Source organism: Zonotrichia leucophrys, chromosome Z, assembly GCF_028769735.1.
Source record: "Zonotrichia leucophrys gambelii isolate GWCS_2022_RI chromosome Z, RI_Zleu_2.0, whole genome shotgun sequence".
Classification (NCBI taxonomy): domain Eukaryota; kingdom Metazoa; phylum Chordata; class Aves; order Passeriformes; family Passerellidae; genus Zonotrichia; species Zonotrichia leucophrys.
In genome coordinates, this window is record NC_088200.1 from 59092130 (window position 1) to 59232890 (window position 140761).

Here is a 140761-nt window from a genome sequence, read left to right on the forward strand (position 1 = left end):
TTCAGAAATGACTTAGAAGGCAGCTGTAAGGAGTACAATTCTCACAGCCGGTTTCTGTAAACAGCAGAGGTTCTCAGGTTGTTTTTAATTACAAGTAAAAGTGACAAACATGAAGACCTTGAGAACCTTGCATATCAGAGTTCTCAGGCAGCTTTCTCATATTCTATCTTTGGCTGTTTTGGGAAAGCAAAAATAATTTTGAGAACCCAAATCTTGGTATTGGAAACAAAAGGAGGAGTTGGTATGTTATCTCTGACCTATTGTGAGCTCGTGTGGGGGGGCCTGAATATATGTTGTATTGTAAGATCTGTGTGTGTCAATGTGGGGGCCTGAATATATGTTGTATTGTGGGATCTGTGTGGGTCTGAGTTGCTCCAAACGAGCTGCAGCTGCAGGGTCCTTAGTTGGGCAGCAGCTGTAGCTCGTGAAGGTAACTGAAATAAATAGGGGGTGGGTCGAGAGCCCAAGAGGAGCCTCTGAGAAGACAGGAAGGACTGTGCTGCAGAGAATGGAGGAGAGCCCCAGCAGAGAGGCAAGAACAACACTGCAGCGAAGATTACAACAAGCTCGGGTTTGCAATATGTATGAACTTAATTAACACGGTTATAAAAAGTGATTGATGGAGTGAATAAACGGAGTTAGATGCTGAACAAGGAAGTTGAGTCTCTCCCTCCATCTTCAATATGTCTTTGCCAGAATGCCTGACCTGCAGCCTGCCATACCTGTGCCACCACAGGGAATCTTTTGAGATCCCTATAAATGACACTGGGTGGAATCACAGAATCAATTCCGTTGGGAAACAACTCTGACTGAGATCTTTGAGTCCAACCCATGACCAAACATCACCTTGTGAACCAGACCACAGCACGAAGAGCCATATCCAGTCTGTTCTTAACCACCTCCAGGGACAGTGACTCCACCACCTCCCTGGGAAGCCCCATTTCAATGCCTAATCACCCTTCCTGTAAAGAAATTCTTCCTGATGTCTGACCTGAAGGTCCCCTGGGGTAGTGTGAGGCACCATGTCCTCTTGTTCTGTCACTGGCTGCCTGGGAGAAGAGGCCAATCCCCACCAGGCTGTACCTCCTTCCAGGGACATGCAGAGTGACAAGGTCACTCCTGAGCCTCCTTGTCTCCAGGCTCAACAGTCCCAGCTCTCTCAGCCGCTCCTTCTAGGGCCTGTGCTCCACACCCTGCAGCAGCTCCAGGGCTTTCTGGCATCTCCTCTCCGTGGGAGGCCCAGAACTGGCACAGCACTCGCCATGTGGCCTCACCAGGGGCCCACTCAGCCCAGGTCCTGCCGGTCACACTACTGCTGATAAACGCCAGGATACCGCGGCCCGGCTGGAGCTGTGTTGCGGCTCTGCGGGAAGCAGGGCACGTCTGCGGGAAGCAGGAACCCCTGCGGGAAGCAGGAACCTGTGTGGGAAGCAGGAATCCCTGCGGGAAGCACGGCACACCCGCGCTCAGCACGCCGCCCGCCCTGCGCTGCTCCCGCTCCGCCGCCGGGGGGCGCGCCAGCCCCGCCGTCGCTGCCGGGAGGGGCCGTCCCGACCGGGTAACGTCACGACGCCAGGGGCGGAGCGAAGGCGGGCGCTCGCGTTATTTATTCAGGAACACACGGGACGGGAAGAGGAAGTGGCGTGCGGAGCGGCGGGCGGAAGGCCTACCTGCGACACCGACACTACCAGTGCTACTACTGCTACCGCTAGCGGCGACACCGACACTACCACTGCTACTACTGCTACCGTTAGCGGCGGTTCCGGCACCGGCGGCGCTTCAAGATGTCCATCGAGATCGAGTCCTCCGAGTAAGTATGCTGGTGGCGGTGGACCGTGCGGCCCCTGCGGCCGAGGGAGCGGGGAGGGAGCGGCTTGGCGGCCCCGAGCCTGAGTCAGGCCCCAGCGGCGCAGGGGAAGGGAGGCGAGACGTGGCGGCCCCGGGGCCGTGAGGGGGCCGAGGGTTGCGGCCGGGGAGCGCGGCCCGTGCGTCCGGTGCCCCGCTGACCGTGCTCTGTGTCTCCGCCGCAGCGTGATCCGGCTCATCATGCAGTACCTGAAGGAAAACAGCCTCCATCGGGCGCTCGCCACCCTGCAGGAGGAAACCACCGTGTCCCTCAACACCGTGGACAGCATCGAGAGCTTTGTGGCGGACATCAACAGCGGGCACTGGGACACGGTGCTGCAGGCCATACAGTCCCTGAAGCTGCCCGACAAGACCCTCATTGATCTCTATGAGCAGGTGAGCAAGCGCGGGGTTCCTGTGGGCTGTTGTGGTCCGTGTGGAAACCTCCATGGGGTGCTTTTCGCTAACCCTTTGCTGAGGCAGACGCTTGTCTCTGGGTGCAGGTTGTGCTGGAGTTGATCGAGCTCCGAGAGCTGGGTGCTGCCCGGTCTCTGCTGAGGCAAACGGATCCCATGATCATGCTGAAACAAACTCAGCCAGAGCGCTACATCCACCTGGAAAACCTTCTGGCCAGATCTTACTTTGATCCTCGTGAGGTACGTTGGTTAATCATTTTTCTACAGACCTCTCCTGCAGGAGCCTCAGCATCATTGCATGCTGCTGATGGCTCACGGCTTTGGGTTTTTTTTGCTTGGGGAGTGAGAATGTGCAGTTTTACCTATTGATGATTTTACACCTTCTGTGAAGTTTTTGGGAAGTAATGCATGACACTTTATCAGGAGGGAGCAAACCTGTGCTGCTGTTGGGAGTTTGGGGTTTTGGCCGTGTGTCCTGCCTGTCCAGGATGGCATGTGCAGCTTGCCTTTTCAGTGTTATGGAGGCAGAAGAAAATGCAGGTTATATGTAATAACAGTAAAAACAAGGCATGTTTTCTGACTGCTAACATCAGCCTGAATGTCTTTGTGAGAGCATGTTGGGTTAATGGCTAACTTAGTTAAGGGCCTGTTTTTAGACATCTTTTCTAACCCTGATAATTCTTTGCTTTTAAGGTGGATATTGAAGAGAAGGGGGGGAGGGGCTCCTCTTTTGGACTCCTAACAGAAAATTTATATGGAAGGGGTTTTAATTTCAGACGAACAGAGGGGTTTTTTTTAGAAAAAAAAATTACTTGGCACAATAACCTCATGAAAATAACTTTTCTGCAGGCATACCCCGATGGGAGTAGCAAGGAGAAGCGGAGAGCTGCTATTGCACAAGCTCTGGCTGGAGAGGTCAGCGTGGTGCCTCCCTCTCGTCTGATGGCACTCTTGGGGCAGGTGAGTCTTGAAAGATGTTTTAATGGCTATGTCTTTAGATTGTTGCTGTATAAAACTAGTTATGATGTAGTTGCATCTCCAGCTATATAAAAGTAAAGTTTAAACGTGTTATAGTTTAAAAAAGTTTTCCCGTGTAGGAAGGATTTAGTAGTTGTGGAAGAAGTCATCACTCTAGTGGTAGATTTTTTCCAGTACAGTAAATATGCAGCACAGCGTGCACTTTGAGAATAACATTCTGTGACACACGTTTTCTGGTGTGTTTTCAGCCCTTTGTGATTTTCAGAATGCTCGGTGCAGGCGATGTTTCTGTGTGGTCGATCTGTGTTAATTAGTGGCTAATGATGCGGCTTTCATCTCCTAAAGGCTCTGAAATGGCAGCAGCACCAGGGCCTGCTTCCTCCCGGTATGACAATTGACTTGTTCCGAGGCAAAGCAGCTGTGAAAGACGTAGAAGAGGAGAAGTTCCCCACGCAGCTGAGCAGGCACATTAAGGTAATGTTTGCTTTGTTTCTGCTGATCTTTCCTTCGCATGTTTAATGTGGAGAGATAAGAGGAGATCTTCTGAGTACTTATTTTTCCCTCTTGTAAGTCGTTCCCCTCCACTCCCCCACCTGTGTGTTTTCCTCCCTTTTTCCTGCGTTATCTTATCAGAAGACTTTTCTTCCTGGGAGTCTGAGATTAGACAGATTAAAATCTGCCTTTTAACAAGATTGGGTGCTTATGGTGTTTGTGATTAAGATAATGGCATCTTTGACTTCACAGTTCAGAACCAATAATTTTGCAGGAATTGGCATAGTTCTCTTCTTCATTTGTTCGAGGAAGTACCTGTGACTTAAACTGTTTTTCAGAAGCCATGAGCTTCAACTTAGGAAATCAGTTCAGTAACAACTTGCTAAAAATGCTTTATTAGAATTTTTGTTTGTCATTGCTGATCTTGTGTTTTTGTTTGGGCTAGTGAAGCTTTTTTCTTCTGTTGTCATGGCCACTTGAATTTAAAAATTTAGAAATCAAAAAATTGGACATTGAAAAAAAGCAAACATTCTCTGTAAAAATTACACTGGAGAAACATTACTCCAAATGAACTTCAGAAATTTATTAAGTTCTGAAGTCTGACAGAGTTAAATTTCAGGGATTTAAAAGGTGTTTGTTAGCAGAGAATTCACTGCAAAGATACCAACTCAGCTCCTGATGTAACCTTGCAGGTTCTCTTGTAACATTGGACGTTACCAGACCAAAAGGAGGGTTTTTATTTTTGTTTTACCATTTTTTAAAAATTCAAGTCTCTGTGTATTGACAGATTTTTTTTTTGTACTTCAGCATTAAATTTATTATACATACCTCTGGAAAGTACTGTATTTTTACCATCAGAATGACACAGTGATTTTGTTTTAATATGTCTAGTATTTTAAATTGCTTCTTAAACTTTATGTTCTTTTTTAAACAGTTTGGGCAGAAGTCACACGTGGAGTGTGCTCGGTTTTCTCCAGATGGACAGTACCTGGTTACTGGCTCAGTTGATGGCTTCATTGAAGTGTGGAACTTCACTACTGGAAAGATTAGGAAGGTAAGTTACTCCTCATTTCACCCAGAGTGACTTTGGCGTGCCAGAGCACCTGGATCTATTCTTTTGAAATTGTTTTAGTTTCTTAGGGCCTGTGAACCTGAGAAGATTCTGTTTAGGTGATGAAAATATCAGTCTGGAGTAGTTATGTGGGTGTAGTTCTCTGGTTTGTCACAGATTTGTCTCTGTGATAACTTCTTTACCTTCCTGCACTGTTTCTGTTGCCATTAAAATGGTGAGAGTGGTAGTAGCCTGTATTACAAGGCCATGAAGTCTGATTTAGAATAAGTTATAAAATATAACTGAAGTTAAAACTGGTAATGCTTTTGCACTTTGCCTTAAAATAGACTTCATTGATTTCACTAGTGACCCATGAATCTTCTGCTTTTGTTTAGGATCTGAAGTACCAGGCACAAGATAACTTCATGATGATGGATGATGCGGTGCTGTGCATGTGCTTCAGTAGAGATACAGAAATGCTAGCAACTGGAGCCCAGGATGGGAAGATCAAGGTACAAATCTTTTTGTACACTGTGTTGGGAGAGATGGTGACTAAAAAGATCAGTTTGCAATAGCAATAATGTTCTCATTTTGCGTGAACTCAAAGGAAATTTAACATGTATTTAACATATGTATTTGCTCTGATGTTGAAGCTCATGTGTTCTCATAACAAAGTAATCACTTATTTGCTGTCTCCTTTTCAGGTGTGGAAAATTCAGAGTGGTCAGTGCCTGAGAAGATTTGAACGAGCTCACAGTAAAGGTGTTACGTGCCTCAGTTTCTCTAAAGACAGCAGTCAAATTCTTAGTGCTTCTTTCGATCAGACAATCAGGTAAATAAACTGAGAATGTGGGAGAACAGAAAACAGGTTTTTCTAATTAAGCAGTTTAATTATGAGATAGTATAATCCAGAAGGAGCCTGTAGGGGTCTCTAGTCCACTGTGCTTCTCAAAGCACAGCTGGCCTTTCAGTTAGGATAGCCTGTTCAGGGCCTTGTCCAGCTGTGTTTTCAATATCTCCAGGGTTCAAGATCCCAGTGCCTCTCTTGGGAAAATCCTGTTTGGGTGTAGGGAAGGATATTTTGATTAGGTTTGATTGTGCTTGTTTGGTTTTTGTTTGGTTGGAGTTTTTTGGTGGGGTGGGATTTTTTTAATAGTTCTTGCCTTTTGCACTTCAGCTGTACACCTTTTGAGGGGTCTGACTCGACTTATTTTGAAGACATGTTGGGTAGTGATGTTAACCCAATAGTTGGTTTTTTAGGTGTTAAGATACTAAAATTATTCAGGTCAATATACCTTCCTTTCTCCTTCTTTCTCTCCTCTTTTTATTTTCTTTTTCCTTTTTCTTGTTCTTTTTTTCCTAAGGATCATTGCAGGGTAGGTTAGAAGTGAGAATAAATACACTCAAAAAAATACTCAAACACTGCTCTAATCGTAATAGGAAAGGATTCTCAAACCCCTTTTCCTATAGTTCTTAGCATCTGGAAAATGTTGATTACTGTTTATGTAGTGCAAAATTCTGATCCTATTTGGTTACTGAGTGGAATTTGCTTACTCATTTTCACCTCTTTTGTCTGACAGGATTCATGGTTTAAAATCTGGGAAAACTCTTAAGGAATTCCGTGGTCATTCTTCCTTTGTCAATGAAGCTACTTTTACCCAGGATGGGCACTATATTATCAGTGCATCCTCCGATGGCACAGTGAAGGTAAGATGGCATTTACCCTCTAAAGAATACCTTCAGACTCCTGCTGTCTTATCCCTGCTTTGTTACAATTGTTGCAGTCACTGGGGAAGGACTCGGGGGTTATCAGCAGTAATGGGTGTGCTTGTGACTTTGCTGTAGATTTGTGTGAGAACTGATGAGACTTGTTATCACAGTCTCTTGCAGAGCATGTCTGTCCTGCATGTATGAAACAGAACATAAGTGTAGTGCTCCCTGCCTGTTCTGCTTTGTTCTAGACTCTAAACTGACTGTCCTGTAATGTAGGGATTCCCTTATCTGAAATAATTGCATATCAGCTCTTTTTCATTTTTGAAGCTAATTTGTTTTATTTTGTTTTGTTTTTTTTTTTTACACTAGGTTTGGAATGTGAAGACAACAGAGTGCTCCAACACCTTCAAGTCCCTTGGTAGCACTGCGGGGACAGACATTACTGTGAACAGTGTCATTCTGCTGCCTAAAAATCCAGAACACTTTGTTGTTTGCAACAGATCGAATACAGTCGTCATCATGAATATGCAAGGACAGGTATGTGGTCTTACTGCTAGCCCTCCAGGTCACTCTGTCATTTCAAGAATGCAGAAGACCTAGTTAATAACATAGCAGGGTTAAAACGGATTTCTCTGGTTTGCTTGCATCGCAAACTATTCTGAACCTAAGTTTATAGAACACAGAAAGCTCTTGAAACTATGGAGAGATCTGTGTTCTGAACAGACCTAGTACTTCTTAAATGTTTTTGCCCTAAACGTGGTATTGATATGCTGCTGATTAATCCTTCTGTTTTCTTTACAGATTGTAAGAAGTTTTAGCTCTGGTAAGAGAGAAGGTGGTGACTTTGTCTGCTGTGCACTTTCACCTCGTGGTGAATGGATCTACTGTGTTGGTGAAGATTTTGTGCTGTACTGCTTCAGCACAGTGACGGGCAAGCTGGAGAGAACTCTGACTGTAAGTTTTCAGCTCTGAGCTTTTCCAGAGTTTTAAACACGGGGATGATGTGAATGTTCATAATGAAGTCCATTCTCAAACCAAGCAGTCTTTCATCTCTAGCAAACGTGATTGGTAACAAATGAATTTCAGGAATTTGGCTGTAGAATGTGTCTGGGGTTTTTAGAACCATATAATTGTAGAAATTAGGGAAGTATTTACCCATCAAGCAAAGACTCAATTGGTTCAGACTTCCTTGAATGAGGGCATATTTTGACCTGGGCTCTAGTTGGTGAAGAATCTGAAAAAGCCATCAGATTTAAAGGTACCAGGTTTAAATTTGCTTTAGATTGAACTTAAAGAGGAATACCAGCTTGAATGTCTAAATTTAACAGGGAACACTTTGATGTTGTGGATTTCAGTGGATGTAAACCTTCACTGAACCTTCCCTTCCCCAACAAAAAGTAACTGCCATGTCAGAAATTGTTGCAACTGGAGTTGAATGTTGGTGTGTGCCCCTGCTTTTGCTGTGTGCACAAAGCACTTTAACCTTCAGTCCAGCTTTCCTTCACTTGTTTTTTTGAAGAGAATATTTGTCTTGAATCTGCTGAAGGAAGACTCTCTTAATGTCTCTTTGTGTTTACTCTCTAGGTCCATGAAAAAGATGTCATTGGCATTGCTCATCACCCCCACCAGAACCTGATTGCCACTTACAGTGAAGACGGCCTCCTCAAGCTCTGGAAGCCATAGATTGATTTTGCAGCAAGCTCTGAAGCATGCCTGTTAGTTACAGGTTACTAGTGTTCGTGCTTTAACAAGTTCTAAATATGCAGTGTGATACTTGCTCAATTTTCAGTTCAGGTTTCCAGAGAATTACATTTTTACCTCCCTAGAGTGGATTGATGCATAAATATAGCATCAGTTAATTTTATATGCTTTTATTTTTACTAGAGTAGCTGAAGCAACTTCAGTGAGAATGCTTTCTATGCCTCCTGAAGTCTGTACTCTTCCTACAATGTTTGTTCAAGTTCATTGAGTCAGCAGCTGTACACGCTTGTGAGTGATTGCTGACTTCTTAGAATACAGCAAAATGCTTTTTTTTTGAGTAAAATGTGGAATGGAAAGCTGTCTCTTCCCCACTGCTGAAACAGGAATAGTTTCCTGGAATGCAGATGAGGGTACAGTATCATCAGCTTGATGATGGGGTTATTTCTATGCCATTGGGCTTTGCTGTGTTCAATTTACACTATCATTTTTCTAATTATATTGGAAAATAGTGTCACACAGCTGCCTCAGGATGAAACTATCCTTCCCCATCTGCCAACACTTCCTACTATAAACTAAACCTGCCTAATGTGGCAGTGGGACACAGTTGATGTTGTTTGGGGATTTTTGTTTTGTTTTATTTTGCTTTACTTCACCTCCAGACTAAAAGGAATTATTACCGGTGCCCTCTTTCTGTAAGTGCAAGGTGTTTTCAGACCAGCTATATCTGAAACAGGCTCCAGGGGATCAATATTTTGAAACATGCAAAAGTTGCATGTTTACATAGGTTGCGTTCCTAGTGCTGTGATAATGTTTTAAATAAGTCTTTAAAAGATTTTTTTTTTTTAATTTCATATGCCTGTGGACCTAGCTGAGGTTATGCTTAGGGGTCCCACAATATGATAAAAAGATAAAAAAATTGCAGGCTCTTCAATTTGAAGCTCATGGTTTTTTGTGGAGAGATTCTGACTAATGTACACTGTTCTGAATGTACACCAGAGTCTTTTAAAGTGTGACTGTGTCTTTTCTAGGATGCAGAAAAATGAGGTTTTTCCTGTAATGATGAATCAAATGCATGTGGATTTGAATTTGCTATATTGTGTTCTGTCCTCATCTCTTGTAGAATGCTTTCCTACTGTAGTAGTCTTTCAGACAATAATAACTTGTCTTCAACTTAATAAATGAGTTCCACTTAAAGTCTTTTGTCTGTGTCTTTATTGGGGTGGGGAAATGTAGAGAAAGCTCAGCTGGAATTCTCACACAGCCCCTTTGCTACAAGTGTGATGTTCAGTTCTGTTGAGCTATGCTGTCTGAATTCCCAGGTTGTTTTATACTTCTGTAGATATGCTAACAGAGGAGGGTTTTAGATACTAAAAAGTGATTATTTTTCCTGCCTCAAAAACCAGAAGTATCTGTCAGTGATATCTGACAAGCTCTATGGGCTTCTGTTAAGGGGGAAGATCTTGATAAAATGCTTTTAATATACTTTCCTTATAGAAGAGATGCTCCCGTTCCTTCAGCATCTTTGTGACCCTTGAGTGGTCTCTCTCCAGCACAACTTTGTCCCTTTTTTATGGGAAGATCCAAAACCAGATGTAGCATTCCAGGTGTGTCCTCACTTTTGCTGAGTAGCTGGGAAGGGTTGCCTCCCTCCACTGCTGTCAGCCAGGACACCATTTGCCTTCTTTCCAAGAAAGAGCTTGGTGTCCACCAGGACCCTCATCTTCCTTCTTGGCTGTTTTCCAGCCAAGTGCCCCCATCGTGTGCTGTTCCATTGGGGTGCTCTTCCCCAGGTGCAGCACTTAGCACTTCACCTTGAATTTCATGGTATTGCCAGCTCGTTCCTCTGCATGGCAACTCTTATTTTATCAGTTCTACTTCTCCCTCTTCTTGCTGAGGCAGTCCTGACCCTGGGACACTACCCTCCCTCCCCATGGGCTTTGTTGCACTCATCACCGCCCACTGGGCCTGGCGTTCAGCCAGTTTTCAACCCACTTCACTTTTCACCCATCATCACATACCTCAGCACCTTCTCTGCATGGATTACTATGGAAAACAGTGCCTTACGGAAGTTCAGGGACACCATGCCCACTTCACTCCTGTCATGCACCGGGTCAGTCACTCCACTGACTCCACTCCAATCAGGTTGGTTAAGTGTGAATTCCCTTTGGTGAATCCCTCCTGACAAAACCTCCCTTCAGATGGTTTTCCTGCTCTTGATGTGCCTGCAAATGGTTTCTGTCCAGCTGCACCATTACCTTCCAAGGGATTGAGGTGAGGTTGACAGACTGTTTTCTGAGGATCTCCCTGTCTTGTCCTTCTCAAAGACAGATGTGACATTTACTTTCCACCAGTTTTTTGATCACTTTTCCCAGTCACTATGCTCAATCAAAGACTGTCAAGAGGGGCCTTGCAATGACATCTGCCAGCTCCCAGAGCATGTGTGGGTGCATCCTGCTAGGGCCCATGATTCTGTGTATCTTCAGTTTTCTCTGATGTCATCATCCCTACATCAAGGGAACATCCTCCTTGCTCCAGACTTTCTTCTTGATCTCTGGAATTCTGAGAGCTTATGTTGTCACTAAATAAGACAGGCAAAGAAGGTACTCAGCACCTCAACATTTTCCATGTCATGTGTGACCAGATGCTCCATCTAATTCTGTAATGGCCCCATTTTTCCCCTGCCCTTTCCCACTTTTGTACTTCAGAGGCCCTTGTTGTCCATTTAAGCTTTAGCTTCCATAACTTTATCTCTGGATGCCACATCTGTGTAGCACATCACATCTGTGTTCCCCTCAATATACCCAGCCTTGGTTATACCCTCCAGATAATTCCTTCTTATGTTCTAGTTTAGCCAGGTGTCTTGGTTTCAAAAGACAGTTGTCAGCTAAGGAAGGCAGGAGCCTCCCCTGAAATGGAAAATGTAAACCCTGCCCCTCTGAATTGCTATGAATTTTAAATTAAGGGGCTCTCAGGCAAAAACTATGGGAGCAGGAATAACAGTTCTTTATTAGGGAAGAAAATAAGCAATGCAGTAAACTAAAACAACACTGACAGAGTCAGAACACAACCTGACACCCTGTTGGTCAGGGTGTTGGTAGCAGTCCAATGGAAATTGTGGCTGCAGTCCTCCTGGAGCATCAGGTGTGATTCTGTTGGAACAGGGATCCTGTAGAAAGGGTGTAGTCTTCCTCTGAAGATTCAGTGGAAGAAGCAGCTGTTCCTCTGGCTAATGCAGTGGAGAAGCCATGCAGGTGTTCCAGAATCTCAAGATTATATCTGGGTAGGAATGCTTGGCTCCTCTCTCTGGGCAGAGCATCTCACAGTGGGATGCTGTAGTTCTTATCAGTCATGCAGTGACATTCAACAGCCTGTTATCAGCAGATGGCTCCCCAGAGGGAGGAGTGGCTGTGGAAGAGATAAGGAAAACTGCCCACTTACCAGAAGACAACTGCCATACAGATGGCAAATAAAATACATTTAGCTTGGCAATCCAGGACACCAGGAGTTCTCATGCATTCCCACAGACCTGGCCATTTTTGCCTGGCTTACTGTTCACTGGGATGGACTGCTCTCAAGCCTGGGGGAGGTGAGCCTTGAATATTAACTAACCTTCTTAGGCTCTTCATTCCAGAGCCTTATCGTTTGGAGTGCTTCTAAGCAGATGTTGAAGAGACTAGTCTGCTTTTCGAAAGTCTGGAGTTGAGAACTGGCTTTTCGTTGTAGTTCTTCCTCTCAGTCTCCTGAACTTCACCATCTCATGGTCACTGCAGCTGAGGCTGCCTTTGACCTTGACAGTCCCAACAAGCTCTTTGGTTTTGAGCACGAGATCCAGCAGAGCACCTCTCCTAGTTGCTTCCACTATCAGTTGGGTCAGGAAATTCTCTTTGATGCACTCCATGATCCTCCTGGACTGATTATCACAGAATTGTTAGAGTTGGAAGGAGCTGCTAGAGATCTAATACGATCCCCTCCCAAGGCAGGGTCACTTAGAGCAGATGGCTTTTGAATATCTCTAGAGAGGGGGAGTCCATGTCCTGTTCCAGTGTTCTGCCACCCTCAGAAGAAGTTCTTCCTCATCTTGACGTTACCTCAGCCACTCCTCATATGGCTTCCCCTCAAGGCCTTTCACCATCTTAGTTTCCTTCCTTTGGATGCTCTGTATTGGCCTAATGCCCTTCTTACACTGTGGCACCCAAAACTGCACATGGGACTGGATATGGGGCCACCCCAGTGCAGAGCCCAGCTGGTGATGCTGTGCCTGATGCATCCCAGGATAGGACTGATCCTCCTGGCTGCCAGGGCACACTGGATAATTCTCACCCACAATCTCTCAGTTTGTTAATTTGTCCCTGGGTAGAGCTTGATACATTCCTGTTCCTCTCTCATGTAAATAGAAACTCCACTACCTTGCTTCTCTGACATGTCTCTATTGTTTCTAAAAAGGACATACCCATCCATGACAATATTCCAGTCATGTGAGCTATCCCACTATGTCTCAGCACTGCAGTGAGATCATGGCCCTTTGAGCACACACACACACACACACATATATATATATATATATAGTTCATATATATATATATATATATATATATGTAGTTCTTGTTCATTCCTCATGCTGCATCGTTTTGTATACTGACACTTCATGGATAATCAAGGAATGGGGTCTCCTAGAAGGGATGTGAGAGGATTCACCACAGCCATAAGCACCTATGATGTGTTTTGTGCTTGGATCCTCAACTCCAGGGGCAGCCAAGGTACATCTTGCCAGGGCCTTATAGTCTTCCTTGATCTCACCTATTTTTTGGCATGTGTTGTAGTGTGCTTTGTTAATTTGTTCAGTTTCTCCCCTATTGTTCTGTAATGGTTCTGCCCTCTCAGTTTTTCCCGCCTTAGCCCTGTCAGTTAGTCTATTCCCACGGCAACTCCCGCCACTTGTTATGTCAATCCCCTCTGTTATGTAATTTCCCCTCCCCTCATTCCCTTTTATGTAGACTTGTTTCTCCTCCCTGGGCCTAGTCAATCACTCCCCACCCCTCCTGCTCTTCCAGAATCTTCTGCTCTCAGGGAGACTTGACTTGGCTGTGGAGCCGGGGCCCCTCCCTTATATTGTATCTATTGGTCTTCCTTTAATGCCTGTTATCTTAAGTTCACTCCCTTGCACTCCCCTATTGGTTCTTATGTAATCCCGTCCCATGTTTTCCTCCCCATATAAAACCTTATTGCACCCCCAGTTTGGGGTCACTCCCTGGCTGACACCGGGTAGGTTCAATAAATCTAACGGTCCCCAGTGAGTGTCCAGGCTCTTTCCTCTCGTCGACATAGCAGTGATCCTGTCCGCCACGAGTGCAGCCTGAGGCCACAGACGCCGAAGGGCGCTCATCCAGTTGCAGTGGGCTGTTGGCCGCCCCTCCTGCTAGCCGGACTCTCTACTGAAGGCCACCTCGCTGCAGGCGTGTGGCATCCCCTGTACCCATATGAAAAAGTGATGGGGGTAGTGGTGTATGACAGGTACCCTCTTGGCAACACCATGGATCCCATCTCCTGGAGGGCAGGATGCCCCTTGTGACTGTCTATTAGGCTGGCAAATGGACAACTCAGTGCTCACTGCAACCACTTGATTTTATTTTTACAGTAATCACAATGCACTGCTGGTGAGGTTCTCTTTGTTGGTCTTGCTCATGGACATCTAAAGCCTTTAAAGCATCAGATTTGTATTTTTGGTCTGCAAGTTGAAGGCTGGAGATTGCGGCGAGGTGTATGTGGCCAATAAGGTCAACGTCCGGCTAGCAGAAGGTAGAGGCCGACACCCAGCTGCATAAACTGCCAGCCCCCCTCGGTGTCTGTAGGCCTCGGGCTGAGCTGGCTCGCGGACGGAACTCGCTGCCGATGGGACGAGAGAAGGAGCCGCACACTCTCTGGGGGTGAAGTCGGTTTATTGATGAACCGGAGAAACCAACCAAGGAGCACCAACCAGGGAATGGCCCCGAGGGGAGGGAGAAGTGAGGTTTTAAAGGAAGGGGGTGTATATGGGAGGGATTTACAGGGAACCAATAGGGAAAGGTGAAAGGATGAACTTAACATAACTGACATAAAGGGGGAAACCAATAGATACAAAGTAAAGGAGGGGCCCTGGGACCTCGGCCAACCACAACCCCCAGAGAGAAGATTCTGGAAAGCTGGGACGAGTGGGGGGTGATTGACTGGGCCCAGGGAGGAGGAACCAATATACATATAAGGGGAGGAGAGGGAGGAGAAATTATATAACCAAAAGAACTGACAACCCAAATGGCGGGAGTTGCCATGGGAATAACATAACTGGTAGGGCTAAACTGGGGTAGGGCAGAACCATTTACATTAAACAGGAGGAAACATTACATAAAATGGGGGAGTAATACAATAAACTTAACACACACACCACAACAGGAGATGGAATTGGAGGCCTGCTTTTGTGGGTCCCCAGGGTGCAGGGTGCCTCAGGCTCATTGGTATCCACAGTGGCTCTGAATCCACCTACCTATCTCCGCTTCAGCCCCTCTATATACTGAACAGCTAACTGATTGTCTCTTGTCATTCAGCCACCTGCTGCAGCTGGTCATCCACCTGTGCACACTTAGTACAGGTACCAGCCTTTTCTTCAGAAGTACCTGGAGTATCCATGGAAACCACCCGTACTGACACCTGCCTCACCAGTTCTGTCTGCACAGAAGCATCAGACTTCTCAGGGGCTGTCTCAGTAGACACACTGGCTTTGGCTCAGGAATGCCCACCATTATGGCAGAGACCTAAAGCACTTAGCACTTACCTGAGATGTGGATCTACTTTTAGTTTTATTATTAATTATAATTACTTTGTTTTCCTGACAGCAGTTAACAGGGTAGTTGAAGTCCCATTCTTTGGGCACTGTAATTGTTCTCATTTACTCCCTAAGAAAACAGTTAAGCCTGGCATTTGTTTATGTGCTGTTTTCAAAAAGAGTGGCTTAAATCAAACCTCTTTTCTTAGTGTGCTTTCCTATGCTCTGAGCAGAAATCAGTCACAAACACGTCTTCCCAGGTGAAGCTGCTAATGAAAAAACATAGGGCAAGTTCCTTGACCTTGCATCACACTGCAAATTCAAAACAGATTTGGGATGATTGAGTTTACACCCCTGGGCTGAACCAACCTTTTCCACTCTTCCTGGCTAGCAGGTATTCAAAACTATGGGAAGGAGAGGACCTGTAGCCTAAGGACTCTGAAAGCAAAGCAAAAGTGAGAGTAGGTTCTTTCACAGCCAGCCTGTGCAATAGTGGAACTTTGTTTTATGGGGAAAATATGAAGTCCTAAATACTTTTCACTGGTGCACAGTGAAAAGAATAATTGTAATAAACTAAAATATAAGCTTGATCACATGAATTAGGTGGTGTTGAAACACTGGAAGTAATTGCAAACTCAGATTACAATAGGTCAGGTTACTATACTGGCAGTTGCAGAAACAGCTATTTTGTGCTACTGTATCCTTAGTTTGGGGCACAGATTTTGTATCTGTAACCAATTCATTTCAAAACAATACTAATCTGGTGGTGTTCCTGCTGCCCCCCCTCCTGGCACAGCATCCTTCCCTGGACTGCTCTGCTAAAGCCTTTAGAGGCAGCTCCTGGTCAGCCACCCTCCTCCTGGAACCCGGCCGATCGGCAGCGTGGCCACCAACCACCAAGCACAATTGTCATGTCATGGCCTTCAGAGTAAGTCCAGAATGTCACCTCAACTGCATGCCAATGAGGGTGAGTGTGGCAAAAGGAAACGCAGTGCTCCTGAGAAAGTTAGTTTATGGAATGAGTTTTTTTGAAATATAATACACAGTCATCTGACGCAATATCAGGTCCCACTGTCAAGACAAAGGCTATGAATGGGTGTTGTTTGTCCTTACTGTTTTGATCTAGTGGTTAAGGAAAAAAAAAAAAACAAAACCAAGGGTGCTTACTGAGCTGAAAAAAAGTAGCTTATTTTACTGCTGTTTAAGTCTCAAGCCAGCTGTGCAGGATTCAGCCCTAGCCAGAAGATTACTTTGTTTCTCCGCTTGATTCAAACCATCCTACTGATAGAGCACAGGCACCTGCAGGTCACATTTTTCATCGCACTGATGAGCTCACTCAAGTAGAATTTGGAAAACCACTTGGCCTACAGGATTTTATTTCTGTTGAGAAAGAAAACAGAAAAGTGGGTGAAACATGCAGGTGAAAGATCACAGTTCTGTAGGTACCTGAAAGGGACCACATTTGAGGTACAAAATCCACTGTATACTAGCTGTCTTTATACAATGAAACTTGGAATGCTTAGATAAGCTAGAGATGTTCTGTCTAAGAGCTTCCAGATATTCAGGTTACAATACATGTACTGCCACGCAGCAGCTACTCAGATGAGTTCTCCTTGTGACACTTTTGCTTCAAAGCAGAGAAGCACAAGCTCTGTCCCAAGCCAGATGGTTGAGTAAGACTAAACTACCACACTAGAGGTTAAATCTGGACGTGTCCTCTCAGCATATTTTCTGAAAGAAGGTTTTAAAGATTTTTCTGTGAATAGCTGTCTAAAAAGAAGGGGGTGGTGTTTTTGAACCAACATCTGGTCTAAGAAAAGAGGCAATGAACAATTTTGTAATTATATCGGAAACACTTCATCTACAATAATTAGAACATTCATACAGAAATTCAAGAGTCAGCTTGAAATAATGCACACAATACATTCATTGCAGAACATCCTAGATGCAGTGGTTGGTTGCATTCACTAGCCTTCTTTCCTCTGCAGGATCACATATACCCACTAAGAGGACTGGTGCTGCTCTCCACAACACACCAAGGGTATCTGATTTCAGTAATCAGGGTGGAAATCGAGCTTCACCTAGCAGCAGTCTGACGTTCCGAGTCACCTGCATGCTGACAACAGCTAGAGGATTTTACTAATGCACAGTAGCCAAGGCAGTTCCAAGCAAGCTCTGGCTCCACAGGCAGTGTGGCGCAGGACAGCAGTCAAATGGGAGTCACTGATGAAACAAAGGAAGCTCCATACCTAGCTCTGGGGTCAGGACCAGTGCTGGCACAGGAAAGGACTATCTGACCTCATGTGCAATAGCGTGGAAAGCTTGGGGCTCTCATGACATTAATGGGCCTGCGAAGATTGATCACATCTGTGTTAGCCTCATCTACCATGTGGGTGCATTACAGCCAGGCCCTGTTTAACAAACACTAGTAAAAGCCCAAACATTATTATCCTAATTGTACAAAACTTTACTACATCTTACCATGGATTATAAGTACTTGTGCATACTTTATTCACGGAGTATAAGATCTAGAATTTCTAAAAAGCACACCACAGAATCTTAGTTTAAGCCTGGGCAATTGCACACATACAGCAATTACAAGGTTTGGAATAAAAGACAAGCAGGTAAGGGAGTCTGGAGCAAGAGGCAGGGGTGAAGTGCAGTCAACTTCATTTCAGCTTGTATCCTGGAGCTTTATACAAATCGCAAAGTCAGTTTAATTACTTAGTTTATTTCTTTTTGCTTTTAGAAATGACTATGGCTGGATAGAACAACAAATAGCAGGTGAGGGTAAACTGCTTGTAGTCCTTCACTCATCCACTACTGCATACAAAACAAGCATCACAAGTTATTCACTGGCCCATTTATGATGTCTGGCACTGAACACCACCTCTAGGCTGATGCTCATCATCTTCATACACTTCTCCATTATAATGGTGTTTTCGCTTTTGAGACGGATCGAAGTCCACTAATTCCACCTGTTCCATTTCCTCAGTTTCTTCTATCTCCTGCCTTGTAGGTAGCAGTTTTTCGAGTAAGGACAGCTTATCTGAGGAGAGGAAGCCACTCTCTGGGAAGATCACCTGAAATCAAGAGCTAAGGTTACTCAAGTCTATCTGAACTGTTTTTTCATTAGGTCAAAGAGACCTACAGGTTAAATATCTGTCAAAGTCAGGTCTGTCATCCTAGGTTACTTGAATTCAGAGCTTAATATCAGCATCACTAAGCTGGTTTTTAATGCCTACATGAAGTTAGCTTCTAACTCTGGCCACTCAATCAACACCTTTATTCTTCTGCCTCAGGCTGCCCTCTAGAATCAACCACAAAAGCAAAGCAGAAATGTAATACAGTAGCACATATTACTACATATTTATAATAGCATACACAACTACATATTCAAATATATATATATAAACAAAACATCAACATTAGAGATATGGTTCAATATATTCTAAGCTGTAGCAGACAGGCCTTACAGCTGCAGCTCCCAGTATTAGCTTCTCCCCAGACAGGAAAATCAGCATTTTCCAACCTACTCTTCTGCTCCAGTGCAGAAGTTGAAGTTACTCATGCATCCTTCCTACAGGGCAATAGAAACTAAACAACATGTCAAGCAAATAGAAATTCACAAGGTTGCTGAAGAAACTCCTCTGGTACCTAATGTATTTTGAGGGCACAGTGTTCCGGAAGTTTTCTCTGTTCTGAACTATAAATCTGATGGGTTCCATGTCCCCATCATTGTAAAGAACAAATACCAAAACAGGATATCTGATTATTGGTATCTCTTCTTGACTGAGGTAGTGCTTACTGGTTGAATTTTGGATGGATGTTCGGTCCTGAAATGCTGTGGAAGTGAGTTGATTCACTTACCCTGAATTCTATGATCAGACGTCCTTTTTCATACGGTCTGCGATAGATTGGCATACCTTCATTCAACACACACTTAATAGCCCCATGCTCAACAACCTGGCCTAAAAAAAATAAACAAAAAATTACCAAAAAAGGAAGGGAGCCATGCAAGCAACAGAAGCAGCTTTAGTTATAATTCCCTTCAATATTTATGTAGCTTTCTACATTGTGGTTAGGCAGCAACATGTAGTAGTCTTAACAGGAACTTACTGCCTGGTAACATATCAGCAGGAAAGATTGATGTCTACATTACATTCCTGTAAACCTTGTTATGCTTCCCAAAGGAAGCATACTTACAAATTTATTAAGTGCTCCATCGCTTCCAAGGCTGAAAAAGTGGTTTTCAGAGACCCACGGCCTTCAATTCTCATGAGATATCCTCAGGATGCAAGTATGTCCATGAGGTAGGGTCTGTTACTATGTCACGCAAAGAGAAAGTTACTGCTGACTGCTATGCAAAAATCCTTTTTTATTTTAAGATTTGTACTGCAAAGACTAGGGCAAAGAATTTGACACCAGCACACATCCCATTTACATCAAGATGGGGTGCTTCTGTTCCTTTAGATTTCCAGCTTACATTCACTGTATGCTAGAATTTCCAACAGAAAGCAAACCAACTCTTACCAGGATGGGAGGTAATAATAATAGTTCTGTTATCCAGAGTTGTGATGGGCTTTTGAAAGCCACATAGTGCTTCAACCAGTTGAATATCCATAGACAGAAGTAGATCTTCATCTCGTCTAAGGCAGAACCAATCAACAACAGTCACAGTGAGAGAGAAATAGTACAAGGATCATGCCCAACTTCAGTATTTAAAATCTAGAAATTACAATAAGCTGTAATTATAACAGAAACCCAGGCATCTAAACAAAGCATACCAAATATTAATGTAGCTCCTCAATTACTAGAATGATGCTCACTCTGAGAGCCATTACGATTATGTCAAGCTATCTAAAGTGTTACAAGTGTTTATTGAGAAGAAATAATACAGTAAGGCCCACTGGCATCCAGTTTCACTTCACTGCTCATTCCCAATTAAAAAAAAAAATTTCTCAGCCTCATAAATACTGAAACTGGGACAATTAATTCCTTTCTTTGTGTAGATAAATACAGTCTTAATTGCACTAGCTTGCACTATGGTGATCTGTGACACCTTCAAGGTTTATTACCAGGGTAAGTCTGAACAGGTGCTGGCCACTTTGGATAATGATACAAGTACCTTTGACACAAGTACCAAGAAGTATCTGGAATAGATAGTGTTAATTACTTTAACTGTGTTCTGACTTCAGTATGACACTACTAGTAATTGTCTACATGTTCAAAGGCTACAAAATCCTTCATCTTATTCAAAGAATATAGAGCACTCACCCTGTTTTTAAAACATCTCTAACAGAAGACTTGAACGTAAAGCTAATTTTAGACTCTGACAGGAGAGGAGGAACATCCCACTTGTGCGAGAGCATGACCTCAGCATAACCCCACAAGACCAGTAATATCAAGGGTTATTGAAGGACACTAGAACTGAAAGCATTGGGCAGAAGGATAGACAAAAATAATATAGCAGCATTTTGACTTCAGGTCCCAGGAAACCATGAGAACAGTTTGGCATATCTGAATCAGTGTCTGGTTTCACTGGAAGTTAAGAAAAATCAGCTGAGTAAGCTCATCCAAAGCAGAAGTGATTCTTAACCTGTGAGCTCAGTGTTCCTTGGCACAGAATTCTGGCACCAGCTTCAAGAGCTCAGCACCATACATGATAGTGAGGTACACCAGCTGCAGGTTTCCCAAGAACCTTTGGCTCACTGTTCCTATTTACAAGCACAAGGTCAGTGATAAGTGCTTTCTCTAAACCCACCACTTCCTCTGTAACTGCTCTGAGCAGCAGCAGTGAGAAAACAAATGCAACACAGTTCTGCAAGCTCATCAACGGTGCTTTTAACCAAAATATACTTAACAGACTAATTCCATAAACAGTAAAACTACAGAGAGAGGTATGCAACACCCAGCAGTATTGCCTGGGAGCATGAAATAGTTGAGATGTGGTCAGCGCTGCTTGAGTCACTTTTGCTTTCACAATAAAAGCCAGACAAGACCAATTATGCTGCCCATAGCACTTGGGCAGGAAATGAAGTGGGGCAAACCATGTTTGATCACAAGGGTGCACGCTATACTGAGTAAATCTGTCCTAAATAAGATCCACAAACACATATGCACACACTCCAAGTTTTCTGTGTCTTGAGGCCATGTGGACAACAGTGGAATACATTAAATGACAATTTTCTGAGCTAAATAATCGAAAGCAAGGAAACAGTCACAAATATTCAAAACTACTATAAATCTCAGTATTCCAATGAGTTCTTAAAATTAAAGATTTGTAAACTCTTAACTGTAACTCCTTTTGTTTGCCTTCTAGTCCCTTCTGCTGCCAAAGCTCACAGGAGATTACCTCATGCTATTAGAACACAAGTGGCCAGACTAGCTGCACCAGAACTCACCTCAGCGCTCCTCTGACCACCCAGACAAACTCATGGCTGAGTGACAGTCATGTGATCCTATCTCCTGACACTCCAGTACCTACAAGATGAGTGGTAACCAAGGAAGCACGTGGAAAAACTTGACAGGAGATAACATAAGAAAATTCAAGTGTCTTTACCTTGTAAATACAGAGTGGTCTTTCTGATCCAAGACAATAATAATATCCCCGGGCTCCAGACCTGGCTCTTGGTCCCCTTCACCATGGAATGTTATTTTCTGACCATCCTTCATTCCTATTGCACAAAACAAAAACATTTTTCTTATTTTTAATATAAAAGCACCAACAACAAACACTTTTAGAGGCATGAGCTGGTATCAAGATATCTTTAAGCAAGAACATCAGGATCTTCCCTTGAAGGATTCGTTTTTATTTTTTCTTTTAATCCACTCACTTGTTCAACAGATCTTAGCACTGCTAACCTGAATTCAGTCTCAGGACCATCAGGTTTAACTGTACTGCCAAAAGAGCCACCAACATAAAGTCCTGAAGGACAATATCAAGACAGTTTTCATTATACACACAAACACAAAGAAGAAATCAGAAATACTGTGTACAAACTCTATTTCAAGAGCAATTGACTAGTCAGGTTCTTCAGTTTCATAAATATGTGGCACATCTCCTTATGAAGCATCATCTCAGTGCCTGCCAAGTAAAAAAAGCATTCCCCATGGACTGAAAATCTCCTGTAAGAAACTTGTTTCACCCACACAATAAGTCTACTGAACAAACATACTAGCTCTCTAATGCTATATGAGTCTCTTTTCCCTTCCTTCTAGAAAAACATCCTCATATGTTCAAAATATCAGTAATATATATCCCTTCTAGTCCTCATATTTACTACTACTGTAGGATTTGGCCTACAAATTCAGGCATTGCATAAGCTCTGCTTACACTTCACACATGTAACAGCTGCAGGTCACAACCACGAGCGAGTCTGTAAAAGTCATGTACTTGTCAGCTTGCTCTGTCCTACAAGCTGCACTACTCCACAGGCTTCTCCCACCAGCCTCTGGGCAGCCCCCTCAGCAGAAATGGATTTGTCACTCAATACCATTACCTTCACCCATCACACTGAGGGTCTGTGTATCGAGCTGCATTTTGACAGGAAAGGAAGCAGTACCTGCGCTGGGCAGCACTGTCAGGGGTGTGTAGCCAACAGAGTTCTAAGCATGAGAGGCTTAGCACTGTCTCTGCACCCTATCACTATAGCAGACCTGGTTCCCCTTCACACTGAAACACAGCAGAAGTGATCGGAGTCTGCAGGGTTTTGCTGCAGACAGTGAAAATTGATCAGACTACCTGATCACAAACGGGCCTTAGAGGGACCTGAAAAATAATTCACTGCTTACAATAATGCAAGTTTCAGAATTTACTCTTAGTTATGTGCCAGGCTTAAGAAGTGAACACAGAGATAGTTGATCTTCCCTAGAACAACTCTACTTTTTGTAAGACAACAATAAGCAATTTTGCTATGCATTCAGCACTGTTACTTACCAAATTGACACCAGGTATTTGCTAAGGCTTCTGTTTTAGTGCAGCAAATTCAGTCAGCACATTCAAGTTCAATACTTCACCTCAGTAAGACACCTCACCTTTGTCAATGTGAACTTCCAGGATCTTCTTCTCCCGAACAATTTTTCTGCCATTGCAGCTCTTACACCGGTCCTTAGGGCTGATACGCTCCCCATGCCCCTGGCACTCCATACACACAGACTGGATCTGCTGCACCATTCCTGGCCCAATCTGGTGAATTCTGATCTGCATGCCTGTTCCCCTGCAATTAGGGCAGCATTCTACTGCACCTTTCTTACCACCACGACCTGAGAACAAAAATTGGAGATAGGTAGTTATATGCTACCAGAAAAAAACCCCAAAAGCTTTAGAAACATATTCTCTTTAGTTTCAGTTTCAACATTACCTTCACACTTGTCACAGATGACATTTTTCTGCAGTGCAAGTTTTCTCATTGCACCATTGTACATATCTTCCAAACTTACTGACAACTGGTGGACCACATTTTTGCCTGTAAAAGAACAAATATTTATTCAAGTTTAGAAGCTTGGTCTTCACATCTCCCTGTCAAGCCATGATAAGCCAAGTCTCTGGGCTTTAGCATCTTGTTTCAATAGAGCTTTGTCTTGTTTTGCTCATATTAGTCAAAAGCCCCTTCTCAGCTGCTGTCATATTAGGGAACAGTTGTTATGACTGACTCTGGCAAAGTCAGAGGAGACCTTCTGGAAAAGTACTAACAGTGAAAACAACAGAACATACAGAACCTCAAATGTGTAAGTTTTATAATGCAGGACCCTGGTTTCAACAAAGTCACCAAACAGATCTCCTACAAACAAGTGAGAGACTCTGTTTGAAATCTCCACTTCGGCACCGTCCTCCTCTCACCACGTGACCTTCTGGAACCAGAAATGACCAACTACATTTTACCTTCCGGAACTCCTTAGCACTTCAGCTGCTGTAGGCTTAGTTGTTACAGAGTTGTTACACGGTTGTTACAGACTCTTAACACTTGGATACAAAACAATTTTTCTTCCCTTTCTCACCAGATCTGCACTAAGAGGTGATGGGGTCAGCACTGCTCTTAACAAGTTTAAAGTTCTTCCCAGCGTGATTAAACTGGATCTTAACTTCTGAGTAGCATTTTACTGCACCTTCAACATAATACCAATGCACAGTGCAGAACAAAGAAAAGTTTCACAGACTGAACTGGATCTTGATGTCAAGGTAGTTGTTTTTACACGCTACACTTACACTAGGTTAGTTAACAAACCATTTTAAGATACTTTACCTTTCCATTTCCTATTTTGTCTACCAGCAGCTGGGCTTACACTCAGCTAAAGGTACTCCGAACGCGCCTGGTTAGCGATTAACAGAGGACAATGCACAGGAGACCAAACTACCACTTGCACCAACCAAACGCCCTCCCTTGGGGTTTCAGGCGTTAAGGGAAAACAGTTTTCTCCAATTTTCAGATTAACCCTGTAACTTCAATTAAACTCTGTTTAAATTCCCACATCTATGACATTCTCTTCAAAGAATCTGATACCCCGCCGACACATTACCTCGCCTCTCCCTCTGCATCCTTCCCCCGCCGCCGAAGAACATATCGAATATGTCCATGGGTGACCCGAAGCCGCCGCCAGAGCCGCCCTCCTTGATAGCTTGCTCGCCTCCTTTGTCATACAGCTCCCTCTTCTTCGAGTCCGACAGCACTTCGTAAGCTTGCGAGATCTGCTTGAACTGCGGAAAGGACAGTCACCGGCACTCAGGCACCTGCGGCACCCCCGGCGGGACTCCCGCCCGCCCCCGTCCCCTCCCGGCCCGTCCCGCCGACCTTCTCGCCCTCATTGGGGTTCTTGTCCGGGTGGTACTTGAGCGCGAGCTTGCGGTAGGCCTTCTTCAGCTCCTCGGCGGACGCGTTGGGCTTAACGCCCAGCACATCGTAGTAGGTCGTCTCCTTCACCATAGCGGCGGTGGCAGCGGCAGGAGGCCCCCGGGGCGGCGGACGCAGATGCCACTCGGCGCTGCTCCGATCCCGACTCTTCTGGAAACTTCGGGCCGGTCCCGCAGCCCCGCCGCTTAACAGCCGGCCCCGCCCCGGAAGTCCTGCCCCGCCGCGCGCCGGGCCCGGGCGAGTGGCCCACCAATGGCTGATGGGGAGGGGAAGGCGCTTGGCCAATCAGCGCGCGCCTCCGCCACCCGCATTGAGCGCTGACCCCGCCCCGCGGGGGCTGTGGCGTCCCTGCCCAGCGTCTGACTCGCCCTGCGCCTGCGCGCTGGGCCGCTCCCGCCCTCGGAGGCACCGAGCTGCACCGGATACGGGGCGCCGCTGCCTTCCCGGCACTGCTTCGCGCCTTTCCCCCCGTCACCCGACGCGGGCCTGCCTCCGCGCCGCACAGGCCAGCCGGCGGTCCGGGCCGCTTCACTCTGCTGCGCCTTTGCCAGGACCCACTGCCCACCCCCGGTTCCGCGGGCCCAGTGCGCCTGCGCTGGGCCACACGCCGTGGCGGGAGCCTTTACCTGGTCACGTGGGTGATACGCTGCAGTATCTGATTGGCTGCGGGGCGGCGGCGGCGCGAACGTCACCCGTGCGGTAAGGGGGAGGGGTCCGTCCCGGCGTTGCCATGGGAACGGGGCCCACGGGGATGGGTGTGCCGTGGGTTGGGTGTGGGGATGGTGTTTTGCCGTGGGGATGGGTGTGGGATGGGTGTGCCGTGGGATGGGTGTGCCGTGGGATGGGTGTGTGACAGTGCCGGTGTTACACCGGGACGGAGCCTGGCTTTCCACGGTCATGAGCTCTCCACCGCAGAGCTGGGTGGAAAAGGGCTGAGCGCCGGGCAGGGTGAGGGATCTTTGCTGTCCAGGGTCAAATTGATGTAAACTTGAAGATTTCATGGCATGGTCCGTGTGCTGAGTGTTGCTGGATGGAAGCTGCCCCGACTCTCTCTCATCTCTTGTCTTCTGCTGCTCTCTCTTGTTTTGGTGGTTAATTTCTCAGGTGAACTCTGATCCAGTGGGAAACAAATTGAGCTTTTTTGTGGCTAGGCTCTTCTGTCAGACGGAGGAGTCCCATTAAATCCAATTGATTTTTCCTGTATATGGTTCACGGATGTGAGAATATACAGTAGTGTAGGAAGGAAAACAGGATTGGCCTTTCACCAGCAACCTGCTCATAGATTATGCAAGTGCTGGTGACATGCTTTGCTTTGAATTTCAGAAACTTGAACCCAAGTTAGCAGAATTGGTTCAGCTAATGGTTGGGCTGGCACCAGAATTCATGGACCCTGTTCCACAGGAAGGTGGCCCTCGGGAAGTAACACACTGTTTATTTTGCTCTGTAGCTCAGTGATGCGTGTGTGCTGGCTTGTGGGCAAAGAGAAATGTGCTCAGCGAGTGAAACTGCCACACTTGGAAGCTGTGGTGGTTGGGCGTGGCCCAGAGACTGGGATAACGGATAAGAAGTGTTCACGGCAGCAAGGTAAGGTGATTTCGCTCAAATCCTGCTTTCCATGTGCAGAGCAGCTGAGCTTGCCTCGCTCCTCTATGTGGTCTGCAGTGTTGCCTGGTTCTTGAACTCATCAATCCTTTTTAATAAGCACTTACAGAGATCTCTGGGGCCTAAAAAATCAGAGACAGCCAGTGACAGGACATCCACCTCTGTAAACTAAAGCTTTGAATCTTAATGTGAGTTCCCAGGCCAAAAGTTGTGTTTCACTGCCTGCATCCCTATTCGTGAGCAGCACTTCTTCTCCATAGTATTCCACCAATTGATTTTTAGCATGACTTGTCATTTTATACATAAAATAATGTGATGTTGGAGAATATATGAAAATGCCTATTACCTATACAATGCTGCACATCTTCCTTGTTTTATCTTCTGTGCCTCTGGACACAGTCTTGCTCTGTGTCTTTTTTTTTTGTCCCAGAGGGCTGGTAAGAATGTCAAGAATACGTATAAGACATCAACAGAGTCCAGCTTTGTTCTGAAGTAATTCTACCCTTGGCTTAGTGTGTGGGTTGGCTCTGTTTTACCTGTGTTCCTGGAAAGAAGAGATGAGGCAGAAGTATTCTTGGCACACATTCACAAAGATCAGCTCCAGAAAGAAACAGCTCTTCAAAAATAGGAGTGTTTCCTGCACTGGGTGGTTCAGCAGAGTTCTTTTTATTTGCATGGTTTTGTGACACTTTGTTCTTTCTTTTCCAGTTCAGTTAAAAGCAGACTGTAACAAGGGGTATGTCACAGTTAAACAGGTATGTTTTTATGTATGGATCTGCAGTGTTTCTGGCACTTACTGGGACAGTTGTACTTAGCTCCACAAATGCTCCAAGTGATGATAATGATCACTGGGTCTGAGGGACCTGAAGCTTTCTTATCACCAAGGGAGGTTAGAGCAAGTGACCCTCAGAAGTGAACTTTCTGCTTTGTGCACCTCCATGAAAGGCTGCACTATTCCTTCCAGATACATTCCAGTCTAAGACCGCCAGACTTGCAGCATCAGGGAATGCTGTTGTGAATCCTCAGTCAGTTCTGTTGGGTGCTGCATTTGAGAGACTTTGGACTTCTTCTACTAAACTTGTTTATCTTTCTCCTGAGCCTTAAACTTCATAAGCTGAGGCAGCCCTTTGTTTAAGATTGAACTTCTTGTGTTAATGGGAGTCCCCAGTTGTAGAATGGGTGAGCTCATAGAGCTGGAGATGTGGTTACTTATGGGAAGAGATGGGATGAGAGATACCACTGCTGGAATGCCCCTTTTACCAGATGGATGGAGGTAGGCCTACTCCCTCATGCGTACCAGACCCAGTATCTCTGAGATACTATGAAGGGAAAGGTCTCTGGTGCTGTGTTTGTTTGTGTGTGTGTGTGTGTGTGTGTGCCCACAGCATCAGCCTGTGCAGACAGTACCACAACATGTTGTACCTGCCGAGGGGTCATGCCTTCTCTCAAAATGACTCCACAGCCCACTAGGCACAGGCACCTGGGGGTATCTGGTGAATCTGGCGGAGATATCTATGACAGTTTCTCTCAGAAATCAACCCTAGTCATGATTTGAATATTGTGTTACTGGAATCTCAAAACTGAGGATGCTTTCTGGTGGTGGGTGCTAGCATGTTTTCTCTGCCTGTTGAGGAGTTGCTCCCCAGATGACAGGTGTGTGGCACAAGGTTCTAGTGATCAGTTGTTTGATAATTTATTCACTCATGGGAAGCATCCTTGACCTGAGTGAAACTGCAGAGCTGTAGACTAAAGAGATCCTGGCTGGAATCAGGTGTGTGCTTCATTGCAGTGAATACCAAGTGAGAGGTGTAGTACCATCTTGTGAAGCGTGCAGGTATGGCAGTGACAAAGCAAACGAAAAGTTTCTCTGACTGAATTCATCAGTCGCAGGAGGGAGCTGATTTTCTAACGCCCCTTTTGTGCATAAATATTAACATTTTGCTGAAGACTCCTAATTTTTGTAGGGTCACCCATATGATGATGCAAAATCCACCTATCAAGCAATCACTGTAGGTTGCCTACATCACAACACCATTGCACTAAAATAATTTGCTAAAACTACTGTTACTCCTCAGAAATAATGGCTGCTGTTGCTAGTTGTTTAATAGGTTGTTAATTTGTGTGGAAAGTGCAGCACAAGTGGTTCTGTTACTGTGTAACTGCTGCAGACCAGGCTCCCTGTGACACAGGCCCTAAGGGTGTGTGCTGACAGGCGTGACTGCAAGACTGGGACAGAGGCAGATGTCCCCAGTGCTGCACTGCCTGGTCTGCTGAAGCGGGTTGATGTGGGCAGGGTGGGTGGTGAATACAAAATGCATTTGCTTTCCAGGATAATGGTATTCCAGGAGACCGGAACAGAAGTTGGCAATTCCACTCACAACATAATTTTTTACTATTTTTTCCTTTTTCTGTCTACCAAAGATAGGGGTAAACCCAACTAGTGTTGATCTTGTGAATATTGGCAAGGGTGAAGTGGTGAAAATGAAGCCAGGCCAAGTTCTGCATATTGTAAATAACCTTTACCCCTACACGGTGCAATTTGCTGAAGAGTCTGGGAAAGCTGTTCCAGAAACAGACAAGATGTCAAATGAAGGCTCCTGTGAGAATGATGATACTGAGCTTGTGCCCAGAAAAACAATGAAGCTGGAAGTGGTGGATACACAAGGCAGTTCTATAAATCCTAAGCTTAGCAATACCAGTGTAACTACACATGAAGGAACTTCGAGCAAAAAGGTGAGTGTGCTGGTATTAGTACTTGTGCTGTTTCTCCTGGGGTTGTCTCCTCCATGAGGAGACATGGTCTTTTGCTTTTGTGGATTCTGCTGGTGAGAGGCATCTTGGGTGAGCACAAATCCTCAAAGTATACAGAGCATGAGAGGTGTTATGTGCTCCTGACATCACCCACACCCTGGGAAAGTTACTTGGGACCCATGCTAACCTGATCTGAGAGTTAGGTATGTGTGAGAATGAGCAAATGAGGATTTAATCTCTGGTTTCAGCTGCAGTTTCTGCTAGAAGAACAGTCCACGTGAGCTCTATTTAGCTGCAGTCACCCAAGGACACTGTCCTGGCTCTTGAGTGGTTATCTAAAAGCAAGTGCACAGAGAACAGAACAACCTGAGCATTTTCTTTTTAAAATTTGTTTGTTTATAATTGCATGAAGCTTTTTTTCTCCTCCTGCTTTGTTCATTCCATATGGCAGAACCATGTTTACATTAGTGAATGTTAGCAGCCATAATCTTTGAAAGGGAGTTTTTAGCCCTGTGACATGGACAAAATAAAAGACCTTAATGCATTTGGAACTAGTGCAGTGCTGAAGGAGAAGGCACAGCAATAAAACCCCTTAAGACAAAATTTTATTCTCAGGTTGCTGTGAGTTAACCACTTATTTAATTTGTGGACTTGGGCTGGTTATGTTAGGGCCAGATTTGTGGTAGAATGAGCAGGGAGATGACAACTCACACTATAGCCCTGCCAGCACTATAATAATGTTTGAACGTCTTTCTTTGTAAGAATATGATGAATATCATTACTGCTCTGAATAGTTAAAACATTTGTTTTGAAAAAGGTGCACTCAAGACACACCTTCTATTAGGTGTTCAGTAGCAAAGTTAAGAAATAGTTTGTGTTGATCAAAGGCTTGATCTCCCCATGCCTTTATTGTCTTCTCTGCAAGCCACTGAACAACATAAAAAAAATCAATACATCTAAGGATAAGGCCACACACTGCAACTACTTTTTTTCTGTGCAGAGCAGTATGGGATAGGACAGTTAATGGACATCTTTGTTCTTTCTTTGGTTCTTGTGATCCCTGAAGCAGAGGACCTTGTGCCATGACACATGCAGGCAAATTGTTCAATTTAAACACATTTATAGCTCCCTGCTGTTGAATTTCCAATGTTTGGAAGATTGAACTTTCCATCTTCACAGTATCTTGTTAAAAGTTTTCAAAAGTAGCTTTTTAGGGGCAGTTGGAGCAGGTATGTTCGCATTTTATAGAAGGGAAATAATTTAACTCTCATTCAGCTGTTATTGTACTGCTGTGTACAAATGAATATTCTTTACTGAATCCTTTGAAGTATATAATTGAACGCTTAATTGTCTTACAATTTATTTTTCCCATTCTGTGCTATAGGAACATTTAGGACACTGGAGTCAGGGTCTAAAGAGCTCCATGCAAGATCCAAAAATGCAGGTGAGAGCTGTATACTTGTACTTTACAGTAGATCTTGTCTCATAAAGCTAAATGAGCTTTCTTTCTTCCTTCTGCAGTTTGCTTTAACAGTCTGGTTAATCAGTGGAGTCCTGCATGAGGGCTGAAATGTACTTGCATCTCTCCCTGTAGTAACATTAACTTGGAAGTCCCTACTGTACTGATTTCGCAGATTCTCATTGTGTTAATTTCTTTGAGCTCTCAGCACTGTGAGATTTGGCCAACAGATTTCAAAAACATTGATGGGAGAGCAGAGAGCTGTGCAGTTTCTTTGTTTCCTCAGGGAAACCAACTAAGTGTTATCATTTGAAGCTGAGCAAGCCACAGGAGTTCCCATTCTGCAGCAGTCAGTGCTGTGTTGTTTCCTTGTTTCCAGCAAGTTCTTAACTTTCACGCCTTTATGTCAGCTGACATGATCTGACCTCTTGCCTCACTGGGCCCCTTCAGGTGACGATCACTGTTAGGCTGAGGATAATTTAGAGTCATAGTGTATGTTGAGTTGGAAGGGACCCATCAGGATCATTGAATCCAACTCTTAGCCTTCACAGGACATTCCCAGAAATCACATCATGTACCTGAAAGCTCTTCTTGAGCTCTGACGGACCTGGTGTCATGACAGGTTCCCTGGGGAGCCTGTTCCAGAGCCCAGCCATCCTCTGGGTGAAGAACCTTTCCCTGATATCCAGCCTAAACCTCCCCTGACTCAGCTTCAGGCCATTTCGTCAAGTCCTGTCACTGTTCATGAGAGTGAAGAGGTCAGTGCCTGCTGCTTCTTGTCCCCTCACAAGGAAGTTGTAGCTGCAATGAGTTCTCCCCTCAGTTCCCTCCAGGCTGGACAGACAAAGTGACCTCAGCCCCTCCTCATATGGCTTCCTTTCAAGGCCCTTCACCATCTTCTGAGCCCTGCTTTGGACATTTTCTAAGGGCTTTATGTCTTCTACTGTGTCACTCAGAACTGCCCCCAGCACTGGAGGTGAGGCTGTCTCAGTGCAGAGCAGAGCAGGACAATCCCTCCCTTGCCTGGCTGTGATGCTGTGCCTGATGCACCCCAGGACATGGATGGCCCTCCTGCCTGCCAGGGCACAGCTGACTCACATTCAACTTGACATGAACCAGGACCCCCAGCTTCCATTCCATGGAGCTGCACTCCAGTCTCTTGCTCCCCAGTCTCTCTCTGTGTCCAGAGTTGCCCTGTCCAAGGTGCAGAGTCCAGCACGTTACCTTGTTAAACTTCTGCCCAGCCCTCAATTTGTCCAGGTCTCTCTGAAGGGCTTTCCTGCCTTCAAGGGAGTTGACAGTTCCTCCCACTTAGTGTTGTTGGCAAACTTGCTTTCTGTTCTTTCCATTCCTGTGTCCAGGTAATTTATAAAGCTGTTGAAGAGCACAGGGCTGAGATGGAGCCCTGTGGAACCCCACCAGTGACAGGTCACCAGTCTGATGTCACCCATTCACTGTAACCTTTTGTGCCAGACCTGTGACCCAGTTCCTTGCTTAGCTGATAACTAAACAGAAGGCTCCTGTTTCTGGATTGATTTTTCTTCTCATACAAGTGTGCAGTGTTGAACTGCATAGATTTACAGGAGAACTGGATGCCCATTGTCCTAGAGTTGCCAGCACTTTCAAATGAGTCTATATATAGGGGATGATAAAGCCCCTATAGAGTACATTCTTCTTCCATAATTTTTAAACATGAAACCTTATTTTTACCCCTGAAGGAGAATTCTGTATACTTACCAAAACCAGGCTTTCTTGACCCAAAATGTAAGCAGGTTTTAAAACTGTTCTTTTAATGTTAGACACAAGTACCTGTTTATGAGTGAAGGTTAGCTTTATTAGTTGTAGTTTCAATCTGAATACACAAACAATAGAACTCCTATCTTTTCTTTTTAATCAAATATTAAACGGCCATATTTCTTTTTTCTTGAACGTGAAAAGACTTGAATGTGATCCTGTTCCTGTTGGCAGCAGGAGCAGACAGTAGTATGTGTGTATAAAATATCTTGCTGCTGAAAGAATCAGTCCTATGATTTGTGTGCCAATAGAACTCTAATCTTCTTTCCTGTAGAGTAAGACTGATCTGTATATAAACATCCAAGACTTAATTAACAAAGGTGACAAAGACATCATCCATCTCTCATCAGCTGGTGCCCTGCTAAGAGACCAGAGACACAATACACAGTTTCTGCATCACAGCCTGATGGTTTTTTATTGCTGGGTTCTCTCCCCTGTTGTCCACAAACTTCCCAACCATTTCTCTTCCTCAGCTGCACTGAATTGTTGTAGAACGTAAAACAAAATGAAAACAGGAAGTAGGACATGATAGACAGGATTCTGTTCTTCTTGTGAGTGATCTTACAAAGCAGTACACTGGGTAGGATGAACTGAAATAGCCCAGACTTGAATATTTTTGTCTTTGTAATGCTGGTGGAGGTCTGTTGCACACTGCTGTTAGCACATCTGACATTTGTGCTTCACTCTGGAAATTTGCAACCTAGTACGTTCCAACATATTCAGTATTGAGCACTGTGGTTTTGTTTGTGACTGCAGAGTTTGAGCATAGCCTGATGGAAGTAGAGTTCCTTAGGCCTCACTGATATCTCAGTCCAGGTGATTTTCTAAAGTTCATATACCGCTGTAGTTATGGTTAACATACTGGAAAGTAAGATTAGAGAGCTTTTGCCCCTTTTATAATAAAGTATATGAAAAAGGATGCTGGAGCATCTCTCCATAGCTCCCTGGTATGTGTTATGGAAGAGGGTACTTATCCTGGAGAAGCTTAATTCCAGCAAAAGTTTTCACTGGATAGCATCTCTCCACTAAATATAGTGCTTATAGGAATAATTTGTTTAACTTTCAATTGTAAAGTAATCTAGTTATTTCATTTTTTCGCAAGGTTTACAAAGATGAAAAGATTGTAGTCATCAAGGATAAATATCCCAAAGCACGTTACCACTGGCTTATCTTACCATGGGACCCTATTTCAAGCCTGAAGTCAGTCACCAGGGACCACCTTGCACTTCTGGAACATATGCATGCCGTTGGGCAAAAAATGATTGAACAGTGCCCTGCCCGAGAGAGCCTGGAGTTCCGACTGGGTTACCATGCTATCCCCAGTATGAGGTAAGACCTAGAGGAGTCATGTGGCTGTTGTTCCAGTTACACAGATCTGGGGCTAAATCCATGAGGACATTTGGCATTGCTAAAGAACAGGCAGTCCTCCTCCACACATGAGACAGCTTGGTGTGCAGTCCTTTGCCCCACGCTGCTGTGTAGATCCTGAGGCACGGGGGAAATGCCTGTTGGGCTTCTCTAGGAGAAGCTGGTGCCTGGGGCTGTGGGATGCCTGTGGTCCAGCCCCAGTGACAGAAGCACTGCTGCCATTGCTAGGGCATCCCGCTCCCAGGGCACCAGCAGGGATTAGAGACTGACTCCTAGACCTGTTAAGGCTGGGAGCAAGGATTTGAGTCTTGTGTGTAAGTCCCGACCTTAGAGTGTCCAGGTCTCTGTTGATACTGCAGTCAGTTGTTCTCCAGTTCTTGAATGAAGCTTTTGAACACTGATCAAGTCCCATTCAATTACTCTACAAATAATAAAACTTTGGTTTATTATTAAATCTTTAATAAACCTGTGGTTTGCTAACACTACTGTCTCTGCCTTTTTGGAAACTAGCAGGAATATAGACTGCAGTGAGGACCAATGGAATATGCAGACTAGTGACCCTGACTCTTTATAAGTGACATGCTTGGCAAGAGACAGTGCTTCCAGAACTGACTGTGTTTCTTCTGTCACAGGGTCAGGACTGACCCACAAGGCTGGCACCCTTGTGAATCATGTTTGCAACTGATACAACTGCAAAACAACTTTGAGCATTAACCATCTTCTCTCATATCTACGTTATATTTTTTTTCAGTCAGCTACATTTGCATGTAATCAGCCAGGATTTTGATTCTCCAGCCCTGAAAACCAAAAAGCACTGGAATTCTTTTACTACAGACTACTTCTTAAACTCTCAAGGTAATTAGACAAAGTATTTCATAACATACTTGCACATTCTGGCTTTGGGCTTTTCTTCCAAACAAATGTGCAAGTCATACATATTATTGCAGTAAGTGAAAGATTTTATTTAATTTAAGATATTGGGGAGTAGCACTGAGTAAAATTCAACAAATTTTGTGGCTGGTTTAAATTGGAATGCAGCAATGACATATTGTGCATGCAAAACAATGCACAGAGATTTGCAGTGTCATGTGTTTCATGATGCTATGTGGTCTCAATACCTATGGTCTTTTTTATTTTTTTCCCCAGATGTGATAGAGGTGGTAAGAAGCAAGGGAAAAGTAATGGTGAAAGACCATACCTCTGAACTTCTCAAACTCCCCCTCAGATGCCATCGCTGTAAACAACAGCTATCCACAATCCCACAGTTAAAGGAACATCTTCGGAAACACTGGCCAAAATGATTTTGCAAAAAATAATCTTTCAATCTGTCTTCAGATTTCAAGCCAACACAAAGACAACAAAATGTTAATGGAAATGTATGTTTATTAACTAGAGTGACATGTTGTAATGTGGGGAAAAGTGGCCTGGAAACAGCAGCATACTAATAAGTAATAGCTTCAACAAAACCTCAAGCCCTCTTCTTCCTTCCTACTGAAAATGTAAATAAAGTGACTTCAGAAATGGAAGCTTTTTGGTTGCAGCTTTTTTGTTGTACAGTCACACTAATCTGTAAGTGAACTGAGGTCTGGGAGAAGTGCTTTGTTTGGATGAAAGGATTTATTTTAATTCAGAAGCTGAACTGAGCCCAGATCTAGGTTTCTACTGAGAAAGGAAAGAAACAATGATCTAGAGGTCTTTCTCTTGACATTTTCTGCTTACCACTGAAGTTCCTCCTGTGTGTTAATGTTGCAGGCAGTGGTGTGGCTGACAGAATGTACTGTCAGTGGAGAGGCAGGAGCAGCAGCTGATTACCCCCACTTCGCTGAAAGGCCTGACTGTTCAGTGCTGCTGAACTGCCCCTCAGCTTGGGGACAGCCACTGCTCAGGCTCTAAGTGGAGCAAAAATCTCATTTGGGTACAAGGATGTATTTAAACATTTTTTATGTAATACATTTGTAATACACAATGACCAGCTTTACTGCTTCCTAGAGTAATAAAACGATCAAGGTTTGCAGTTGCTTGTCTGCATGCATTGAGGTTGATACAGAAATTCTGTGGTTTAATCCCGTACTGTTTCTGCAATCAGGATTTTAGTGAGCCTCTAATGATTTGATTGTTGTCAAGATGTGAACTTCCAGAAGCAGCAGGACAGTACTAGTAAAAATCTCTTGAGTCCAGATCTGGTTTGTACAGTTCAGCTTCATCCTAAGCCCAACTTTGAGTTAAGTAAGATGCTCTCTGGGTGAAATGGCTTTCAGTAAAAGAGTGCACAGAGCTTTTGTTACACAAGCAAAATGCTGCTCCTAATAGTAACACATTCTCTAAGGAGAGGGTGTCCTCTCTTCTTCCATTTCCCCATGCAGCAGCATGTTGCTGTACCCACTCAAATGGAGTAAATAATAAGTACATGTTGCTGGAAAATAATAAAGATGTTTCTGTCATAAAGTTAGTCCCAAAAATGTGCTCTTTCAACCTGGTATGTAAGAAGCCAAACCACACAGAGGATCACATTTATTTCATGCTTGTGCAGAGATGGGTGCTGGCTGGTGAATCCACAGAGCTAGCACACCCAGTTCTAGCCAAGCAGTGTAGCTAAGATATTTTCAAAATATCTAAGTCTGCACTTACCTGATGTCTAAATACCTGCAAACTCAATAGCTATTGGACAATCTTTTGCCTGCTTCAATATAAGGGTACAATGCGTTTTGAATTTATTATGTATGTTCAGTAGGTAGGATTCTTCAGTTGGAGGTGGGTAGTCTAAGCTTTAGAGATATGGCTTTCACATTATAATGAGCTAAGTTCATCTAAAGGATGCTTTTTAGCTGATTTAGTTAATTTCAGTAAAACATGGAACCTTGCAAATTTCTGTTTGTGTTCTCTTGTTTCAAAACTATTCTGCAAGACCTGCCATTTCCCACTTTTCTGGGTCTTTAAAGTATTTATTGTTCTCCTATGACTCACTGTGCAAAATCTTTTCTTAAACCATTCATATTTCACCAGAATGGGGTACAGTAAGCTTAACAGGTGGCCATGGCCTAATTTAAAACACCAGCCACAGTTCAGCTATTGCTGACATCAGTAATAATATGCCTTAAATTACAGAATAAAGCTTAAGACAGTAAGGAACAAGGACAAAAGCACAGCCTGTCTATGAATCCATTCTTGTCACAAACTAGGGCTTCAGCTGCTCCAGAGGTAAAGTGCTAATGCTTTGCAAAGGGAAGTAATTTGGACCAAGGCCAGTTGCGAATGCTGGAGAGCTGTGGTCTTCCTCATAGCAGACCCAGGCCAGAAAGGGAAGCCATGCTTCTCCACAGTGAAATGTGCTGCTTTTGGCCCATGGCCCATCACATCTGGGTGGGAGTCATGGTTTTAGAACTTCTCAGAGCAGGTCAGAGTGAAGCATGACCCCCTGCAATCCATCTGTCTGGGAACAGCGTGCAGCTGAGTCACAGTTGCCACACACTCAAATGGGGAGCACGATTCAGGGGGACAAGCCTGTCTATGATGTTGTAAATCAGCAGCATCACCAGGAGAACCACTGCCACTGGGCTGATCTCAGGGTGAGAGATGGCTGCATGTCCAGCACTGTGTGAGGTCACCACTGTATGGAAAAGGTCCGCAGGAATGGCAGCAGTGGGCACAAGCTCTCTGAAGCCAAGAAGGGGCAGCCACCTATAGGGGTAGCCTCAAGGCCACAAAGTGTCACAAGTGACTTTGTGTGTGGCTTTGCAGGTACTCACAGCCTTCCTCCAATCTTTCCTCTACAGCTGCTAAGTCCATACAGGAGACTGTGAACAACCAAGATAACATCTCTGTTGGAAGAGAGCTGCAGAATAGCAGCATAACCTTAACACTCATCAGCCAGTGATGATAAAGCATCTCCCATCCACACCTGGCTGTAATTAGATCTCTTATGGAACTGTATTATCTTCTGTGATATTGTTACAGGAATGAGGCCTAAAGCCAAGAAAGATGTGTTAAAGGACTTTCCATGAGATGTGCCATGAGATATATGAAGGGATTAACATGGGCTGATGGTAGGCTGATGGGGTGACGGGTTATCAGGTGGAGGGGCAGATGACCCCGGCCCCTGCAGCCATCCCACTGGAAAAGCGGATGGTACAAGAGTTCTATTCCACCCTTATGAAAATGCCACTGGCTTTGTTCTCTCTTTGTAACTCTTAATACTCATTTACAAAGAAAGTTCTCTCCCCCTCTTCTCAGTTTACAATTGCAGATGATAGAATATGAGACTATAGTCTCATCTCTGCTTCTCTCAAAAAGAATAAATTTATTCTTTGAAAGCCTCCAAGGCAGAGGATGAGAACATAACCACCTTGAAGAAAAGTCAAAGGTCTTACTCATCTCTCCCCCACAGCAGAGTTGCCTCTTTGGAAAGATCTGTGATTCTGACTTCATTAGAGTATACCTGGGAACACTTGTATTCACTCTATACTTGTATTTAGCAGGTGTGTTTATCACTGGAAGAACTATCATCTATTGCTCCAATGAACCACACTGTGCATCTGTTCATGAAACTTCCTACTGAACTTGATGGATTTATGTTCCTTCTGTGTTTAATGAAACTAATCAGCAGACAGGTGGAAAATATCTAACAAGAGAAACAGGCTTCCATACAGCCGTATTTGCTCAGAGGTTGAGACATTTTTAAAGTGAACTCCATATTTCTGCATTAATGGTTTACTTCAATTCCTGGTAACTGTGTTTGTAGGAGCCCCCAGAGATTTCCTAAGAGTAAATTCAATGTGTCTGTAAAGACACTAACTAAAACTGAGTATATTTCAAGATTACAGGCATCACTAAGAAAGCAAAAGAACATGGCAGCAGAAATCAAGGGAAAGCTGACTCCTAGCTGTTGCTGAGCCAGCAACTGCAGAAGTAGTAAGAAGGATATTCCCCCTTGAGGCTCACCCACACCAGGTGCTGCTCCCAGCTCTACTGCTCCTTATTCCAAGTTCACTCAGGACTCAGGAGGGAAAGGTGTAGGGGAAGACAGTAAGAATTTGAAGAATGATGTATAAGACTGGTCTTCACTTGGATGGCAGATTTTTGCCTTGGTGAGAGAACAAGAAAGCATGCCTAACACAAAAGGGTCCTTGACTTTCACCATCACCATGATGAAAAAACCAAAGAAATCATACTCATTCTTAGGCACAAGCACAAATCCTCAGTAAGCCAGGAGCAATTTTATCTTTTCTTGTGTTCTCTTTCTAAACAATAGGTTCAGTTGTGCAAGACCTCAGCATTTCTTGGCATCAGATTCAGGAATGTCAGGAATTACTAGTGTCAGTGTCACATTTCAGTTGCAGGGCCAGAGTGCTTTGCAGAGAAGCACAGACTCTTCAGATCTGGTAGATGGCTTCTGTATTCACCAGGGACTATGCTCTGCTACCATTTTGAAGACCAGGTCCTGTGAAACAGTCTTGCCCTGTAAAGACTTTCATGTGTTTTGCCATCTCAAAAGGCATTACTCTTGGAGAATCTCTTTTCAGTGTAGTCACAGTATTCGACAACAGGCTTAAGTCACCCCCACACAACCCAGAACAGGCCAGGCAACTCAAAAAAACTGGAGATGTGCTCCAATGCTTCACACTGAAAAAAGACTTTTACCACTCTCCTCCATCCAGCGGGCCCAAGCCAGCACAATACAGACAGTGCAAGACTAAATGGCCACTCCAATCTGATGGAGTTCTTGCCACACGAGAAGTTACCTGCAGCACTGCACATGCTCACGCTGTGCAACCAGAACACAGCTGTGCCATTAAACGACTCCAACAGACAGTAAGCACCTTGTTTGTAAGGTGTTTTTCTGCAGAACCCAATGGAAATGGCCTGAACACGACAAATGCCAGGCCAAAATTAACCAAGAAGGGGATGCCGCCACTGAGAGGGTTTCCAGTTTCATCTCCTTCCTCTGCTCCCAGAACTACTGCTGTTACTTCTTGCATCAGATGACAGTATTCTGAGGTAAAACCTAATTCTCAGTACAAGATCAGTTTCCAGATGACACAGTTCTGCAATAATGCTGCGCACTATTGCACTGTTACCAGGATACAGCTGCTGATCGGTCAGTGCCATAAGGCACCATTACTTTATCTTCTTTGATGTCAGATAATTAGGGTAGTATTACCCAGCAGAGTGAAACACCAACATCACTGTCCTGTTTTTATTCATGTTTTCCTCTGCCCAAGACCACCCTGGTGTGATCAGGCCCAGTTTCAATACAATGGCTGTTGGCACTGCAGGATTCACACTGATATAACAAAGCAATAATGAAAATCTGGTATCAGCAACACCCAGCTTCAGCAGAAAAGACATAAAATTTGTTTGGCAACTGCAGGAATTTGCTATTGGTACAGTCTTGCAGGCGAGTTCTCTAAAGCAGGCTGAAGTGCTTAAAATGTGGCCTGTGATCATAGCAGATATCAACTCTGGGAGGTAGGGATGGCAGTGAAGATAACCCATTCAACACTGGTGGGATTGCTTCATCCAGAAGGGGGAACAGTGGTAGGAGCTGTCAGAGCTGCATATCCTTTTGCTCCCCAGCCTCACAAGCCACCTCTGCAGTGCACATGAGAGCTGTGCCCACAAGTGTGACACCATAGAGAGCTGTGCCCACAAGTGTGACACCATATGGGTGGCAGTCACAGCTGCACCAGGTGGAGGGACCCTTCACTTCCACAGCCCTAGGAACAGTGTATCAGAAATACCAGAACAGCAATGCCTTTTGCAAAGATATAATGAAATTATTTGAAAAGTTAAGAGTTCAGAGTCCACAGAGATTCCTTGGTTTCCAGTTACTGGAGAAGATGCAGCTTCCACTGCACATTTTTATTGAATTTTGGTGGAGTCAGTACTTCAGGATCTGAAAGACAAATGGAGCAAGTGTCAGAACAGGGAGTAACAGCATACAGTTTCTTCAAGAGCTGTCAACTACTTTTGTCCACTTTTCTTAAATCAAAGGATGCTGAGAAACCTCTTGACATCTATAATTTCCCTGTAGTGACTGATAACCAGCCTGCACAGGACAGTGTCCTCAGAAGACCTGCTTTCACCAGGAAACGTCTGGGCACACCAAGTCCCCTCTTAATTGTTAAGTGTCACTGTTCAGAACGAGGAGGCACAGGCACAAAGCCACAACCATTAGTGGCACAAAGCAGAACCCCATTCATTCACCTGTCATTGGCCCATCATGTACCACAGTGAGCTCCTTCTGGAGTGAGTAAGAGCTTTTTCTGAAGCCAACCCTGGCAAGTAGCAATAGACAGGTTGCATCTATAGATTCCACAGAGGATCTCCCCAAGCAATTTCAGGACTAGCAGGGAAAGAAGATGTAGGACTAGGGGAAAGATGGAAGACTGAGGAATTGGGACCACCCTTTGCTAGGTCTCTCAGCCCTAATTTTGTATTCACTGCAAGGACTTTGAGAAGGCAAAGTGACATGACAGATTGTAGCCTGGTCTGGTCAAGGGCCTGCCTGACTGCCAAAGGCAGAGAGAAAAATTCAGCAGGTAAGTTACAAGAAGAATTATCTAACACGCTCTTTAAGAAATCAGATTTTCAACTCCCTCACAACAGACTGACATTACACACACAGTAACCCAAGAACAATTTACATATTTTAGCACAGGAGACAGTTTTAAGGTGAAACAGTTTTAGAACATGAATTCAGAGCAAAATAAACTTTATTAAGAAAGCTGCTCATTTGCCACAAGGCAGGATGGTACACCCATAAAGAAAGGCAAGGAACCACCACAGCTGAGTAACTGGTACAATTGCTGGCAGGTAGCAGTGTTTGGAGAGCCACTAAGCCCACTAACCTCCCTGACATTTCACACCCAAACTTAACTCAGAGACTCAACTAACCTTGTACAACAGGAGGCATCATCCTCTTTTGCTGATAAGCAGCCATAATGCTGTTTGCAGTTGAATTGGGTCCCAGGACCTGTAAGAAGAAACAGCCATTTTCCAACCTGAACAATTCAAGGCACAAGCAGGGACACCCTCAAAGGAAACTCTGCTATGATTGTCCAAAACCAGGAGACCTCACAGTACAAAGTGAACAGGATCAAAGTGTGATTGGTGTGATCAAAGCCCAGCAATGTCTCAGAAAAGTTAATACAGAGGCAGAAAGAGAGAATTGCTTTCACACAGCTTTTCATGACACAGAACTCTTATCCAGCACCTAATTCTTCACAGCACCATAAATGTCATGATTCAGCAGGACTGACTTCATTACAGCACCACCAATATTTAAAGTTCATCTGGGAGTCTCTGTTCCCTGTCACACAGAACAATTTTAGTCTGTCTTTAAGAGTCCTGCTAATCAGCAGTTGGGGGGGAAGATATTGGGGAACATTTTGTGTTCACCATAAATGCTCAGAAACACTTATTAGAAATAAAAACTTTTACTCTGGAAGGGAACTAACTAAAGCCCTTGTGATTTCCCTATTCTGCATTAAGCTGAAGCTTAGAAGCCTGACATAACCCTTCTTTATGTAACTTACTTCTTATGATATATGGTTCAGACTTAATTACCAATCCAGCAGTTTTTCACTTCACAAGACCTACTCTACTCCAGTACACTTCTACCATTAGGCCTAGAAAAGAGGGAGTGTTCCCATATTCTACAAATTGCTTAAGATGGAGCTTACAAAAACAAGTCACCACTAGGACAAGGCAACACAATCCTCAGAAGACCTCATCACATCCAATGTGGCACTCAGCGCAGGGGTGACAGTAGACTATACATGTGCCCATCTAGAGTGTAATGAATCAGCAGGTCCTGCCCAGAATATCTACTGAACCTCTAACAGAAAGAAACCCCAGATTTTGAAAGCCATGGAAGGATTCTAGGGTCTGTGCTGGAGAATGCAAAATACTGGTAAACACTTGATACTGTCTAGTGAGAGTGAAAGGTGCTGTAGATGAGCACAGACCAGGCTGACAGAGCTCTGTTGCAGGTCTGGAGTCCAGATTTCTGGGACCGAGGTCTCCATCAACTGCAAAACCTCTTCCAGGACTTGCTGCAGTGCCCCAGCTTGCTCATCATAACCAAAGAGCACAAGCTGCTTCAGAAGGATGTGTATCTCTCCTGCAGGAGGGAACAGAAGCAATAAAATAGCAATCAACACAGGTATACTAAATAAACAGCTGCATTTCTTTGCTATCAGCACACAGGAAGCAGAGCAGCAACTCAGAACTGGTTCTGTTCCTACTGAGCCCCTACAGTGTCTGAGAACAAAAACAAGACAATTCTGAAATGATACAGAGAAGCCTTCTTTTCTCTGCTCCCAACTTCAAACGCAGAGAGTTCATGTTATTCTGAGTACAGAGGCAGATTAAATAAATCAACGTTCAATGCAGAGAGCTGTATGGACCAGGCAGCTTTTCTCTCCAGCATACACAGTAAGAACAAGCACAGTATCTTAGCTGTCCTCATCCTCACAAGCTGCAGCATGGATTAAGATCACCAATTATCCTACCTTTCACAGTCTCAACAGCACGAACACTCTCTCCGAGGACTTCCAGAAGGGCAATATCTTCAAAAGGACTCCCCTCCTTCAGGCTGTATCTCTTACGCTCTGCCTTGCGTCGGTTCTTTGAGGATCGCCTGGAAAGAGCATGTTCAGTTACAGTGTGCACAACAGATTCGCTGTTAGCAGGGCTACACATGAAGGAACATCAACAGTGTGCATGAAGCTTGTCACTCAAGTCCTTGCCTTCTCCAGTGACAGAGGACTGTGTGCATCCTTAGGTGCTCTGACAATGTTTTCAGCTCTATTTAACCAATATATTTAGTGGTCTGAAACACAAGATAGGAATCAAGCTGCTTCTCTACTCCAAAAAGGACTGCTCCATGTTCCAGTAAGGTTAAAGCATGTGAACAACACAAAGCAGGAGCTGCTCCAAGCACAAAGCAGTAGTCACTATCAGGCAAAGTTGAGGTCCACTTAAAACACTGGTGGCCAGGGTCTGTGCATGGCTGTGATCATTTTAATTTCTGCCATCTCCAGAGCCTGCTCAGCTCCTAACCATAATCACAGGAAAGCAACTTCTTTCACAGACCAGACCTACTTGCATAACGTTCCTAAGTGATCCGCACACTGATGCTGAATACTAAGGCAGCATTCTCCTTCTTTTTTACATCTGGTCCACAAGAAAAAAAAGTGTCTAAAATGTGCACAATTTCCCCACAACTGTATTCTTTCACAGTTCAGCCAGGGGATTCAGAAGTGGTCCCAGAGACTACACCAGCCTGACCAGCCTGTTACACACCCCACCCCACATTGCAGCCCATACTCTTGAGAGCATTCACAAACAATGCACACAACCACTGTGGGAAGACATCGGTATGAGATTTAGTAGCAAGTCCCACACACCAAGTGTGAAACCTGGGCCAAAGAACACAAGGCATGTGCACAAGCTGCTAATGTTTGAGAGGCTCTGCCTGTATTCTCTGTCTAACCTTCTACAGCCAGCCATTCTGGCCATATGCCCAACATCCATGGGAGCCAGAACCCAGCGTCTCTGCTCTTCCTGTTGCACTAGTAGCTTTTGGCTTTTTCTCGTTCTTCCAACGAGAGCTAAAATAACCATCAAATGCTTGTAATTAAAGCAGCTACAAGGCATGCAGAGCTGCAAGGAGGAGCAAGCCAAGCATGAGCATAAGCTTCTAACCTCCTGAATGCTGATGCCAGAACAGTCACTACCTGATTTGAAGGCAGATACCTACGCTGATATTCTTGAATTGCTGTGTGTATATTTGCTGTTCATGTCACTGGCTGTCACAACACTGCTGGTTTCAGAAAAAAGCTCCAATTCCGGGCAATTTGGCACTTCATAATCTGTAAAACATGGTAACAATGGTCACAGTATGGAAAAAGGTCAGAATTATTTCAAACTTTCTGATTGATCTGTGTAGCTTGCTGGGAAGAGTCATTCTACCTGCTGGTGTTCTGGAGCTTTATGGCTCCCAAACTCACTGAGCCAGCACACAAGAGGAAACAGTAATTGTGAGACCAACACTGCTCCTCCATCCTGGTGGGGATCACACTGAACAGCACAGTAAAAGGGGTGATAATCTCAGTGCAGCAGAACTGGACTAGGACACAGCATTCTGCTTTCAGAGAATTCCCTGAGCCTGTGTCAGTGGGCAGGTCAATATGCCTATAGGTACTTGGCACGGAGGACATGCTGAGCACTGTCTCACCCAGTCAAGTTGGTACTGTGGAGACAATGCTGTCTTCATTTTGAAGAGCTTTCAGGTGCATTTTCTTTGCGTGAAAGCTGTGACCCAAGGAAGAGCTGAAAATACAAGAGTAACCACACTCCAAATACAGAGTGAGGAGGGGTTGAGAATGGTGCTGTTTTACTCCTGTAGGTCCCATTGGAGCTAAAGGAGAGCACAGCTCCATCACAGCAAACAGAAACCACACATAAAAACATGATCACAGTTTCTTATGTAGGAAAAAGTCATACGCAATTTAATACCAACCCTGCAGGTTCTCACAGGCCTTCTCCTTCAGCTCTCGCACCACTTGCAGGCGACTCTTATGGTGAAGAAATGCTGTTTTCTGGGAATCTAGGAAGATCAGCTGACTTTTTTGAGCTGATCATTAAGAAAATCAAAACATAAACGTTTGTGCAAGAGAAAAAGAAAAGCATTTTTTACACAAGCACAGTCCTTCAACAACCTCAGAAAAAAAATCCCTCAACTCATAAAGCAAGAAAAGGAAGAACAAGCAATAGTAATAAAACATTCTTCCTGAATGGAAGGGAGAATAAAGCTATCAAATATTTTTTTATTTCCAAAAACTACTCATCAAAGCTTACAGTACAGATAGCCATTTTCCTGGTCCATAGCTCTGCTGCCACATATGCTTTGGAACAAGGACTTTTCTGCTTGTTCATGGATATGCAGACACGGACCTCTTTGCAGCTTTTGACTGTGTAGTCTGGAAAAGCTCCAAAGGAGCCTGACTAAGCTAAAAAGGTCCCATGACACTGCAGGGCTTCAAGATGAACTGAGGACAGCCAAACGCAGATAACTGAGCAGCGTCAGTTAGGTGGAAACAAAGTATCCTTCCATACACCTTCCAGTACTGAAATGCTGCGACTTCCCACAGACCCAGCAAAGATCTTCTTTAGCCTCTATAGCACAGAGAAATATTCTAGCACAGACTCACCTTCCAAAATAGCAGGTTTCAAGTTGGTTTCCAATATATCCAGCCTACCATACTTGTGAATCTGGATCAGGGAAAGAGAAGGTATCATTCAAGGATCTAACCCACACCACAACCCTCTGTTTTTGCACTCTAAAGGTTTATTTCCACTTCTGTTATTATGGTTTGAAATGTCTTACCAGTCTCAAAGCCTCTTCCCAAAGAGTCCCTTCTAAGAGCAGAAGAACAGCCTCTTCATAGTCCTAGAAGGAAAGAGCAACCATGGGTTGCTGCTGCTGCTGCTAGCAAGACATGTTCAGGTAGAAGCTATTCAGATGGCTATTTCTACACAGCAGTATCCCAGTCAAGAGAGGAAAACACTACTATGCCAGCTATGTCAAGGTGTTGACGACATAAAAACCCAAACAAGCAAACAAAACCCACAAACCAACTCAGCAAATCTATGTTACTTCTCCCACACTAAGGGGAAATCCCTCTGGAACTCTGTCTTCCTTATTCCAGTCCTCATGCTTCGCCTCCCTGAGACAAAACAGAGCTGAAACATTTTTCGTATCAAAGCATGGGAGGCTTTACAAGTGGAAAAACTCAGAGACACAGCATTTATCCCCAGCCTGCTCATGGCATCACCCAGGCCTGCTCTGCCCTCCCCAAGAGGGCCCTTGGCAGAATGTTTTGCTGTCAGCATGCATGGAGTCACATGTGGTGCAGAACAGAGGAAACACGGTGTATCTTGTTGTAATCTTCACTGCCGTGTTGTTCTTGCCTCGCTGCTGGGGCTCTTCTCCATTCTCTGCCACACACTCCTTCCTTTCTTCTCAGGGGCTCCTCCTGGGCTCTCGACCCACCCCTGTTTATCTCAGTTACCTTCACGAGCTACAGCTGCTGCCCAACTAAGGACCCTGCAGCTGCAGCTCGTTTGGAGCAACTCGGACCCACACAGACCTTACAATACAACATATATTCAGGCCCCCACAGTATCTGACTGAAAATACTGGGCGTTACTGGTCACAGGCAGGAGGGTGATGACATTACCTGAGTGTACTGCTCCAGGAGTATGGCTGCCTCTGCATACTTTCTCTGTTCAACTAGTTTTCCTACAAGAAAAAGTGGAGTTTCAGCTTCTCAGAAAAACCTAGATTTTTGTACCAGAAAACTGCAAAGTAGAGGAAAAATCCCACTCACTGAGAGACTTTCTATCTGCTCACACATGTACTCAATTGCTAAATTACAGCTGTAATTTAAAAAGGGCACCATAAAAAAGCATTAAAGGCATGAAGGATTTAAATCACATTGACAAAAAAAGCAAATACTGGGGTATCTGACTCTGGAAGAGTAGACTTCCAGAAGCCATACTCCCTCTGTGTTAAGTGGCACTTCATAAACTCTGCCTCTGAGAAATGATGCTCCATTCTCTTGCTGAAATATAAGTCCACCAGGTCCACAACACACCTCATGTCTGACCTGTGCTAGTGAGTACAAATTCTGTGACTATCTTCCTCTCCTTAGGACAGCACACAGCTTTATGTATCAGCTGGTCCTTGCTGCTAGCTGGCTTCAAGGAGAAAACAAGATGCAGCTCCAAATTATCCAACAGCCTTTAAGGTTGGTGAATAGGCACAGCACTTGCACCAGTTAATGTCTACAGGCCTCAGTTACATCAGACACTTCAGTCCATTCCTTGGGGTTAACTAATGAGGCAATTTGGAAGAGTAGTCTGGCAACCAGCTGCAAGGGAACAATGCAAGAAGCAGTCAGCACCGGGCAGCCAAGGGCACAGTTTGCTTGGCAGCTTCTGTGTTGCCTACCAATTCAGCTTCAGCATCTTTTGGTTCCTTTGAGAAACAAAGGTCATGTGCAAATGCACAAACCTTGGGGAAACATGGGATCTTTGTTCTCATTTAAGAAAACCGCTGCTGAATAATGAAGCTTTCATTGAATTTCAGGAAAAATTGAAGTGAACCAGAAATAACAGCAGCCACTCTGCTCTGCACATTTACATCTTTTCAAGGCCTACCTGCCATGCTCCGTGCCAGGCTGGACAGCTTATCCTTTGTGTAACCAAGCTGTGATGCCATGCACAGGGCTTGTTGCCAGCTGCCACTGCTCTGAAAAGCATCAAGTGCTTTTGCAAAGACGCCAGCACGAGCAAATATCAATGCAGCCTGTTCATACAGCTGCTTCTGAATCAAGTACTCCCCATATGCATCACTGATATCCTGAAAGACAGGGACAAAAAAAAAAAAAGGAGAAAAAAAAAGAAAAAAAGAAAGAAAGAAAAAAAAGAAGGAAAAAAAAGAAAAAAAAGAAAGGTCAGTAGCAGTCCTCCATTGGTAAAAATGGAGGCTCATCAACAAAAGCCTCCTACCCAGCTTCTCCAAGGAATTTCTAGGCATGAAGTTTCTACCTCATTTCAAACTCTATCAAGCCAAGGGCTGATGATCAGCACATGGAGATACTTCACAGAGCTACAGCAAGTGACACAGGGGTGGTACCTGATTTTCCAAACCAAATGCTGGGTAAATTAGATACTACAGGAAACCAGACCCTTCCTCCTCACCCACATGAGCAGTTTTTGTTAGAGTATCTCTCTGAACCAACCTACTTTAGGAAACAAACACTGGCACAAGGGAACACACAAGCTCTGTAACTCTACAGGCACAGGCTACTCAAAGCTCACTATCTCCACGAAGAAGGGGTAAGTGGATTTCAATGGAAGGATACAGGGGGAATAATAAATTACTCCCAAGGAGTCACTCAGAAACAGATCTCCCTCATGAATAAAGACTCCTTTTTGCTTTCACAGTACTGCAAATAGACCAATTTTCTCTTTTCCCTCTCTCACTCAACTCCTCTTTGTACAAAGGCTTGTGTGTTTGAGTATTTACAGTATCTACATTAGCTTATATTAAATGTATTTAACATTTTATCTCAACCTTGGACAAACTGAAGTTCTTTAGTAACACTGAAACCAGTAAGGGACACTATGTACTAGGAAACAGCACATCCAAAAGTGTCCAAGCTCCTCAGCATTTTTCAGAATAGTTTAAGGATAACAAATTGTCCCCACACAATCTGCAAGCCACACAGAGGTCAAAACAGGGAGAAGTCTTCCTGAGGTTATGAGTTATTCAGCACTCTACAAGATAGTGCAGCATAAGAAACAGGACTTCCAGATGCCCTCTGAGTCACAGGATCAAAGGAATAACAACCATTGAGGACCAAGTCACACAGGGTTAGTGCTGAGAGTCATTCCAGCTGTTATCTCAGAAGAGGGTCTCAGACAGCACTGGAAGAGCAACGACCTACAGAGCTTGAACATATGCAGCTGCAGTTTCATTCCTGCCCTCATGCAAGGTGCTGAGGAGATCCACACACATTCATAAGGGAATATAAACCTTTGACACTGCACTGCCATGAGCTTACACACCTTGTACTCCTGAGTGCTAGAGGGGTACAGCTTCAAGGCCTCAGAATACAGATTCTGATCCTTCACCAAGTTCAGAAATTCAGAGAAATGTTCAGGACCTGCAGAAATAATTTACTTTTTGTAAAAATTAAGGAGAAAGTACATGGCTCCCAGACGGTCTGAGTTCACAACATGAAGAATCAACTAGAGGTGCCTGGGTGGAAGACCACCCATTCTACTATTGTAAAATCAAAGCATTCACTTCCTTGAGGTTTTGCCTCAAGAGATATTAACCAGGCACAATTCACTTGAACAGGAACAACACAAGACTTCACGTGCCTCATGACCACAGAAGAGTAAACACTTCTTTCTTCCCACACAAACCTACAGCACAAAAAGCAAGTGGCAGAAGTTCACCACCCATTACCAGATGGGAAGATGATCTTATGCAATCCTTCTCTTTCTTCAGCTATTTCCCCTGAAAGGCTCTCCCAAACGGACATGTTACACTGCAGAAATCCTCCTTAGGACACCTACCACATTTGCTGAGATGGCCAAGAGCTTTTGTGTATCTCTTCAAGTGTCTGTCTATTGTATATCGCTGATAATTGGTTTCCATCTTCCGGAGGGCATTTAAGAAGGGCAAGTATTCTTTTGGGTCCTGCAAAGAACAATAAAAATGGCAATTGAGTTAATCTGCTAAAATCCTTATTTGCCCCCATCTTCACAAACAGACAGTCCCATACTTGAAAAAATATGGTAACACACTAAAAAAGGCTTTTTCCCCCCAAATGTAAGCCATCTTAATCAATTTGTGCACATACTCTTGCCAGAAATTACTAACTTGAATTACCAGGCTCCCACATGGATTTCAACAGTATCTAAGGGATGGCAACATTTAAATTCAAGCCTATGTGTCATATCAAGTGTTGTTTTCTATTATCTATGATTATGTATACATTTACAGACATAAGGTTGATCAACTTCCCCACACCAAAGGTTATAAAACCTGTTAACACGAATAGGGTGTCCTAACTGATGAGCAGCAGAATTTGCTATAAATTAGAAAACTCTGAAGATGCAGATGGGCATTTCAGTTCAGAGATTTCACATTAAACCCACACGCTATTATCATAGGAACCACTAAAGAAGCAAGAAAAAAAAGTGCAGAACTGAGAATGAAAGGCATGCAGTTGCAAAACTTCAGATACCAATCCCTCCCTTTCCCAGAGCTACTTTGCTCTGCTGCTCTAGAAGAGCACTGTTTCACCTTGAACACAAATAAATTTCCAGAGCTGTGCTCAAGAACCCAAGGATGCAGAGAGGTGACACTTGCCCAGCATCATCCCAAACACACATTGGGCTTCTGAGCAACAGCAATCCTGCCTGGGTAGAAAGCCATTACTACGAAAACATGCAAGCTGATCTGCAGACTACAGAGAACCTTTGAGAAAGTAGAAAAATAAGTTCCTTAGCTGGAACTATGAACCAAGACCTTTTGAGACTTTTCTGCCACCATGACGACTAAATCAAAATCATACGTCCCCAAGGAATAATCATATAATTCATTGACATCGACAAGGAAAAGCAGGTACTTTAGTGCTTCTTCTGCACTCACAGCTTGAACATCTGGCGTAATGCTTTCTGCAACAAGATAAAACAGCATATGACCTGTTACACCACCAGCAGTGGAGCCCTGCTGTGAGGAAAGGATGCATCATCAAGCACAACCTCGACATCAGAGAGACCCCACTGGACTAGCAGCTTGCTCTGCCTTGCAGAGGGGTTACTTTGCCTTTACCAGGCAACTTCAAGGACCATCCCCAGCACAGCAGTGAGTGTGCAACTGTGACGAACTTGAAGGATCAGCACAGAATAAAAGCAAAGTTTGCTAGTTTGGGATACCAGAATCCAGAGTAGGAACATCCTATTCCATTCTGGGAGAACTAGAGCTCCAACTGGAAAGTGAAAACAGGTCCAGCTCTGGGGCAACTGCCAAAAGACGGAGTCAAAAGGGTGAGCTGAGGGTATGTAGAGCAGCCTATCTTAGCTGATATGCTGCTGTACCTAAACACATACTGGATTCAAGTCCATTTCTGGTTTTTGGCTTGCTCCATAAACAGCAGCCCTAAAATAATTTTTTCGGTGAACCAGGCTAATGATCAAAGTGTTGAGGAACACTTCCAGTGCAGTATTTCAGGATTCAGCTGTGCTGGGAAATCTGGCAGGTTGATCTGGCTCTCTGGGTGGCAAGAGCTCCAGTTTGAACTGCCAACCCCTTGCCTAGCAAAGGGGATAGAGACCTGTGATACACAGTAGGAGCTGAGGACTGCCAGATTTTCACAGGGATATACTGTGAAGGTATAAAACTACGCACAGGCCCAGGGGTTCCTTGCTCAGGGCCTCTCCTCAGAGGCAATAGCTGGAGCTGATATTTTATTACTTAGTTACTGCACTGAGACTAAAGGACCAGGATGCCTGAGACTCTGATATGGGAAACTGAGGTGGAGCCAGTAAGGAATCCTGGTCTGACTGTGAGTGTAGGGGATGTAGCTGCGGGGAGTGGTCCCAGCTCAGGTGGTGCAAATGTGACTGCCAGTCTGCCAGGATCCTGGATGGTCAGATGAGGAAGTTTCCCCCTTAACAGTTTTGGTTGGACAGAGAAGTTTCCTTAACATAAACCTTCTGCAAATGACCCATTTTCAAAACGTTTGAGTTTCTGATACAAAACCTCGAAGATCGTGAACCTTCTGGAGAGCAATTTCCAGTTCTGGAGGACTTTTCTTCACATGTGCTGTCAGTATTGACAGGCAGTATCTGAAGAAAAGAGAAGAAGTGAATGAGAAAATGAGAAGGCAGAAATACAGCTTATTCCTTTTTTTAACAGTTTGTACAAGTTCTAGTTTACGTTTTAGTAAAAAAAAAAAAAAAAATAAACTGCTCAGGCACTGCGATCCTCCTAGAGGAAGGCAGCAAACACAGGAAAAGAAGAGAATAGACCAGAAAGGTTCTTCTATCAGCATGTCTTCCCAAACAGGTCACAAAGCTGGAGGTGTGTTTTGAGTAGAATGAGCTTCCTTTACCATGCCAGCTAGCATGATGAAGGAACTCTCTCTGAAAGTTCAGATAGCTGGACATGGTTTTCCAAATGAAATCTGGCATAAAAATAGCATTTTTTAAAAAAATGACAGCTTTCTAGGGTGTTATTTGTACTTCCATACATCTCACATTTACTATTTCAAAATAGCTTTCCCAGCCAAGCAAATGCTTTGTTTTCTGAAATAGTTTGCAGGAAAGCGTCTAAATTCTCAGGGCTCAGTAGCTACTCACCACTGGTTGCTCCCCTCTCCACTGTTTAACACCAGGCTGTCAATACTTTAGCACCATTTCACCAGGCATTGTTACTATCCTATTTTCCCAGCTTTTATCTTTGTCTGGTGTTGATTCATCCAAGAAGGATGGTTACCAAAAAGCTAATCAATCAGGAAAATGGAGATGATCATTTACAAAGTAATTCAGTGTCAAATGGAACAGCTGATATATTTCCAAAGGGCCAGCTGCTTCAAACAGTCAGCAACTCACCAAGATGAAACTCTCGCTCATATCCCCATTCCCACACAGACTGATCCTGAATTGAGTGTATCTCCGAAATCTTTATAAGCATTCTGCATTTATTATTTTAATTCTATTATTTAATAGTAAAATGTTGGTATGCTGTCTATGGAATTATTAGATGTTTCCAGCATAGCATGCTCAGCAGAAGCAAGGCATGGTATAGTTAATTTTGTGGAGCACAAGCTCACCTCAGAGAACCTAGGGCCAAAGAACTGATGTCAAGGACAGCTTTGCTTCCTGTCAATGACTTACTGGAAATCTCTCTAATGGTTCCTTTACAGTAAGAAAGTGCTCACTTTTGAGGGTCAATGTGCTCCATGGCAACTCTCATCACGTCACAGATGAGGTTTACTTTTTTCTGATCAGGATGCTGGCGTGGCTGGCTGTTACTGCTGCCGTTCAGAGATGGGTACATACTCTTAGTGAAATCTTCATCTCTGCATAAAAACAAGTAATGTGAATAAGAGCACCACCAGCCACATAGCCCAGAACAAAGACAGTAAGGTTAAGGAACTCAAATGAATGCAGAACATAACAACTCATTAACTGCCATGCTAACAAAATCTCCAAAAATCTCTGCCAGTCCAAACTGATTGTCAGCCAAGAAAGGCATAAAAAAATCCCCTAAAACTGGTCAAACAATTACTACAGAAGCACCAAAAAATCAGAAGACAAGATTTACAAGATACAGCTGTCTTCCACTAAATTCGCTATGGATATTTCCACTGAACAATTCAGAAGAGTAAGCCATTTGCTATTATTTCTGGTCAGGTCAAGACTGAAAATCAAACCAAAGTGATAGCACCAGTTCCTACACAATTATTGACTTTAGCAAGCCTGAGAAGTCATGAAACTACCATCACTGTAAAGCCTCATCACTGAGCCTTTAAAAAAGAAGTCAGGGGACTTGGTTTGAGGATTCAAGCAAGTATCTTGGCCTCAGACTAAATATGCACTGCTACCTTGCTCCTCTTTATGAGGGAAAAAAACTTTCTCTGTTCTCATTTACTACTCTACAGCAAACCAGCAGAGAAGTCAAAGCACTAGGATAATGTACTAATTACTTGCTACAAAAATCTAATGGCTGCCTGCAAACGGGAATTTCCAACAAGACAGGCTATCCCTGAAACTACTGAGCCTACTCAAGACTTTATGACTCAACATGCCAGATTTCTGATTCCTTGCACCCACACTGAAGAGTTGCCAACATTTTGACAAAATAAAGTACCACCACTGATTACATGCATGCTTCCATTTGCAGACATATACTTACTTCAGTTCTGTGAAAAACAAGTTGATATAGTTCACAGAATCTATTTGCCTGATAAAGGTTTCTGTGTTTTCCAGAAATGCCTGAAATGAACAAGAATATTACCACTGATATTCTGAACAGTCAGAACATGTACATGAAGTATAAGAATAAATTCAGAGACCTTGTCTGGAAGTACAGGATGAAGGAAATGCTAAATTTGATCTGTGTGTGCGATGATGCTGCAGTGCAGAACAGCCATCACTGCTGAAAGCAGTACCACCTACACTTTTGAGCACACTGCTCAGTGGATTCCAGGCTAGATTAGTGTAGCAAACAACACAAGAGAGCTGGGCAGACTTGCCTTGGGATTGTGGTCATAGAGAAGATTGAGGTTGATTCGTAGCCTCCTCATACACTGAAAAGCTTCCCTGAACATAAGCCTGGAGGAATGAGTCAAGTGGGAGAGTTTACTTAGTGGATAAGATGCAAACAAAGGCAACTGATTAGAGCTAAGAACAGAACCAGTGGGATAAGAACAGCCTACACCATAAGCTGTGTAGACAGCATTCCAGAAAAATGTGCAAGGTCAATACAGCTCACTGCTGACCCTGGCAGTGGGACACACCAGCTTGCAAGGCTGATGAAGCCATACATAACTTAGATTATTTTTATTTCCGTTAAAACAGTGTTACATTTTGTATCAATTTCCCTTTCAGAAAATTTCAGTGTAAATGAACTCAGTAAAAAATGGAAAACAGTCAGCTTAATCTTAAAGTGATTGAGATGTCTGGAGAATGGAGCAATGAAGATTTCTCCCACCCACAAAATTTCAGCACACATAGATGAAGATTTCTCACACCCACACAATTTTTAGCCCTTCAGTGGTGAAGTGAGAAGTACCTGGCACAGCTGAAAGCTAGACTCCTGGGTGGTCACCCTAGAAACACATTTGCTCCCTCTAACAAGGTCAATTCCTCTGAGTTTAGCCTCCCTCTCTTTTCCAGGTCAGTCAGCCTCTAATAACCCAGACTGGAGGAGGGAAGACAAGAATACAACAGCACCATTTACCTGTCTAGCCACTTCCGAATCTGGGCAAGAACCAGAGCACGGTGGTGAATAGTCTCCAGATTTCCTCTTGGCATCTATAACACAAGATCCACACAAATACTTTAGTTACTCTGCCTACATTGTGGGGAAAGTAAGTTTCTTAGGCCTGTCTGCTACTTCCAAGTGCATGGGCCTGGTTGCTCACTTCAGAGGACAAGCAATTGCAACAACTGTGGAAAAATACCTGAACACTCTCTCAGTCTAGAAACATTCCTTCCTCAGAAGGTTGGACTCTATCCAACCAGGCATGACCCAGAGCGCCCTGATCAAGTTTTCATGTTAGTCCTGCTCTGAGGAAGATGTTGAGCTCCACACCTTCAAAAGTGCCTCTCAAACTACATCTTTCTCCATTCTGTCAATCTCTAGCAGTTCTGAAGTGCCAGCTCAACAAAAAACTAAGTGCCAAGGCTAATGGAGGGCTGTTAGTAAATACTAGGAAGTGAGTCTTGAGATTCATGATGAGAGGGCACAATATGTAGCACTACACTACCTCAGCCATTAGGAACTTGAATAGTCCTTCCCAGTTCTGCACGTACCTATCTGCCTCTACTGAATCTAACTTCCAAAGGCATGCTCAAAATCCCTCTGCAGTTGGAGATTTGTGCGGTGCTCTGCTGTAGCACTGTAAGGCACCAGCTTTGTAGCACTGCACATACTGTTTGCAGGTTGGCAAGGTGCTCACAGTGACAGACCCCTGCACATTGTGATAGCACATGTCAGCAGACACGGGCAGAGCACTGACCTGCAGCACCACCTTTGTGTCCTGGGGAACGACGGTGACGATACGTGAGCCTCGCTCCACCTTGCGCACGGTCTCACTGCTGGGTGCAGCAGCGCTGCTCAGGCCGGCCTGGAGGGCTGGAGACAGCATTCATCAGCATACATGGCACATGCAGCACAGTGCCCCATTTAGGACCTCCTGTTGTAGGAGCCAGGCAAGGCTGTACTGGACCAACCAAGCCACCAGTACAACAGCAATCTTCAACAACTCCTGACAGGATGAGACCTTGCGGAGTGCTGATCACTGCTGAACAAGACAAGCAGAGCTGTGTCTTCTGCACAACAGGATGACAAAGCTCAACAGACCAGATAAGAGTAGCACTGAAGGGTATAAAAGGACCAATAAGTTGTTGTCTGCCTTTACCAAAGTCATCATGCTTCTCAAAGCCAGACACCACCAGAAACTCTTTCTACAGTGATTCCCCTCCCTACCACACATCCTCAAATAGCACACAGACTTCTCCTTTTGAACATGGAGGGAAGGAAGAGAATACAGGGCTAGGCTGTTAGAAACAGTGTAATAGTCAACTACAGCACAAATTTTCTTCCCTGTGAAAAACACCTGATATATAGTCAGTTCCTGAGCTCCTTGCTCTCTGGTAGACTTCTGAAAGCAGCTCTCTTACTCTCATCTCTTTAACATTTTCTTTGAGGAACCCAAATACAACAGGTTTGGATGTGAAAAATGGGGACATCTTGTGTTTCCAAGACAAATGCTAAATGATATTTACCCTTCACTGACAAGTTCTTCAAGCAGAAGCACTGACAGGTGTGCGAGTTGGTTGTCACCAACAAAAACTCGTTGTATGTTGCGAATGATGTGATGTTAGAAGCAACCTGTGAAAAAATGAAGTTTATCACAGTTTAGACCAGGATACGGAAGCTGCCTTTGGCAGAGAAAAAGGGCAGGAAATGAGGGGCAAAAGCTTTGTACCTCAATATCATTAACAAAAAACCGGCATCGATCTGTGAGGCCCAAGATCACCTCCTGTAATTAAAATAATGACAACTATGAGCTATCACAACCTCCAGTCTTTCACAACACTGACAAGCACTGAAGCACCTTACACTGAAGTACCTTACAATTAGGTAACGAGTACTTCATGTGAATTACTTAGAGAAGACAGACAGCAAGTCATCCAACCTCTCTTCCAGGAGGACTTTAACTTGAACATCTTTACACACTGCTGGCTGAAAATCCATCCTGGCCTACCCTGTAACTGCACAGTTGCAAAATGGAAAGCTATGCTAGAAATCTAGGCTCTTCTATTCAGCAGGACTTGGTCTACGATACCAGAGGAACAGCTCCACTACAGAGCTAACCAAAGCAGCTTCCTACAGCTGGATGCACAATGAAGGAAAGAAACGCCAGAAATATCAGCAAAACAGCTAGTCATTCTTTAAGCTGCTGTAACTATCAAGAAAGCATCTCCAACAGGAAAAAGCAGCAGCAGGACATCTGCAGTAACTCAGTGCACCATATTTGCTAATAGGGTAAGTTCAAATAAAACTGAGCAAAACATTCCTTTCAAAAAGAGTGTGGCAGTAACTGCTAGAAATTTCCAATCTGAATTTTCTCACTTTTTAATGAACTTATTTGTTCATAGAACAGGGTGATCAGGTGTTAACTGCAATCCACCAGAAATGCTCTAGAAGGCAAGGGAGGATAAGCTTTCAGCTCTGCAAAGGGCCTTATGAAGAACATGAACAAGTATCACTGGGTCCTGCGCAGAAGACCATGGTGTACTTTTGGCACAGAGAACAACTGAGTAGGGAATTCAATTTGCTTGCAGCCTTACTTACTTCACCACTGATCCTTGTGATGGAAGTCTGCACACAACGGTAGGGGAACTGAACAGCAGAGCTACTGCTACTCCTCCAGGGCTTAAGGACTGGAGTAGAAGCCTCTAAGGAGCAAAGAAGATATAATTGTTTTCCAGCCAAACAAAAACTCAGACATTAAAACCACATGATATGTATCTTAAGAAAACCAGAACTGGGAATAAGCTACACTATCTGAAAGAGGCGGGGAATGCTGGCACAGAAATCCATGACACGGTGGACAAGAAGGTGGTAACTTCCAGGGGCTCAGTGGTGCCTTTATTCCACTGTGGAATGAGAGAGAAGATCTATGAATGTGGCAGTCAGTAAGCACTGAACTTTGTACGTGCATATTCGTGTTAACATATGCGTGTGTATACATATAAAGTTACCTTTAATTGAATTGTGACACAAATCCCTACTTTCAGCCCATTTCTGGAAGGAGAGGAAATATAAAAGCAGCACCAACTACACAGCAAGAGTCACTCAAGTCCCCGAAAGTCAAATCATCTCATTAAACCTTTTAAAAAATATGTAACAACTACCCCTAAGACCAGGTACTTTAACAGAGTCCAGCTTACCCCACAGGTATTTTAGGATCCGCCTATCAGTCAGCTGCAGAGCTACAGTTCTGGTCACTGGGCAGCAGTACAGGCTAATCACTTCTCCGTCTACAGGCACTGACAACCTGATGCAAGACAGAGGATGTACAGAATGTCAGTCACAGCAGACACACTTAAGAGCAGATACTTCACTCCTGCCTTTCTTGTAGCCAGCTGAAAAGACACACATCTCCAGCATGGACATACTTTGTTCATGTAAGGATCTTCTGCAGTCTTCTCACACCTATGTCAGCTGACAGTGGCACCACAGAGCACCAGCAACTCCTGTCAACAGGCATCTGCCTAACTGTGCTGGTCACTGTCTGCACTGCAGCACTCTGCAAACACACCCCTCTTTTACTGTTCTACAGTTCATGTGCAGATCATTCTGTCTCTGCTGGGTGAGTGCTGCAAAAAGCAGCCCCCCTGTATTTCTGCACCCCAGGTGGCTTTCTTTTGTGTCTGGTTTTAGCTCAACTGGCCCCACAAAGACCAGCAGGTGAGGAGGAGGAAAAGGAGGAGGACAGCAATTTTGATGGCTACTGGTCCCCTCCTGGACCTTGATAAAGGTGGGAAAAGGAATGGAGGAATTTAGTGCCATGTGCCGTCCCCTCTCCCTCAAGGGCCTTGAATTCCAAGGAACAGAGTTATCCTGTACTGATATAGGCAGGTCTAGCACGCACCCTTGCCAGGCTGGGTGTAGGCATCAGGACTACAGGCAAGCGCTGACCAGTAGGGAGCCTCATGAGCTGTTTGGTTCTCCTGTCAGAAGAGCACCAAATCCCTTAACCCATGGCCTCCAGGCTAATACGAGACTTAATTCCCTCTAGGCACTGTCCAGAAAGCATTCTCAGACTTCAGCCACAACTGACAGCTCTCTAGTACCGTAAATTCAGGCACTCTTCTTCAGCTCCAGTCACACGAGGCACTGCAGTCAGATGGTGAAGGACAGACTGAGCAGCATGCTGACCTTCACCAACAACCAGGAAGCTGTCATCTGGCAGCCAGGTGAGAAATCGGAGCCCCAGAGGATTCATCACTTCATTGCTGCTGCTGCTCACATCAACTCTGTCACAAAATAGGAGAGGTTGAGACACAAATAGAACCTGATTTCAATAGGCCACCTCACTAAAGAGGCAGAGGACTTCCTAAGCACAGCCTGACTGTTTAAATATACAGCATGGCTGGGAGGGCTCCAGTGCAGAAACACTAATAACCAAAGCATGAATCCTCTAGGAACAAAGAGGGAACATGGTGGGAATTTTAACCTCATCACTGTCTCTTCCATGCAAGCAGCTCTGTTGCTCTGTGTGATGTGATCATGGGCCTGGGCACTGCACCATCATTCCTCTGTGCACCAAGCACAGGAAGGCACAGGAAGAGATATCTCACTGCTGTCATTAACAGTCACTGGTTCTACTATATTGAGACCTCAGTAAAGGATGTTCAAAGTCCTTTAGTTAGTCCTAGTTGCAGGCACAGCGTCCACAAAATGAAACCATGTTATCTGATAGCCTCTTAAAAATCTTGAGAAAAGTGGTAAGAGCTGTGACCTCTAAAGAATCCAGTCAGGTACAACCCTCTTATCCCCTCTACAGCTGTAGTAGTTCTTTATCACCTGTAGGTTTTATCCAGGTATGGTGTTTCTACAGTTGTTTTAAAGCCATCTCCTCCCACAGCTCCAAACTTGACAGAAGGGTCATTCCCTGTACTCTGTCCTAGCAAACACAAAGCAGAACAAAGCAGAGTTTAGACATCCACCCAACAGAGCCCCTTCCATCTTCAATCTTTGCAAAAAGTAGATGCTTCGTGCAAGTATTAAAAACGTCAGAAAATGCCATCCCTATTTTTACAGCCAAAATGTTAATTCTCATTAACATTCACTTTGAGAAAGACAGTCACATTCCAACATTGCAGTACAAAACAGCTGTTTCCTCACAGCACATTGTGTATAGAACTGCTTTGGGAAGTGCTGGGTGCCCCAGACAGGTTCCCAGACACTTCCCAGTGACAGTCATCATCACACCATCAGAGCAGCTTATGCAAGATACCACATGCTGCAGCTGAAGCTAGGCAGGGGAATATTACCAGCACAATGACATAGTCAAGTGCCAAACACTGTCTTCTCACAAAGTCAATGCACCACCAAAATGCTTCTATGTCACTCAAACTACTGGAAATGAGAGCAGAGCTTGAACTCACACTAAAACCAAGCATGGCTTGTGTAAAGATTTAAGTGACCATCACCTAACCAGTCTCCTAAGGTACTATTCTCAGGAACACAGGGTTTCTTTTAACAAGGCTGTAACATGCTCTCACCATATCTGTACAAAGAGATCCTGTTATCAGCATCCAGGATAGCCATGTCCCCACTATGTTTGGGATCTGTGTGAAAGGCAACCTGATTAACTGCCTGTTGGAGCTGGAGCTCATAGGTACACATGGGTGGAGGCACCACAGCATGCTGGAAGGCTGTGACAAGCACTTTATCTGTGGAAGAAAAGAGAAGAAAATCCAAGATGAACCCCAGTCCAAATGTTAGTGAAGTTCTTCCTGGATTCTTTATAGGAAGCAGAAATGATGTTACAGGAAAATGGTTGGTGTGCTCTTAGCGGTTATCTTCATTAAGCTAACCCTGAAGCAGGTATCAATTACATGGATCCCTCCCTAAAAGCGCTGTAGCAACAAGTAAAAGAAGAACCGAATACAAAAGGTTACCTCATCTTTTCTCACCCTAGAGCTGGAAAGCTGTCCCACTGCTTACCTCCATCTATGACAGCCACATTTGCCATATGTTGACTATTCTCCCCCAGCCCATGGTCTGTGCTCCAGTGCCAGTCGTAGAAGAGGTAATGCCAGCCCTGGCAGAGTATATGTAGTCTATACAGGTTCTCTCGGTCCCATAGCAGTGACACCAACTGATTTTCCTCCAAGCTACCAAAGTGTAGACTTTGCTTTAGGTACCAGTGATAGTTCCCTGTGGTCCACAGCTGAACTGCAGAAAAACAAATAGTTACCACAGACCAGTATTTGAGACCCAGCTCAAACCATCCCTCCCAACCACCACTGCCCCTCTATGGGTGGGTTAAGTGCAATTAAAATAACAGTTCTAGTTTTCAGTCCATGACCTGTCATACAACACACAGCACAAGAAAACAACACGCTGTGCAAAAGTCAATCCTAAAATTTACTGAGCTACCCTTTGAGACAGTACCCCTGGTTTAATGAAGGACTCAGACCTTTACTATTCCATTTGTACCACTTCCAGTTACAGCAGCCTGGAAGATGCTTCAAACTCAGGCTGAACCACCAGTTCTTCCTCACCAGCTGAGCTGGTTTTGGCTGGGGTGGTTAATTTTCTTCACAGTGTCAAGTATGGGACTCTGTTTTGCATTTGTGCTGAACACAGCACGGATAAGTGATGTTTTAGTTATTGCTGAGTAGGGCTTACAGAGAGCCAAGGTTTTTTCTGCTTTTTGTACTGCCAAACTGCCAAGCTGGCAAGGAACCTGGGGATGCATAGGAGATCAGGAGGGCACACAGCCAGGACAGGTGACGCCAGCTGATTAAAGGGATATTTCCAACCACATGACATCATGTTCATACATAGAGTGAGAGGAAGAATGAGGAAGAGTGGGATATATGAACTAATGGCATTTTTCTTCTATAATAGAAGTAACCATTACTCGTGATGGGGCCCTGCTGTCCGGGACATGGCTGAACACCTGCCTGCTCAGGGGAATTCCTTGCTTTGCTTTTTATGGCACACATGGCTTTTTCTTTTTCAAAGCAAACTGTTACTATCTCAACCCATGGGTTTTCCAGCTTTTACCCACCTGATTTTCTCCATGATATTGCTGGTGGGCAAGTGGGCAAGTGACTCTGTGGGGTCACTTGGCTGCTGTCTGTGGTCAAACCATGACAACAGCACAGTGGTCTCAAAGCCACTTGCAAGCCTCCACAGTGTCTCCTACCCTGCAGGTAAGGACCCGCTGCTAAGAACATTTGCAGGCAAGTGTTAAGAGCCAGAGCCCCATGGAGTGCTCTCACCATAAGTGTTTGGGTTGGAGTTTTCCACCTTCAGGTCTTCCAGCCATAGAGCCAGGATTGTAGAATCTGCATTCCAAAGCATTTCGTTAACCTGCAGAAATAAACATGGCTGCTGCTGATATTCTTGCTCACAGAAAGTTTACAAGACCAGGAGGGGATCCAAAAACAAAAGGTACATGGGCTAATACACAAACAGAGCCCATGCACATCATAAAGCTCCTGACAAGGCATCCTGAGAAGACCACAGATGAGGAGGCCACAAAAATGACAGCAGCCTTCTCTTTGCTTTCCTTGACATTGAGTTAAGCACCTGCCAAAAGACCTCTCAGCATCCAAGCACAGAAGCTGAAGTAACACTCTAGCAATAGCTTCTCACTTGTTTGGGATAATGTGAGTACTCTGGCAATGACTGACACGCTGAAAAGTACTTTTGATTCACTTGCCTAGCGCAAAGTATATAGAGCACAGGAGTACCCCAGGGCTACAATCATCCTTTACTACATGTCTTTGTACTATGGGCTTGCATCTTCTCCACAGGCTTCTTCATTGTTCTCTTTTCAGGTCACTTCTCCCATTAGGATAAGCACAAAGTATTAAGTTAAAAAACTTTTCCTATAATCTGTAAGAGATCTAGTCCTCTTCTCCATTACACTCTCATCAAAGAAGCCCAGACAAGGAACTTACTTTGACCTGCCCTTTCTGGAAAGGGAGGGTGAACTCTCCATGAAGAAGTCCATTCTTTTCCAAAAAAACCACATCATGTCTGTTGGGTTTTTCTTGTGTAGATGCTATCAGGTTTCCTGAGGGCCTTTAAAAAGAGCCAAATGAAAACTCATTGCTTACACAATCCCTAACTGTCATTATAAACCCCCATGATCTCACATTTTTTCCAGTGACATGAAGAAAAGGCAGCAGAGGACGTGTTTTCCTCAGCACTGTTCCAACAGTCATAGATCCAGTACAGACCAGAGCTTATGATAGCCACCAAATGATATGTGATCAAATAAATGTCAGCACTAGGAAAGGAACCTGTAATACTTCTTTTTATACAGCTGAGCCCAAACCCACTTGACTCTGACTTTATGCAGAGACTCTATCCCTTCTTCCCACTTGTGATGAAAGTATTAGGATTTTCAGGGTTCTTCTTTATGCTGAATCAGAAGGCAACTTTCTTCAAGTTTTGGGAAAAATCAACCAAATGCTGAAGAAATTAATATAATGCTGATCAAAGACTGTGACCAGGGAATAACAAGCACCACTGCTGTCAGCATGCAGACTGCAGTACTACTCACTTCCAGGACAGTGCTTGTTCTAATCCTGAGATAGGCTCACTTGTTGACTGCAGCACAAGCTCTCTGCTCCACACCCGGACCTTCCGAGCACCTACAGGTTGAGAGAACAATGAGACAAAAGTCTAAGAAAACTGGGAAGAGACTTTCCTGAGGGTACAAGAGCAAATTTTGATGCACATGCATAAAAGGAGATTTCTCTTGTACACCTTAAGGGCTAAGAATTTATTCTGTGTCAGGCAGTTCTCCCATAGTAAGCAAGTGACTAAAGGAACTGTGTTAGGAATTTCAGTCTGATGTAGTTCCGTCATAATAATTTTTCGCTCCAGCTCTCACCATAGAAATGTTAAAATTGAGCTATAAATTTACAATCCTCCCTAATCTGAAGTAAACTGAGGTAAAAATCCAAACAAGTGGAAGAGCAGTGCAGTTTGATGCAGTTCAATATGTTAACCAATACATTTAAACAGCTCAGAAAGTAGTATTTATAATGGAAAATACATTGTTTTCCATGATACAGTCTTAGAAGTAATGTACAGTTTTCCATGAACACACAGTCTTAGAGGTAATGCATATACTCATCACCTCTCTTGACTTCAGGGCAGAACCAAGGGAAAAGTATCACCAGTATCTTTAAGAAAGTGTGCAGGGCTAAACTCTAATATGAGGGACAGTGGGTATATGAACCCAAACATATTCATCCATTTGGCATTGAGAGCCCATCAGGTATTGCTTAAAGCTTGAGCAGGTAAAAGAGATATAGTTCAGATAGTATCTGCAAAGTAGTACTCCTTCCTGGCATCTCACAGAACTGAAAACCAAACCACACAGAAAATATTCAAAATATCATATCTATAAAATGGGTCTGAGAACATCAGAGCAGAGAAAAGGGTGATTAAATAGCTCAACTCACCCTCACTTTAAATCGTCAACAGACACAAACAATCCTTGCCTTACCTAGATTCTGCTTAAGAAGCCTTTCACACAAGCTGGTATTTCAAAGAAGTGGGGTGCCATACCTGTCTCTGGACAGACAGCACTCACTGCAACAAACTGCCCGTCTCCTCTCCACGTCACCCGAGGCCTGCCATCATCCCAGGCTGATGCTGGCAGCACTTCCTGAAGTCACACAAAAGAAAGTGGCATCAAAGTTTGGGAAGGCACCTGCTGTCTTTGTCTAAACAGACTGCTCTTTCAAGAGCCTTATGATGAAATCCATTAAAAAGTGTCAAGACTAGTAAGTTAAAAACTCACTATTCAAAATTTTGTTTTAGGAAACACTAGAATTAAAACTATTTAATTCAATCTGATCCTCCTCCAAGTGCATATGACTGTCTCTTCACATAACCACACATTATCCCTCTCATTCACTGGGGTCTCTAATTATAGACAACAGTGCATAAGCTGGACACACAATGAATTGAGATTTGCTTAAGATTGATGCTGGAATGGCTACAAATCTCACTGAGCTCTGTTTGAAAAGTAAATACTCTCTGATGCTTGCTTGAATTCAAAGAAAGATAAACATGTATGATTTCAGACAACACAGGAACAAACAGAAGCAGCATATGAAGAGAACTACCAGAAAGGTGGTGGCAAATCAGCATCACAGGAATAACAGAAACTTTCTTTATGCCTGTTTTCCCTGAGAGAGCATTGGCTTGACACAAAAAAAGCAGTATAATACCGTCTGCTTGCGATGTGCTGCCTGTTTGCCTTCTGATCCATGGAACTGTGTCTCCTTTTTACCCCATCCAAGAGCAACAAACTTTCCTGGAGAAGAAATAATCGTTGTAGTGGAAGATTTACAGATAATACCTTAACTACTGTGCATTATGTACACAACTACAGCCTCAAGCAACCCACACCATTGTGGATGCCACAGTCAGGTCAGAGAGAGAAAGCCAGATAAACTTTCCCAGGAATTGTTCTGGGGAGTTCTGAGAAGGCTGAGAGAAACAAATAAAACAATCTTGCAGCTGGTGTTTTGAACAGTTGTTTTCTCATTATATGTTTATCAAAGGGCATCTTCTTAATTAGCCAGTGGTGACAGGGTGTTGATTACATGACCAATGAGGTCCACCTGTACAGGAATGGCGCATAAAAAGAATTGGTTTCTAATAAAACTCATATTAGCCTGCTGAAGAGAGTTAGTGTGTTGCCTCACTCCTGTTACAGACTCAATGATGACACACCTTGTTCCCAAATTTTATTCTAAAAACCTGCTGGGAAGTTATGTAGCCTAGAAAGTACATTGGTACATGGACCTTACTTGAATTTATGCTGACAAGTAACAATATTGACTTTACCCTTCAGCTGTCCAGCAGCATTACAATGTAAATAAAATGTCTCCTGGGGCCTCAAAGTGCTCAGCTCCATTTCCTTACTTTCCATGTGCTTACACCATATCAACTACATCAGCTAGGGCAACTTAATTTCAGTGCACTTCTCACCTTCTCCAAACTCATCTTGGTGGATTTGCTTCTCAGAAATTGGTTCAAAATCCCTTGTCATCATGATGAGAGTCTGCTGACCTGCAAGGCAGATATAAAATACAGTATTAGTAATGGTATCTGCAGCAAATAAAAACTCAAGTGCTCTCCTGTGTGCTCCTATTGTTCTGCCATGGACCTGAATACAGAAAACATGGTACTAGAGAGAACATATCCTCCAAAGCATGAAACCGTAAACTGGAACAGAACACTTCCAAGTTTTTCTCCTCAAAAATATGCTTCCTGGCCTAATCTTAATAAGTTTTTCCACCTTCCAAACAAATACTTGGTTCCTTTTCTCTGGAGATATGAAGGACAAGAAGGCTACTGGGAATAGTCATGAAAGATTTATGAAGAGAAAATCATACCATCCTGATAAGCTCCTACAATGAGATGACCAGCTTGTGGATATGGGGAGAACAGTGGATTTCATTTATCTTGACCCTAATAAGGCTTTTGATGCTGTGTGCCAACTCATCACAGACAAACCCATGAAGTATGGGATAGATAAAAGGACAGAGAGGACCTGCCAAGCTCAAAAGCTTGCTAGCACTGTCATTAAGTGCAGCTCAAGGTCAGTCACCAGCGTGCCCCTGGACACTAGGCACAATGATTAACATTGTCCTTAATGATCCAAAGAATGGGACCCTTTCCAAGTTTGTAGATGACACAGAACTGGGAAAAGCAGCAGGTAAAGCAGAAGGGTATGCTGCTGTCCACAGGAACCCTGTCAGGTAGGCAAGATGGGCTGCCCAGAACTTCATAAAGCTCAACAAGAAAAAAATGTCCTGCATATGGAAAAGAATAATCTTAGGAACTAAAGAGAGAGTGGGAATCAAGTGGCTGGAGAGCAGCTTGGCAAAAACCAATACACTGTGCTTCCTGAGGCATCAAGCTGAACTAGCTAGCATTACATCCTGCTGCACAGGTGGACAACAGCACCTGGTTGCATTAGGAGTGCTCCCAGCAGCCTGTGGGAGGTGATTTTGCTCCTCCACTCAGTGCTGGTGAGAAATATGGAATGCTGACTCCATTTTTGGGCTTCCTAAATGAAAGGACATACTGGAGTAGGTCTTGCAAAAGATCAAAATTATGATTAAGGGCTTGAAAGATGTCACATGAGTGGAGGTTGAGACAAGCCAGACTGCCCTGGAGAGAAGGCTTCAGGTACAATCTTTCCAGGTAAGAATCTCAACAGGATGTGTAAATATATTATGTGGGAGGTGGGGTACAGTAAAGAAGACACAGCCATGTTGTTTGTGGTGCTGAGCGACAGCACAAGAAGCAATGGGCACAAACTAAAACACAGAAAATTCCCTTAAAACCTAAGAAAAGGGGGTTTTTCTTACTCTGAGGGTGGTAACAGATAGAAACAGGATGCCCAGAGGGTTATGGTGTCTTAAACCTAACTGGGCAAAATCCCCAAACAACTTGCTCTAGGTAACACACATTAAGCAAGGTGGTTGGAATAGGCAATCACCAAAGTTTCCTTTCAGCCTCAAGCACTCTATGATTCTCTTTTGTCTGAAGCTAATTTGATTTTCTAGATGAGTCACACCTGTAGTTAATTAGGGTCTGTGACACGTATACTTCATACCAAAGGCCAAGAAACAGTTTTTGTTATGAAGAAACCAAATGGTGATATAAAGAAGTCATTATGCTTTTGAGGCAAGATCAAATGTACTTCCTGGGAAGATTTAAAGGACTAAAATCTCTTCCACAAAGCAGCTTTTTGGGCCTAACCAATTTCTCCTTGGATCTCCGAAACACCTTATGAACCATGAAATGAAATCTAATATATAGGATCTGGTAGAGTTTTTTCCACTTTAAGTCCAAGTCCCAGTCTTGTAACTTTTTCGTCCCTCTCTCAATCTCGGTTATGTTTTGTGCTTTGGCCATAGAGAGTTTCACTCCTACAGGCAGAAAGCTTACAGGCTGTTGTTGATACCTGTTGCAAGCAAAACGAGCTCTTGGTCAGGACTCCAGCTCATCACACTAAGACCGCTGTCCACACTTCCAACACATTCCACCTACAAGACCAAAATAAGATCACAGGAACATGAGGGCACCACTATCCCAGCACAAAAACAAACAGTCACCAAGGGAAAAGAAAATTGCCTTCTACTTAAAAAAACCCCTAATGTCTAACTTCACACTTTGTGTTGAACAAAACAAAAGACACATTTCTGACTACCAGAATGTTTATGAATGAGAATCCAGGTAATGTAGAGTCTAGCACATTCTACCATGCACCGTTTTGGAAAAAACTTTATTCTGCAATTCTCAGTCTTATGCCAACACATATAGTGTCAATGCTAATATGACCTGATAGGGCCTGTGATTACATTGGCAAATATTCTTCAGTAACAAAACACAGACATAATGATTCTTGCCTAGAAAATTCCAACACAGGGGTAAACTCTGACCAGCCTGTGAATGCTGAACTTGACAACTGTATATACCTGCACCAATGTCAAAGTTTATGGAAAGCTGGACTAGTTTTACTGGGCCATCATGAGCAAGTAACAGCAGTAGGCAGAGAACTTTAGTTATGCCTGGTTACTCTGATTTGCAAAAGGCATGGAACAGAACAACAAATATATTACTTGTGGTAAAAAGCAACACGATGCCATTGAAGAAATTAGGCTTGGGGGTCACAATCTTTCCACGTAAGAAAAATGAGACTGGGCACCTGTCAGCAGAGTAACTATTGCTTACATAGAGAGGGTTTCAGAATAAGCAGAAGAGTTTTCCAGACCTCCTTCTTGGTGCCGAGACTGCACCAAAAGAAGACTGGAAAGTAAAGCAAAAAACCAGAAAAGTAAGCCAACACCCCACAAAATAAAGAATCTGATGTTAAACCTGATGCAACTATCAATGCAAAAAAAAAAACCAAACAAAAAAACAACAAAACCCCAAACAAACAAACAAAAAACCCCAAACCAAACAAACAAACAAAAACGAACAAACAAAAAACCAAAAACAAACAAACAAACAAAAAAATTTTAAAAAAAAGCCAAAAAACTCTGGTAAGTTCTATTCCCTAATGATATACTGTAAATTGCAATACAGGACACATTTTTCAGATACAGCTAACTGAACATTTAAGTGGTATCTGCAAATCAAGTGCAAACATGAACCAAGACAAGCTACAAATAACCACAATTTTACAGTTAACTCAGACAGACCACTATCATCTCATGTCCACTTAAACCTGCGCTGTTGGACTGGTATTGTGGGAGCTGATTCAGATTTCAGAGGGTGCTGCTGTGGTGTCTTGCTGAAGATGATACAAGACACTGAGGAAGGAGGAGAAAGCAAGTATCTCAGTTTCTGCCATTTCCTAAATCATGCCAACATGTATCTACTGATAACAAAATGGTAGCTACACAGTGAATTATGAATGGATTACTTTATTCTTCACCTAGTCTCAACGATATCCTGCTTCTGTAAGACTCTCCAGCAGATCCTTTGCTGCTAGGAGCCCACTGAGCAAACTCAGAGGACACAGGCTGTGGACAGGCAAACCATCATTTCAATTCAAGTTATTTTACAGAGTATATATTCTGTCTTTAGTCATTCCCAAGGCTACCATCAGTTTGTCTGCCCAGAGAATGGAAACTAGCCACAGCTCAGTATGCAATGAGTGTACAACTGACCACTGAAGAAATTTTAAATGTTACACTTTCCTCCAAATTTCCTCACTACAGTTGAGTCTTTCCTGCCATGTTACCTGCTCTGTGCTCAGATTGCACAGTAGGATGTCTCCAGCTGCTGTAGCAACACACACACTCTCCTGCTCTGGAAGATCTTCAACACCCACGATGCAGCCACTTCCATCCTCAGGCAAGAACCCATCCACAGTCAGGGAAATTTCTCTTGACACCTTGATACAGAAAGGTCAATGGCTTACTAATTATACATCACCTCCCTGGGATTTTTGCAGAAATGACAGTGTAAAAGACATAGGTATATTCCATCCTACTGCAGTGACACAAAGCACTACACAGTAGAAGTGTGAATGGCACCAGAAAAAAGCCAACTCGCAAGAACTTATCTCCACTTACGGCTAAAGTGATAGAAGAAAATGAGACAACCCAAATATGGGAACAAACAATACACAACTTCCAATTTGCCCTGCTAAACATCTTTCAATACCCTTTTCACGTTTCACCACAGTATCAACATTAAGAAGTGCATGGGTAGCTGCTTAAAGTGTCCCACTGCTCATAAGGGGACATGCAGACTACTAGACACAGCATAAAAAATAATTTGTAAGAAAAATCATTTGGATGGTTAAGGTACAGCAATCTTTGAAAATTAAATCCCTGGAAAGCTCCAAAGTTTTTTTGTCACTTAATTTCAGAATTGAATGTACTGAAGGAATTAGATGCCTCAGAGCTGCACACTGAGAAGAAAGCAACACAGCTCTAACAGGAATTAATGACTCAATAGCATTCTATTATTTTAGCGGTATGTCGGCGTGTTTTCCTCCCTAGTGCAAAGTTTACAAAGTTTCCACTTGTACTCTTCACCACCTCTTTGCCTGCGCTTGGTTCTGTCTGGATGCAACTATTCGTCACGTCGTGTTTAAGACTAAACCACGCGAATGACACGCGTCTAACACAGCCACGCTCTTAAAAAGGCAGATAGAGTATTTTAGAGGCACAGAAAGCCTCTTCAGCCACGGAGATCACAGTGCAGCGGTTTCCACGGCACCGTGAGACAGCAGCAAGCGGCAGCGGGGAGCAGCGGAAGGGTCCAGGACCGCGCAGACACCGCCAGGAAGGGGGAGCCGCATTAGGAGACAGGTGAGCTCCCAGCGAGCTGCCGCTGGCGGAGGCTTTGCAACCACAGCCGACCCCAACACGCCGGCAAGCACCAGAACCCTGCCCCGCAGCCGCGGCCCTCACCGAGTCCCCGCCGGCGCGCAGTTCCACCAGCCCGTACTGGGAGCCCACGAGAACCGCGCCGGGCTCGGCGCCGAGGCAGAAGCACCGCGGGGTGCCCGTGGCGGCGGCGGAGCGGCACCCGCCGGCCCGCAGCAGCCGCAGGTTCCTCATGGCGGAGGGAGGGAGCGAGCGATGAGGCCGGGCAGCGAGGGACGCCGGGCAGCGATAGACGGCAGGCACCGGGACCGCCTCACAGCGCCGCCATGTCGCGCAGCGCGGGCGGGCGGGCGCAGGCGCCGTGCGCGGTGTCGCACTCGCAGGGCGGAGCGCGGCCTCTCCTTCCGTCACGGGCCGTGCCGGAGCGCCGGGCCCGGAGCCGCGAGCCGCCTCGCTTGAGGCGGCAAATGCAGCGCGGCGAGTCCTCAGGAGCCCAGCTCCCTGTGAGCCTGCCCAAATAACAGAATCACCGAGTCTGGGGGAGAGCTTTAAGGTCACCCAGTCCAACCACCCACCCGACACTGCCACTGTAACTCTTAAACTACATCTCCAGATCCAGAAGCTTAAACAAAAGGGATGGGGGACTCCACCGCCTCCCAGGGAAACCTATCCCAATGTCTGACCACTCTGACAGTGATAATATTTTTTACTAATACCTAATCTGAATCTCCCGTGTTTCAGATTGAGGCCATTTCCTCTTGTCCTCTCACTGCAGGCCCAGCAGGAGAGACTGACTCCCAGCTCACTGCACCCTCCTTTCACGGAGTTTTAGAGAGCAATGGGGTCAGCCCTGAGCCTCCTCTTCTGGACACTAAACAATCCCAGCTCCCTCAGCTAGTTCTCATAAGACATGTTTTCTGGTCCTTTCAAGAGCCTTGTTCTCTTTTCCAAACATGTCCAGCACATCAATGTCCTTTTTAAAGTGAGCAGCCAAGAACTGGACACAGCACTTGATGTGCAGCCTTGCCAGTGACAGTGTATAAGATGACAGTGTGTAAGTATGAGCAGGATGATTCTTTTGGCGCCATTTGGGCACTAGCCAGCTGAAGCACCCCAACTGAGGCTTCCCAGGCCAGCCTTCACATAGGTTAGTGCTGTCCTAATGCCACTGCTTCTGTCACGCTCTGCCATCTCCCTCCAGGTGTGGCTGAGAGGGAGAAGGTAGTTCAGCCTTCAGGGGAAAGAAGGACTTTGTGCAATCAGTTATGCCCTTCACACTTCCCTCTTTTCCTAGTGGAGCTAGACTCAGACAGTCAGTACTGATGATGTTTTAAAAAGACAGGGAGCTATTGGAGAAGGTCCAGTGGAGACAAACATAATTTGGGGCCTGAAGCTTCTCTCTTATGACAGACTGTGGGACCTGGGCCTATTCAGTCCAGAAAAGACTGAGAGGGGATCTCATCAATATATCCAAATATTTCAAAGGCAGGTGACAAGAAGATGATGCCAGATTCTTTTCAGTGGTGCCCAATGACAGGATGAGAAGTAATGGCCATAAACTAAAACACAAGAACTTTCACCTCAGCATGAGGAAGAATTTCTTTATGTTGAAGTTGGCAGAGCACAGGAATAGGCTGCCCAGGGAGGTTGTGGAGTTTCCCTCTCCAGAGATACCAAAATCCTGCCTCAATGCATTCTACTCTAGGTGATCCTTCCTTGGCAGGGAGGGTTGGACTAGATGGTCTCCAGACATCCTTTCCAACCCTAACAATTCTGTGATTCTGTGTGATCCTGTAATCCAATCTACTGGCCAAATACCAAGAAAAGACAAATTTGAGACAAATTGTTTTTGTCTATGGCAATCTGTAAATTTTGCATGCTGTAATCAGCTTTATGTGCTCCACCATTTGGCAGTTTAGGCCAGTGGAAAGATGGGCCACACCTGGACAGGTCTGCTTTTTGCTCTTCCGGGTACCAAACTTAGCTAAAGTCAGTGATAAAACTCAGCAACACTTTCTAAACTCAGAGAAAGCTTTTCTGAGACCAGTGGAAAAGGCACAGCTATCACTGCACACCAGGAAAATTAAAGCCTTCCAGACTCCTTATTTTTGGGATAAAGGCATAGGAAGTGCTTTCCCAGGCCAGTACAGCAGCTGCCAATGCCAGCGGTGCCAGGCTGCACAGGTAGGAGGAAAGGTAGTTGTCAGAGAGCATGTGAACCTGCCTGTGCTGCATGTCTCGTCCTCTGTCCCCCCAGGACCTACACTGTTTCATGAGGGTGGTCTGACACCCCTGTTCCTTGCAGTATCTTTTCCAGAGGCTTTTTCCTTTGGTGCAGCTTGATCCTATCAGCCTCCACTGTCCCAATTCACCAATTTACCACTGTTTTTACCCTGTGAAATGTGCTTCACTGAGCTGAGTTGCCCTAACTGACTGCACAGCCGTGCCTCTCGCAGGCTCTGCATCCACCACCCGGTGGTTTTGCAGCTCTGGAGAGAAGTGCCCCATGGCAGATGGCACTTGCTGGTCCCGTCTAGCCAACGAGCTGTCCCTCTCTGCTTGCTTGCCTTCCGTGGGCCTCATCACCCTGATGAATCACTTTCTTCCCGAAACCCGTCTGAAATGCCTTATATTGTTGTTGTTGTTGATATTTTTCCCGCGGCTGCAGCTGACGTCCCCCGCCCCGCTGCTCTCCCGCTCCGCCGCCGCGTCCCCGCCGCTGTCCCGGGGCCCCGCCCCGCCGCCACCGCCGCAGACCGGCCCGGCAGGAAGCGCGGGGCGGCGGCCACCGCAGGTATTCCCGGCGGGGCTGCTCCCGGCGGGGCTGTTCCCGCGGGGCTCCCCACCCTCGCAAAATCCCCTCTCGGCGAGCGGCTCGGATGCCCCCCCGCCGCGGCCGGGCGCTGGTACGAGCGGTGCCAGGCTCAGGCCAGCCCCGTGCCAGGCTCCGGCCGCCGGCGCTGGTGCCCCGCGCGGCGCAGCTGGGCTGGGAGGCGCCTCTGCGGCGCTGCGGGAGGCGCGGGGAGTGGCCGTGGGGGCTGCCTTGCGCTGATCGCAGCTCCGGAAAGGTTTTTGCGGGGTCCACCCTGATCCGTTTTCATTGGTGAGTCAGTATCGGGGCAGCTTTTGGCTAAATATATCTTAACTGGATCGAAGAAAACCTGAGACAAACGCTGCTTTTCTGTTGCTGTTGGATTTGTTGGAGGCTGTGGGTACCTACTTGGTTGTGCTTGCAGCAATAGCTCTGTGCCAGGAGGCGGTGACTTCCAGGAGCTCCTCATTACTTCCCTTAAGGAGGTGAGGTCTTATCTAGAGATCTTTGAATGCAGCTCTGACATGATTCCTTTTAACTTGTTTCTTGAACGTAATGCTTACTAAATAACCTAAATTAAATTACATTAAGTGCTTGCTTGGTCCTGTTCATGGTGTGGACCCATGGACCATCACACTGGCAAGAAGTAGAAGCGTGATGGAATCTGCAGAGCGTAGAGAAGATACTTACACTGGTGCTGACATAAAAGCCTCAGCGTCTGTTTGGGAAAGTTGAAAGTGTTTGTTCCTCCTGATGATATTTCCTTTATGACAAGCAAAACTAGCTTGGAAATGAAGTTTTTTTGTGTGTTTCAGAGGTGTAGTTGAGGGAACACCTTCCGAAGGAGTGGTTGTTGTTGGTGTTTGTGAATGTGTTCACAACCATGATCCACAGTGTATGGGAGTGAACTAAAAGAATTTAAGTAGCTTTTCACAAAGAGTGAACATTATTGATAGCTGTCTGTAAAGCTAATGTGGGAACAGGAGGGGGCAGCAATAAACATGTTGGGGCTTAGCCAGTGCCAGGATGCATAAACCTTCTTTCAGTCATGAGGACAAGTTGTTCCTAAGAGCAGAGGAAAAAGATCAGCTTGGGAAACATCTCAGTGTGCTCTATTGTATTATCTCACTGACATGTTGCCATACAGCTGGATGTAAGGTTGAATAGTTCTGTGTCTGCAGTTGGATTCACACTAACTTAACACAGCAGCAATTTATTTGCTGGCATATTTGCTTCAGCTATGTTAGTGTCTGGAACTGAAGTTTCAAAAAATGCAAGAAATTATTTATAGATACTTTGCTGGAGTGTTTTTAGCTTTCTTTATACAGGAGCTGTGGGTATCTGCCACTCTGAGCAAAAAATCACATCTGTCATGTGGTTAAGCACTTGAAAAAGTGCTCAGAGACATGGCAAAATTGCCATCTTTGCATAAGGAAAAAATTACCTGAATGGGTAAATTATAAAAGCTGTCTACAGCTTTTATATCTGAGAGATAAGTTGAACTTGAGATTTACAAAGATCTCCTCCAGCCTGAATTTTATCTTTTTCTTTTACACTTCTGGGACCCAGGTGGTTACTTTGGTCACTAAGGCAACCAAGTCTCTTTTGCAATGCCACAGAATTACTTTCTCTGGTGCATAATTCATCATATGAATCCGCTCTACTGGATGAGGAACTAACACGTAACATGCAGGCATTTTAACAACTATAGTCAGCTGACACAAATTATTCATAAGGATGCTGCATAATGCTGTATTTTTCTCCAGATGCCATGGTTTAAAATATTAGTTGAACATTCAGTGCAAATACCAGGACACACTTACCTGCAAGTCCTTGGCCTGACTATGTGCCTACCTGCAGATCTTGTTATCTTGCCATGCTTTCTTCAGCTGTTCCTTAACATTAAGTACTGAATGACCTGGTTATTGCTATGGATTTGGTATGCCCATAGGCTGTACTTATTTTTCTCACAAGAGATTAAGGTACTGTTTCTTGGCTGCTAGTCCAGCTTAATTTAGGAAAAAAAAGGGAGAAAACAGGTATTAGAGGTCATTGGAGCAGAGGAGGGCAGGGAGCAATGACCAAAAGCAGAGTTGGAGACCTTGGCTGGGTAGTTTGAAAGCTAGGAAGTGTTTTTATGTCATGTGGCAGACCTGAACTTATTCCTTCCGTTTTTTGTTGTCTGCAGGTTCTGTAACAGTGATGATATAATTGGGATTGGCTTATTTACCTAGAGAGTATCCTGTTTCAACCTATTTCCTTAAAGGGATGAAGAAAGGACCAGAAAGCAGAGCATGTATGCTTGCTGCTCCAGGCAGTTTAGTGGAGTCAGATCCAGACACTAACAGCAGCAATGGAACCTCAGCAAGAGAGGAAGACATGCTTCCTTCTCCCAGAGAACTGGAAAATGTACCGGTGAAAACCAGCACAGAAACATCCAGAAAAAAACTCTGTGGTTATTTAAATAAGTTGGGCATCAAGGGGCCAATCAAGACCTGGAAGTCTCGCTGGTTCTTTTACGATGAAAACAAGTGTCGCTTACTGTACTACAGAACTGCTCAGGACATTAATCCTTTGGGGTCTATTGATCTCTCCAGCGCCAGCTTTGACTGCAAAATGGAGAATGGGGAAGGAGTTTTTGAGATCAGAACACCAAGCAGAGCTTTTACTTTGAAGGTAATGAAAAATTCTCAGTCAGGATAGACATATTTGTAGCTCAGGTATCTTTTAGCTTGAGTTTCATTTGAGTCCTTGTAGCTTAGATTGCTACCACTTGGACCTAAATTACTTGCGTTGTTTTGGTAAGTCTGGGACTCCTTACCTGTGAGATGGCTGTTGTTTAATAGTAGGAATAAAAGTGGAACTGTGTGCCAAATTAAACTAATTGAGGAGTCCTGCAGTCCATATGTCATTTACAGAACAGAAATTAACTCTTCTGTCTAAAATGGTTGTTCCAGGAGGATTCTTTGCTAGACTTTTATTTCTGTGTAAGTAATTGTTAAAAAGCTCTGGGGAAGCTTCCTGTCTAAAACAGTTGAGAAATTTCTGCTTAGTCTTTGACCATAATAAACCAAACCACATTTAAAATTAGGTCAGTGGTCCACTGAGATTCTACCCCTTAAGGCCATACTAAAAATTTCCTCTGTCCTCCCAAATCAGTGTTAGGACCAGAGGATACAGATACAACAGATACAACTACGGATAGGCTTGATACAGCTGACCTTTTCTCCTGCTGACTTGTGCCGGAAAGTGGTGGTCATCTCCTCAGGCTGTGTCTTGTGTTGATGAGATGATTCCCCTCCCTTTCCTGTTTTGTTAGGCAATCAGCAAACAAGCAATGATGTACTGGCTGCAGCAGCTGCAAATGAGACGTTGGGAATTTTGCAACACTCAGAGCAGATTTCCTGTGGGCAGCTCCCAGCTTGTGAATGAACCTCTGGCTGGAAGAACAAGTAGGTGTTGTACATGTTAGCCTTTCTTTTGCTTTCAGCCCCCTGGTGATGAATGGTGTTCCTCATCTGGAAATGGTAGAAGTTTTGGTCAGGCTTTTAAATGCAGGGGCCGGCTATCAGTACTTGACCAATGTTTGACACTTCTGCCTTATTATGTATAAAAGTGAGAAAGCTGCCTCCTAATCCACAGCATATATTTGGGGATTTTCAGGTGTCTTGTGATCATCTTGATTTTCCTCACACGTGTGAAATGCACATATTAAATGTATCACTGCTGTAAGGCCTCTGAAATTTCAAGCAAGGAAGCAGTGGGCTGAAGATGCCCATTCCTAGAAATGGTAGTAGACAGGTCAGTGGATCAGGGGAGGGCACAATCAGGGTATCCACCTGTTCAGTAATGACTAGATGCACATTTGGTTTGAAACAAATAATCCCCTCCCTAGTTAGTGTCTGCTGTGAAAGGTTCTGGCATCTTGCTACAGCAGGCAAAAATTTGGTAACAAACTGTTCTTGCAGAGTGTTATCTGCACATTAAAACTATCAAATGTGGTTTGGCATGTGGGAAGAGAACAGCAAAATTCTCCTTCCTTATACCTTTGGGCCATTAAAGTTTGATTGTTTAATGTTAGTCATGCTCATATATATTGTTGAAATCACTTGATTGTCCTTGAGTAGATCATTCTGTTTGTACATGGAAACTTATGTAATTTAACCTAAAATTAAGGAAGCCTACCCCACTGTCCTTGACAACTTGAACATGTAATGTGTATCTGTTGTATAAGCTGTTGTGGCTGTCAGGTTACATGAAGGACCCAAAGTCCAATGGAATTCTGCCTTGCTTATTTGCTTTTGTGTCCCGTTTTGTTTTTACAGATGTAGTTGACAATGAAGACTTTCTGCCTCTTGTGAAAACACCAACAGAAGCAGTGGGTTTAAAGGCAGCATCTTTGCCTGCACCCCAAACATCTACTGCTTTGCAGAACATCTCCCTTAAGCACCCTTGGACAGAGATACAGTAAGTGCATGAAGAAAACTGCAGTGCAGTTGACATGCTGGCCAGCCACTGTGTGTCTTCTTTGCCTGTCATGTATTGTGTGAAATGGGACTCTTGCCTGGGTGGGAGAACCGTGAAGTACCTTTTCAGAGGCTAGTCCAGGCCAAAGTAAACTTCCTGCAGGTGAGTCTTTCACATCCCCCTGTTCTGATGCATTTCACATAATCTAGTTCTCTTAGCAAAGATCCTGGTAGCAGACCTAGGACTTGACTAAGTTTTCTTCAGCGTAGTCAGTGCTTTTCATGCCTAGTATGACACACCTGCACAGCGATCTTGGAAGAGCGCATGATCAGGTTCAGCTGTACTCAGTAGGTACATAGAAGCTCATTAGCTCTTTTCAGTAGTTTCAAAGGACATTGAATGTAGTGTATTCTCCAAAGCAGGAACTCCAGGGAAAAGGCGCTTGAGCCTGTAACGTGGCCTGACTGCACAACTTGCTCTTGCTTGCTGAGTTTCAAGGGTCTTAGTATTCCTACTGCCTGCTTCTGTTGCAATGGATAGCCCCATCAGGTTAAAAGTTACTAGTTTGGGGCAGTTACAGTTTCACAAAGGCAACTTCATCAGTATCTCTTTAAGTGTTTCCTAGTCACTAATTTTCACATCATAAAAAATGAGTAAGTGGCCGTAGGTGTGGTAAGCAGCCAGGCACCTGCCAAATATTATCGGTGTGGAAGTTGCCTGTAGTTTTTTTACCACCGCTGCAGCTACAATCTGATGCTTGTGTGAAGAAAGATCCTCCATGAGACCAGTGTTTCACATTAGCAGCTTCATCTACAGTCAGGAAAACAGCAGACACTGAGTTTTTTATAGATCTCAAGAGACTTGTTTTGTTTTAGCTGAAGGACAGCACAGGATGAGAAGGAAAAAACCTGTATGCATACTTTCTGGTACAGGTTTTACCCGAACTACTTGTACATTTGTAGTTCCTCAAGGTCAGCTGTTCTATTTTTCAGGCTATGCATTCTTTCCTATTTGCGTTGATTAAAAATAACACAAACATATCCTTGGCCCCTGCTCCCGTGTTGTGCTTTTACTCAAGCATGAGCTTAGGTAACAATTGTCTCTTTCCAGCTTCAAGTTGTATTGCTCCCCTTGTTCAGCAAACATTTCTCCAGGCTCTATCACTATCAGGCTGGGTCTTCATGAGCATAGCACACCTGGATCCCTGAGCTGCTATAGACTCATGGAGAAAACAGTGCAGCATTAGATAGGGAAAAGTAGGAAAATTGCATTGGATGAGTAGTAACTGCAGACTACAGGGACTGAAGGTCTGCTAGTCTTACACACCAGTATGTTCTCCAAGGTCAGCAATGTCTCTGTTCTTCTGCTCTGGAGCCTTCCAGTAGCAAGGCAAAAGGATAATGGTATCTAAATGGCAGCTTCATTTACAGTTAGGAAAGCAGCAAAGACTGAGTCTTTTATAGATCTCAAAACCAGGGACTTGTTTTCTGTTTTAGCTGAAGGACGGTGCATGAGGAAAAGAAAAAGACTTGTATGCATGTTTTCTGGTACAGGTTTTACACAAACTACTTGTACTTTTGTAGTACCCCATGATTCTATCAAGTCATCTTAGTGCTTCTGGCAATATCTGATAGCAGCAGTTGTAACAAACTGTTCCTGGGTATGACTGCAGTTTTTTGTTCCTGAAACTCTTTCCTACATTTTAGTTTATGACTTTGTAAATAACCTTTGGCAAGGTTATTTATTAAATGTTCAGAGCACAGGACCTATGGCTACTCCAAATGTGATAATTTGTCCCAGTTCTGGCTGTGTTGTAGGTAACTGATCTTCTCTTGGCAGCCTTTCTTGGTACCTGGGGATTTCTGCAGTGAACTAAGGATAGGGATGGATGAAGGAAGTGAAGGGGAGAGGGAAGGATGTGGTTGGTTTACTGTTGCCTTTGATCCTCTCTTTGATCTGATGTATAGGGCTCAAGTGCATGGGGAAAGATTATCTGATTTGACGTGGCTGTGCTGTACTGATTCTGTGGCATTTTCCTGGTTTACACTGGTTACAACCTTGCTCTCCTCAAATCCACCAATTCTATAAAGAGTTAATTTTCTCAGTACATGAAGGAGATAAGTTTTTGGAGGAGAGGTGAGAAGTAAGAGGAGATAAGGAATTGAATAATTTGAATATGCACTGGCTGGCTTCAGTGATCATGACTTCTGTTCACTAGGCTGTCTTGATCTCTTCTTGTTTCAGAAACACTGTCTACAATATTTGTGGCTCCAAGCAGCTCTGGGGGAGCAACGGGAATGTCTTTAGCTTTGATGAATTCCAAGAGCATCCTGAGAATGTGGATGAGGAGCAAGAGGCAGAAGGCGCAGGTGATTGTTACTGAGCTGTGTCAGCTGACTGGGATGCATTTTAGCAGGGATTAGCAGGAATGGAAGTGAGATGGTAACAAGTTTTCAAGGGATATGAAACATGTGTTACATTGTCTCAAGTCTCTTCCTGTGTTGCCACAAGATTGACTCTTTTGGCTCTGCTTCAGGTTCCATCAATCTCCTACCTCTGGAACTTTCTGCAGAAGCTAAAAAAAACCCAAAAAAACCCCACCAAATCAACCCCAAACAAATAAAATCCACCAGATTTATTTCTTTGAGGTAGAAGTATAATATCTGCACAGCCACAAGCTAAGTGTGGCAGCTCTACTGGATGCATACCTTTCCATGGTGGTAACTTCCATTTCCTGTGGGCCAGATTCATGAGCAGGGTGCAAGGTGGGTTAACAGGTACCATAAACCATCACAACTTTGTTTATTGTGGGCATTGGATCCAATCCTGTCGGTCAATTTTCCGTGTCCTGTATGTCAGCCTTCTCTGTGGAACTGTTGAGTTCCCACAGCAGGACATGGGAGTCCATAGTAGAAGAGCAATTCTGTCTAAATTAAATGTATCTCCCCTCAGTTAAAGAAGGGACCCTGGAAGATGGGAGGATGGGGCCCAGGCTGAACTGGATTAGGAAGGCCAGGTGGATGAACAGTGGCTTCCCAGGCTCTGAAGAATTGTTGAGGGAGAAGAACTCAGTGGATAAAGTGAGTGTCCTTCAGCAACAGATTCTGACGCTCACAGAGGAAGTCAAGTCACAGAAGGTGAGTGTGGTGAAGACACTGCTATTTCTAAGGGTCAGGGCCCTGAGGCTGGGCTCAGGGACTCCCTTACACATTGGTGTGATAGAAGCACTGAGAAGTGCTCATCAGGCAGTAACTGGAGACCAGTTGAAGCTCCTGGTGTTACCACCTTATGTGTGCCTAAGTGTGCCCAGCACAAAAGAAGACCTTCAGCTCTTTCTAGGAAGTGCAGTAGGTGTAAGAGTGAGGTAAAACAAATTCAAGTGTACTCTGCTGTTATCTTTCTTCTGCATCTCTGTTGCTTGATAAGTTCAGTCCTGAATGGGTACTGTGACACTGGTGAGAACTGCCAGGTGGGGTCATGATGTTAACCCCAGATCATTCTTTTTGAACAGTGACCCACCTTTAAGGTGTGATTTAACTATAAGAAGTCAGGGCACGGGCCACTGTAAGGGCTGTCTCTCATGAATGAAACTGTTCTTCAAAGCATGGAGCAATGCCAAGTTCTCTGCTAATGATGCTGGTAGCTCTTCCAGCCAAAGAGGCAGGAGAGCCAAGTCCCATGCTGGGCAGTCAGTTGCATCCTTGATTTGCTTTCTTAAGTGTCTGAGATGGCAGAGCCTGAATCAGCAAGGTGTTGTGGGGCAAGGTTTCATGCCTTCATCCAGGATAGAGTGAGGGAGGACTCTGTCAGAAGGAAGGTTAAAATGGATACTGCAGTTTCATTCTGGTAGCACAGGTAGTTGCAGACTGCATTATTTCCCTCCCATTTTACCACACTGCTGACCAGATCTCGTTGTTCTCTGCTGGGCCTCCCAAGAATGACTGTAGGAAAGCCAGAATTCAGACAGTGTGGGCAACAGCTTTTTTGCTGCCAATCCACGTCAAGTCATCTGTGAACTGCCACAGAGACCTTTCAGGCTGTCCTGGTTCAGGGCAAATTTGGGAGAGAACCCCCAAAGGGGTTCCTCTAGGAAAGCAGATCCAATCAGCCCCTCCCACCCCAACTGGTCCAGGAGAAAATACCTCCTTGGAGAAAAGTGGAAAAAACCTGTTTATTGAACAATAAAACCGAAACAATATTAAACAATAAAACCTCTTACCGCTCCAAAAGAGATGATGCTCCAAAACTGAGAAAGTCCCTCCCTGGGTTGCAGCTCAGCTCACTCAGTCTCTGACCAGTCTCTCGGGCTCTGGAAATGTCGCAGGCCCGTCCCAGCCTGGTGGGCCCCAAGTGCAGCTGCTGATGCTCTGCTGGGTGTTCAGTCCAGAGCAGGTTTAAACAGCTCCAAAGAAAAGGGAAAAAAACCCACAGTCCAGGGAACTTCTTTGCCTTAGCTAGCTAAAACTAACTAAAACACAAAGGAGAGCTCTGTCCCGCTGTCTGTCCATCCGCAGACAACAACAGTCCAGTGGAGGAGTGAGTGCAGTGTCTGAAAACAAACTCTGCGCTTCTTCTCTCCCCATTTCACTCTCTGGAACAAGACTTAAAGGTGCAAAACTTATTATTCAGCATAAACAGAGCAGATGTTTGGGGATAAAAGCATCATATAGTCAACCTAGGACACAGGCCCGGCTCTGGGAGCAGAACATCTCACAGTGGTGTCACGGTGGATTCAAGATTTCTGCTTTTCTTTTCCTTCTGAAAGGAGGCAATTTCAAGATATTTCACTTTTGGGTCTGTGCTGTCCATAATGCCATTGCCCTGGACAGCACAGTGATGTAATGGTTTTGCATTCCCTTTCCAGGAACTAGTCAAACTTCTCCACAAAGCTCTGGAGGCAGCCCAGCAGGAGAAGCGAGTATCTAACATGTATCTCACTGCAACAGAAGACAAGGACAGGCTGGAGCTGGTGCGCCACAAAGTGAGACAAATTGCAGATCTGACAAGTCGACTGGAAGCTCTTGAACAAGAAAAGAAGGAACTGGAGCAGATACTGACTTTGAGAGACAGCCATATCCAGGAGCTCAAGGAACATGTGCAGCTTCTGATGGAGAAGAACCATGCCAAACAAGAAGTCATCATGACCTTGACAGAACAGATGGCCCGAGAGCTCTCTGACCCCCTGCAAGAAGCCAACACTATCACTGTAGAGACATTGTATAAGCAGCAGGAGGAGATTGAGCATCTGAAGGTGTGTGAGATGGCACAGGTCTTTTGGGTCCATTTTTATGCCGTCAGGTTCAGTGGGGGATGTTCATTGCAGTAAGCACAGAATATACTTCTGCTGGTTGCTCCATCCCTTTCCAAATGAGAGGAAGGCTGGAAGAGGCTCACCTGGTGCCAATAGGGTCCTAAAAAGCATCTTGGTCAGTTTCAGATTCAGCCTAGAGCCTGTTTTGTTTGACTTTCTGTTATAATTCAGTGCCTGTCACTTTATTTTCTTTCTTTTGTTTCACAGCTGCAGCCTGACTTGCTGCCTTCGCTTAATTTGTTTTTCTATGTTTCTGTCTTGCAGTTTCCCAGTACATCTTGGTTCTTTCAGATGCAGGCTGTTGTATGTGCACAGCTGTAATTATAGGTTAGTGTGAGGTGGAGAATTGCCAAAAGAGCGACTTTCTGTGGAGAGTGTTCATTTTTCCTGCCAGGCATGGGGCTGAGATTTGTTTCATATTAAAAAAAAAAAAAAAAAAAGATACCAACCAAAATTAAACCAATCAATCAAACAAAACACATATATTCTTAATCTGAAGTGAATCCCTGGCTTTATATGGTCTGCAGCTCTCCAGTGTTTTTAAGTATGTATATACATTTAGCATTTTCAGGTGTCTTGTTGATGCAAGACAGTATTGTGCCTTGATTTCCTTTGTAGGTAATATTTGTACTAGGGAGTCCTGTCTACTCCTCAGCACACAGAATTTTTGAGATATTTTATTAACTTAATCTGATGTCCCTGAAACGTGAAGGATTTTAAGTCCCTCAAGATCTCTCCTTGTGTCACTGTTTTGCTTCATGACAGGATGATATTGATGCCTACAAAACCCAGAACCAGTTTCTCAATTCTGAGATCCACCAGGTTACTCGACTCTGGACAAGCGTTGCTGAAAATGAAAAAGCTCTCCTGATGAAGGTAAGGCCAAGTGACCTTTTTCCTTGGTGTGAGCTGTTACTAATTTATTTTCAAAGTTTCTCTTCCATCGCACCAGAATAGATTTTGATCCACAAGGAATAAGCTTTCTTGTGGTTTTTTTTAGTGTGACCTCTTTACTGCTTTGTATTGTTCCCAAATTAGACATGATAATTTTAATTCTTCAACAGAAGTAAAATGCCTGTGAAGATTAGTCTTAAAGCTGCTGAAGCTTAACCCAAATTTCTGCATTTCAGCTATACAAATAAAAAAGCGACCCTGTGTAGGCAATCAGAAAAATTTCCTGAGAGCTGACAGATCGAGTCCTGACTCCATCTAGTCTTGGTTTCTTTGCTGGACTTGACATTACTAGGTGGCAGCATGGTGAAGTCCTGCAGTTAGACCGGAGTTCTTAAGTTTTCCTAAGTTGTATTTTATTTCTAGCTTTATAAGTGTGAAAAACCTGGTTACTCTCAGACTTGTCTAATCCTATTTTCTGGTTCTGAATGACTCTCAAGGCTGGGGCTGTGTGCCAGCATTTGTTTTGTGGGTTTGCCTAGGATTTACTTCCCTGGGTTTTAAGGTATTGTTGTGAATGAGTGTCTTAGATTGCTTAAAGAATCACTAGTAAAGGTTAGGCATAGCAGGTTCAATATTGAAGTGAAAGCATGGCAAAGCTCATTGCCAAGATTCACTCTACTACTTACTAGATGGTTAAAGCACACAAAGATAAAATAGTACTAACCTAAAAATCAGTTAAAAGTCTATGCGGAAGCTGGGGATGGAAACGGGTAAGGATGGGAAAGCTTTAGCATAAAAGGAATAAGGGTGGCCCTCCCACTGAACCACAAGGTTCAGTGTGGACTCCTGTGCAAAACTTAGCTCCGGACTTGAACAATAGTTTGGACCTAAAGATTTTAACACACTTAAAGTTAACCACACTTAAACAATGGCTGAATTTAAACAATTTACAAAAGATGCTATGGAATTTACTGCAATCACAACAGTAGCTCATTTATAGGCCTAACTTACTAACCTAAAATACTTGAGAATCTAAGATTCTAGGTACATTTTCTGTAATGTATTCACACAGACCCAGAGTACATACAAGGCACCTGTGAAAATTCTCCCTCGAGCTCAGTGAAGTGCTCATGTCAAATGTCTGCATTTTCTCAGCAGGCCAAATGGACGAGTGGGGACATGGGCCCAGGCTTTGTCATCGTTTGGCACTGGTGCTCCACAGCAAACCTGAGAATTCTCTGGCTCTGAGAGGCCCTACTCAAAGACTCAGAGGGAGGTTGGTGATCACAGCACACTGTGGTCCAGAAGAGCTCAGAGGGTCTCACTTGGGACCACTGTTTATACATTCATAAGAGAATTGCCTTTGGTCATAGTAATTTACTATCCTGGCTGCAATTGGTAACTTTTGAAAATTTGATGACAAAAATGTTCCTCCACTTGAGTTTGCAAGAAAGATAAGTTTCCAGGGGTGTTTGTTAAAAACCAAAGCTCATTAGCACCAATTCCTGGGAGCAGACAATATTTCTGAGAAGCACAAGAGCTTAGCCCAGGTGCTGTTCATCAAGACTGAGGCCTAACAAGCATTTCTGAGATCATAATATGGCCTTAGGGCCATGTGATGGGCGAGTGTGCCATTACAGGTACGTCTTCAGTCATGACTTCTGGGACAGGGCAAAAACTTGCTTTTGGAGTGTTATTGCCATTCTTTGGTCTGTTTGCTTTCTAGTTCTTTGAAGCACTGCCTTCCTCCTAACTTACTGCCCTTTCATCCTGACACTGCCATAACCTTCAAAAAGGAAGTTATCACATGAGCCTAGGATGCTCTGTGAGGTAAAATGCTGACTAAAGTGGTAATATGAAAGAAACCATGCTGCTTTCTGTCCCCTCTATATGCAACGTAATTCTCTCTGTTTTGTTCTTGTTTTCAACTTTTGCATCCCACTGAACAGGAGTCTTCACTAAGCTTCCTGTGAGACACTGGGTGAGTCTTGTCACCTGTGTGGCCTCAGTTCCCCACTTGTAGAGTGCATTAATAATCCTTAGTAATTTTTTTGCTTTCTGTGAGCAGGACTAAGGTGGTGACAGGTACTGTCCTATTGTTTGATCTCAGTTGGGTTTCCTATGCATGAGAAATGATGTGTACCAGTGCCATGGGACCGGGGATGCTGAGGGGCATGTGGTCACCTAGTCTGTGGTGCTACCATGTGTCTTGAAAATGCTATACTTACAGCTCAGTCTCTGGAGTTGTATGTTTTATCAGGACACTGCTCAATGTGGTGTAGAGAACTTGTCTGAGGATGAGGGGAAAAGACAGCAGAGAACTCAGATGCAGAGCTGGCTCTTTGACTGTGTCCTCAGTTGAGCTGGTGGGGTGTGGCCATCTACTGACGCAATGCAGTAGTTAAAGTAGGTGATGATGTAGTAGGTCTCCCACTCAAGCAATTTCTGTTGCATGCTAGCTACTGCAGCTTGTGCTTGTTCATAGACCGTGGTGATTCATTCATGGCTGCAATTGCACTGATTGTGGAAAACTACTAAATGTGTTTCCTGGGGCTTTGCTCTGCAGAAGTCTTTACTTTATGTGCAGACCAGGCCAGTAGAGAGCAGTGGCAACACAGGAAGGACTACCACTGAGCGAACCCTTTCCTTCTTGTTTCTCCAACAGTGTGCCTGCCTGCAAGCAAGAAACTGCCAGATGGAGAGCAAATACTTGACAGTCTTGAGAAAGCTGCAGGAGGCTGTGCCTGGTCTGCCCAGCTCGCATGCTGAATTGGTGAAGAACCTCATCCAGGAAGCTCTCCAGTGGGATGTGAAGGAAGAAGTGGAAGAAGGTTTTAACTTGAACCCTGTAAGGTAAGAGCTGAGAGCATGGGGATGTTCACAGCTTTGTAAAAGCCTGTCTGCAAAGGGAAGTGTGCAGGCAAGATACATCTAACAACATCCTGCAGCAGGGCCTACATTTGTGTCTATGCCTTCCTGCAAAGTGGGGGCCCCTGTTCTGTAGCAGTTCCCGTTTTATCTGTTTGGTCAGTCTCACAGGTCCTCCATGTAGCTTTGGAGATGATGTCACCCTTGAGCTGAGAATGACACAAGAACAGACGAGAGACCCAATTGCAAAAGGAGAAAAAGAAGCTTTATTACAAAGGATTTTTCAGTTTATATAGACCGATACAATACATTCTACTTGATTGGCTAGTTACACATCATGCTTGAGAAGAATAGGAAAACAAAGTGGAAAAACACCACCTGCAGATTGTTTATACTAACAAGTTATCACATTCCTACAATTCCTTAAAATTCTCACAAACCACCGTGAGAAACAATTGCCATTTCTCTCTCCCTGACCAGGCTGGCATCCACAACAGGAGACTCCCCCTAGGTCTCTTTATCAAGAATATGATGATACCTTATAAGCTTCCCACCTTGTGGACAGATGGTGCACAAACCTTGACAAGCTGTACTATCTGTACTCTTGGTGTGTTCTGATGAGTAAGAGATTTGCATTTTGTACAAGGAGACACCAGAAGGAACTGTGGATCTCTGTTCTTTGATCTCATGCCCCAAAGTCTTTCCAGTCTTCTCCTACAGAACTGTCTCTGCACTGGGACAGGGTAGGGAGAAGGTATACAGGGTGAGCTCAGTATTTCTTTAGGGGCTGATGAGGGGTCTGATGAGGTTGGTCTGCAGCTCAGAGCAAAGTTACACTTGAGTTGGTGTGTGTATGCCAGTGCTGCAGGTTCTCATTTGTCTTTAAGGCTCTGAGGTAGGCAGTCACATGCAGAGAAGTGAAGGAGTACTGTTACAAATGAGTGTTTGAGATCACTTTAAAAAAAATCCCTAGCAAGGGTATCAGAAAAACCCAATATTAAGTGACAGCACAACAAAGTGAAGTTGAGGCCTAAGGAGCATTTCTCAGATCTCAGTGCAGCCTGGAAAGGCAAGGGGTAGGGTGTGCCCACCTACAAGTACTTGTGCTCTGGTATGGGTGACGTGAGCCTGGCAGCAGGCTGCATCTGGGATGTAAGTGTCCTTGACACAGGTACCAGCACTGTCATTTGAACTAAACACTGCCTTGTGTGCCTCCAGTGAGTATGATGAGTATGGATTTATGACTGTACCTGACTATGAAATTGAGGACTGGAAACTCCTGGCCAAAATTCAAGCCCTTGAGATAAAGTCCAACAAACTGCGGAGCCAGGAAATAGTGGAGAAGCCCCTCCGTGACAGATGGAACAGCATTGGCGAGCTGAACCCCTGTGCCGAGCTGAAGAGTCTGATCCGAAGTGGCATCCCAGTGGAGCACCGGCAGCGGGTGTGGCGGTGGATGGTCAGCCGGCACTGCAGCCCAGCGCCTGGCCACTACCAGCGGCTGCTGGAGCAGAGCAGGAGCACCGAGCACCCGGCCTGCCGCCAGATTGAACTTGACCTGCCCCGCACACTGACCAACAACAAGCATTTCTCCTCTCCCACCTCCCAGCTCATCCCCAGGCTCCGGAGGGTGTTATTGGCATTCTCCTGGCACAATCCTGCCATTGGATACTGCCAGGGACTGAACAGGTATGCTGCTTCTTCATGAGATGGCGCTGAAAAGGTGTAGACACATACTCTAGGCTGTGATTCCAGCAGCCTCAGGCTCTTGCCTCTCTACAGTTCTGTCCTAGCCGTAGGTATTTAATTGCAGAATTCTGCATTTGGTGACTTATTTTTCATCCAGTGTTGTAACTGGCATCCAGAAAGCAGCAGGATGCACTTGCATGGCATCTCTATAGTTACAGAATGGGAAAGAACAGCTATAGGAGGAGGAGTGAAGTAGTCCCAGAATAACACCACAAGGCTGGGGCTGAATTTTTAAGTAATAATGTAAAGTAGTAAAGCAGAACACCACCCTGGTGATTCCCTTTTTTGCTGAGAACAGTTGGAGGAAATGTTGGGAAGTGTTAACATGCAAGGGAGTTGCAGCAAATGACGCAAAGAGAGACTGAGGAAACCATGGTTGTTCTGTCTGGAAAAGAGAAGATTCAGAGAATATAAAAGTTTCTTTCACTTCCCAAAGAAGGCTAAAGGAAAGATGAACCTAAATTTCCTAGAATTGTGCTGCCAGTAGAAAAGGCAGTAGGTGTTAGCTGTAAGAAGGGAATTTCTAGTTGGACCTTTTTACATGAGGCAGATGTGCATAAGCTATTTATTCCTAATGATCTTTGGATGATCCTCAGAAAGACGATAGCAGCTTTCCTCCAGAGAGCCCTTAATAAAAGACATCATTTTTTTACTCTGTCTAAAAGGCAGTAAGTCACAGCTGAAAGAGGTCAGGGCTGTAAAGAATGTATGGAGAGATTAACTATATCACATAATATGAAGTACCTCTGTGTGACCTCTTTCTTGTATTGAAATAGCCTAAATCAGCACACTACTAATTTCAGCAGATCTACAGAGCATTCCATTAGCTGGGAAACCTCTCTTTGTCACATCAGTTCCATATGTTCTGACAGAGCCACATGGGAAAGAAGATCACATCCCTGTGGTTCCTTCAGAAACAAATCGCTTGCCTCTGTCTGGCTTTCCTGCCTCATTTGATATTTTGGATACCGATGGAGCTGGAGACATGCAAAAAGACCTCTTGTATTCTTCAGTTCCTGTGTTGATGACTCCTCCTGCAGTACTGAATACTCTCACCATGTCTTGTCCATCACAGATTGGCAGCTGTTGCTCTTTTGGTCCTAGAAGATGAGGAAAGTGCTTTCTGGTGTCTAGTTTATATTGTGGAGAACCTAATGCCCGCAGATTACTACAGTGAAACACTAATAACATCACAGGTGAGCTGAGCACCCTCACATCTGCTTGGACTCTCATACAGTGATGTGAAGTAAAGATTTAAAAGTGAGTAGTCAACCTGCTGTGTGTTTGATTTCTCACAGGATAGTGATAGCACCTCACAATCCCTTCCATTGCAGAGGCATGGGAGACTTGAGAGTACAAAATTGTTACATTCACACAGAGCAGCAAAATTAGTCACCAGCTCTAGGAAATGAGGTAATAAAATGAAATCACATTAGTCAGAAGGAAAGTGCCCCATTAATTGCACAGTTACTTATTTTAAAGAAGTTTTAATAGAGTTGAAGCAGCAAATTCTGGTATGTATAGACTGAATATGAAGAAGGGACCACTTTGCAGCTCTCCAGTTTTTGAAGCTGCACTCTTTGGTGTTCCATGTACATGTGGAAGAAAATGCTGACATTTTTATATTCACATTATTTGCCTCAGTTCATGATCAAGCATGGGGTTAGTTCTCACTGTGGGGCTCTCTGCACATCAGAAAAGATTCTGACCTTTTGATTTCAGCTGTTGTGCTGCAAATAGCTTATCCACCTGATTCAAAATCACTGGATTTCAAAGTTTTCAGTGTGTTTTGTGTCAGATATACTCTGTCCTCCCAGGCAGATTGAGATAAGCTAACTCTCATATAATTAAATGGAATTGTAATTGTGTGCCCATACCACTCATACCTGTCAGTGCCTGGTCTGGTAAACCTTACTTGGTGTCTCTGTTATGTGTGGTCCTTTCAGAGAAATAAAGGTTTGTTTTTATCTGTGGGCCCACAATAGAGGAGGCTTCAAGAGTCAGTAGTTGAGAGTGACTGATACCAGTGAATTTGTTGACTAACATTTACTGGGACAGTGGTGTGGTAATGGAGAGGCCAACTCACAGACTGGAGAAACAGTTATATCACTTTGAAGATGGCAAAATGTCTCTCCAGAGGAGGCTGTGTTAGCTGTGGGATTTAATAGACAGCACTCAATACAGAACAACTAGAGACTGACAGGGAAAATATGACAGACTGAAATATGCCTACATTTGGTGAGAAAACACTGTCAGCTGAAAGTCTTCTTTAGAAAGAATTTCTGACCTCATGGTTGGTATCTGAAAGTCTAGCCAAGACCCAAATAAAGAGGAACATCTAAGGTGATGCTTTGTGGGTTGGCTTGATAAAGTGAGTTGGCTGGAAAACTTAAAATTGCAAATTTAGAAGACAAAGCTTATTACCTGTATAGTTTGTACCCCTGTGCCACAGCTAAGTGCGCTGATACAGCTGGGGCATTTAATATGATGTGGCAGAGGGAAGCCCTGAACATGAGGGCTCTTCAGCACTTACCCTCCAGAAAGCATGGCTCTGCTGATATGAAACCTTTCAAGGATCTCACTGACTGCATTTCTGTGTTCTGGCTCATGCAACCAGAAGCAAAGCACAGACAGTACTCAGACCACAAAGAGAAGCTTAAGTGAGAAAATCAGGTTCCTCTTGCAAAGTCAGAGGTATTCAAGGTGTTCAGTCTGTTGGGCCATGTAGAGTCATTCAGACCTGAGTAGGTTTTAATGCCTGTCATTCAATTGCATGCTCATGGTATCACAGAAAATCCCAGTAAGACCAATGCAGGAAGATGTGTCAGATTTTCCTTGTTGACTTTGAGATTGGCAAGGAATATGACTTTGCTTGAGAAGAATGTGTATTTCTCTGCCTATATCTTGGCCTCGTTTCAGCTCCATGCCTTGCTCTGGATGCCACATAGAAGTGCACTGCTGAGTGAGTTTGAAACAAAGGATGCTTTGCTCCTCCTAGGGTGTGGTTCACTATAAGGCAGCACCAGTGATGACCCTGAGATGCAAGGGCCATTGTCCTGTTGCACCACTCCTCTCCTCTAAGAGCAAGACTGCTCTTGAATAAGACTTCGTTGTTTTCTTTTTTGTCAATTTTAGGTAGATCAGAGAGTCTTCAAAGACTTCCTGTCCGAGAAGCTGCCTCGCCTCATGGCTCATTTTGAACAGTATCACATTGATGTCTCACTCATCACCTTCAACTGGTTTCTGGTGGCCTTTGTGGACAGCCTGGTCAGCGACATCCTCCTGCGAGTGTGGGATGCCTTCTTGTATGAAGGAACTAAGGTGCAGCTCTCAGTTAGGCCTTCATTCCTCTGTACCACCTCTGTGGCATAGTGACAGGGTGATGGGCATACACATATGTCAAAGATATGTGAGACTGAACTGCTTTGGCCTATCCTGCCTGTTTGGTGGCATGCCTTGATGTCTCCAAGCCCCTGTTTTCTATGTACTTGCTCCTAGTAGGGAGACCTAGTCTCTGATTCTGTGCACTCGGTTATTTTTAGTGGATAGTTGTACTGCAAAACATCTCTCTGATAGGCCATGGTGTCTCCTACTCTGTGACACAACTAAAGTATTACAGATAAAGGGAGCATAAAATAGACGTCTGAAAATGTGAGTCCTGTACTGTCCCTGTGCATAGGGAGAACTGCAGAACCCTTGTGAAACCCCTGTGGGGTATTTTTGTAGAGCCTGGTATTCTCTGGGGTTGCAATTTAGCTAACAGATGGTCGTTCTCTTGAGATTAGCTCTGTACTCCTTTAGGCCTGCCCTAGAACATACTATTGAGAGCAGGAGTAACCCTGGATCTAGTCTGTACTGCAGTGCTATGTGCCCAACACCATCTTTCTACAGGATGGCCTGGACCTGAAGTTACTTAAAACTTTATCTACTCAAATACCTTTTAACCCTCCAGGTCATTTTCCGCTATGCTCTTGCGATTTTTAAATACAATGAGGAGGAAATCCTAAGAATTCATGACAGTGTGGAGATGTACCAGTACCTACGCTTCTTCACGAGGATGATCACGGACGGCAGGTAGGACTGAGACAAGCTTCCATTCTGTATTTGTACTTGCTTGCCTGTTGGGTCAGCTTAACAGGAGTTGTAACTAGTTTATTAAGAGAGACACAAATGCATTGATAGGTCTGTGGCACATGGATCTTTTTGACTTTCCCTTCATTGTATTATTTAAAATCTTTTTGGCTCAAGCAAAGGCATGCTACAGCGGAGCAAGCCACAAAGTCTGGGTCAGTCTTCTTGTAGCAGCTGGTACTTGTGCTAGTGATTGCTGGATTTCTCTCAGCTGTAGTTGGGGTATTTGGGAACACAGCACAACCCATGATCTTGAATGGCAACATGTCTCTGAGATGAAGATTTCTGTGATCAGAAAAGCTCTACATCAGGAATATCCCTCCCTGACAGGCCATCAGAATTGGCATCTGATTCATTGTCTCCTAAATGATGGCTACACGCTGATATCTTCAAAGGTGGGATGGTATACGTGGATGTGAAGTACTGCTTGAGTTGGTGTTTGTGTGGGAAAGAATTCCTTTAAGACTCGGCTGCTTGGTGACTTAGCTCAGAGAGCTGAAGTCTGTGGCCCTACTCTTTAATATCCCAGAATGCTCCTGGTGTATCTGCTACCATGTGTTACCAGCCAGTAAATAAGTTGACCACAGCTGTCCTTTCTATTGTAGGAAACTGATGAACATTGCCTTCAATGACTTAAACCCCTTCCCCATGAAACTGCTGAGGAACCGTCGGTCAATGCACAGAGAAGAGCTGGAGGCAGAGCTGTGTGAACTTCAACAGATCAAGGCAGCCTATGTGAAAGAGAGAGCAGAGCAGGGACCTCAGGACCTAGAGGAGGTTGTTAGTGAAGAGGAGGAAGAGAGCTAACGAAAAGAATTCGTCATCACTTCCCTCCCATACTGCAGAAGGTCATCAGTAGCAACTGTCAGTAAGAAATGGACCAGAGGGGGAAGTGTGGTCACAGGAGATCATCTGCCCCAATAAGCAAGGCTGTAGTTAGGGGACCATATGAAGTCAGATTTATAATGGATTGGATGGTGTCTGAGGAGTTTAATCCTCTTCTTTATTCCTCCCCATTTAGCCTATCGTGTCCTGTGCAGTTCAGGATTACAGCTGAGGGTGCAGAAGAAATATCAGTTGTGGTGTCATGACAGGAACTGACATGATGCAAAAGATCTAGCAGGGCTTTTATACATTTTCTGATGGAGGCTTGAATGAGATCTTTACCTACAAGTAAAATCTCCAGAGATAATGAACCAAGAACACTTCATCGTTACCTAAACACAATGCCAGATCCTGCTGCCCCACTTTCCTGCTGAGTGGTGTATTACTCCAGGTGTGCCTGCAGTGCTGGCACTGACAGTATGCAGCAGACCCTGCTACAAGGAGACTCTGCTCTATGTTTTAGACTGACCTTGAATCCAAGTGGCTTATGCCTTCTTTAAATATCTGGTGGTTGATAACCCAACCCTTCAAGTTGTCAGTGCTTGTAGAGGAAGGAATGGGAGAAATTCATAGCCTACAGTATTCTCAGCCCCACGGGCTGTAGCCAAGATGACAGACTCTAGGGGAAATGTTACCTATTCACCTGAGACACATGGTCCACCTCACTGGACAAGTCAGCCAGTTTCAATGCATTATAGAAGACTGAGATGGGAGAGAGCTGTGGAGGCACCAACCACACAGCAGAGAAGTAATCAAAGTGGAAGTGAAGTTTTGAGACGAGTGGATAGATCCCCCTGAAGGTCACCGAGAGCTGCACACATTAAAAGCGTGGGATGAGAAGAAAATGTTACTGGAAGCCTACTACAGTATCTCAAAAAAAAATGAGTTCATTCTAAAAGTATGCCTTGTATATAGAGAAGTCTAAAAGGCAGAAGGTTTTTCTCCACAGAAGATATTGCTAATCTAATTTATTTATACTCTTATGTTCACGAGTGCACACAGAATTTTGCTGTTGTTACAGATATTATCTTCTAAATCAAGATCATGCAAATTAAAAGCTTACTCATGATTTTGTTTCCTAGAGCTTTCTGCAACAGCTTAAAAATCTTTCCTCCTGACTTGGCCTTATGTTTAATAATAAAGATGTTTGAAACATGTATTATTAGACTAAACCACAGCCTGACATATGTCTACAGTATATAATAAACATTGGTCCATGTGCTACATAAACTCTTCTGATGTAGACATAAGGATCAAAGTATTGATCCTGATGGGGAATTCTGAAAATAATTTTTAAATTAAATCAGAAGGGAAGGACATGTGAGGGCTGTTATAAGTTTCTTTTCTTTTGGGTCTTCCTCAGCACTTGTTTTGGTCCACATGTATTGGCTGAGGACCATCTTCTCTGGTCATATGGACAATCAATCACTTGTGGTCATTCTTTATTAAACTGTGGTGAATGCAGGAATACCTGCAAGGCCTATAAAGACCTTCACCTTGGAGCCAAGCTCACGTGTCATCATGGGCTCTCATCTACTTTCTTCCACTTCATGAACTTCAGTGGTATTGAAAAGCACTGAACTTAGGTCACAGAATTGCAATTGGGCCAGACACAAATCCCTCAGGCCCCTGCAAGACCTGTGGTGACTATCAGTCAGTGCCATGGGTGTTTTGAATCTCTTGGTTACCTCTGCATGAAGTGCTCAAGAATGATTTGTGCTGCCACTGACAACTGTTGTGGCTGGGAAACAGTTTGACCTGGTTATGCAGCCCAGCAGCTCCTTCTGCCTCTGCTGGTGCCTGTGGTAAAAGAGGAGTCTTTCTACTCAGAACCAGTCTTTGCTGAGCTTTGCTGTATGCATAACATTACTTGTGAAATTAAGCTTTCTATCTCTGCATTAACCTCAACCTTAAGATACCAGCTTGCAACCCTAAAAAGGACAGTTTTGATTTCCACACCCACCCTCCTCCCTATGATGTGCCATTAACTTGTAAATTCACTTTGTTGCAGGATCTTGTGGTCACCAAAAGTTCGTAGGGTTTGAGAGGATAAACCCTATGGTTGGAGTGGTGCCAAACACATAAAGCCAGTGCTGGCTCAATAAGTCTCTGAGCTGCCAACAAGAAGATGCTGTGAAGCTTCCCTTTTTTACCTCTTCTTTTTGGCCGGGCTGGCAGGATCTGCACCTTCATATGCTGTGGCTAAGCTCTATTCTGGCATGCTGCCAGAGTGGTAAGAGGCACTACTGGGGAGGTTGCCTTTGGTTAATGTTTAGTCTAAGCTTGAGCTTCTCGTCCAGGGTGAAGGTGAGAGCTAAGGGGCAAGGCATTTTCTGTGGGTGGATGTCTACAACACCCTGTAGCAGGAGCTATACCACAGTGCTGAGTTTCTTTTCCAGTTTGCAGGCTGGGCAACTTCCTGCAAGACGCCCAGGCTTGGGTTTGCTCTCTTCCCATTTAAGAGCTCACTTGCGGTCTGAGAAAATGCTGAGGCTTCTCCAGCCATCTCCCAGTGCTAAGAGCTCCTTTACAAAACATTAGCTCTAGTTTGTCTAGGGACATGCCAAGTGCAAGAAGACAAACACTTTCCAATGACCGAGCCACAGTGCTGGAGCTGATATAATATAATGCCAGGCGAGATAATTTAACCCCTTTCCTAAGTTCAGTGAGAAGCTGGGGCCTGCACAGAGATGCTGAATCATGAGATTATCTGTGTGCTTTCTGTTCAGGAGCTCTCCAGAGGGGAAAACAGTGCACTGGGTTAGTCAGTGGAAGAGAAGGTATTGTAACCATGACACATTTGGGGTGAAAGGTACTGTACTCTACTGCAGCTAGATGTTTGCTTTGGTCACATGGTCTGCTACCTTTGAGATGAAGTCCTTATTTCTCTTGTTATTAAATGACAACTTCCTGCAAAGTGCAAAGTCTGCCTTTGAGACTCCAGCTACTGGATCAGTATCTGCTCTGGTTTTGAGCTTATTTTTTATGACAAAGAACCTCTGGCACTTTCTGGTGTCAAGCTGTTCGAAGCTTGAAGACTTGGAGCAATATCCAGGGTAAGGAGAATTAAATTTCAAGCCCCCCTGTAATACCAAAATTGTCCAGATAAAAACTTTCTAACACAGGTTTGAGTATTAGAGAGCAGCATTCTTTATTGCAGTGTGCTGGTCACTCAGAGAATCCTTCCTTTAACTGAGTGCCCTGAACATTGGTAAATGCTCAAAACTGAGAGTTTTAAATCATACACACTGATGACATACTCATTGGCTATCCCTGATTACATGATGTATGTGTATTACTTTTTTTTACATAGTTGCACACTTCATTGGAAGTCCCTATATGGCTCTTTGGGGTTTGTCTTCAATGTCCAGTGTACTTTTTAGGTGCCTGTTCCTCAACTCTCATTTTGAGTAAGTGCAATATCATTGCTTTGCATAACTTCTGCTTTGTCAGCCTTGCAAAGCTAAGCTGGCATACTGTTTGTTTTTTGCATGAGTTTTTTTGTCTACTCCTCCAAGACTATATTGTTCCTTTATTTGATAAGAGTAAAATGTTTTTCTGTTCTACTGTCCTTATCATTTGGGAAAAAAATAGTACTCAGCCCAACATTACAGTTCCATGCTGAAAATAATGCCTACATATTTTTCTTTTACAGAGTCATTTTGCTGGTAGAAAAGCATTGTCTATGGGCAGCATTTTGCAGGGATGAAAAGTTCAAAAAAAAATTAAAACCAATTGACATTTTTTTTGCATCTTCCAATAACATTTTTCAACATCATAAAAGCTATTGCACTTGATGGAAAATGCCAATGGCCACAAACTCTGAAAAGGCTTCCAGTTTTGGCACTACCATTGCAATGGTGCTTTAAATCAGTCCCAAGGCTGCTAGGTGTTGTGCCCTCCATGCCACCTGCCCACATACCTGTGGCACAGTTAGTTTTAGTGAGCTGCATGGCACTGGAAATAATTACAGTAGGAAAAATAGGTACCAGTGAAGTTTTTGTTAAAGATGAAGCTAATTGGTCATAACTAATTAGCAGTTTTTTCCATGTGTCTCCATCCAGAGCCATGTCAGGCCCCTTGTCCTCTGCAGGCAGGGGTAAAGCAGAATTCAGTGCTTGCTGCCGTGTCTCCCCTTCAGTGCAGATGTACTGGGCTGTGTGCTGGTATGACTTAGCCTTGAATTAAATATACCTGAGGATATAATATCTGCAAACTGGTCATGCCTTTTCTAGAGTTGCAAGGCATATCACCTTGCAGAAAGCTAGTTCCCTTCTGTCTCTTCTCATCCCCCTCTGTAAATGCTCCATGCCAGTCAGGACCTTGCTCCCAGGGAGCTGTGCCCAGCTGGATGAACTTCTTCATCATTGCTGCACAGACACCATGAATGTGGACATGCTGTGTAGCTCCTGCAATGCAAACCAGCCACAACAGGTGCCAGCTCTGCTCTTCCAGTGGCTTGCCACAGGTTGAGATAGTGCACATGGCTAACAGGAGTGTTGTTCTGTTGCACTGCTGTCAGGCTCCCCTTCATAACCAACTCTGCTGGAGTGGTAGCTTTCCACCTCTCACTATTTTGCATGGGCCAGAAAGAGATGGGTGGGATACCGGCCTGCCTTTCAGCCTGATTCCTGGTACCTAATGGTGTGGGAGAGAATTACAGAACATGCTGCTCCAACTTCTGCTGTTGGATCTCAACAGAAAGCACAAACATGTTGGCTGCTGGAGGCCCTTTGCACAGCAGAAGTGTTGTGTGGGAGAGCTCTTTCCCAAAAGCCACTTCTGTGGACACAGGCTGTCAGCAGCAGTTGCTCAGCCAGGCCCTTGCTGCTGGATGACCAGTTGAGACATCTCAGGGAACACGTCAGAGATTCACCCCAATCACCAAGGACACCCCAGGCTCAGCCACCAAGTTTAAGACTGCAAAGGGGACTGGGGAGCAAAACCATTCACTTTGTCAGCACCTAAAACAGCTCTCAGGAATGTCACTTGCATATGAGTAGCACAGCCAGATACCTGCAGTGGACAGAGCTGTAGGTGAAAGAAATCTTTCTCCCCAAGGACCCTAAACAAAGATGTCTTTGTCTCTCTGTCAGTCCTGCATGCAATCTTCTACAGCTTACTCAGGGCTGGAGCACAACGTGTTAAAGGAAGCACTGGAAATCATCTGTGCATCAGTACCTGACCTGTCTTGTACTTCTCCATGGGGAAGGTGTGCACACACTGCGAGGATCCTGAGGGCTACCAGAAGTCATCTCAATTCCTGTAGGCACGGCAGGCCCAGGACAGCTGCTGCACTAGCAGCCACAATTTGTGTCCACAGGAATTCCTTCCTGTGCTCTATCCATGGATATTGCTTCTCCACAGTTGTCTGGTGGTGTATCTGCTGAAGCACCTCAGTCTCCTGGGATGTCCTGGGCTGGCACCTGGTAGCAAAGGGTGAAGATCACTCTTGGTGATTGCTGGTTGGTTCTGAAATTCTGCTCAACACCCTTGAAACATTCAGTGGATCTGGTCCTTTCACAGGCATTATTTTTCTTCTCCAGAAGGACTTGAGGTGTGCTGACAGATGTGCTAATGATGATATCATACATGCAGTCTCCTCTTTTACTAGAGTTGGGGTCTGGAGTGAGGAACTGGTTGCTGGGTTTGTGGTTGTGATCTCCCCTTGATGGAATTATCTTTCAGCTAAGGACAGCAGTTCTTACTGTTCCAGTGATTTCAATCCTGCTATGTTGCCTGTTATTGCTTCGGTTGAGAGTGTTTGAGACATTTTTTTGGAAGGGTTCACAAGGCCTCTACCACTTCTGTCTTTGTCTACATCTGCTAAGGTTGATATACAGCTTCTTGATAAATAGTACTTTGCCTTGAGGAGTTAATAATTGGTAACAGCATCCACACTATCATTGGGGCACGTATGCTTTTCTGTTTGCTCACTTACACTGATCTGCAGCATCTCACTTGTGAAGGACATTGAGTCTCACAGTCTTGTCACAGCTGCTAGCTCAGCCCAGAGCTGCCTCTGCTAACCCAACGAGTGATGGGACTAAGGTATGTAGATGAGCTGTCTGTCTCAGACTCTGATTAATCAGACAGGAGCAGAGCAGTGTAAGCTGAGGTGGTGACCTGGCCAAAGAAACCTCTGCTATTTGATCTTGGGTGCTGCTGTCTACTTACCAAGTTCCTCATTCAGGGCACTGAGGAGTTTTGCAGTGCTACCAAGGTACCAGCTGACCCCAAAGTATGAGTGTGAGCTCTGTGAGAAGCTTTCTAAAGCCATATGCTATCAGTAAAGGGCCTGCAGCTTTGGGCCAGTCTCTCTCCATCTGCCAGGGACTGCTGAGACAGCCAGAGGCTACCAGCTAAGGCTGGCACATTAAAACTGTTGCAGGGGTGCGTGCAGTGTTCAGGATGTGTGATACCTGGTGGGCACAGAGAACTCAAGCTCTCTGAGCTAATGCAAGGCCTGTGGCACTCACTGCAAGTGACGGCAACGTCCTGATGCTGTCAGGTCGATCTCAGGTAAGGAGAATCACGCAGCCACCTTTCACCATGTGCCTCTGGGCACAGAGTCGGGGATCCACCTGCAGCGGCGATAGTGACGGCGAATGGCACACATCGGATCGGGTGGGATGGCTCCCAAGCCCAGGGTAGCGGAGATGCACCGGAGCACCTTGCTGTGGTTGCGGAGGGGCTCTCCCCGCTCCGGCACCAGGACAAACCCCCGCTGACCGCTGGAGGCTGCGCCCAGGGGCCGGGCACGACCGCGGACCTGATCGCCCCGGCCAGGCTCTTGGGAGCTCCGCGGGTGCCCGCCGGCACCTCCCGGCTGCGGGGCGCGGCGCGGGGGCGGGCCGGGGCGGGGACCGGGCGGGCCGGGCCGGGCTGGCGCGGCGCGGCTCCCGTGCGCACGTCCAGACCCCCGCGGGCAGCGGCAAGGTACGAGAGCGCGGGAGGTGGTGCGGGGCGTGGGGCCGGGGCAGGCGCGGGCAGGGCCGGCTCGGGCACCTGCCGCAGCCCGGGGCCTGCGGAGCCCGGCGGTGCCGGGGAGCGGGAGGGGACGCCCGCTCTGCCCGCCTTGCGCCGGGGGTGCCGCAGCTCCCTCCGGCCCCACCCCGCTTTGTGAGGAGCTGGGGCAGCCGCCTGCAGCCGCGGGGGCAACCACGGCCGGGGGATGCCCTGGCCGCCCGGCGCCGCGGGCCTCGGGCATCCCCCGTGCTGCGGCGGAGCGGGGCGTTCCCGCCGGCCGGGGCAGCCGGTGCTGGTCGCGCCCTCGGCGGGTAAGGCTCTCTCGCTCAGCGATAGCGCCAGGGCTATTCCTGCAGGGATCTGCCGGCGGGGCTTTCTGCGCGGGGTGTGGCGGACTAGCAGCCGGCCCGCGGCGGGAGCCCTCCGACCGGTGGTCTGCAGGCAGCGGTGCGCGGAGCAACAGGGCTTCTTGCCGACCCGGGCCATCCTGGTGCCTGGTCGGAAGGCTGCGCCTGCTGCCAGCCCTGCCGCCGGTGCCACGGTTGGCATCTGTATAACTTCGCCTATTATTTATACAGAAGCCTCACCTATGGCTGTGTGTGCGATGAGTTAAATTTGGCCTCTTTCCTGCGAGTTGTGGGGAATTCGGATGCTTGATGTCAGGGTAGGTCGCATCTTGCACTGAGCGTGACGACAGCCACATCAATGACTCTCTGGCACCGGGATCCCCTGGTCCCACTTCCCCCTGAAGGGGGAACCGGCACCTTGAAGGAGTCTTATTTTCAGGCGGCACAGCTTTGAAGACTGCTTCCTCCGTGGGTCTGGCTTTGATGCCGCAGCTCTGTCAAAGGCCAAGACAGGCTGTTGCAAAGGGATGTGTAACAGACAGCACTTTGCAGACCTATGGCCCGATGAGGCCAGCTATGTGCAGTGTCTCAGCACATTGTTCACTTTGCAGGGAGTGGTGCCCTCCTTGTCATGCTCTGGAGCATCCTATCTGTTCCTGATTTCCATGCCACCCTGCCCCAGCCCCAGACCTTTTTATTTATACTTTCTAAGAAGACGCTGTGCTCCATCCCTTGTGAAGGGTATTTACCTGGACAGGCTTAACCTCTTTTGGCCCCTTGGGTGCTCAAGGGAAGTAATTTCTGCTGAGGATTCAGGGAACATTTGGGAGAAGGTTGACTGATGGTTGCCTTTAAGCTTCTCCAGTGCAGGCTCCCCAGTGGGTTAACAAAGGATCAGCCTGTGTAGCCCTGCTGTTCCCTTTGTTCTTCCTCTGGCTGTGCCCTCTTTGGAGAGCTCTGATCTCTCCTGATTTGATCAGAGATAGGGAGTGACTGATGGAGACACGAGGGAGTTCATGTTTTGGTTGTGAGCATTTCAGGAAACTCTAGGGCATTGTGAGGCAGAATAGGGGAGAGATGGTTGCTTCTTAGAGACAGGAAAAAAATACGTGTTTTCATCTGTGCTGCTGTTATTTGGTGAATTAGCTTTATGACATCTATTGTTATAGCTTCAATGAGCTGTGTTTCAAATTCATACAATCTGTCTGTAGCAAAAAATCACTGCCCGTTATCTCAGTAGAGCTGCCTTAGACAGGAAATGTGAGACCCAGGTACTGGACAAAGAGCCACACAATTCTGCTGCCTGCATCCCAGCTCTGCCCTAAGTTCCTCCTAGCCCCTCTTCCTCTGAGGCAAAGCACCTGAGCTTGAGTGTGCCTGTTTTTGCAAGTCCAGGGGTGAGGGAGACCACTGTCCCCTGCCTGACCAGCAGCACTGATCACCTCCATCCTGTTCATCCATCTGGCTGCTGGCTGTGTCTGTGCAGCAGGTGGATTTCCTGGTGGCGGGTCAGGGTATCTCCAGATGTTGTATATTTCTCATTCTCCTTTTCTGCCTTGATAATTACTGCCTGTCTTTCAAGTATGCTGGTTTGTCCCCTCTGAGGAAATTTCCCGCTCTGCAAATGCCAGTAATGGATAATAGTTTCGCGTTTTTGTATCTGCTACATTTGTTAGTAGCTGGATAATGAGTGGATTTTCAGTTGCCTAAGTCTGTGAGTCTCTTTCTAGGGGTGTTGGTAGTGGGCAGGTTACTGCCTCTGGAACAGGTTTATGGTGCTTCTGCAAGGGGAAGTTCTCTCTTGCCTGTGGGCTGCCTGGACTGGCAGATGCCTAAATTGGTGTGAGCTGGGTTTTGGAGATGAATAGCTGAGTACGGAGCAGATCCCTGTGCTGTAAGCGTCAGGTGCCCAAGCACTCACTGTTACAGAGGCTTAGGGAGAGAACTGAAAGCTTTGGCATATCCCAGAAAAAAAAAGGTGATTCTTTGAGTGACAGACGATTGCCTTGGGGCAGGCTAAGCTGTATTTTATGCATGACCTTGCAGACTCCTCATAATTTGTGGTCAGTTTGCTGCCTCTGACTTTTTTGTATTTGTTGATCCACAGTGGCTGCATAGCATGAAGTCTTCATGCTACGTTGTTAGGTCCTGATTTCCCCAGGCAGGGATTTTGATGGGAAAACTACTGGGGAATGGGCTGTGACAGGGTATGACAGAGACTCAGTGAGGACAGTGTGGAGGGAAACTGTGCCAGATCATTTCCCCACCATCCACTCCTGACTGGTTCAAGGGGACTCAGCTGGTCCTTAACAGCCACACCCTGTTCTCCACTCTCATAGGAAAAGTTTGTTTGAAGTGTTTGCTTCAACAAAAGAGCCCCACAAAATGCCAGCACCTTATCTGAATGTTCCTGACTCCCAGTTATAAACACCAGTGATCTTACAGCTGGCCAGTGGGCTGTCTGGGTGGTTGCTGGTGGTTGCTACTAAACTGCTGCTCAGAGCCAAGGCCATCCCTGGTGAGGCTGGACAGCAGCTGTGCTTTCAAAGAGCTGTCTGGCCACCTCTTGATGCACAGCAGGAGCACATATGGTCTGGTCTCTTGCTCCCGTGGCAAGAAGGCACTGGAGTGGTGGTGTGGTGAGGTGTTTCCCATGTAGTCATTCCGTGGCTTCCCGTAAGTTCATGCTGTAAAGCTGCTCTGGCTGCGGAGCTGACTGAGGCAAGCAGCCTGCAGCGCACTGCAATTATGCTGACGTGCCTCCTGCCTCTCCTCAGGAGAAACAGGAAAGACCTTACATCATCCAGGAGACTGTATTGGCTGAGAGATTTTGATACTCACAGGGTTATACTGGCTTGTAAGTAGAAGCTAGACTGGCCTTGTATTTCCAGGGATTTCCCCTCTGTGGTATTACAGGCTTGCCAGCAATTCCCCATTTTGAAAATACACCCTGCAGGGCTCTGTTAGTGTAATGCTGATGCTTACTATTTCTAAAGCACTTTGAAATTCACAAATAGGACTTTCTGACCCTCAGCCAAGCAAAATCCTTTCTAAAGCTTGGAGACATGCTGCTGCCAAGAGTAGGACCAATGATAGTGTGCAGCTCCAAGCCCTGTTCTCTCTTCCCTTGTTGACCTGTTCCCTGCTCTGCTTCACATAGTTTCAGATTTTCCAGTGCCCAAAGTTTGGTGCCTCTCTCGCTCTTTCTTCTGAGCATCCTTCAGAGCTCTGGTTTGTTGAAGAGTTTCCTTCCAGTCTGGTGAATAGCCTGCTCTTTATCTCTGTGCCAAGAAACATGGACCTACCTGCAGAGAGGAGGTTGCAACTGATGACTCTGCACTGCCTCTCTCCCTCTGTGGGACAAAGTCACCTAGGAAAATGATAAGGAAGACAGAGCAGAAGAAAATCCCAGCAGCTGTGGTATTTTTATAGCTAGATTGAGACAAAGTTCATGAAAGCTGATAAGATAGCAACCAGGAAAGCAACAGAGGCCAAACTCCATCTTGTTCTTCCTCCTGTGGTTCTGGGAGTTGTGCTTAAACAGGAGAGGAGGCAATGCTTGGGGGAGAGCTCCTCCCAGAAAGAGGTGACTGGGCAAGGCTGTCCATGTCAGGGTTGCATTAATACAGGAAATATGATCCTCATGACTTGAGGATCTTTCACATAAAGTTGAGTAGGGACAGTCAGAAAAAAAAGTGCGGGGAGGGGCCAAGGCAAATACTGGGTTTACTCCCAAGAGCCAAAATTAATCAGTCATTGCTCTACAAATACCATGATTTAAACTTGCCTTCCAGAGCATATGTTAAAAGGGTTGAATTCCTCCTTGGGAGACTTTGAAATCTCTGGATCCCCTCCCAAGTTTTCTGATAATCAGTGGTAGGGTGCATGAGAAGTGCTTGGTGGGCAAGTGCTTTATTCTCAGATGTGGCTCACTCTGTGGGCTGGGACATGGACGGTTACAGCAGGTGAACAAGAACACGTGCAAGCACAGGTCGGGGAGCAGCAGATCTCTCCCTGTACTGTCTGTCCTACTCCAGCCTCACCTGGATCTTTTTTGGCCATGGAGTGTTAGCATGTAGGTTCTGCCAAAGGACCCCTGAAGGGCTGCCCCTGAACGGCCCCCAGTGTCACACCATTGATCTTTGCTGAGTCCTGTAGCACCACAGCTACCCTGTCGGGTATCTATCTGTGCAGTTTTGCTTTCTGGGCTGCAGCAAATTTGACTCTGCCAGTGCTGTTCAGCTCTCAGCCACCTTTCACATGGTTACATTGAGGTTATTTCAAACCAGTTATTTAAACCAGTGTTTCACAGTGTTTTCCCTAAGCAAGAGTACACAAATCTTGAAAAATGTAAACCATATTGCCTTAGAAAAGCATAGCTACCATTTTGCCTGAATTGGTGGTGGAGTTACAGTGCTCGTTTCTAGGAAGTCTAACACTGATGTTTTTAGGAACACCACCTGTAATGTGAATGATGCCAGGAAGGACCAATCTTCCTTGTCACCCTTGGTTTCTTCTAGTCTATCTGCTCTGTAAAAGGAGCCTGTGCTGGCAACAAAATTTCAGGGTAATAGGCACAGAGAATCCAGACAGCTCTTTAATTGCAAGAGACAAGGAGAAGTAGTCAAAGATTGTCTTGCTAACATCTACTTAAATGTAATTAGTTCACATTATTTTTCTCTGCCATTTTCTCTAATTTAATTTGAATACCAAAATGCACATGTAGAGGAACAAAAACAAAATCAGAATAGCATTGCTCCAAGTTCCTGCTCTTGTAATGTTCAGTTTCTTTACATGAGAGGCTCTTTTCCTTGCAGTCAGGGAGGATCAGAGTCTGTCTTCTGACCCCTCCTGCCTGTGGTCATGGCTGTTTCCCTTTGAATTTGCAAAAGGTCTTTATGTCAGCAGCTGATGCTCGAGTCTTAATTGAAAAGATTGATTTTGCTAATGATAGCCTGGCATCTGGCATGTTTCATGGACATCAATTGGAATTCAGTGTCTCACAGTTTTAAAAATCATGGTATTTAACGGGTTAATAGGGATTGAAGGGTTTGACTTTACAGCCTCTTGCATCTATTTGAAGCTCATTTTCCTGTCATACATTAATCTTCTTGTGCAGTAGTTCTGGGTGTGATGCATCCTCCCAGGCAACACAAGTCTTGGAGCAGCAAAACCCAACCCTTCTATGAGATTTTATAGGTAAAAGCTCAAGTGGAAAGTTGAAGCTTTTGTCAGTCTTGGTCTCCAGGTTGTATTTTGGTGAACTCTTGGTTTCTGTGGAATTGAAAAGATCAAAAATCACTTCTGTCTTTATAGATAATGGATTCTTCAATTGGGCTGACAAACCACAATGAAAGCCAGTAGCTGGAAGCAGAAGTTATTACTTGGCAAAATAATAAGGCAGTTGTGTTTTTAGCAGCAAAGAGGAGGAATCGTGGGAAGAGCTTCCCAGGATGATGCATAGCTAGAAACTTGAACAGGATGATCACCTAAATAATGTCACTCAGTGCAGATAGCAGTGTTCTCTTGAAGTAGGTGACATCTCTCAGCCTGCCATTAAACAGCAGCTACTGGCCTCCTGCAGGACTTTCTGTTCTCCAGCTAGTCACCACTAGAGCGTCTCATCTCACAGAGGAGACCATACATGTCTCCTCTCCAAGCTCTCAGCATGTTCTGCTGGCTCTGCCCTTAGGGTCCCAAGGTGGTATTCTTGTTCCCTAACACAACAGCTGACTTTCTCTCCTGAGTAATGTTTTATGGTTGTTGGAGGGAGGACAGTTTGAAGGCAGGAGTCCTCTGAGCCAGTTGGAACATTTTAAGTGGAGAAGGACACGTCACTGGCTGTGTTGACTTGTGGTCTGGACAGGGTGGGGTAGGTGACTCATCCTCATGGAGGCAGAGCACTGTGTAGGACCAGTACCTGCTTTTGTGACTGGCATGTAATGACTGACTGAGTTCACAATTATCCAGACAGGGGCTTAACAGGATGGTTTTCTTGACTTTAGTACCCCCACCTCTGGAGATTTTCAGAATTCACATGAATGGGGATGTGAAAAGCCTGGTTTGACTTAAAGGCTAATCCTATTTTGACTGGAAGTTTGTGCTGGGGACCATCCGAGGTCCCTCCCAGCCTAAATTTGCCTGTGATTTGGTCATGATACTAGAAGCAAAAACCTGATGATGATATTAGAAGTTTCCCTAAGTTAAAGCAAGGAAACCCACAGCTAAAAAGAAAGAAACCCACACCTAGAAAGTCTGTCTTGGTCCTTGTGTTCCATGTTTCTTTTCCCAAGGTTCATGATGCACATTGAACTCAAATGAATGGTTAAGAATTTCTAACTTTCTCTGCAGCATACATATCTGCTTTATAGGCTGATGGGCTGAATTAAGAAAAAATATCAAAGGATACCCTTGAGTATATTTTGGTCATCCTTGAGGTTTAAAAGATCCTATTTCACTAAAGATATCCTGCTCTTAGCCTGGGGAATCTCTTTGTTTTGAGATCCTTGAGTATATTTTGGTCATCCTTGAGGTTTAAAAGATCCTATTTCACTAAAGATATCCTGCTCTTAACCTGGGGAATCTCTTTGTTTTGAGACCTTTGCTTTGGTGTTCATTTGTCTGTGGGCTGTTACTAGAGTAGGGCTTCTTAAGCCTGATAGAGAAAATGCATTTAATGTGTAAAGAGGGAACTGAAGTGACAATTTCTTTACCTCCTCTTTCTCTCAATTTTGAGAAACTAGTCATTATTTTATGTATGGTTTTGTATATTTCTGAAGAGTTTTACAATGTCTTACCTGTGCTTCCTTCCCTGACATGACTTGCAACATGAACTTCTCTATGACTTCATGGCAGCTTACCTTACATATATAAAAAAATTAGCAGCATTTGTACTCTTATTTCTGCCTGTCTTGCAGTCAAACTCAGTGTTGTGAGTTTGGAAGATTAATGGCACTAGAAGTGTTTCACACACCTTTTGTTGTTGTGGGGCTCTGCTTCCACTGGTGCCACTGGCCACTACCAGTACAGGCAGATGACCACAGAGTGGTTTTAGTCCATTAGTCTGGAAATCTGCAAGTGTCCTCAACTCCTGCAGAAAAGCAAGACTTCCTCAGGAAATCCAGTTTTTTGTTTTGAGCTGTTTCCAAACTAACCCTTTTTAAACTTTCATATCTACCTGTGTCATTACCTGCTGTCCTTCCTGCCCCTGGAGTTCCTGGCATGACAGTGCCATGCAGGGCAGGGAGCACTCACGTGCAGTCCTTGAGCCTGCTCAGGGAGCCCTCTGTGGGACTCATCCCACTTGCTGTCATCCCAGGCTAAACTAGGAGCACAGTGCTGACTCTCCACTGGCTCTGACCAGTCTTCAGAAGTTTCCTGAAGGCTATCCGGTACTGGAAAGCCTTAGATACTGATGTAATTTCATGAACACATAAAATATCCACAGAAAACTGCATATGCAGATAGCTGTGGTGAAGCTCTGTGTGTCCTACCCAGTGCTTTATTTCTCACTCTTCTTACACAGACAGCCTTTGTTTTTGCTGCCTAAGGCATGGAAAGAGCATCCCAAGCTGCCTGGCCTGCATTATGTCAGGAATTCAGAATTCTCCTTTAATTCACAGCCAGATTTTAAGGACTGTGCTACCTTTCTGGGTTTTCTTTAATTTTTTTTTCTCTTTCGTACTGCACTGATTTAAAGAAAACCCCAAAACGGTCTGGATACATCTATAATGCAACTTGGTCTTCGATGCCTTGTGCCAAACTAGCTTCCTGCAGATCACTGAGGACATGGTAATGCAAAAGGGAATGCAGAGGAGGATAACTGTTTAGCTTGGAAAAGGTATATCTGAAAAGGGATATGACATGCAGCTTTTCACATATGGTAGTAGGATGGGATGGAGAGTTCAGATAGGGAGTGATTGTTCCTCTGTTTATCATTACCCAGGAACTACAGGATACAGATAAACAGTGGAACGCATTGACACAGGATGTTGGGGATGTGGTTCAAGAAAAGCCATTAGATGAATCTGCAGGCAGAAAATCCATTAGGGCTGGCTAAACAGACAGATAAGCCTTTGGCTCAAAAAGTCAGTGAGGCACAGATGCCCAGAGCTGACTCAAAGGCATAGAAAAGATCAGTTTGTCAGCGTGGATATCAGCTATGCTAGGGAAATAGGCTGGCATAGAAAGCAGTGGTGGTAGAAGGAGAGAGAGCCTGTAGCAGGGAGGTCTGCTGGGATGTGGAGGCACTTCCAGAGGTGCTCCTGGCTGGAAGGGTTGAAGTGAAGGCTGATGTGTTGGGACAAAGCTGGAAGCTGAACAAAACTCATCCTGGTGGAGATACATGAAGGGGCTGGCAGGAATGAAGTATACAGTGATTAAACTACTACAGTGTGGGAGGAGAGGCTGATCTTCATTGCTGGGAGGTGTGAAGATGGAGAGGTGTGAAGAATGAGACTGGAGGAGAGCAGTGGTGCTGAATCAAATCATCAGAGATTGAGGAGCACCTAAAAGAAATATAAGAGTGCAGTACTTGGAGGAGAGCAGGTAAAGAAAATAGTCTATATGGAGACAGGTAAGGCTGAAAGTCAAACAGAGAGGGATGTCTGTGTGCAGTGACTTACCTATATGCTAACTGTAGCATCTGTAGTTCAAGAAAAGCAGATCTGGAGAGTGAAAGAGGTGATACCAGGACTTTTTATATCCACGGGTATTTTGAATGTTTTAGTTTGACTCAGCTGGTTCCACAGCAGATGGAGAATACTGTGTCCTGATCCTGGAATGGTTTTAATTTCAGCTGGGGGGAATCCTGTCTGCATGTTCCAAGATGGCTTTGCAATGCAAACTGGAGTGCAATGAATGGCAGCAATAAAGAGATTGGCTCCAAACCCATGCTCTAAGTCTGAACCAAACAATACTTTTGTACTTGCACTGATGAAATAGTTTCAGAGTGATGGCAGTGATTTCCAGAAACTGTATATTTGCCAAGCCCAGCAGGTGAATGAATTGGCACAGAATCTCTTTTCCCTGGCAGGGAAAGCATGGGTAGTCTTCCCACTTAGTCAGCATCAATCAAAGCCAGACTAAAAACGAAAATGCAAAACTCAACCTGCTACTGATGCTCTAAATGATGAATTTTAAAATTTATGATGTATAGGGTACCATACTCACAGTGGGTGACATCAAACTGGAGAACTGTCCCTAGTGAGCTTCCACAGGGCTCCATCCTTGGCCCTTTAACATCTTCATTAACAACTTGGGTGCAGTACTGAAAGGGATACTAAGCAAGTTTGTCAATGACACCAAATTGCAGGAACTGTTGACTCCCTTGAGGACCGAGAGGCCCTATGGAGACACTCTGATAAAACAGAGGGCTGGGCAACCACCAACAATGTGAAGTTTAACAAGGGGAAGTGCTGGATTGTGCACTTGGGGCAGCGCTGGAAGTGTGTATAGACTGGGGAGCAAGAGACTGGAGCGCAGCTCCATGGAATGGCAGCTGGGGGTCCTGGTCAGTGTCAAGTTGAATGTGAGTCAGCTGCGCCCTGGCAGGCAGAAGGGCCATCCATGTCCTGGGGTGAATCAGGCACAGCATCACAGCCAGGCAAGAGAGGGGACTGTCCTGCTCTGCTCTGCTCTGCTCTGGGGCAGCCTCACCTCCAGTGCTGGGGGCTGTTCTGGGTGATAAAAGACATTGAGCTGTTAGAGAGTGTCCAGAGGAGGCCAACGAAGATGGTGAAGGGCCTGAGGGTGAAGCCATGTGAGGAGCAGCTTGGTCTGTTCAGCCTAGAGGAGACTGAGGGGAGACCTCACTGCAGTTACAACTTCTTTGTGAGGGGAAGAGGAGGGACAGACACTGATATCTACAGTCTTGTGGCCAGTGACAGGACTTGAGGAAAAGGCCTGAAACTGATTTAGGGAATGTTTAGGCTGGATATCAGGAAAAAGTTTTTCACCCTGAGGGTGGTGGGAACTGGAACAGGCTCCCCAGGGAAGTGATTACAGCACTGTTGTCATGGTTTGAGCCTGGCACAGAGCCAGTGCCCCCCATGAAAATGCCCTCACCCTGGTGTCTGCTGTGAGATGTGACCAGGAATAAGCAAAACAGGCTTTAGCTTGAACATAAAGAACACTTTATTACCTAAACTACAGGAAAATAGGGAAAGACCATAAGGAAAAGAAAAAAAAAATTGAAAACCTTACAAAAACCACTTTCCTCCTCCCCACTACCTGACTTTCCCAATCCGATACATTCTCCCAAATCACCAACTGCCCAGCCTTGGCCCCACACTTTAGTATACTCAAACTGCAGTTCATGAAGAGGAAAGGAGTCCTTCTTGTTCCATAGGCTTCCCCTGGAAACACACTGAAACCTCGTGTGCTTCCCTGTCACTTCGGCACCGCCCGGAAAAAGTCCTTTTGCCGCTTGTGACATCTTCCTTCCATGCCCAGTGCTCTCACCACTGACGCATGGACCAGAGCTGCTTTTAGGGTTGTCTTTCAAGGATGCCTTGTCTCACTCCAAAAAGGCACAGTCTCTGCTTTGGGACATCTGTCCCCCCCATATTTTTCCAACCCCCTGGGGCCGGGGGGTCCTCACGAATGAACCCTCCTGGTTCTGAGCCACTGCTTCCCCCTAAGTGCAGTCTGTGTCACAGGAACAACTGAGTCCATGGCCACAAGAAAAGTCCAGCCAAAAGGCCACTCCAAATCATCTCTCCCCATTCAATCATCTCCACGTTCTTCGGGCCAGGTCCTTGTCTCATCTCATCTCTCATCTCCCTTCTTATTCAGCTTCGAGGAGGATTAGCATTTTTTGCAAGGCCCCAATCATGAAAGAAAGGGGTTAAAACTTTCAGTCTCTGTCTGTCCCGGAACGATGATACTCCCACACGTGCTGCTGCTGCGGCCGGCCGGGCTGCACCCTTCTCCCCCCTTTCTCCTCCTGGGCCGGCTGCTATCACATTCCGTCTCGCCGACTCTCCCTCTCTCTCCCTCCTGGGGGAGGGAATGGCTGCCCGATGTCTCTTGGGGCTCCTCCACCCTTCCATCCTTGAGGGCCTTCTCACCCCCATCTCTGTCCAGGCCCCGGGCCTACCACGTGGCTGCCCCTCCCCCGCCCAGCAGCAGCGACTGGACAGGGGAGGGTGATCTGACCTCTTCGCCACGACGTCCCAAGAGAGCCTCCCAAGGCCAAAGCCCTGCTTTTTAACCCCTGTGTATTCTCGGAGGTGTGTCCAAACCCCACTGGCTACACCAGGTGTCAGTATGAAACTCAGAACATCCATTGGTTTGACCACAGCATCCCAGAATTCCCACTCCTTCCTGGTCAAACCACCACAACTGTGTAAGACCCCTTGGGGCCCCCGTGTGGGAGACTCCTAATAAAAAGTTCTATGCCAGGAGTAAGAGATGAATGAGACTTTTTCGGTATTCAGGTTGCTGTTTATTTTTATCTTATCAGAAGTTCTGCACACCATCTACATCAGACCTAGCACACATGGAGAAGACAGCAAAAAAGGTCACAAGATGTACAGTTTCAAGGTCTTTTAAAGCTGTTTTATCCAATTAACCCTTAAAACATACTTTATTTCTACTTATCTACCAATAACTCATTATATATCTGCCACGCAACATCTGCATTGTGGCTCTCCCCAACACAGCAGAAAATGGAGTAGATGAAGAAGAAGGAACCAGCCAAAATCCAAAATCCTCTATTTGTTCTTCTGTTTACCTCCTTCTGACTACTAAAAACCTAAATTTTTCACCCTGTGATAAACTATACTATTATCTATTTCACACACTTGCAGATTCCAATTAATCCCAAAGTCTTGGAAGCCCTCTCCATCGAAGAAGGTTAAAAGCAGTATTTTCCTGGGAATCAGGACTTGTCAGGACAGGCAGGAAAATAATCCCCATGCTCTGTGTTCCAACACAGAACCAAGCCTGACAGAGTCCAAGAACTCTGTCAAGAAGTGTTTGGACAATGCTCTCACATGGAGTAACTCCTGGGAATATCCTGTGCAGGGACAGGAGTTGTATTTCAATAATCTGGATGGGTCCCTTCCAAATCAGCATATTCTATGATTCTATGATGTGGTGGAAGAAAGCACTGGCTGTTGTGCCTGTCACACCTGCCTTTGCCACTCTCTTGCTGGCTTGTCATGCTTCATGTAAAAGTGGCACCTGCTGTTAAAGAGAGTGTGTTAGGAGTTTTCTGGAGAACAGACAGATGTCAATTCTGATTTAATTAGCCACTCAGAAAGAAAGGCCTCAACTTGAATTATAATTCCACAGGCACTGCATGGGTGTGGGAGAGTTTCCCACACTTCTCTTCTGTGTAGGCCCCTCACTATTTTTTTGCATGCAGATGATGCTGTAAGGCAGGTGAATGAATTCTGCAGCTATGGGTTCCAGAGAATACCTCTGATACTGCCTGCTGCCTTTCAAGGAACAAAGCCCTGCTGTCATTGCCCTCAGAAGGACAGGGACCATTTCCCTCTGATTCTGGCTCACGTCTGAGAAACTCTCAGGTGGTTTTTCTCTGGTCTATGGTAGTAGGTATGTGTGTCCTTTGCTGCCAAATCCATTTGCTAACAGAAAGATACAACTTCTGGGAGGGCAGTTAGAGAGCCAGACTCTCCTTGGCACTGACAGTGTAATAAGCAGACCAAGAAAGCAAGCTGCAGCTGGAGGGAAGTAGGTCAGACATTAGAGAAAACTTCATCCCCAGCAGGGCAGTGGGACCAGGCAGGTGGAGGCCATCATCCTTAGGGAATTCGAAGGCTCCGCATCTGTACTGACTTAGAGCTATGGAAAGGTTGACTGTGAGGCTTAACTGGAGACCAGAGAGGTGGGGTCTCCCACACTGTGCCCTTGCAAGGCTGTGCTTTCCTGCCCAGACAAATAGGAGCCTGGTTAGTGCCCCCCTCAGCTCTTCAGCAGTTTTAATTTCCCCAGGCAGCTTCAGAGATGAGATACAGACTTGGTGTCACTGGCCAGGACCTCATCACATTCAAGCCTGTGTACACAGCTCCAGCCATGGGGGAGTGCAGTGACATGACATCACACTAGATGTAAGGGCTGTACATTGAGACATTCAAGTGAAGTGTGTAACCTCCAAATCTCGACAGAACTCAGGAGAAACATCTGCACTTGGCGCATTTCCATTGCCTCACCATCCTGCTGGGCATTCAGGTTTTCTCATGCATCTGTGTTCTGGTGGCTGCCACAACTGCTCAGGTAGGCAGAAGAGGTTTGAGAGGAAATCTAGCTATCCCAATGGATTCCACTTGGATTCCTTTGGGCCAGTAACCAAGATATTGGGACTCTCTGGAGGTGAACAATCTTGAACCTGTGAACCTTTGCTAAAAGGAAAGCCTTCTGTACAGTAGCCTTTAGAAAAGACACCCTCTCTGCCAGATGTCTGCAGGCCTCACAATAAAGACAGGTGGACCAGGTGTCCTTGTCTTCCCAAAGAACATAGCAGGTTACTGAGACCCAGCTGCATCATTTTGATGGAGAGCTGAACTTTGGTTTCTGAAACCCAGAAGCCAGCTTGGCCTTGAATAGCAGGGAACTTCTTTTTGAGAAACAGGAGAGTGAAAGCCTGGTGTTCTGGTCTCAGGAGAAACTGCTGAGCTTTGGAGAATGTCTGATGATGAGTTTTTCAAGGTTCCCTTTCTGACAAGAAACGTGGCAACGTCCCTGAAAGTTCGTAACTTACTTGTTAAGCTGAGTTTCTGCAGGTGGGGGGGGCAAAGAGGCTTCCAGTTTTTATTGTTCTTTGAACCAAGATTGTTTTATTTGCTTTCCTTTTCTAATGAAGCAGGATCTTGCCAGCATATAAAAGGTCTCTAAGGTGGAATTTGCCCTCTTGTTGAATTCAGAAGCACATTAGTACTCACAAGGAAGTTGATAAGCAATAATATTTTCTTTGCTGCCCAGGTAACGAGCAAAGTGAAAGAGGGTATTGTCTCTGGAGAATGCAGGCAAGTTAGCTTTATCTTTCTGTACACACGCTATCTTGGAAGGCTAGAGGTGAATCAGAGGAAGGCGGGTCTTACCCTCCAAAGAGGCTGGCATTGCCCCATCCTTTGCTTCAGTAATACTGCCTCCTGCCCTTCCTGAGAGCTCTGATAAGCCTAATGAAACTGAGCTGAGGTTGGGGTTGTTTTGGGTTTTGCTAGTCTCCACACTCCCCTGATCCACTGTGGTATCTTGTAAAGGCCATGTTGACTGAAGGCACTCATGTCCTCAACTCACCATGTTTCTTTCTGTCAGAACTTGCAGATTATGGCACCACATGAGGCAGAAAAGGGAGTGGTGAAAGGACAGGTTGAACTGCCAAAAAAGGTGTTACCACTGAGTGAGGAATCATTCCTGGAGTATTCTCCTGTGCCTCCTGGGATGTACAAATTGACTTTCCACTGACTGAGCACAGGTGTGTTCACACACAGTGAAGGGTGGTCTGTACACTTCAGTTTGATTTATAGCTGACATTGGGTGAGAAATATTAATAAAGAAGCTTCTCCTGTGATTGGGGGTGATTCATGAGCGAGCGGTGTGAACCTTCAAGAAGCAGAGCTCCAGGTGCTGTTGGCAGTGGAGTAAGAATGATGGTGCCTCAGGCTCTCTTGATCCAGGGTGAACCACTTTGGTTGCTTGTGGGAAGAATGATGCTGGTCAGGCCACTGCAGGGAAGTCCAGTGTCTGGCAGCAGACCCTCCATGGGCACTTCCCAGCTCCTGGGCCTTCTAAGCAGGCTGGAGGCTCCAGACTGCCTTATGCCTATAACGAAGGTAAAACCAGCCCCCTATGAAATTTAATAAAGATAAAAGTCAGTTTCTGCCCCTGATGTGCAGCCTCGCCCTGCAGTGAAAGGAGCAGCTCTTGTGAAGGCTGTGGGGGTCCTGGTGGGCAGCAAGTTTGACCAGAGTCATCTGGGTAACTCTGCAGGGCACCTGCAGCCTGAGCTTCTCCACAAGACTCCAAATAGGCACATTTTCCAAGGAGGCCAGTGGGATCTCATCCTCATCAGTCTTTCAAACTCGGCTGGACAGTCTAAGGAACCTGACCTCCCTTTTGTCGGGAACTTTGTTGTGGGCTGAGGACAGGACTGACTCAGGACCTCCACGAGTGCCTTCTGGCCTGATGTTTTCATGTGGTTCTGTGATTTAGCGTTGTAATTTCTCTTTGCTTCTCTCATGTGTCCCAGGGAAGCTCAAGTACACATTTGGCGTCAAGATTGGAAGTCACCACAGCAATAAAATAAAGAACAGGTGACAATTCAGCCAGTACTTCATGACGTGCGCTTCAAAGTGTTCTAGGGGGTTCTACCCAAAATATAGTCTTGGATTCCTCACCAGATCAGGTGACAGGAGAGCTTGAGCCTCTTCAGAGCTGCCTGAGACTGTGGTCTCTGCTGGCTTTTCTCTTTGCTCTCTTCGCTGCTCCTCACCATCATTGCTGACTGTGCTGAGTTAAAAATAACCTGGCTGAGCTATTTTTATACGGAACATGTACTCCCTTGTCCATCTCCCTGGTTTGCCAGCATTGCAGAAGAGCACAGAAGAGAAGTAGCAGGCAGTGGGGACGTGGCAGTAGCATGGACAGGTGTCACCAGGAGGGCGTTATTATGCTGGATGCCATGTGGTGTTGCTGCCTGCCTTGGGGAGTGCACTGTGGTTTAAACCTGTGTCTGAACACAAGTGTAGCTGGAAAACTCATCAAGGAAGGCCATGGGAGTTTTGCTGTCTCAGCCTTGTCTTGTGAAGAGTGGTCTGGTTTCACTCACTCCTCGCAGCCCTTGTCTGCCTGTGGACATATGTGCTTAAAGTTATTTTGAGGGTCACAACACTTGGTGTATCCTCTAAAGTAAAAAAATTTGCACAATGTGCATTTTGCCAAGCCTGGGACCTTGGCATGAATTTGGCCCTAGCTGGGCAGCCTTGGGTTCCATCATTAGAAGGATGCTCTGAGACAAAAAGTGTGGTACCAGCTGGTGATGATGTTTGCGGGGTGCAGGGCTGCAGTGGGTTTCTGGAGTCTTTCTATTCTGTACAGGCTGAGTCTCTATGCAATGTTTGCCTTCCCTGGCCTAAGCCAATAACTGGGGGATGCAAAAGTACTGAAATACCCTTTTGCTTATGGTCTGAGCAGAAGATGCCTGTGTCAGTGGCAGAGCCACTGTCTCATGTCTCCTTGAGGCTGTGTCCATGTGGCAAGGATTCACATGAGACCTCAAGTCCTGCCCTGGCCACTGTGCACCAAGAAAAAGGGGCAAGAGGGGCTGCTGTGCACTCTCAGAGAAATTTTCGTTTTGTGGATGAGGAAATCAACCCATTATTTCAGTTTTGAGTGTCTCCTTCACCTTCCTACTTCATGTCCTCTCTACTTGTGCAATGCTTATTCTTGAGATGTTTGTTTTCCATGGCCAGCTTACCAGGGCACCATATTTAAGTACCTGTGCCATGCTGGAGAGCTGCAAATACATTGGAGTGTTTTTTAGAGCTGGGTTTTCTGATAACAGACAACATCTCTAGAATATGTTGTTCTTTGAGATCTTGCTTGCTGCTGTGATTTTGTTCCCCACCACTTCTGTGGATCCTGGTCCATGTGCACTGGTGGCATGCCCTTTCTCGGGTAGCCAGTAGCCTGCATGATGTGCTCTGCCTGCAGTGACAGAAGCAGTTCCCACAACTCCTGGTGGGCTTCCCAGGAGAAGGGAGCTTCATGGCTTTGCAGAGGAGCAATACTCAAACTAGCATTGGTGGTGGACATGGACAAAGTGTCTCTTTTCATCACCTGTTCTGCTTCTGAACATACAGATTGGAACATCTGACTGATGCTTAGTTTGGTGAAGGCTCTTTGCCCATGCTTCATTATGAGGCTGTTTTATAGTGCAGGAGAGGGATGTGGTGTGTGTGCTGTGTGTCTGGGGAGGCCAGCACGTCCCTCTTGGGAAGGGCCGGCTGCAGCCTCTGAGCTGCTTTTGGGAAGAGACACGTGTCTATTTCTGAAAGCCGACTGAAACCTTAGTCTGAGCTCCCTTAATCTGAGCCCGGGAACGGTGGGTGTGGATCCTTATGGAACAAAAGACAAAGAAAGGCAATTGATAAAATCGAGGCCCATCGCTGGATGGCTGATTTAAAAGGCTGGTTCCCAGCTGGCCAGTTTAAAAAAGCTTCCAGCTTTGGTCGCAGATAGGGTTGTTTTTCCAAGGATATGCCTGTGAGCAGCTGTAAAAAGGTCCCGCTGCCTGATAGAAAGGCGTGCTGAAAGGTTTTTATTTGCTACTGTGGATTGATTGGAGTACAGATGCTCTGGAAGACGTGCTGCATTATTCATGCGGTAGATACCGTTGCTAAAAGCTAATGTACAGCCTGGAGGCTGTGAGGAGTGGTACGGTCCTTTGTGTGGTTTTGTTGATTCACTAGAGAGCCTGGACTGCTCTTAAGCTTTTTTCTTTGAGTACTGAGATTAATAAAGCAAATCGAGGAATGTGAGATCACTTAGTTGATGGTTCTCTACCTCCTTTCTTGTTTACAAAAACTATTCGAAGCTTTCTTTCTTTTTTTTCTTTTTTTTTTTTTTTTCTTTTGAATGCATTATTCATACAAAACTGCTTGCTAGGCTGGCCCTGTTTGCAAGACTTCAGTAGTAACTCAGTTTTCTTGTGGCACCAGCTTAAACTGCTTCCCTATCCGGCTCAAGTGTCTGCAGTAAGTGTCCCACTTCGGATTCTCTGTTAATGCATATTCAGCAGCCGTACCCATTAGATTGCACTGCTGTACACAGATGCTGGGCACCCAGCAGCAGCAGCAGGGCTGTGGGACACACACAGGCCCTTTGTTTCTGCACTCTGGCTGCAGTGGAAGGCCTCACACAGCACTTGCGCAGTGCTGTGACACACAGGCCGTTTTCATGTGAAGAGGAGAAACTGCAGCACGTGGGGGCAAAACTGCAGTGTGTGTGCTTGAGACTGGACTGCCTGCAGTCCTGTTCTGGAGACCAGCCTGAGAACATGTGATTTTCTGTAGCTCTCTCTGCTTACTGGTAGCAGCTGGCTGTCAATTGACATGGTCAAGACCATGCTCTGATGGTTAAGTTCTCCCTCTGGGGACTCTGAACTGATAAACCTCATCTCCAAGGAAACATTTTCTTCTCAAGGATTTTGCTTCTCAGACCAGAGCTGTGGAAGAGACATAGCCTCAATGCAGACTCCACCTGCCCTGCAGGTACAACCAAGTCATGACCCAAGAGGTGAAAGCCACCATATCAGTGCTTGTTTATTTCTCTTGTAACAATAAACTTGTAGCCCCTGAGTTTGTGGTGTTGTTTGAGACGACAAGTGCAGGTGGTATTTAAAGCTCTGGGTTGTTTTTTAATCATATAGTCTGGTTGACTTTGGTTCCAAAGGAATTTATTACTGACAATTTCCCCTTATTAGTGTTATAGCATGGAAGTGGAATTTGGATGGCAAGGTCTGTCTAGGGTGTGTCACCTGCTGCATTGCAGATATGCCTAGGAGGGTGTCCATGGCTTTGAGGGGAACCCAGCTTAATCTGAGAGGTTCACAAACCATTTGGTGTGATAGGCTTGTGGAAAGCAAGTCCAGAAATGGAATGGTCTGTTCTTATTTGTCATCTGAGCCAGAAGGCTGGTGTCTGGTGACGAAATTCTGAGAGCTCTGATTTTGTCTTGAAGCAGCAACTCAACATATACTGTGATAAACCAGGAAGCTATTTCTCATGTGTGTTTCTTACAAATTGTAGATAACAATTCCTCTGTTTGAAATTCCTCTGTTTGGCTTCAGGGTTGCCTTTTTAAGGGTGTATTTGTATTCCATCTTTGAAGATGGAAAGGTGTGGGTGGATTTTGGGAAAGAAAAAAATAAGCAAACTCAAAAATGTAAACCTGAGAGCATTAAATTAAATTTAAAATGTTGCCTGGATGAGGGTGGGAACCAGCAAACTAGTCTGAAACATGGGTGGGGCAAATGGACACACCTGGGCCAGTGGATTGCCAGTGTTTGGCTTGGCCTCTGTGTGCTTATGGCCGTGCTCTGATTGTGCTGCTGGGCGCAGGGAAGTGACTGTCAAAGGACAACAGTCAGACATGCTGGACTTAGGAGGTGTATGACTGATTACTTGCAAAGATAATGCATAAATGTTTGGAGGGAGTGTTCTCAGGGAGCAATTCCCCACCTCTTTCCTGGGCAGGAAAGGACATTTCCTATTGTGAAATTAAAGAGTTAGAAGAAGAAGAAACAAAAATGGCAAAGATAGTGTTCTCTGCTGAGCTGTAAAGTGTGAGCTATAGTTGTTCTCTGGATTTCTAGAGTTGTTGCTTTTCATGTACTGCAAAGGACAGACCTTTGCTTATCCTGTTATTACCACTGGACTTTCCAGGCCTGTTTATATGGGAATACATTTTCAGCAGAAGCTAAAGCCTGTAATTATATTAATGCAATCACACCAGTATTGCTGGTCCTCCTTGGCATGCAGAAAGTAATCCAGAAGAGGTACTTCCTACGGGGGTAAAGGAGAAGATGCTTTCATCCCTATCTTGACTTTAGAGAGCCATGTCTGCACGGGCACATTTGTTGGTGTGCAAAGTAAAACCCAGTGTAGGCAGGAGTGTGAGGCTGCCTGTCCTGCAGAGAGCTGCTGGGTTGCACAGAGCTGCAGGCCTGCCTTTCCCTAGCAGCGACAGCAAGACTCTGTGCAGCCCAAGAAGGCAGGCTGTGACAGGAGGTGTTCTCTGGCGCACTGACTCTGAATCTGGGCTCCTGGGTGTTGCTCCAGATGTCCAGTCACAGGTGAGACAGGAGGTCTTCTCCTGCTGCAGATAAGGCTTTCTGTGAGTGATCTGCTAATGACACAGATGCTTGCTGAGCTGGACATGGAGCTTAGGATTGGTTGTTGGAAAAACCTGCTCCCAGAGCCCCAGGAGAAGAGAAGCTTGTAGATCCTGAGGAATTGCCCCCCTGGTAGGCTGTGAACAACAAGTACTTTATTGTCCTGCACACAGCCCATCTGGGGATCCCAGTGGGTTCTTGGGATACTGGCTGCTTAGCCAGGGAGTTGTTTCCTAAGGGATGCCCTTTGATCAGCTCAGCAGCACAGTCCTGTCTGGTAGGGATCACAGCTTCCAACCACAGTGGATTCTTGTAGGGACAAATGCAGAGCCCTCCCCAAGCCTGGCTAAATTCCCCTGTAGCAGCAAGAAGGGATGAGCGGGGCTTCGGAGCACAGCAGGGCAGGTGATGTTGGACAGTGCTCACAGAAGGTGTGGGGGGACCCCAGTCAGTGGGGCTGCAGCACACATGAGGAGCTGTCTGAAATTAACTCAGAGCAACTATCACGTTCTCTTTGAGTACTTTACAGAGGATGGAGGAGGTTCCTGAACTCTAGATGCAGGGGAGCTTGAAAGCTTGAGCCTCTCTATAAGGAGGACGTCAGAAACAACAAGAAAAAGTGGAGCACATGAGAGAAATAATGAGATGAAAAAGGCATCATGAGCATGGTGAAACCAATTATGTCAACATTCTGATTTCATCTTCCAGAGGGTGGTAAGACCAGTGGATGTGGGATCTTTTATCTTGACTTCAGAAAAATGTTAGCCCATGCTATTAAGATAAAGGAATATGCGCTATATACGTCTATCTGTGGTCAGGTATATGTAAATTTGGTGAGAGAATTATGGAGGAGAGCTTACATGACAATTTGGTATCAGAATGGGAGGATTTATTGAGAAGAATTTTGCAGGGTTCTTCCTGACATCTGGTGCTTTTTGTATTTTTATTAGCAATTAGAACAAAGGAATCAATAATAAACAGGAAACCAGGAGTAGCAGGAAGCTTGCAGAATAACAGGGCTCTGGTTTGAAACTGCCTTGATGACCTGAAGTAATGGCATGGGAAAATTAGGAAATGGTTCAGCAGAGAGAGGTTCGGGTCTCCAGATAATGCAGTACCACCAGACCCAGTGCAATTCTGCAGAAAAGCATCCAAAGGTGGCATTTAATTCCAACATGACCCAGTGACATGCTGTAGAAAGAAAACAATAAATATGAACTGGAGAATATCTGGTAAATTTAAAAGGGAGCTTTGGATGGTTCTGTCCATGCATGTAAGTGGAATAGATGCATTCTGCCAGTTTGAGGTGCAGCTGCTCTGGTAAAATGCAGATAAGCCAAAGGACAAATTCGTCAGCTGTTGAGAAAACATGTCTGACAGAAGGATAATGAGGTAAAAACCGTGTAAAACTGGGAAGTTGTGTGTCAGCTATGGAGGAAACTTGCTGCAGTAAGAAGGGTTAGAATATTTTGCCTGGGATCTGGCTAAATAGAATAAGAAGCAAGGGACAGTGATTGCACAAAAGGAGATCTTATTTTGACAGTGGAGAAAAGCTGCATAATTCTAAAGGCAGCTGTCTGCTGGGTTAAGTTTAGTGGGATGCTGTCTCTCCATTATTTGAGAATTTTGGGGGAAAAGTCCTTAGGGGAGGATGTAGAAAAATGAATGAGAAGGACAGGAAAAAAGATGTGCTCACAAGACCTGTGATGATCTGCTTTTGTTCCATGAATTTATGCTTCCCATTTGAGAACCTTCTTGCTAACCTCATACTGTGGTGAGGAACTGTCATAGTACTGGAATCTGAATATACCATGTCATGATGAGTTTGGGTTTTCTTAATGTAGTTTGGCTTGTGAAACCTGGTAAGGGTTTACAAAAGCTGGGCTGACTCTCCATCTTTCTCACTTTTATCTGTGAATCTACTAAGTTCCACTTTTACTACTTTGATGTCATTCTCCTTTTCCCAGCCTCTCCAGAAAACCTTCTCACCTGCCTGTTCCTCATCTAGTTTGTTTTGATTGAGAGAGTTTGCACTGTGGTCCAGATATTTATGTTGCTTTACGTCATCTGCGTTCCTGCTTGCTTTCTTTCCCCTTAGCATGCCCCATGTGACAAGTCCCTCGCAGGCAGTGTTGTGTAACAGGGATATCTTCCATCTTTTTCACACTGAATGCACACAGAAAGTTCTGGTCTACTTTCACTGTACCTGTTCAGGATCTTCGCCCAAGAGATCAGTGCAGATTTCAGAGGGTCACAGCATGGTTGAGGGTGGAGGTACCTCTGTACTTCACTTAGTCCAGCTGCCATCTCAGAGCAGGTTCAGGGCATTGTCTAGTTGGGTTTTGAGTGTCTCTAAGACTGCACAGCCTCTCTCAGCAGCCCACGTCTCGGACAGGCAGAGAGTGACCACCCTCAGAGTCTGAGAGTTCCTTTTCATGTTTAACTCTCTGATGAAGCTCAGGCTGAATAATCTGTGGTTCCCCGGATCTTCTGTCTTCCCCTTTTGAAGGGTGACACTTATGTTCTTCCAGTCCTCAGGGACGATACTCCATTGCTATCCGGTTTCAAAGAAAACCAGGAATAACCTTGCAGGAGCAAGGGCCAGCTTACTCAGCTCCTGTGGGTCCATTCCATCAGGCCCTTGGCCATATCCAGTCTGTTTAAATGTTCCCTGACCTGATCTCCCTCCAACAAGAGTCAGTCTTCCTTGTTTTGGATTTTCTGGATCTCTCAGGGCTCCAGGGTGCCTGAAGGCTGATCTTAGTAGTTAAGACTGAGGTGAAGAAGGCATTCAGTGCCTCAGTCTTTTCAGCGTCCCTGCTGCTTTTTCTACTGCTCCTTTGCAGCAAACTCCCTCATTTGTGCTTGGAACTACTTCGGGAGACATAACAGAGTTATAGTTAGTATTTATACTTTCTGCCTTTTCAGATCAAAATAAAAGTTTCACGTTTCCTTTAAGAAAGGAGATGAAAAGCTGGCGATCTGTTGTGACACCTGTGTCTTCCTAGTGCACCAGTGAGCAGCCTTCTCAGTACCAGAAGACTTGAAGGTGGTCCACGGAGTACCATTGCCAGTTGTTGGAACAGATAATTTGTTAAGGCCTTGTCTCCAAGATCAGTGCTTAGCAATATTTTCTCCATAGGGACAGCCATGTATTTCACACAGCCTTACCCAAAAGCTTTCACAACCCAAGAAAAGGAATGCTTAAAATGAGAAGGGACATCATGACCCATTCGACACAAAGTTTGGATGGCTGGATTGAGGGCTTGGCCTTGATGTGTTGATGTACATTCTCATGGGAAGATGTTTTAATCAAGTTGTCACTGAGCAGGAGAGGACAGGAGAGAGGAGCATTTGCCTTTATGATAAAGACCTTCCTCACGGGGAAGCAAGAGCTGCTAGTAGGTTGAGATGAGGGTTATCTCAGACCAATTAAGCAAAAGGATGTCTTGTCAAAGTCTCCACCCACTCTTGTCAAAGCCTCCACCCACTCTTCTACCAGCCTGACAGTGCAGTAATTCCCTTTCAGGACTCTCCTCTAGTTTCTTTGCAGGCTGAACCAGGGACTGCCTCCCCACCTGCCTGGTGGTGCATAGGACTTGGTATTTTGGAGTACACCCATGTAATTAGTAACTCTGTGGTTAAGAGTCACAAGCCCAACCCCACTGGCTTCCCTCTGGCTGCTGGTGAGTCCTCTCTGGAAGGAGGAGACAGGTGCTCCTGAAAGTATTCTCTGCTCTGCTGGTTCTCCAGGTCATGCATGGAGAGCGTGGGCAGAAGTCTGTGAGGGCAGGTCAGCCTAAGGAAGGCGGTGCAGGGCACCAGGAGAGTGAGGGAGTCTCACTTCTGGGAGTTTGCAAGGTGCAGCAGGAGACAGCTGCAGCCATACTGGTATGTCACTGAGGATGGCTTTCTTTTAGCCAGAGAGTTAACTTGCATGTGGGATAAAACTGTCCCTTACTGCAGCTTCAGATGGAAGGGAAAAGAGGAGAATGGGATCAGGATGAGGTCTGCTCAAATCACCTGGGACTAATACTGGTGTGGAAATGAACAAATGATGACTGCACTGTTCTCCAGTGGGATGTCTGCTCATGCCTGAGCCTGGTCCATGTTAGCATAGGTCTGTCCTGTCTTCCAAAATTTTTTTGGGACGAGGGCATGCTACTGGAAAAAACTACACCTTACTACAATACTTGATTTAGCAAGAGTGATGTGTTTCCCGCTCTCCTGTTTCTAAAGAAGCCCTTTTCATATCCATGATAGCTGGTGGCAAATGAGGACACATGGGATGGGAAATTGCACTGATTGCTTTTCCTAAAATTGACACCTGCAGACTAGCATAACAAACAAGCAACCTTTCTCATTGCTTGCTTGCTTTGTGATCACTGTGCTCCTATCAGGGTTGCAGCCAGCAGCCCTTTCTCTGCATAAGGCAAAAAGAAAGGGTGAGGAATGCATTTGGAGCTGTGTGAGATTGAAGATATTAAAGCTGTCTGGAAGCGAGAAGTACCTCTGCACGCTGTTTTTTCAATGCCTCTCTCTTTGAATTCCTTTGCTTAACCACAGGGACAGGGTTGCAGTACCAGGTCCTGGGAGAGAGATATTTTCCCTGTGAAGGAAGCATTAATAGCATAATTCAGAGTAAATACAATTATGTGATGTATTTGTGTTTGCCAAAACTGTCCCAGTCCAACTGTGGGGACCTGGGACTTAGTTGTCCTTGTTGATTAGTTAGCTGCCAAAAGCAGCTGTATCCCAGTGAAGGTGCTTGTGTATGTGAGTCTTGTGTGTTCCATGCAGGTGACAGATGGCTTCTGCAGGTCATGTAAGACTCATTAACCTTGCTGGCAGGAGGTATGTGCTGCACTGCACTGCTTCCCTGATCAGAGTGGTGCCCTGATGCTGGCTAGTAGAAGCAGAAAGACTTAGAGCAGCCTGCTTAGCGGATGTTCCTCTGCTGAGATTCATCAGGAAACAAGATGCAGCAAGAGTCACACCTCTCTGATCAGGAGAGGGGGCAATAGTCTGCTTGAAGCAGAGAGACACTGAAACCAGGACCCTGTGCCTGTGTACAGAATGCAGAAGCCTGGTTTGGGAGCAGGGAGCACATGTCTTCCTGCTTCAACACAAATCTGGGGACTGCAGAGTGAGGAGAGGGGAAGTAATTTTTATGGAGCTCTCTTGTACAGTTTGCTCTGTATGGAGCCGTGTCATGAAATTTACAGTGCATGTAGCTGGCTCTCAAGCTGAAAACCAGCAGTATTTAATGATATATTAATTGCCTTATTTAAAACTATGTGTTTAACTGTTTCCTTTCTAAAAGTCCTGGGGTACTGGGAATGGGAATGTATCCCCTATTTCCAGTACATAGCTTGGTGTTCAGTGTGAGGAACTACTGAAGCTGACTTCATGTACATCTTTTTCTTGTCATCTGGATGCAAGCATTATCTCACTGTCGTTGACAGAGACAAGGTAGCTGAAAGGGCTTTTTGAGCCTCCCAGACTGACTCTTCTTACCTTTTGGCATCAAGTTACCTTATTCATTTTTGGATGGGGAGGAATGAATTTTGAGAGAATAAGCAGTGTGGAAGAAAAGTGGAGGGGAGGAGAGAGATTTTAGCAGAATAGGAGAAGGATAAGATGTACAAAAATGATGGATGATTTCAAGAAAGAAGAAGGGAAGGCACCAGAGAAAATAATGGATCTAGGCAGATTCTGGGAATGACAATGATTCTTACTTCTGTTTGATTTTATTACTTGGAGCTGCGTGCAGATGAAGATTTTGTTTCATGGACTGGTGGTACAGAAATGAGAAGAGGATGTGTGTCTTCTCAGGAGTTTTCTAGTTGTATATCCTTGTGCCACTTTCCATCTGCTTTTTTTGCATGAAGTTGGAAGTTTGAATCTCTTGCGGCTTCTCCTGGGTGATTGCAAACAATTATCTCAAGACTTGCAAAGCTGCCCCTCTGGGTTTTTCGGCCATAGAAACATCACTTAAAATTATTAGGCTGAAAGGAAAGAGGCATTACCAATGCAATGCAAGGTTAGCATTCCAAACAAGAAGGTAAAAAGGAAATGAAGTTTAGATGTCATTTGAGATAGAAGTGTTCATTGTAACTTTAAAAATCCCCCTTATAGCACTTGCATTCCTTCTTTTCTCCCCTTTCTATCTCTTTTGACCCTGCATACAAGAGAAGGAATGAGGACAGTGTATTTTTTCTCTCTTGGTCTCTCTGCTTTTCAAATTACCTCTAACTTTCAAGGGATTGAGACTTCTGAAAAGGTCTTTTATTTGATCAAATTCTCTTGATTCCCCCGGAGTAAGGACAGAGGAGAAAGGGAGTCCAACTTGTCAGGCTAGATCACTTGAACATCTGAAGTGTTTTTCACAGTGGCAAGTAAGAGGTATAGGCAGAGTTTGGAAACCTGCCTATGAACAGTAGAAAACAGTACTTAAATGTTTTTCTGGTAGTCATGTTATATGCTTTCCTTGGGAGTGCACTGGGACTAGACCTCCAGAGGTTTGGCTGGATTTCACCTGATGTCAGGGCAGCTTTTGTGCAGGAATACTGCACAGGCCATGTGGAGAACAGGTCTTGAGGAGAAGGGAGACTTCTTGCATGAAGCTGGGGGAGCGTGAAGCAAACGTAACCATTATTAATTCACTGCCATGTGTTTTCTGCTCTGCTCAGAGGTGTGCAGCACAAGAGAACAGAAAACAATTGTTTGGCGTGGGGCATGTACCATGCACATAATGGATTTGTGCAGTGGAAACATTGTGCACTATGAACTGGAAGGCTCTGAGCCCAGGTGTTCTGAGGAGTGTCAGCGTGTCATTGTGGGTTTGGATGGGGAAGGGTACAAGTTTGTCTCTTCAGGAGATGCTGTGCCACATTGTGGTCTCTTGAAGAGCTCTGTCTGTTCTTTGATCGCTGCAATAGTGTTTCACAGATTTCACAGAATATTTTGAGTTGCAAGGCACCCACAGGGGTCACCAAATCCAGCTCTTGAGTGAATGGCCCATATGATCCAGAGACCAAGAGCAGAGGCAGCTAGTCTGTCCCTCTGTTGCTTACCTGAAGGCAGACAGAGCTTGAGAGCTTTCTGTTAGAACTTACAAACTGTTATTTGGAATAAAAATACTGCCTGTCTAAATTAGCCTAGTTAAGTGCTGCTTTTGCAATCCACCCAGCCTTTTTGTGCCCTGCTTCCATGCTAAGACTGTAATACAGTCTTGTGAGAGACTCACAAGACTCATCCAATGTGATGCTCTACAGGCAGTGATCTTGTGTTTGCACAGGCTTAGTTTGTACGAAACTCGTAAAAAAGGCTTTGAATATCTTACAGGTGATGGAGTAGAATGCCTGTTTGTGTCACTGGAGTCAGCTGTGAGCCTCCTCCCTTCACTGCCGTGAATCAGTGAAACAGTGACAGGTGTTGGCATGGGGAACAGAAGCAGTCAAGGACTTGTGCCTGGGTGGATGCGTGCGGGCTGCAGCCAGCACCCTGCTGAGCAGGAGGTGCAGGGGCTGTAGCTCATGTCTGCAGCCGGGTCCCTCGGGAGATGAGTGTTGGGATGGGCCATGGGCAGCTCTGGGAACCGAGAACAACTCTCTGCAAACGTGGAGGTGATTTCCAGCCTGGTTACCTTGAAAAATTTTCTGGTGCCAGAGACCTCAGACACCTTCCTGAAGGAGCTTCACGTGGTCTTGCCAAGAGCAGAAATTTCTTGTGCCTACTGGACTTGTTCAGCTCCTGTGAGTTCTCCAGGTGGCATTTTGTACCACTTTGAATGCTTTTACGTATCCATTTCCTTCTTTTATGGTGATGTCATGTGGTCTCTGCTTTTGAAAGTGCCACTCCTTTTGCTCACCCATATCTTCAGGTCTGTATCTGGACAGGGTAGTCTTTTCCTCTACAAGTCTTTTTCCCAGTCTCACAGAGTTGCTGAGATTAACCTCAAGGAAATAGAGCCCACTTCTTTTTACAATGCAGTGGAAAAGGTTTCAGCTCAAACTCTGCATAAAACAAACAAACTGAAATTAAACTTTTGCCATTCATCTACCATTATACGGCCCTTAACAGTAACTCTGAGGTGTGATATATTTGGAAGGAGCTACTCTGGCCAGTTAATTTTTGGAATCATGGCCATTGCTAAACAGCTTTGATTGCAACTCTGCTCTTGGTACAATAATGAAGCAGGTTATTCTGAAGTAGCTATATCTGATTCAGCTGCTTTGTCCCTCGATGTTAAAATTTGAAATTTTGGCATTAAGTACTGCAACTGAATATTGCTTAAAATGGAGATAGTGGGTGCACTTCTGAGTGGGTTAATGCAGCCAGCATGAGTGGATGTATAGCCCTGCCACACTCCGGACATAACAGACTTATTGCACATGAAATTAAAATTATTATCTGATTTCTTGCCAATCTCTGTGAGTCTGTTTTGTGTCCAAATCAGGACCAGCTGTAGCTCTGTAATCATTGCTAGGCTTTTATTGAATCTGCCTGGGAAATGCCAGGAGAGATTAATGCCATTGTCTCTCCCACTCCTATGACTGATAAAAGTTTTGCTGCTCCCTAATTTAAAAAAATTAAAATAAAACTTCTTTGATGCAGCTAAAACACATGTCTTTTGACTCTCTTGTCTCCACTAGATGTTGAAAGGAGATGATTTATATCCTCCTTGTACCAACTTGTTCTGCGTTTGAAGCCTACTGTCATGGCTTCCCTCCTTCATCTCTACCCCAAAGTTTTTAGGTTTCTTAGCAGATCTCACTGCTCTGATCGATCACTGGTCCATACAGGTTTGTCCTGAATGCTCCTCCAACTCTCTGGCATGTCCTTAAGAGCAGTGCCCAGAGCCAAGGTCTTTTGTCTAGTGTTCATGTCACTGATGAAGCACAAGCTGAACAGAAATCCCAGTGCAGGCCAGTGGAGTGGAGTGTGAGCACACAGTAAACAGCATCCTCTTGTGTGCACACTTCTTTAATGTTGTTTCTCTCCTGGAAACACAGACAACTCATGCCATGACTTGGTACTTCAGCACAAAGCCAGTCTACTTCATTTCTTGCTTGTATTTTCAGAATAGGGAACATACCTGTAAGGAAAGAAAATACATTGAGAACATCCAGGTTGGTGAATGGTGGGGTTGCTCAACCTTTCCCCTTGTACAAAGTCACTAACAAAAATTTCACCAGCATTAGGCTCATTGTTGAATTGGGATGGGTGGCAGCAGACACTCTTGGCTCCAAGAGAGCCATGATGCTGAGTCCTTGCGGTTTGTTTGGCAGGTGGGGGCCTGGTACCTGATAGTCCTGCTCTGGGCATCTGGAACTAGAAAATGAGTCACCTTGCTGGCAGTCAGCAGCGGGATGCATGGAGGTCCTGGCTCCCAACACTTCTGGTGCCATCACAGCTGGAGATGTGCATGTCTGTTCACAGGGGAATGAGGAGAGCTCTTCTTTTTGGCTGCTTCTTTCCTGGGCTGGATTTGTTCTCTTTTTAACCCACATCAGATACTTCCTATGATCTGATTCTGCTCAAGTGCCTTGTTCTGGTTTTTGGGTTGGTTTTGCGATTGGTTGGTGTTGTGGTCTTTTGCTTGTTTGTTTGCTTGTGTTTTCATAAATTCCATCCTCCCACACATTAATTTTGTGCTCAGAGTAAGATAAATCAGCTTGTGGATGGTGCAGAAGGTGCCAGACCACAAGCAGTCCAGGACTGTGTGCTGGGCAGGTCAGCTCCTAGCAGTGTGTGGGGCCACACGCAAGAACTGGTATTTGTAGGAGATAAGGTGCCCATCAATCTTCTCTTAGGCCTTTCCCCGGATGTAAAGAAAATAATTTCCTGGTCTGCTCCCGGCACTGCCAGGGATATCAAAAACTCCAAGGATACCAAAGATGAGAAATGGTAGAATAAAGCATTGACAAAGTTTTTACACTATTGCTTTTACACTATTGGGGCTGACTCTGCTGCTGTGAGTCTTTCACAGAGCACTGTGGTGCCAGAGTAGAGGGTGCTCTCAGTTTGATCTGAATTAAGCTACCATATGTCTGGGTTTCCTCAAACATATTTCACTTTTTTCCATGTGGTTATTTTCTCCAGGACCAAGATAAATTCATCCAGAATTCACAAATATCATTCATGGTTGTAATAGGTTGACCCAGGGTAGATGCTAGGCACTCACCAAAGCTGCTTACTCATTCCTCTCTGCAGCTGGACAGAGGAAAGAAAATTTGATGAAGTGTTCCTGGGTTGAGATTAAGAAACAGGAAGTGGCCATTTATCAAATAGCATCACGGGCAAACAGGCTTAACTTAGAGATATTAATTGAATTTATTACTAAGAAACTCAGAGCAGGATAATGAGAAGTAAAATAAACTCTTAAAAACACCCTCTCCACACCCCTCCCTCCTTCCAGCTGTACCTCCCACTCCAGCAGTACAAGAAAACAGGGAATGGGAGTTATGGTCAGTTCATCACCTGAGGCTGCTCCCACTGCTCAGGAGTCATTCTCCTGCTGCACCTGGGGTCCCTCCCATGGGAGACAGCTCTCCACCAGCTTCTTTGATGTGGCTCCATCCCATGGGCACCAGCCCCTCTCAAACTGCTGCAGTGTGGGTCACTCTTCTGTGGGGTGTAGTCCTCCAAGGGCCCCTCTCTCCACGGGTCTCCCACAGGATCACAGCCCCCTCCAGGCATCCACCTGCTCCAGCACGGACACCTCCATGGGCTGTGGGTGGATCTCTGCATCCCTGTGGATCCCCATGGGCTGCAGGGGCACAGCTGCTTCACCACGGGCTGCACCACGGCCTGCAGGGGAATCTTGGCTCCAGAGCCTGGAGCAGCTCCTGCCCCTCCTTCTCCACGGACCTTGGTGTCTGCAGAGCTGTTTTTCTCACATGTTCTCTCTCTGCTCTGAGGCATCACTAGGGTTGCACATCTCAATAGGCAGAAGCTGTCTAGAAACACTGTCCAGCCTGAAAAAGCTGGTATCTGACCTGGTAAACAGGGATCTGAGAAGTGCTTATAGGGATCTTTGTATCCTTCTCCAGGAATTCTTGGCAGCTTCAGGAAAATATCTACTTAATGTTTTTTTGCTCGGAGAGGTGGTAATAAAAAGTCCAAAAAGTCCCAGGATATGTTCCCTGCGAGCTGAGTGAGAGGACATTGCTAAGTACAGTCTTTACATCAGCTGTATGGTTAGGAATACATGAACAGCAGTATAATCTGCAGTGTCTCACTCCATCCTGGTTCTCCCCTCCCATACAGGGAGGCTAGCAATATTGGGAATTGGGTCAGGATGATGAGGATGATTCCTCATGCATGAGGTTGATTCCTGGATTGCACAGGCTGTGCTGCCTTCCTTCTTTATCCAGGATGCAAAGGGCTCTGTGCTACCCTGGCAGAGGGTCAGAGATCCCTTCCTCAGTGACTTTTACCCTTTTGCCAGCTCAGGATCAGTGTGCGTGCTGGCGTCAGAGGCCTGAGCAGCAAGTGAGGGAGGTCTTCCACCCCTTTGACCAGAAAGAGGACCCAGACCTCAGTTCCAGCAGCCTCTCAAAATCTGCTGTCCATGTGTGCTGCCCAGTGTTCACAGGTGGTCTGCATGCCCCTGCTGTGGGCATCCTGACATCTTGCTGTGCCACGAGCAGTGAGGTGAGGTGAGCTGGGAATCCCTCGGCTCTGGCTTCAGGCCTTACCCAGTGCTGCCCACACGGGATTTTCAGGTCCTTGGGCTCTGCATATAGGCTCACACAGCTCAAACAAGGCTGTGCAAGGAGAGACCCTCTACACTGGGGCTGACCCTCCAGTGCAGGGAGAAAGCTAGTGCTTTAGCTTTTTAGTCCAAAAAAACATTCAAGGAAAGCATATTGCTAAGGGACTGGGCAAAACATGAAATTTTCAGACATTTTAAAATGCAGAAATAATGTCTTTTAATTATTCGAAGATGATAGTGCCTGTTCTTGCAATATAAAAGCAATCCTGTCTTACTGACAAAATATTGATATAGTTTTTGTCACTTTCTCCCCTCTCCCCCCATTCATTATACCAAAAGTTGCTCTTTGCACTTCAAAAAAACGTGGTTACCTGTCCAAACAGCAGTTTTTATGAACGAGGAAGAAATGTGTTGTCATCACTTCCTGCCAGAGGAACAGGTGAGAAAGCTGAGCCTGCAAGGCATACTTCTGGTTTATTGGGTTGAAAGTCTGCCTTGTATGGGTGTGCATCTTGGTATGTTGGCAGTGGCATTTTTAGGGCAGTACAAGATACACATGGCTGAGATCCAGAGGCCCTAAAATCACAGGATCACAGAACAGTTGAGATTGGAAGTGATCCCTTGAGATCATGTAGTCCAATCCTTCTTCTCAAAGGAGGATCAACTCGAAAAGTTGCCCAGGACCATGCCTCCAAGGATGGAAGCTCCATAATGTTTTGGGCAACTGGTGCCAGTGTTGAACAACCCTCATGGAGAAAAAGTGTTTCATTGCATATAAATAGAGTTTTCTGAGTTTCAGTTTGTACCCATTTGCTTCTTGTCCAGCTGCTGGGCACTGCTGAGGAGAGTCTGCTTCTGTCTTCTCCACTACTACTCTAATACTGAGGTATTGGTGTGCATTGATGAGATCCTTCTGAGCTTCTGAAGAGTCCTGGCGTTCTCAATAATTGCTTCTCTGTGCTTGGTGCTCCTTTCTCCAGAAGGGGCTTGAAACTTCAGACCACACACTCTCTCCGAGCTCAAAAGCAGTGTAGCTAGAATTACTTTGCAGCCAGGCAGTTTGGTTCATTTTGGAAAGATAATAGCCCTGCTGTAAGAAGCAACTGCTGCGTACTGCTGCATCTAGGCAATACAGTGATTCCTCCTCCTCCTCCTGGTGTGAGTAAACCTAACCACTAAAACTGTAATGAACATGAAATTGTTTGAGAACACTGCACCTCTGGGGCTGTTTGGGGAGGTAGCCACTTGCATATAACCTCAACTTGCTTTCTGCCTGTGAATATCCCTTCTTCCAAGATCAGCTTTCAGGATTGCTGCTTTCTTCTTCAAATAACTTGCATTTCTTTGTTTTTGTTTGGCACAGGTATCTCTCACTGTATAAAAGATCCTTTGCACCTAGTGTTTTCTGTGGAAGAGATTTATTCAGCTAAAAGTATGGACAAATTAGGGTTAGCATAGGTAAAACATGCTAAGGTAACAGAGAGCAACAAAGATGATTATGAACGCAACTGGTGATCTGCCAGGACTCAAATACTACAGGCATATGTATTTGTCCAAGGTGGAGTTGGCTCTGAGCTGTGTCAGTAGAACTGGGAGGAGGCAGGAAATAGCATAGAACTTGTGTCCTAGTACTGCTCACAGCCCAAATCTTCCAGTGTGACACAGCTTTGTGGAACTTTGTATTGATGAGAGCTTGTAAAGCTCCAGTTTGACTGCCCAGTATCGAGCCATTTGGTTCCTTAGCCTTTGATAGACATCCCAGGAGGATGCAGTACCATGCCAGCAACATGGACTTTTTGGCTTAAAATTGCTTAGACCTCTGCTTGTCAGGTGATGATGCACTTGGCTTCCTGCCATTGAGTGCATGCACGCTTCCCTTGACCCTTCAACTGTGTGAGTGAGCTCTCTAAGCCTTGCAGTAGCTCAAAAGCAAATTGGTTGGGTTCCCTTGTCAAATTGGAGTGTTGCTGACCCAGCATCACTGATAATACTGTTCACCAAATGCACATTAAGAGGTCAATATGGGGCAAAACGATGCCTTCTGACAGTATTTGCCTACATTCCCAGCTGTTGTGTGAGGTGCTCTTTCACCCATAATCTTCCTGTCTTTCTTTTCATTTCTGTATTTCTTTTCATTTGGGAAGTAGAATCTTCTCCCTACACTCATTGTATGCCTTTTACTCTCTAAATCTTGTGGGATCTGGGTTTAATAGTCTTAAGTACCTTCTCTGACCAGCACTAATATCTTCCTATTTGAAAATAGCTAGTTGAAGGACATGATTCTACCCCTCTGCTCTCAAGAGACCTTACCTGCAACAGTGTATACAGTTTTGGTGCCCCCAACATAATAATGACATGGAACTGCTGGAGCAAGTTCAGAGGAGGGCTGGGAAATTGCTAAAAGGACTGGAGCACCTCCCCAGTGAGGAAAGGCTGAGAAAACTGGGGCTGTTCAGCCTGGAGAAAAGAGGACTACGTGGAAACATCAATCTTCCAGTATCTGAAGGGTTCTACAGGGAAGGTGGAGAATGCATCTTCACTGAAGTGTAGTGGTAGGACAAGGATTAATGCATACAAACTGAAAGAGGGGAAACTTAGATTAAATATTAGGAAGAAATTCTGTACTTTAAGGGTGGTGAGATACTGGAACAGGTTGCCCAGAAAAGCTATGGTTCCCCCATTCCTGACAGAGTTTGAGGCTGGCTTGGATAAGGCCTTGAGCAGCCTGGTCTAGTGGGAAGTGTCCCTGCCCATGTCAGGGGGGTTGGAACTAGATGGTCTTCAAGGTCCCTTCTGACCCAAACCATTCTACGACTCTGTGACTGTATGATTTTATGAAATCTGTTAAATCAGTTCCATTTAGCCTCACTGCTTTCTGTGAGAAGAGGTTCTTGTGTTTAGCATGCTTTATGTGTCATTTAAACACCATTTAGAATGCATTCTGTCAGAAGGCTATAGTGCAGTTATAAACCAGACACGCAGAACATAATTGTATGTGGAAAAAAGATCAACAGGTGACTGTAGCTATTCCTGTGATCTGCCAAACTTATTTTTTCTGTTCATGTGAGCAAAATTTAGAATCAGTTTTGGTTCTAAACCACCTGAGGTCTAAACAAAGCATACATTCAGGTTGGCTTGTTCAGTCACCATCTTTCATGCTTTCCATGCTCAAGATGTTGTATTTTTCATGCTTTCTGAGCTCTATCGTACCAGAATTCATCTCCTCTTGAACTTGCTGCCATGTGGCCCTACCCCAGCAATAGAGACTGCTGGCACGTGCACAGTCCAGCTGGCTGGTGATGCTGAGAGCTGTCACTTCTTCCCTGCACTCTCCTCTCTCCATCAGAGATGTGCAACAGGGTTATGGCAAAGGGGTGAACACCAGAAAAAAACTGTGTCTACAGCTTGCTGGCTGAGGGTTGGTGAGAGCAGGCCAGGTGGGGAGGGTGAGCCTGTGGTGGGGAGAGGGGCGTGGGGCTCTGTAAGCCTTGCCAGGATGGCCTGTCCTTATGCCTTGGATGTTGTGTTTCTCTCCTTGCAGATGTCGTGGCACCCGCAGTACCGCAGCTCCAAGTTCCGCCACGTGTATGGCAAAGCTGCCAGCAAGGACAAGTGCTACGACTGTGTGCCCATCACCCACAACATCAACGACAACCACTTCTGCGCCGTCAACCCCAGCTTCATCGCCGTGGTGACCGAGTGCGTGGGCGGCGGCGCCTTCCTTGTCATTCCCATCAAGCAGGTGAGCTCCCCAGGCAGAGCTGGCTTTCGGGAGCCCGTCAGGAGGCCGGAGGAGGGACATCTTCTAGGGAGCTGGGTCACAGAGGATAGTCAGTTAATGCTGTTACCCAAATTGCAAAGTGATGGAAGAGGCCTCAGTTGCCCTAGCAGGTGACTCCTGGCATGTGTGTATTTGTACGTCTTGCATTGCTGCTTGCAGATTTTTAGCACCTTGCTTCATTTTACAACTCATTTGTCTTTCTTGTGTAGTCAGCAGAATGTGCTGTTCAGATGTTTGTCTCCTGGGAGAAACTGCAAATTAAAAAGTATTTAGTGGATAAAGGGGGCAAAACCAGAAAGCTGCTTTAGTGACATGGATTCAGCCGTGACCAAAGCAGACTATGGTATGTTTTGTTCTACCGCCTCCTTCGTGAAAGAATGGAGACACAGTTATCAGGCAATGAAGCTCTTAAACTTCAAGCAGTGATGCTGTGAAGACTTCCCTTTCAGAAACAAATCCCATGTATATGAGTTTTCATGACTTAGGATCTGGTGAGAGGGAGAAGCTGGCTGTCTGATGTTTATTGCTTCAGTAAAAATTGGGCATGCACTGGATTAACTTCAATATGGGATTATGATCTCTCTGGAATCAGGACAGAACAGATGAAAGGCAAAAGTTCAGCCTTTAATTAAAAGTTAATTGATGGTGTTATTGTAATGCCACATTTTCAATATATATTTGCTAAGGATGAAAGTGAACTGGTTGTGCTTGAAGAACCTAGCACAGTTTCCGGCCCTTCTGGACTTTGTTAATTCATTCCTTCAATGCTGGTGCAGTTTAGAAACTGTCCTTCTAAAATTAACCACTACCCTGTTTTTCTTGATTGATTCACTTCTGCCCCCGCAATGATGGTCTGTTGAGGCTCAACAACTTGTCCTTATCACAGAACTGCATCTGTAGGCAGACAGCTGTTGACTGTGGGGGATGTGGTGTGGGACCAAGCTCTGAAAGTGCTGGTAAAAGTAGCTGAAGGTGCTTGTACTTCTTACTATTAATTTTTCTGTCTTCTCACCTCTTCTCAGCTTGGCTAGTCTTTGTAGTAATTTTTTCCTTTTTACACCTGCTCAGATACTCCACCCAGTTTTGAAATATTGCATGCAGAAATCAAAGGCATGGTGGAACAAAAAAAAAGATACAGAAAAGGATAATTAAAGTATGTCAATGAAAATGTAAAAGTATTTTCATATGAGGAAAGACTTTGCAGGTCAGGCCTCAATCAGTCTGGGAAAAAAGGCAATATGTATAAATGTGTGAGGAGAAGAAGTTTAAGGAGCAACTCCTTTTGATTTGTTTGGTGAAGGGGATTCTGGAGACCAGGGAGCCGACCGTTAGCAGCAGATGTAAATGTTGCTGCAGTTCAGATGTGGGGCTCTGTGTTCTGGATGCTGATGAGTCTGGAAGAATTAATGGCTTCAAAATGGAGCTATGGACAGGAGTTGTCCCTTAAGGGTTAATCTTTGGTTGTGGATCAGAGAAATTAGGTGTTTCACATGGCTGTTCTCTGAATACCTGTTCCTGACCTATGCTGGGGGGTAAAGCAGCCTCAGCCTCCAAAGAAAGGGATTCCCTGAGTCAGGACCTGCCATACCAGCTACTTTGTTTTGGCTACTCCACTTCCAAAGTTATACCATCTGGTGCAAAGCAGAAACTTTTGACTTGTACTTCTGATGGTGGCTTTTTGTGACTGCCATCTCTTGGTGTGAAGGTGAGCCATGGCAGACAGTGTGCTGGACACTTGGCTTGTGGCCTTGGCTGCCAGGGCACAAAGGCAGCTTGTTCTGCAGACCTGTCAGGGACAGTATTGCCCTCTTACAATGGACAACTGACTGTGGTTATTTTTCACCGGATTCACGGGAAGCAGACATGTCCCAAGTGCAACCAAGTGTGGAGGAAGAGCCCAAGAGACCAAGAGCCAGGATGACATTTGGTCAAAGCAAGAGGTAATAGCCGGGACAGGGAGGGCTACAGTTGCTGAAGAGGATTAACAACCTGTTCAGGGAGCTGTTCTTGTCCCTCCCTCCAATGTTTTTAGTTCATTCTGCATGTGTTGCTGCTAGCGTGGCTGCCTGCCTAAGGATGTCCGTGAATGAAGCCTCAGCTTTGTCCTGTTTAACTGCACCTCCTTACTTGTTTGTTGTACTCCTCTCCTGCTGAGTCACAGGCACCAAGGTCTCTCATCTCTTGAATAAATACCACTTCTTTCCTTCTGCACCAGTCTTCTTCTCTGAGAGCCTGGGGGTGGGGTAGGGCTAGGGACAGTGGAGGTTATGTAAAGAATGAGTTCTATGCCCTAGATACCATCCTTATGGCAGGCCTTTGCAGTCAGCCTTATAAGAAATCAGCTGAATATTTGCCATCACTCTGGAAATGGTCTGTAGCAGGGTGTGTCAGTGACATCCCGGTGAATATGTGCCACAGAAACCAGCTGGGCGGAAGGGCAGCACATCTTAACAGAGAGGCAAGGGGCTGCAGCCACAGGGGTTGCCTGGTGCCCAGAACAGGCTGACTCACAGTAAATCTCACAGGTTCAAGGAGACATGAGCTCGGTGACTGTAAATGAGAGATCAACTGCTTTCCCACAGTGTGGCCTGGGTGTAAATGTGCGGGGGAAGTGCATGCACAGCATGCCAAGGAAAGATCTTGACTGGGAGGGAAATTTTATGGCCTTCCTTTGAGACATGAAGTCCTGCCTTTTTCCTTTCCTGATGACCAGACTGTTGAGACTGCATCTGTCTGTTCCTCTGCAGCAAAAAAAAAAAAAAAAAAAAAAAGTGAGAACAAGGTCCCAGGAGATTATTTATGCCCAGATTGGCAATCTCCAGTCTTTCAATGTGTCAGCACCAGGTGTGAAAGGGAGGATATCTGTGGCTGTGCAGACTTCATAGACACAAACTCCCGTCCCTTCTCTCTGGGAACATGGACTGTAAAATGAGAGTGCTGGTGACCCTTCTGGCCTTGCAGAGCTGACATGTGTGTGAGTGCTGTGCTGGTGCCCTTCAGGGGCAGAGGTGAGGCTGACTGACCTCACAGTAATCTACCCCGCAGAAATCTGCTGGGAGAGTTTTGACAGATGTTCCACTAGAAGTGATTTTTGTCAGCAAGCTCCAAGCTTTTCAGAAGTGCTAGAATTTTAGAAAGGGAGCGGTTGAAAAACTGCTCATTTTCAAGCTCTGTAGGCAACTGTGGAAGTCAGGTACCACTTCATGGAATGACAACACATCTAGTTACTGAAGTAGTTTTTGATCTGTAGAATGAAATTTCCTCCAGCAGTGAAGATCTTCACGTCCACATGCAATGTGCATCTGAGACCAGCAGCTCTAGCTTTATGTTATGTGCATTTTCTTGGCTCTTGGGGGGTTCATGTGCGGCGAGTCCTGCTCTTGTCTCAGGGCTTGCAATGGGGCAGGTGAGACTGGTGGCTGGGAGAGCAAGGGCTCCTTTTCCAAAGCCTGGGAGTGGGGTAAGTGGGAGTGGGGTAAGAGAGCTTTGCAGGACAGGTCTGGCAAACTGGGCTTAGGACAGCCTGGGAGTCTCCCAAAACGGAGTGGGGAGCAGACAGGCAACTAGCTCTGCGAGGGGACAGAGTTCCCTTAAGGATCAAGGGATCCCTGTCGATCTGGCTGTCCACCCCTTTTAGTTGTCATCTTGAAACCAAGCTCTGAAGCCTACAAAAGGACACTGTGGGTGGAGGA

At 45.2% G+C, this 140761-nt stretch overlaps 6 protein-coding genes across 13 annotated transcripts in view; 4 read left to right on the forward strand and 2 right to left on the reverse strand.

Moving 5' to 3' along the window:
- The first annotated feature begins 1633 nt into the window (after nt 1-1633).
- On the forward strand, nt 1634-9388 carry SMU1 (SMU1 DNA replication regulator and spliceosomal factor). Its single transcript, XM_064736527.1, has 12 exons — nt 1634-1810; nt 2031-2241; nt 2349-2501; nt 3111-3221; nt 3585-3713; nt 4666-4785; nt 5178-5294; nt 5487-5614; nt 6363-6489; nt 6865-7032; nt 7297-7449; nt 8080-9388. The coding sequence occupies exons 1-12, from the start codon at nt 1785-1787 to the stop codon at nt 8176-8178; spliced, it is 1542 nt and encodes a 513-aa protein (XP_064592597.1). The 5' UTR covers nt 1634-1784; the 3' UTR covers nt 8179-9388.
- Nucleotides 9389-17479: 8091 nt separating this feature from the next.
- DNAJA1 (DnaJ heat shock protein family (Hsp40) member A1) lies at nt 17480-25209 on the reverse strand. Its single transcript, XM_064736738.1, has 8 exons — nt 24784-25209; nt 24512-24689; nt 23356-23460; nt 23030-23257; nt 21555-21669; nt 19526-19641; nt 18863-18963; nt 17480-18075 (listed from the first exon to the last, which is right to left on the reverse strand). Exons 1-8 carry the CDS (start codon nt 24913-24915, stop codon nt 17857-17859), a joined length of 1194 nt encoding a protein of 397 aa, XP_064592808.1. The 5' UTR covers nt 24916-25209; the 3' UTR covers nt 17480-17856.
- On the forward strand, nt 25159-35343 carry APTX (aprataxin). 3 transcript variants are annotated; one of them, XM_064736739.1, is made up of 8 exons: nt 25159-25542; nt 26291-26427; nt 27154-27200; nt 28867-29178; nt 30581-30640; nt 33552-33778; nt 34569-34672; nt 34964-35343. In XM_064736739.1, exons 2-8 carry the CDS (start codon nt 26298-26300, stop codon nt 35116-35118), a joined length of 1035 nt encoding a protein of 344 aa, XP_064592809.1. In that variant the 5' UTR covers nt 25159-25542; nt 26291-26297; the 3' UTR covers nt 35119-35343. The 3 variants fall into 3 exon arrangements, with proteins under 3 accessions (XP_064592809.1, XP_064592811.1, XP_064592810.1); XM_064736741.1 differs by lacking the exon at nt 25159-25542 and adding an exon at nt 25579-25598; XM_064736740.1 differs by lacking the exon at nt 25159-25542 and adding an exon at nt 25608-25791.
- A 953-nt stretch (nt 35344-36296) lies between these two features.
- Nucleotides 36297-71626, reverse strand: ELP1 (elongator acetyltransferase complex subunit 1). The gene is made up of 36 exons (XM_064736729.1): nt 71357-71626; nt 70177-70329; nt 68392-68473; nt 66405-66485; nt 65639-65724; nt 64971-65070; nt 63955-64045; nt 63347-63470; nt 62663-62753; nt 61377-61607; nt 60932-61102; nt 60231-60330; nt 59498-59680; nt 58592-58698; nt 57993-58096; nt 57124-57177; nt 56921-57026; nt 56152-56267; nt 55371-55444; nt 54664-54742; nt 54324-54403; nt 53347-53487; nt 52167-52252; nt 50931-51079; nt 49973-50096; nt 49457-49554; nt 48044-48245; nt 47062-47123; nt 46209-46271; nt 46033-46093; nt 45342-45455; nt 44580-44691; nt 43330-43457; nt 42784-42938; nt 41711-41789; nt 36297-40709 (listed from the first exon to the last, which is right to left on the reverse strand). The coding sequence occupies exons 1-36, from the start codon at nt 71504-71506 to the stop codon at nt 40642-40644; spliced, it is 4005 nt and encodes a 1334-aa protein (XP_064592799.1). The 5' UTR covers nt 71507-71626; the 3' UTR covers nt 36297-40641.
- On the forward strand, nt 71236-95708 carry TBC1D2 (TBC1 domain family member 2). Of its 6 annotated transcripts, none has more exons than XM_064736733.1 (14): nt 71236-71254; nt 76273-76760; nt 77404-77536; nt 78410-78551; nt 80796-80920; nt 81504-81688; nt 83416-83802; nt 84628-84738; nt 87422-87609; nt 88843-89313; nt 90449-90569; nt 92509-92694; nt 93326-93447; nt 94110-95708. In XM_064736733.1, the coding sequence occupies exons 2-14, from the start codon at nt 76353-76355 to the stop codon at nt 94309-94311; spliced, it is 2781 nt and encodes a 926-aa protein (XP_064592803.1). In that variant the 5' UTR covers nt 71236-71254; nt 76273-76352; the 3' UTR covers nt 94312-95708. The 6 variants fall into 6 exon arrangements, with proteins under 6 accessions (XP_064592803.1, XP_064592802.1, XP_064592800.1 ...); XM_064736732.1 differs by lacking the exon at nt 71236-71254 and adding an exon at nt 74039-74066; XM_064736730.1 differs by lacking the exon at nt 71236-71254 and adding an exon at nt 74183-74569.
- A 5545-nt stretch (nt 95709-101253) lies between these two features.
- The window catches only part of CORO2A (coronin 2A), a 56966-nt gene continuing 17458 nt past the window's right edge, over nt 101254-140761 (forward strand). Inside the window, exons 1-2 of the mRNA XM_064736736.1 lie at nt 101254-101328; nt 136830-137030. Coding sequence (XP_064592806.1) covers nt 136830-137030 — 201 coding nt within the window. The 5' untranslated portion in view covers nt 101254-101328. The remainder of the gene's footprint in view (nt 101329-136829; nt 137031-140761) is intronic.

Bases quoted from the DNA above. Each gene is read 5' to 3' on its own strand.
- SMU1 (XM_064736527.1), top strand. From the start codon at position 1,785: ATGTCCATCGAGATCGAGTCCTCCGA. The intron at 5,295-5,486 runs GTACAAATCTTT...TCTCCTTTTCAG, and splicing joins CCCAGGATGGGAAGATCAAG to GTGTGGAAAATTCAGAGTGG. The intron at 7,033-7,296 runs GTATGTGGTCTT...TTTTCTTTACAG, and splicing joins TCATGAATATGCAAGGACAG to ATTGTAAGAAGTTTTAGCTC.
- DNAJA1 (XM_064736738.1), bottom strand. From the start codon at position 24,915: ATGGTGAAGGAGACGACCTACTACGATGTGCTGGGCGTTAAGCCCAAC. The intron at 23,258-23,355 runs GTAATGTTGAAA...TTTTGTTCTCAG, and splicing joins CATCTGTGACAAGTGTGAAG to GTCGTGGTGGTAAGAAAGGT. The intron at 18,076-18,862 runs GTAAGTGAATCA...TCTTGATTTCAG, and splicing joins GTCTGATCATAGAATTCAGG to GTGATCTTCCCAGAGAGTGG.
- APTX (XM_064736739.1), top strand. From the start codon at position 26,298: ATGCGTGTGTGCTGGCTTGTGGGCAAAGAGAAATGTGCTCAGCGAGTG. The intron at 26,428-27,153 runs GTAAGGTGATTT...TTTCTTTTCCAG, and splicing joins GAAGTGTTCACGGCAGCAAG to TTCAGTTAAAAGCAGACTGT. The intron at 30,641-33,551 runs GTGAGAGCTGTA...TTTTTTCGCAAG, and splicing joins TGCAAGATCCAAAAATGCAG to GTTTACAAAGATGAAAAGAT.
- ELP1 (XM_064736729.1), bottom strand. From the start codon at position 71,506: ATGAGGAACCTGCGGCTGCTGCGGGCCGGCGGGTGCCGCTCCGCCGCC. The intron at 52,253-53,346 runs GTGAGCACTTTC...TCTTTTCTTCAG, and splicing joins GAGCACATTGACCCTCAAAA to ATACTGCCTGTCAATACTGA. The intron at 50,097-50,930 runs GTCTTGGTTCAT...TGTTCTTTGCAG, and splicing joins TGGCAGAAAAGTCTCAAAAG to GACCCAAAAGAATACTTGCC.
- TBC1D2 (XM_064736733.1), top strand. From the start codon at position 76,353: ATGAAGAAAGGACCAGAAAGCAGAGCATGTATGCTTGCTGCTCCAGGC. The intron at 77,537-78,409 runs GTAGGTGTTGTA...TTGTTTTTACAG, and splicing joins ACCTCTGGCTGGAAGAACAA to ATGTAGTTGACAATGAAGAC. The intron at 90,570-92,508 runs GTGAGCTGAGCA...TGTCAATTTTAG, and splicing joins AAACACTAATAACATCACAG to GTAGATCAGAGAGTCTTCAA.